Source organism: Carcharhinus amblyrhynchos, chromosome 9 (assembly GCF_965287045.1).
Source record: "Carcharhinus amblyrhynchos chromosome 9, sCarAmb.v2.hapA, whole genome shotgun sequence".
NCBI lineage: Eukaryota > Metazoa > Chordata > Chondrichthyes > Carcharhiniformes > Carcharhinidae > Carcharhinus > Carcharhinus amblyrhynchos.
The window spans coordinates 20878327-21022505 of NC_137332.1; the positions used below are offsets into that span (position 1 = coordinate 20878327).

Below are 144179 nucleotides of genomic sequence, written 5' to 3' on the forward strand. Positions count from 1 at the left end.
TAGCACAACAGGCCAGAAGAATATTGTGGTGGGCAATTTGTGGGTTTTGAGCATGTACTCCCGCTGCGATACCGCCTTCCAGTGCCAGATTTCCAGATGCGTCAGCTCTGTGTCGGAAATCGGCAGGGAGGCATGGAAATAATTTGCATGCCAATTTTAATATAATTTAAATACTATTAGCAGGCCAAGGATTGAAATCCCCAGGCCTGCTAGCATCACCCTGCCCCCCTCCCGCCATCCTCTCCCACCCTGTACCCCCACCAGAGTGTTTCACTCCAGCAGGGATTACAGTAGCTTCCCACTAACAGGGAACTAGCAACCCCACCTTGCAGGAGTGAAGGGGAGCAATGGGGGCCCCCAAAGGATTGGGCATTGGGGGGGTGCCTCCTGGGCATTGGCACCCTGGCAATGCCCAAGGGACAAAAGTGCCAATGTCTAGGGGGCACCTTGGCATTGGCCATCAGGTATGGGCAGTGCCAAGGGAATGGAGCCTAAGAGGGCAAGGTCTAGGGATGAGACCTGATGGGGCAGAGCTTTAGGGGCAATTGGTGAGGGGGGGGATGTCCCCTGACCATTCTGCAGTCAGGATCGGTGGGGGAGCGGGGGAGGGAGATCAGGGATCGAGGTGGGCTGGTTAGGGTGTCAGCCAGGGAGCAGATCAGCCTGCTGGGGGGGGTCAGCATTGTGGGTGGAGTTGGAGCTGACTCGGGAATGGTTGGGAGGACCAGTGATCGAGTTGTGGGGTGTCGAAGGGCCGACAGTGCAACAATGGGAGCTGGCCAGCAATCAGGAGACTGGCAGTTGGGGGGGCACTGGGCATGCACCAGTCTCAACACAGATAGATCGGTGCATGTGTAGTGGCCCGCTCAGTTCATTGATTTTAGCCTCTCCAGCAGGAATAGGCCCTGCCCACTAGTTTTCAATAACATTTATGCTGGTGGTCTCTGCAGAGTGTGGGAGATTCTTCTCTGAACTCCCACTGAAAAAAAATCAGTGTGAATTACTTCAGTTTCTACAAGAGTTCACATTTAGAATCTTTTTGGGAGAATTCTGTCCACCCACTCCAGATCAGGCACACAATAGGTAGCTGAGAAAAATAAGGGTGGAAGTTGTTAAGACCAAACCACGGTTTTCTGACAATGCTTAGATATAGGAATGATGCCAAAGGAGTGCAGCATTACAAAGGTTCAAGCCCTGTTCAAAAATAGGGAGAGGAATAAATCCCAAACTGTAGGCACCACGTCATAAACTACAAGTAAGTCAGTCCAACATAGCTGGCAGTGAGGCTCTTTGGGATATTAGTCAGGGGAAAACATCAAAAGGCATTTGGAACAGGACATGTTAATGAATGACAGATGACATGGATTTGTTCAAGACATTTCATGTTTGATTAAGTTGATTGAGCTCTTTGTCAAAGTAACAGAAAGGGTGACGAAGGTTAGAGTGGTTGATGTCATGTACGCTTGACAAAGTATTACATAATTGACTTGTTAGAAAAATTGAGATGCAAAGGATGAGAGGGATAGTGGCTGTGTGGATACAACATTAACACAGAGATAGAAAGGAGAATGCATTGCTGAGCAGTTGTTTTTCAGTCTGATATATGTTGGTGTCCCTCGGGGTTAGTGTTGGGATCTTTTTGAGATGTATTAATGACTGAATTTGAGAATACTGGGCATAGATTTGCAGATGACACAAAACCCAGAGGGCTGATGGTGTAATTGATGAGCTGGCCTCAGTGCAGCTCATTGAGAAGTCAGGGTTAGAAATAGGTTGCCTTTCAGTCTGGATTTTTCTCATTGCCTGCTATCCCAGTGTGTGAACCAAAAGTGCAGAAGGGGGCCATTTGGCCCATCAAGCCTGCACCAACCACAATCTAACCCAGGCCCTACCCCCATATCTTTATATATTTACCCACTATTCCCTCCAAACTATGCATCTCAGGATGCTAAGTGACAATTTTAGCACAGCCAATCAACCTAACCCACACGTCTTTGGACTGTGGGAGGAAACCGGAGCACCCAGACGAAACCCATGCAAACACGAGGAGAATGTGTAAACTCCACAGAGACAGCAACCCAATCCAGGAATCGAACCCAAGTCCTGGAGCTATGAAGCAACAGTGCTAACCACTCTGCTACTGTGCTGCCCATGTACGTGGATACGTCTTTGGGTCTGGAAGAGGAGGAGGAACGAACTGTTTGAGTCCCCGCATTGAGCAGCTGTATGTGTGTGTATATGTGTGTCTATATTTGTCTGTATGTGTGTGTGCCTTCCTCACTCCCAATTTCAGGGCTGTCTCTCTCACACACTAGGGGAGGTGATGGCCTAGTGGTATTACTGCTAAACTATTAATCCAGAAGCTCAATGAATGTTCTGGGGACCCAGGTTCAAATCCCACTATGGCAGATGGTGGAATTTGAACTCAATAAAAAAAAGTCTGGAATTAAGAATCTACTGATCACTATGAAATCATTGTTGATTGTCAGAAAGAACCATCTGGTTCACTAATGTCCTTTGGGGAAGGGAATCTGCCATCCTTACCTGGTCCGACCTATATGTGACTCCAGATCCACAGCAACATGGTTGATTCTCAACTGGCCTCCAAGGGCAACTAGGGTAGGGCAATAAATGCTGGTGAGCCAGTGATGCCCATGTCCCACGAATGAATAAAAAAGAACAGGATGAGTCATGCAACCGACACCAAGCTACATACTGACAGACAAGTTGCCCGAAAGTGGCATTTCAGTGATTTTTCTGACCTCTTCTCCTGAACATGAGAACAGGCCAGTCCCGTGTCTCAGGAGGAGGGAAGGCTCGTAAAATCGTGCTAGAGGCCAACAGAGAATGCTGTTCTGTGAGCCTTGCCTGCCCCGATTCTGGGGCGAGCTTGCTGGTAAAATTCAGGTCTTTATCACGGAGGAGAGGTTTCAGACAGCTATGAAGATAACAGGACATGTTTTCTCCCTGCTCTGTCTAACACTTCAGTTTCCCCAGGTGTCACTGTTGCTGCAACCATCGCTTCTCCTAGTCTCCCCCACCCATTTCACCATCTTGACCCTTATATTTCTTCAGTGGGCTAGTGCCTGCACAGGAGGATGAGAACATGGCCAAGAGTGCCTATATCACCGAGACATCCAGTTGTCTAATCAAAGTTGAGTTGGGCTCTCGTTCCAATGACTCCTTATGCTGTAAACTTTTTACCAAACATCCACCATACATTTGTTTGCGAGCACATTTTGTGCCACTCACAAGAGAGGCGCTGCTACCAGAACCCAGTCCCTCCTCCTAAGACATGAGCCCCAGCGATTATCATCATATGCATGACCATCTCCCAGGCCCTGACTATGACCCTGAAAAGTGGCTATAGGTTGGGAACCTGGCCTGATCTGCCCACTTCCAGGTTTGATGTGAGGGGTTTGCAGATGAGTGTGGATCCTCAATGCAGTTGTGATGAAACTCATTGAAATGTGCCACCTTGGAATTGGACCCCAAATCGTGGATTTAACAGCCAGCATGTGGATTTCCAAAGCTCTCTGCATCTTGCCAGGTCAACGAAGACATGCAAGTTGGTTCATCAGTCAGCTTGACAAGATGGGAAGCCATCAAACAATATAAGCAAGTAATTGCAGTCATGCCTAGGTGAGTGGGTGTTGCTCACAGCACTTACGTTGAAAGTGTTCTCCTACTCTTTAAGACATGATTTCCTGCTTCTTGGAAGTTAGCGTGCCCATCTTGAACATTACTCACTATGACTTGCACTTTCCCGCTGCCAGCCTCTGCTTAGTTTAAGTTGCTCTACCTTGCATCTCTGATTAGGAACTAGAAGAGCAGTAATGGCAATAACAATCAGAGCCAGTACAAGATGCCTTAGGTGAACCTTCAGTCTTGCGCATCCTCCCCCCCAACAATTAACTTCTAAAAAGGTATATAATAAAATTGCACAAACACTTGTTCCCCATCAGTCCCACTCTCACACAACCAGTAAACATGATCGGGGTCATGGGTCCCTGGTGCATGTTCAGTTCCAGCCTCGGGTCAATGTCTGTGTGGAGTTTGCACATTCTCCCCACGTCTGTGTGGGATTCCTCCGGGTGCTCTGGTTTCCTCCCACACTCCAAAGGTGTGCAGGTTAGGTGGATTGCTCCTTAGTGTCCTGGGGGTTAGCAGGGTAAATACATGGGGTTACAGGGATAGGGCCTAGGCGGGATCATTGTCGGTGCAGGCTTGAAGGGCCAAATGGCCTCCTTCTGCACTGTACGGAATCCATGATTCTATGAAACCAGAGCACCCAGAGGAAACCCACGCAAATACAGGGAAAATGTGCATTCTCCCCACAGAGTGCCACGCAAGGCAGGAATTGAGCCCTGGCCCCTGATGTTGTGAGGCAGCAGTACAAATCACTGCTTCAATCCACAAGAGAAGTCAGGTGATCCTTGGGCAGGAGCCTTTTGTAGACTTTTGTTTTCAGTTTTTAAAATATAACAATTAGTCTGAAGTTCAGAATATATTGGGGCATGACACTTGGTGCCATTCTATTAAATCTTCTCTGAACTCTTTCCAAGGCCTTGACGTCTTGTGTAAAATGTGATGTTCAGAATTGGAGACAATGGGCAAACTGACCTGTGTACAGTGGAGAGAATGGTTGCAGGCCATGAACACACTTGCAATTGAAGTCGGCATAGTTTTGGATGTTTAAATTAACGAGGGCATCAGCATCCAGCTCCTGAGTTTCCAGATCAATCAGAGATGGCAGGGAAGACGGTACACCAAATCTGCCACAAGAAGGATTTCTAGTTAAAGTGGTACTGGCTGGAGTCTGTATGGCTGAACTGTACATTGATTCCTCTGGCTTCAATACCACAGGAATGGAAAGGAGATCTAGGAACACCATCTCTCTGGGTCTCAGACTTTTGGCCTAGGACCCTAACTGCAAGATCTGAGTGACTGAAGTGAGGTGTTTGCCAAAGAGGTGAGGAAAAGGCCAACCTGAGGAAGTGGCCAGAGAAGTGAAGAACAGAGAAGATGATCCCTCGAACATGGATACAGTGCCCCGAGAGGTTCAATGACCTTGGAAGGCCAGAAGAAGGTGAGTGGCATAGCACTTTCAAAATGCAAATGCCCAAATTCTGATTTTGATAGCATACTCCTGCATATCACTCACCAAGGTAACGCAGGAATCTCCTTGCATCCTTATCTGCACAGCCAGTATGTTCATCCAGCATCACCCTGCTACCATCTCACACCCATGGTTTACAATTAGCTTCCAGAGCTTTTCTCTTTCCCATCCCTCCACACACTCCAATTTACACTCATACCTCTCTTAACAAGGGCATATCTCCCAAAATCTGAAAGATGGGCAGGTTAAGTTGATTGGCCATGATAAATTGTCCCTTAGTGTCAAGGGAAATTCAAGTCTTCCAAACTCCAATGAATATAATCCTAACTGACTTAGTCTTGCCATCAGGCTAGTAAACTTTTGCTGTACTCTCTCAATAGCAAGGACATCAAAACTACACCCAATACTCCAGATGTAGCCTCACTAATGCCCTATACAATTCCCAATACAAGAAATCAAGAAAGATTTTGGTCTTCCAGTTAGTGCTAAGTGTATCAGCTGGAATCTTTGACATTGTGATCAAATTCTTCACAACAAGCTGCACATTTGATTCATTGTATTTTGAACAGGAGCTATTAGGGAAAAGATACTCAATAACCCTCCTTCAGAAGATAGTTCCAAATGTTGTCAAGGTGGCAACTGCAGCCTTTTGGAATATGAACTGATAATTAAAGGAAAGCAAAGTGTCAATTCCCTGAACAGCTAATGCAGTGATACCATAAAGCAAAATAAATTTGAAAAAGACCAACCACAGCAAATTTATAATCTATCCATTTGAATTCAACCACGTGGTTCATATGTGAAAAGACCATAAGATATAGAATTAGGACATTCTGCCCATCAAGTTTGCTCCACCATTCAATCATGGTTAATAAATTTCTCAATCCCATTCTCCTGCCTTTTCCCTATAACCTTCAGTCACCTTACCAATTAAGAACATATCTATCTCTATCTTAAATACACTCAATGACTTTGCCCCCACAGCTTTCTGTGGCAATGAATTCCGTAGATCCACCAACCTCTGGCTGAAGAAAGTCATCCTCATCTCAGTTCTAAAGGGTTGTCCCTTTATTCTGAGGCTGTGCCCTCAGTTCCTAGTCTCGCCTACTGATGGAAACATCTTTCCCACGTCCACTCTATAACTCCTGATAATCAGGAACGCGTTGCTTTATTAAACTTTCTGATGCAAACTCCTTTGGGGATTGAAGGCAGTTGTGGGACAGCTGACAGATCAAATATGCAGCCAACCTAGAATGAAAGGTTATGTAAGGTAATCAAAAAAGAGCAATAAAAAACTTCACCAAATTTTAATAATTTGCCTTACTGTAATTTAACCACAAGTCTCCTTGGAATATCAATGGCTTGTCTTACTTATCACGATCTTACACTTTAAGGCAAATGCATCATGTAATATGAAAACCACATGCTGTGCACCACAGTTACATCTGTAACACATTGATTACGAATAGGCTTGGATTTTTAATGTGTCATGCTGTGGCTTTTGGATACTGTGGGATGTTTGTGTAAGCTACATAATCTCAGTGAGAAAGCTTGACATATTAGATAATGGTTGCCAGTCTGAATAGAGTTTTGTAAAGGTACTCAGTACTTATAGTAAGCTTAAGTTTAAAAATGAAACAGGGTGAAAGAGAAGATGCAAGTGTCTCTGAAGTAATTGGTCTTCTGTAATTTTAATTTATTTAGTGATGCCCATGTCCCACGTCCCACGATTGAATAGAGATAAAGCTACTGAGATCATCATTTGCTTGGTCCTTGGTGAAGATGCCTTAATACCCTGTATTAGTGTCTGGAGTAGTTTTACATTACATTGCAATGAGAAAGCCATGAAAATCCCCTAGTCGCCACACTCCGGCACCTGTTCGGATACACTGAGAGAGAATTTAGCATGGCCAATGCACCTAGCCAGCATATCTTTTGGATGGTGGGAGAAAACCCACACAGATACTAGGAGAACATGCAGATTCTGCACAGACAAGCTGGGAATTGAACGCGGGTCCCTGGTGCTGTGAGACAGCAGTGCTAACTGTGCCACTGTGCCACACCTACACAGAGATGCGTCTGATAAATCATGTTTAAATATTGTATGCAACACAATTACAATATAGCAAAGCTTTTCTTTAAGATGATAAGCATGTTTGCTCCTCTCTGAAATAATTTAAATTATTTAACACAAGTGGAACTGCAATTGCATATAATCCAGGGGAGAACTGTGCAGACATTTAATTGCTTCGTTGCTGAAACGATTAGTAAAGCACAGCAGGACATCAGAATCATAAAAATCACTCAATCTGTTTCCTTTAGTGCAGTGGAGCATAACATCTTTGACCGCAGGGTGTTAAGGCATCTTCACCAAGGACCAAGCAAATGATGATCTCGGTAGCTTTATCTCTATTCAATCATGGGACGTGGGGCATGGGCATCACTGGCTGGCCAGCATTTATTGCCCATTCTCAAGTTGTCCTTGGTGGGCAGTTGAGAGTCAACCACATTGCTCTGGCTTGGCAGTCACATGAAGGCCAGACCAGGTAAGGACAGCAGATTTCCTTCCCTAAATGACATTAGCGATCCAGATGTGTTTTTACGGCAATTGACAATGGTTTCACGATCATCAGTAGATTGAATTCAAATTCCACCATCTATCGTGGCAGGATTCGAGTCCGAGTCCCCAGAACATGAGCAGGTTTTCAGGATTAATAGTCTAGTGATAATACCACTAGGCCATCCCCGCGGCAGTTTAAAATGGCGGAACAGCTTGACGGTGATTGAAAAGAGCTGGATCCAAATTCTCAGGGAACAAATTTGTTTTTGTCTGAATTAGCATCTTTTAAAAGTCACTGAATCAATACCTGTTGACAAGAGTGAATAAAAGATTATTTTTTAGAAACAGTTGCTTGTGCAGGTGAAGCTTATTTTCTGACATACTTGATTTCACATTTTGGACGTTAAATGCATGGTGCATTATTTTCGACATTGTGTGCGTCGTTTTGGGTGTAAAGTGGCAACGTGCTCCCTCTGGACATTGTGGCCCGAATTTGGTTAAAGTAGCAAGGTGGCATGGTGGCACAGTGGTTAGCACTGCTGCCTCACAGCGCCACAGACCTGGGTTCAATTCCTGGTTTGGGTCACTGTCCCAACTCTGTGCGGAGTCTACACGCTCTTCCCGTGTCTGCGTGGGTTTCCCAGATTCTGTGCGGAGTCTGCACGTTCTTCCCTTGTCCGCACAGGTTTCCTCCGGATGTTCCAGTTTCCTCCCACAGTCCAAAGGATGTGCTGGTTAGATGCATTGACCATGCTATATCTGTGCTCAGTATACCCAAACAGGTGCCAGAGTGTGGTGACTAGAGGATTTTCACAGTAACTTCATTGCAGTGTTAATGTAAACCTATTTGTGACACTAATAAATAAATAAACACACTCTTAGGCTGATTGGTGTAACAAATTGTCCCTAAATTAGTCTTCGCTCAATCTTCCCCAATAGGTGTAGACAAAGGTCATGGGTAGAGGAGGGCACTCATAATGTTAAAATGGCGGCGTGGGCTCGTTGGGCCGAAGGGCCTGTTTCCCGTGCTGTGTTGTTCTTTGTTCTTTGTTCTTTGTTCTTTGATTGTCCAGAAAGACAGGGCAACACAACCGTGAGTCTCGAGGACTCCCTCCACAAAAGCATTTTGGGCCAAACTTGCAACGAATTTGTTGCCATTTGAGTTCCGATGCCTTTAAAAGAGGGGTTCCAACCTCAGGTGGCTGGCAGCCAACTGAGGCGATGGCCGAGTGGTACTATTGCTAGATTATTAATCCCGAAACTCCACTAATATTCTGGGGACCTGGGGTTCGAATCCTACTATGACAGGTGGTGGAATTTGAATTCAATAAAAATAAATCTGGAATTCAGAATCTACTGATGCCAATTGTCAGGAAAACCCATCTGGTTCACTAACGTCCTTAAGGAAGGAAATCTGCTGTCCTTACCTGGTCTGGCCTACATGTGACTCCAGAACCACGGCAATGTGGCTGACTCGCAACCAAGGATGGGCAATACACGCTGGCCAGTCAGTGATGCTCATGTCCCATAAACAAATTTTGAAAAGTTACCTCTTCACTTCAAATTAAGTGCCCTACTAGTGAATAATTAGAATGGTCATATACTGATGGCATACACTTGACCGCTTCATTTCATTAATGACCCTGAGATATGTAGACACTGCTCTCATCTTTCTTTAACAGCATCACTGCAAGGTTTCAGGGTTGTGTCTGGGAAAGGTAAAGGACTGATTGGGGAAATGGATAAGACTGCCTTAAAAGCCAGTCCAATAGTGTCGATAATGGTGTCCTGGGAGGAAGGGTTGGGGTGAGGTCTCAAGGTGGTTAGAGGGAGCAGTTACAGAGAGAGAAGTGGGACGTATTAGGATGGAGGTTGATGGTGAACGTCTGGTAGATGAATGTCATAACGGGTGAGGGACGAGACTGGTGGCTTGGATAAAGGGAGGGGGTCGGATGAGGGAGGGCATAGGGAAAGTGACAGATGTAGAGGAGGAATGGTATGCAGGTGAATCATGATTGGGCTCATGGTAACGGTGGGGGGAGGGGTGGGGGGAAGATTCAAGGAGAGAGGATGGTGATATTGGGTGGGTCAATGGTAATGGGTGATTTGGGGAGGGTAGGAGATGTTTATATTTGTCTAAAGTTATGTGCACCATTTTCTTACAGTTGCTTTTGGCACTCAGTTGCTCTGTATGGTGAATTCACAAATAAGAGAAGGGTCTTTTTGGATGAGTGGAGTTCAAAGGCAACACAAATGGTCGGTTCAAGGGTGACCCTGATAATTATGAGGTAACTGGATGTAAAAGATCCTCACTTGTTTATTTAATTATTAGTCACAAGTAGACTTACATTAACACTGCAATGAAGTTACTGTGAAAATCCCCTAGTCGCCACACTCTAGCACCTGCTTGGGTACAGTGTGGGAAAATTTAGCACGGCAAATGCGCCTAACTAGCACATCTTTCGGACTGTGGGAGGAGACCTAGCAGACACTGAGAGAACGTGCAGACTGCGCACAGACAGTGACCCAAGCTGGGAATCAAACCTGGGTCCCTGGTGCTATGAAACAGCAGTGCTAACCACTGTGCCACCATGCTGCCCCACCTGTGTGCTCCTCTCTATGTGAAAGATGTACTTCATCAAGACTGTTCCTGACTCATGGGTCTCATAACTTTGAGATCCCAGCAAAGTGTGGAGCCGCCGTTCATTCTGTGGCATTTGCTAGTGGCCGCAGTCAGAGGCAGGGATGAATGGGAGGGGAGGGTGGTGGATGGCTCCAAGGGGCACAGCTAACTCACGGCTCCAAACTGCTCCCCTCCCAGGTGGATGGCTGTGCATCTGGTCTTCCATTCTGCAAGGCAATGGTCTCTCCATAGAGTTTCAGGAGTGGTGGAGACAAGTGGAAAATGTGGGTTCTTGCACATGGTTCTCATCATCCAGGTCAAAGAGTAATGTCTCCCTGTGCTTTCATGAAGGAATAAGAGGAACCCCCAACCCTGGCCCTCCAGGATGTTCTTTACTTGTAAAAGATGGGGATGGGAGTGCCATACATGTGAATAAGTGAATTAATAAGCCACTCTGTCCCTCGAGGCTACTCTATCAACAAGATCATGGCTGAACTAATTATAGTGGTTGAAATAATTATAATGTCAACTCAACATTCCCTTTAATTGCATCTCCAATAACCTTTCACTCTCTTGCTGATCAAGAACCTACCTAACTCTGCCTTTAAAGTATTAAAAGACTCAACTGCCTTGTGAGAAAGAGAGTTCCAAAGACTCGCAGCCCTCAAGAGAAAAAAATTCACCCCATTTCTGTCTTTAATGGGCAACTCCTTATTTTTTGACAGCCAGAGGCCAGGTGATGGGTTTGGATTAGTCTGTTGGCTGTTGCCTGAGGTGGAGGGAAACCTGTAAAGGAAATGCTCTCTAAATGTATCACATCAATTTGTACACCCATCCACTGAGGAGTCGATGATGCAGGCTGCAGGCAACCCCGCCTTCGTCATGTCTCTCCTCCACACGAGGAGATGTGGGTCCCATCGCTGGTTGACACAGGGCCATAAAGAGCAAGGGTCTGAGAAGTGAGAGTCAATGGGGACTTTATAAGCTCAATGGACTGGTGAACATGGAAAAATGCAATGGTGGACACTGACTTGACCATTGGTGTATTGCCAGCGGTGCTCTGGTCAAAAGTTGAGCAAAAGACAATGCTGGATACATCCCCTTTTGTCCCAGGATTGTGGTCACTCACATCCATGAGCTCTTCAAGTATGAGTTGCAGCTACAAGACTCTGGAGGAGTAATGCAGAGCTCCTGGCCAGCAATAAGTGAAAGTGAATTTGAGTATCATTTAAATATAGCACCAGCACCTCTGACTCCCAAGAGGTAACAGTGGGTGGGCAACTTCCTGTTTGGCCTGCCATGAAATTTGCTGGGTTTCTTGCTGTTGCATAACTAATGAGTTGAAAAGCGGATATTGTGTGTGTTCATCTGCTCTGCGGCTGAGTGGGAATTATCCTGCATTTCCTGCCCGCCACTGCACTTGGGTTGGAATTTTCCCATCCCACCTGCTATGGGAATTGTAATGGGTGGGACAGGACCATGCAAAGGTCTATTGACCTCGGACAGGATTTCCCAGTCTTGGGGTGGACGCAGCCAGGAAATGCTGCTCTCATTCTTCAAAATGGAAAATTCTGCCCATGGTGTCACAAGCAGGACTATGTGATAATTTCCTCCCCCTAAATTTGCAAGGAGCGGCAGAGTGTTCACCCCTACAGATTTTTAAGGCCAACATATTTGAGTCATAGCTCATTATGAAACCAGCTATTCATTTGTTATGTTTGCAAAAGTCAGTCCCCTTCAATACATGATAATTTTGTAAATTGCTCATTGGAATGTTGCATCTTCTATCAAAGATCTCACATTGTATGGAAAATTACAGCAACTGCATGCCTTTAAAGGCATTGCAGGGTGAAAGCAGTTATAATATAACCAATATGACAAAATCCTATACATTTTATACACACTATACTGCCTGATAAAATCATATTTGCACACCAGGTTTTGGAAGTGTCAATTCAATTTCAGGTTTATTTTGCAAAGAAATTATAATTTCTAAAATATTTATTATTGTTAATTGAAATGTATTATTTGAATAAGATGAGCAACAATGCTAACTTTACATTCTGGCTAGGGTCACTATCTGTGCGGAGTTGCACGTTCTCCCCATGTCTGTGTGCGTTTTCTCTGGGTGCGCCGGTTTCCTCCCACGGTCTGAAAGACATACTATTTAGGTGCATTGCCCATGCTAAATTCTCCTTTAATGTACCCGAACAGGCACCGCAGTGTGGCAACTGGTTGATTTTTACAGTAACTTCATTTGCAGTGTTAATGTAAGCTACTGGTGACACTAATAAATAAACTTGAACACCTTGGAGAGATTAGTGTTCCCTACTAATGGAAGATTTCAGAAATCCAGTAGATCACCCGAACGTGAAGCAAAGGCGATCCTCGTAAATGTGTATTTGATGAGTGTGGGAATAAGTTCTGCAATAAATAAATTATACCTTCCATTCTCCATCTGTCAACCAATATTGCAAAAGCACTCCTTTTAGATTACGCATCGAGAATTCTCAGCGCTGGAGTGCTCAGTTTATTAATAAACTGAACTGGATAGCAGGGGATTATTGTACAATTTTAACATCACTCCTGGCAATTTATAGAGAAAAGTTTAATTGTTTTGCAGTCAAAAGGCAATTAAAAGAGTGGCATAAATTCCTAATAGTAACCCCAGGAATATCCCAGAAAAACAGTGAAAAATCCAGTGTCAGGTCAGTGAGTAATCACATGAACAGCAGATTATTTAAAGTTACTAGGGCTTGGGTCACTGTCTGTGTGGAGTTTGCATGTTCCCACTGTGTCTGCGTGGGTTTCCTCCGGGTGCTCCAGTTTCCTCCCATACTTCAAAGATGTATGGGTTAGGTTGATAGGCCATGCTAAATTGCCCCTTAGTTTTAGGGGGTTAGTAGGGTAAATAAGTAGGGTTATGGGGATAGAGCCTGGGATGGGATTGAACATAAGAACATAAGAAATAGGAGCAGGAGTAGGCCATCTAGCCCTTCGAGCCTGCCCCGCCATTCAATAAGATCATGGCTGATCTGTTGTGGCTCAGTTCCACTTTCCCGCCCTCTCCCCATAACCCTTAATCCCCTCTCTTATCAAGAACCCATCAACCCGCTTCTTAAAAATATTTAGCGAGGCAGCCTCCACCACTTCAACGGGCAGAGAATTCCAGAGATTCACCACCCTTTGAGTGAAGAAGTTCCTCCTCAACTCCGTTCTAAACCGCCTCCCCTTTATCTTGAGGCTGTGCCCCCTAGTCCTACTGTCTTTTTTGAGCAGGAAGAGTCTCTCCACCTCTATCCTATCCATCCCATTCATCATCTTATACGTCTCAATGAGATCTCCCCTCATTCTTCTAAACTCTAACGAGTACAAGCCTAGTTTATTCAGCCTCTCCTCATAGCTCAATCCCCTCAACTCCGGTATCAGCCTAGTAAACCTCCTCTGCACTCCCTCCAGGGCCAAAATATCCTTGCGCAGGTGCGGCGCCCAAAACTGCACACAGTACTCCAGCTGCGGTTGATGCAGACTCGATGGGCCGAATGGCCTCCTTCTGCACTGTAGGGATTCTACGGTTCTATTGTATGATTCAGACCTCAAGGAGAGTGCAAAGCTTGGTCACCTGGTCTGCAGCATTCCTGGTTTTCAGAGCATTAAAAGCTGTTTGTGAGCACATGCAGAAATCATCTTGTGGACAAGCTGGGGTTGTTTTCCTTCGAGCAGAGGAGGTTAAGGGGTGCCCTAATTGAAGTGTACAAAATTATGAGGAGCTTAGATAGGGTAAGCAGGAAAGATTTGTTTCCAGCTAGCTGAGTGGTCAGTTACCGGGGCGGGGGGGTGGGAGGGTGTGCAGAGACTTGAAGAGATTGGTCGAGTGAACGTGAGGAAAATTCTTTTCACCCAGAGGTTGGTTGGCTTCTGGAATTCACTGCCTAAGTTGGTTGTGAAGGCTGAAACATTCAATCAATTTAAAAATATACTTGAATCTGAATCTGAAGTGCTGTAACCTGCAAATCTACAGACCAGGTGCTGGAAAATGGGGTTAAAATCAGCGGTCAATTTTTTTTTGACCAGTGCAGACAGGTGGGCTGAATGGCCTCTCTCTGGGCACCGTAAATTTTATATGGTTCTCTCCCTTACTGACTGCTCAAAGCACCATATCATGACTCACATTTTATCAACTGCAGCATAAGGGAAGAATTAATCTAGAGAGTTAGATCTAGTTGGAATTCACAGAGCAATTATGCCCAGTGACGCCATGAAGGACGGATGTTACAAGTACCAAGAGGCTGTACTCAGGACAAATGACAAACTCTACCTAAAACGTCCATTTCTATGATTAAAAACAGAAATTACTGGATAAAGTCAGCTGGCCTGGCAGCATCTGTCGAGAGAGGAACATGAGTTCACATTTCAAGTCCATATGACTTCTCCAGAGCTGAAGAGGGGGTTAGGAATGTAATGGATTGTGTAGTTACAAAGAGGGATGACAAAGGTAGGGCAGGATAGAAGGTCAGTGATAGGTTGGGGGATAGGGGTTAGGAGAGACTGACATGCTCACAAGGCAAAGGAAGTGTTAATGGTAGCATTAAAGTCTCAAGAGCGTGCTGATAGTGAGATAAAGGTAAGATAGCGGAATTTGTTAACAGAAGAACCAATGTCAGTGCTCGGTGAAAGCAAAACTAAAGAACAAGAAACAGATGGTCCTGTGGGGGAGGGGGGTTGGTATTTGTGACAGGACAAAAAAAAGGATAAACAACAAAGCCATAAAGGGTGAAGATCAAGGTGTAAGTTCACAATCTAAAGTTGATGAACTCAGCATTGAGTTCAGAAGGCTGTACAATACCTAATGGGAAGATGAGGTGCAGTTTCTTCATCCTAACCCCACCTTTTGGCATTTTTCCCCCACTGTTCAATCTCTCTTCATGAGACAAGTCCTTCATCCCTGGAATCAATCTAGAAAACAAAAATATTTTCCAAACGTGTTAGTAGAAAGAGCTAAAATGACTTGTGAATCAAATGCAATGCTTCCAACTAATTTTGTTGGTAGCACTAAGTGGGTAGCAGAGATGGGCAATGGAAGATAATGATGGGCAGTTGTCATGAATTATAAATTATAGACAAAATGTACAGCTATATTGGTGGCAACATTTCCAATGGACCAATGGATGAGACAATCACAGATCCGATCACGTCCCAATCGACCTGGAATATAAAACTTGTTTTTATAAAAATAATGAACGGAGATTGCATGCAAAGGTCGAGAGATAAGGTGACACCCCATAGCTTCCATTAGCTTCTTTTGACTATGCGTAGTTAGAAGAATAACTAGAAATATTGAAGCAAAAGAGAACCAGAATTTGAGGGGCATTAAAAGGAGCTGGTAGTAGGTGGTAGAGATGTGGAAATGTAAAAGGTGACAAGGCTGTTATCACCACTTCAGAATGAAGTACAAAGCCCAGATTCAATGCAGTGCTTAAAGTAGTAACACTGTATTACCCTTACCTACCTCCCGCCTGCAGGCATTCTGTTGTTGAGGATTTACCACCCCAATCATTTAATGGCGAGGAGATTATCTTTCTTACTGGTTATTATTAAAATGTCATGAATTTAAAAAAAAACACTGCTGTATTTCCTAATAGAAAATATATTACCTCCTCATTGATGGAGAACTGGGCTGGAAGATGAAACTGACCAGGGAGCCACATTCTTAAAGTCTTAAAATGGAATAATAGCTCACCTCCCAGGAAGCAGCAAAAAGCATAAAAGCCATCGATAAGGGAAGAGATTTACTTCATGATCTATATTACTGTGTAGACATCATGTCCAGCAACACGCCACAAGTAACTCACAGTTGTGAATAATTTAATGATGAAATAGAATGAAGGTTAACTCACAGAATGCAATGGTTTGTTTTGATGTGGTGAAGGAATGAACTAACCTGTTGTTAAAAAAACCACCTAGCTCTGACTGACCATGACCTATGGTGAAACTTTCTGATTGAAATACTTCGGAAATAGCACGTGGTCTCCTGCAGACTTCGAAAATGGGAACCATGTCATAGAGTCATAGGCTGGGATTTTCTGGCCACACTTGCCCCAGGGTTGGAAAATAGCACCCAAGGTCAACAGAACTTTGCATGGCCTGTGTCCTGCCCGCTACAGTTCCCATGGTGATTCCCATAGTGTCATAGAGGCATGCACAGAAATGGCCCTTTGGCCCATCGAGTCTGCACTGACAATAACTACTACAAAAGGTGCACTAATCCCATTTTCCTGCACTTATCCCATATCCTGGAATGTTATAATATTTCAAGTGCTCATCCAAATATGTTTTTAAAGTTTGTAAAGTTTCTGGCCTCCACCACCTTCTCAGGCAGTGCATTCTAGATTCCCACCACCCTCTGATTTATTTTTTTTCCTCAAACCCCCTCTGAATGTCCTGCCCTTTATCTGAAAATTATGCCCCCACTTGATTGACCCCTCAACAAAGGGGAACAGCTGCTCCCTATTCACTCCATCCATACTTCTCACAATCTTATACACCTCAAGCATATGGTTTGAAAAGCATATGTATTCAACAAGCAGACTATTACCTAATGTTAATACGTCTCAAATCACAATTGGGAGTCTAATTTATGACTTTCTGATTTCAGACACTGCATTATTCGACCATAAGTTGTGATGCAGGTTCTTTTATTGATGCATTCCTATAATTTTGATACACTTTTTTTAAAACAAATTTTGAAGCTTTTTCGGTTGTTAATTTGATAATGAGATACAGCAAAGTGTGGGTTTAATTTCAGTAAAGCCATTGAGAGAGTATTAGGAGAGTAGGAAATCCAGAGGTAAGGATTCATCTTCTGGTTGTGACATTTATTATTTGTTTCTGGGACATCCCAAATTCCTTGAAGACCACCACTTAGTATTTAGGGTGCAGACATCAGAGAAAAGGAATTGTCAAGGACAGTTAAGACATAATGGCTGATCAACTGTGAAACGTTTTGTACGACTTAATGTCCTTTTAAGAGCAAAATATGATAAACAAGCATTTAAATCATGCAGATAACAAGGGTAGCCCACACTTAGGGTATGCTGATGCCAGCAATGGTGGTCGGAGTAGCCAATGAGGCTAAATTGAGGCTCTACCTGCTGCAATTTTTCGAAGCCATCTTGGCCTTTTGGCTAAGATGAAGCATCAGTTCAAGCCCAGGAGGGGTGCAATGTCTCACCCTGTCAGCTTGGATCTTGTTTGATCGAGCTACAGTGTTAGCGCTGCTGCCTTACAATGCCAGGGACCCAGATTCGATTCCCAGCTTGGGTCGCTATCTGCGGAGTCTGCATTTTCTTCCTGTGTCTGCATGGTTCCCTCCAGGTGCTCTGGTTTCCTCCCACAGTTCGAAAGACATGATGGGTAGATGCATTGGCGACGCTAAATTTTTCCTCAGTGTACCCAAACAGGCACTAGAGTGAATAGGGGATTTTTACTGTAACTTCAGTGCAGAGTTAATGTAAGCCTGACATGTGACATTGATAAATAAACTCTCAAGAAAACCAAAATGGGATGCATCTTGTCAACTTGGATCTCCTTCGTTCCTCACGCGGGGACTGTGAATTGGATTTATTTTGAATTGGGTTTTTGGTTGGAATAAAGTACCAAAAAATATGCAAATAAAGGTACGTAACCTTGAAGTGAAGGATGTTTGTCCCAAGAATAAGACAGATCACTGCCCAATTTTAAGTCTTGTGGGAGTGGGTGAACTTTGAGAAAAATCTCAATCATGTATCACTTTTGTGAAGTTTGCTCAAACCTTGAAGGCAAGTGTTGCCAAACTTGGAAAGGTGATAATATTGCAATATAAGCCAACTTGCTAAGCACTGAACCCAGAGTCAGTGTATCTGATTAATGATTGCTGCATGCTGACTAGAAAGGATTCCTGTACAGGAATATAGGTGCCCAATTTTCTACATAATCACCCATACAGTGGGATTGCTTCTTCTTGTATCGCTTTCACTGCTCTCCCATGTGTGTCACCAAAGTGTCAAAATGACAGTGCAGGGGTCACGTAGAGAAACTCCCACTGAGCTGAAGACCTGGGTTTGAGTTGTGTTATTTGGCTGCAATAAAAGACATTCTCAGAAACACTGCCTTTGGAAAGCAGCAATTACTCAACCAGCCTTCAACACATGTGAAAAAGAATGATCCTAATGGCGGGGAACAGAACCATTTCCAGGCATCACTGTTAAACTTCATTGATTTGTGTTATGGTAAAAAAAAATCTACCCCACTCTTCAGGAATGAGAGACCTACCTCCCAAGCTCAGGAAGATTGATCCATTTTGTAATTGTGCCTACTAACATTCCACATAAACTGTATTCCACTTCCCTCTTATATCAAATGTGCCATTTAATGCAAAACAACAATAGGAAATGCTGGAAAATCTCAGTAGGTCTGACAGCATCTGAGGAGAGAGAATAGAGCCAATGGGTGGGATTTTCCAGCCGCAATCACCCCGAAACTGAAACTGTGGGGTGGCACGGTGGCATAGTAGTTAGCACGGCTGTCTCACAGCGCCAGGGACCTGTGTTTGATTCCCGGCTTGGGTCACTGTCTGTGTGCAATTTGTACATTCTCCCCATGTCTGTGTGGGTTTCTTCCGAGTATTCCAATTTCCTCCCACAATCCCACCTCTATGTGCTGGTTAGGTGCATCGACCCAAAAAGGTGTCGGAGTGTGGCAACTGGGGGAATTTCACAGTAACTTCATTGCAGTGTTAATGTAAGCCTTACTTCTGACTAATAAATAAACTCTAATATTGCCGAATGTCAATAAACTTTTTTACTGGTCTGCAGGTGGAACAGGAATTTTTTTTATTAATTCATGGGACACAGGCATCGCTGGCTGGCCAGCATTTACAGCCATCCCTTGGAGGGCAGTTGAGAGTCAACCACATTGCTGTGGCTCTGGAGTCACATGTAGGCCAGACCGGGTAAAGACGGCAGATTTCCTTCCCTAAAGGACATGAGTGAACCAAATGGGTTTTTCCGACAATCGACAATGGTTTCACAGTCATCAGCAGATTCTTAATTCCAGATTTTTTAAAAATTGAATTCAAATTGCAGCAGGTGGTCAGGAAGGCGAATGGGATGCTGGCCTTCATAGCGAGGGGGATTGAATATAAAAGTAGGGAGGTCTTGCTGCAGCTGTATAGGGCATTGGTGAGGCCGCAGCTGGAGTACTGTGTGCAGTTTTGGGCGCCGCACCTGCGCAAGGATATTTTGGCCCTGGAGGGAGTGCAGAGGAGGTTTACTAGGCTGATACCGGAGTTGAGGGGGTTGAGCTATGAGGAGAGGCTGAATAAACTAGGCTTGTACTCGTTAGAGTTTAGAAGAATGAGGGGAGATCTCATTGAGACGTATAAGATGATGAATGGGATGGATAGGATAGAGGTGGAAAGACTCTTCCCGCTCAAAAAAGACAGTAGGACTAGGGGGCACAGCCTCAAGATAAAGGGGGGGCGGTTCAGAACGGAGTTGAGGAGGAACTTCTTCACTCAAAGGGTGGTGAATCTCTGGAATTCTCTGCCCGTTGAAGTGGTGGAGGCTGCCTCGCTAAATATTTTTAAGAAGCGGGTTGATGGGTTTTTGATAAGAGAGGGGATTAAGGGTTATGGGGAGAGGGCGGGAAAGTGGAACTGAGCCACGACAGATCAGCCATGATCTTATTGAATGGCGGGGCAGGCTCGAAGGGCCAGATGGCCTACTCCTGCTCCTATTTCTTATGTTCTTATGTTCTTATGTAAATTCCACCATCTGCCCCAATGGATAAAATTCTCCAGCCTCCCAACTGCGTGTTTCCCGCCAGTGGGAGGTGATGTGTTATTTGCTAGTAGCAGGATTCTGGCCAATGTTTTGAGTCTGGATGAGTCCCTTCATCACAGCTCTATTCTCTCTCTACAGCTGCTGTCAGACCTGTTGAGACTTTCCATCAATTTTATCTCGAGTCCCTACAGTGCAGGAGACCATTTGGCCCATCAAGTCTGCACCGGCAACAATCCCACCTCAGCCCTATCCCCAAAACACCACAAATTTACCCCACTGATCCCTCTAACCTACACATCGCAGCACACTATGGGCAAGCTGACATGTCCAATCAACTTAACCTGCACATCTTTGGACGGTGGGAGGAAACTGGAGCACCCAGAGGAAACCCACGCAGACATGGGAGAGCGTACATACTCCACACAGACAGTGACCCAAGCTGAGAATCGAACCCATGCCCCTGGAGCTGTGAGGCAGCAGTGCTAACCATTGCGCCACTGTGCCACCCTGTTTCCATTTTTGTTTCAGATTCCAGTGTCCACAGTATTTTGATTTGATTTATTATTGTCACATTAGTTATGCAGTGAAAAGTAGTGTTTCTTGCCCACTGTACCAACAAAACATACCGTACATAGAGAAGGAAAGGAGAGAGTGCAGAGTGCGGTGTTACAGTCATATCTGGAGAAAGATCAACTTAATGCGAGGTAGGTCCATTCAAAAGTCAGATGGCAACAGGGAAGAAGGTATTCTTGAGTCTTGAGCTTTTATATAAAAGCAAAGTACTGTTGGCGCAGCCTAAGACTTCTCTGGCAAGCGATACAGTGGACTCAATGAATTTCTATATGTGTGTGTATATGCCTTTAACCACAGTGCTGATATGGAGCCGGTTAGTGACGCTCTGTCCCTGTGTGCCAAGCTCCGCGATTTAATATGCATGGTGAAATAATTGGAGCATGTTCTCGCCGCGGGGAGGGGAGGAGAGGAGATGGGGGGGACCCAACAGTCACCAATCGGCAGAAGTGGGGCAAGTAATTGAAATGTGGCAACGTGCGGACAAGCCTGTGTGACTTCCACTGCGTTAGCTCTGCCCGCACAGCCTTGGTTATTTACAGGGGCGCTTGGAAAAAAAAAAGCGGAGAGATTTATTGAGAGCCCCCCACCCCACCCCCAGCAAAATCAGGGCTGGGGAAATATGAGCTACAGGAGTGTGTAAGAGCAGCATCTTGGAGCAGTCGGCGGCGTATCTGTGTGTGTGTGTGTGTGTGTATATTTTTTGGGGAGGGGGAAAAGAGGAGCTTGAAGATCCGACATGTCTTCGAAGGAGAGACAGAAAGGGAGGCTCACGAAAGACAGCGTTACCCTGCTGCCCTGCTTCTATTTCGTGGAGGTAAGTGGATGCGGCAATCGCCGGCAGGTAAGACATTCCACCCCCCCCCCCCCACCCCGCACTTCCCTTCTATCCCCACCTTTAGCCACAAATAACTCCTGCAACTTTCAAACGGTGGCATTCCCCAAGCCCATGTCAATTCAGGGGCAGTCCTGCTTCCTCGCTGTCCGTGGTCGTGTCTCCCGCCCCAGTGATAAAAGCCAAGATGCGAGCCATTTATTTATTCAGCCTTCAGACCATCGTGCATGGGAATCACGTCGGCAGCTAGCTGAAGTGTGCACTCAGCGAGCAAGCATCGATCCAAAGTGGTGATGCCTCCAAGAGAGGGAGAGAGGGAGATAAAAAATACGCTACATCTGGGGCAGTATTTCCAGCATTCCCTTCCCAGTTGTTCAAGGCGAACGGTGCCTTCGATTAGTGCATTTCAAACACATAAAACGAAAAAAAATGTGCATGCACAGGCAAGATTCGCATTTACACCCTGGGAGTGATTGAGTAGTGAAAGCGGCAGCAACAACACAGTGCTATTTCCCTCTGTGTTAACATTCACAGGCACTGGAACAGCACTTTATTTAAGGAAAAGGCACATTGTTCACCACTGAATGTCATGTTGCAGACTAGAATACTATAATGCACCCTTCAAAATCACTCTGGAGAGAAGACACAGTAAATCACCAGAACCATTGTGTTAAGGGAAGCTTTAAACCAACTGCTTATATTTCCTTGCATTTTCCGGGGTCTTGTTGCTTATATTTCATATTCATTGCATACAATGGACAGCACCAGCAGCTTGCCAGTGTACCTGATGAACATAGAACGGCCTAGAAATAGCTGGCAGTGTGGTGAATGCCCACCATTGTGGGTGCATTTACAAAGTACAATTTGCATGTGAGATTGGATTCATCACAGCTTGCTGGATGATTTGTCTTGCTCCATCATTAGTCTTGTCAAAACCATTTTACTCTAAGCCCACCACCCCCCCAATTGCATGCCAAAAAAATTGCGAATGAATCTCATCAAAGCTACTTAGGGTTGATAGTCCATGCCAGAAGGGACATGCTAATGATGTGACTTCTGGTCCTCAAACTTCAAGGCCCCAGAACAAGAACAAAGTATCATGTCCACAGGTAGTAAATTGTTCTTGTGTTCATTTAAATTGACATTTAAAAACACCCACCTTTGGGGAAAATGTCAATTTTCCTTTCTGTCTCTTTTTTTGTTCTGCATTAATCCACTTACTTTCTTTCTCTCACTTTATTTCATTTACCGTATCAGATTTGACCTAACTTATCCCATTTCATTCTCTGCTGTTTGGTCAGTTTCATTGGCCGGCACGGCAGAGTGGCACAATGGTTAGCACTGCTGCCTCATGGTGCCAGAGACACGGGTTCGATTCCAGCTTCGGGTGACTGTCTGTGTGGAGTTTGTACATTCTCCCCGTGTCTGTGTGGGTTTCTTCCAGGTGCTCCGGTTTCCTTCCCCAGTCCAAAGATGTGTGGGTTAGGTTGATTGACAAGATAAATTGCCCCTTAGGGTTTATGGAGATAGGGCCTGGGTGGGATTGTTGTCAGTGCAGGCTCTCAATGGGTCGAATGGTCTCCTGTGGGGATTCTAATGCTCTTTATTCATAGAAGCCCTACTGTACAGAAGGAGGCCATTCAGCCTATTGAATCTGTACTGACTATGATCCCACCCAGATCCTATTCCCGTAACCCTGTACATTTACCCTGCTAATCCCCCAACACTAAAGTCAATTTAGCATGGCCAATTAACCTAACCTGCACATCTTTGGACTGAGGGAGAAAACCAGAGCACCCAAAGGAAATGCATGCAGACACGGGGAGAAAGTGTAAATTCCACATAAACAGTGACCCGAGGCTGGAATTGAACCTGGGACCCTGGCACTGTGAGGCAAGCAGTGCTAACCACCATACCACCCATTTATTCTTAAATCTGATTGGTTAAGGAAATGGATCTGAAGGTCAGGAGGTCCCAGACACTCCATTGACCTCACCCCACTATCTGCTATCAATTTGAATTTCCGGCAATATCCGGTGTGAAAATAATACAATCTGAGGGGAAAAAAATCCAATTTGCAACACCGTCCATGAGATATGCTATTCCACCAGTTTGTGGGGCATTCTTGCAAAATGCAGTAAATGTGCCTTTGTATTCCCTGTGTGGAGAGATTGAAGGATCATACATCCTGAACAATAATTATTCTCTTCCAGTTAGGAGAATATACTCATCTTTTATCATCTATTAAAACAACAGGTAGCAACAGAAGCTTACGCCGCTTTTGTGCAGTTTAGCTTATGATACCTCCTGAGCACAGAGAGACTGTAGATAATACCTGACAGAGATAGGACAATGAAATTCCTTGCTCTTTCCAGGACATTTTTTGTAAAAGAACTGAACTAGTCTTTCATTTTTCAATTCTATTCCTCGACGTGTCTCCAATGGTACTATTTCCTAATCGAACAAATTGCTGAATTTTGGAGATTAGTAGTCAGCTCCAAGTAATATCCTGCTTTTAATGTTTGCTGAGCTATCAGGTACAGTGGCACGGTGGTTAGCACTGCTGCCTCACAGCGCTAGGGACCCGGGTTCAATTCCAGCCTTGGGTATATGTGGAGTCTGCACATTCTCCCTGTGTCTGCATGGGTTTCTTCCAGATGCTCTAACTTCCTCCCACAATCCAAAGATGTGCAGGTTAAGTTGATTGGCCATTGCTAAATTGTCCCTTTGTATCAGGGGGATTAGCAGGGTAAATGCCATGGGGTTGGGGGAATTGGGCCTGGGTGGGATTGTTGTGGGTACAGGCTCAATGGGCCAAATGGCCTCCTTCTAACGGTAGGGATTTTATTCTATTATTTCACTTCCTGTTGAACAATGTAGTGTGAACCAATCCATTTCTTTGTTATTATATGTGGAGTACCCCAGACTCTTCCAATCATTTTATTCTCAGATATTTTCAGTTCACCCTGAGTTGTTACTTACACATAGCACTTTTAGTGATTGTACACATCACAATTTTAGCTTTGTATCAATGCTAAATTTGAGCATCACTGAAGGGCCCCGATACACTCTTCATAGATTTGACAAGCTGAGGAAATCAAGTCGGATGTTCCATGAACAAACCAAAATCTAGCTTGAATTTTTGGGAGGATTTTCATGGAATCATAGAAACCCTATGGTGCAGAAGGAGGCCATGTGGCCCATCCAGCCTGCACCGGCAATAATCCCACCCAGGCCCTATCCCCATATATTTACCCAGCTAATCCCCCTGACACTATGGGGCAATTTATCATGGTGAACCATGATCACTCTGCTGGTTCAGTTTGAATGTATTTGAGGCAGGGAGGTTGCAAAGCCTGGCTGCCAATTGCTTGGCATGCTTGGAAATCCATTGGATTTCCAATGCAATATGTGCGATGAGGAAGTGGCTACTCTCCCATCAGCACAGTAACTAACACTCATTAATTTGACTGGAGATGCCATCCCTTATGGCGACAGTCTCAAGTTACTTCTGTCTAATCATAGAATTATAGAATCCCTACAATACAGTAGGAGGCCATTTGGCCCATCTGAGAACAATCCCACCGTATCCCCGTAGCCTCGCATATTTACCCTGCTAACCCCCTGACACTAAGGTCAATTTAGCATGGCCAATTAACCTAGTCTACACATCTTTGGAATGTGGGAGGAAACCGGAGCACCTGGAGGAAACCCACGCAGACACGGGGAGAATGTGCAAACTCCACACAGACAGTGACCCAAGCCGGGATTTGAACACGGGTCTCTGGCACTGTGAGGCAGCAGTGCCACTGTGCAGCGCAATGCCACAAGGAATGTAAATCCATGGAACTGTTCCATCCTGTCCCCATCTCTCACTCACTCACTCACTCACACACACATTCCCCTATACTATTATGTTTAAGGTTGAAGGAGTTCAAGCACACCCTTCCTGTTCTGTAAATATTTACACTTGCTGCTGTTGGGAGTGAGCTCTGTCCATAATTTACGTATGTAAGCAAATACACAACTCTCTCCTGGAGAAGGTGACTACCATTCCTGCCAAACAGCAAGCAGCAACAATATTATATATCACCATGAACATAATGCATCATCTCAAGGCACTTCTAAATGCACATTATAAAACAACGTATATCACCGTGCCACATAGGCTACAGTGGTTAGTGCTGCTGGCTCACAGTGTCAGGGACGGGGGTTCAATTCCAAGCCTTGGTTGGCTGTCTTTGTGGAGCCTACACATTCTCTCCATGTCTGCGTGAATTTCCTCCTGGGCGCTCCAGTTTCCTCCCACTGTCAAAAGCTGTACAGGTTTGGTGGATTGGCCATATTAAATTGTTCATTAGTGTCCCAAGATGTGTAGGTGAGAGGGAATTAACGGGGTAAATGTGTGAGGTTGCAGTGATAGGGCTTGGGTGGGTTGCTGTGTCGGAGAGTTGGTACAGACTTGATAGGCCAAATGACCTCCTTCTAGGGAAAAAAAGAAGATATTAATTCAGGTGACCAAAATCTTGGTCAAGGAGGATGATTTTAACGAGTGTCTTCATGGTGATGCGAGGTGGAATGATGTAGGGAGAGTATTCCAGAGCATTGAGTCAAGCAGCTGAAGGCATGACCACAAGTGACAGAGGAATTATAATTGAGAATGTACAAGAGGCCAGATTTAGAGGAGTCCAGATATTTCAAGCGGGTTGTGGAGCTGGTGATTTTCGAGATCGCACTGGACAAGGCCATGAAAGGGTTTAAGAAATGAGGAGGAAAATGTTTGAGTCAAGCCCTTGCTTGATTGGGAGCCAATGGAAGTTAGCAAGCACGGGGATGATAGTGGAACAGGACTTGCTGTAAGTTAAGATGCGGACAGCAGAGTTTTGGGTGATCTCAAGTTTAAGGAAGGTAGAATGTGGAAGATCAGTCAGGAATGTGTTGGAATAATTGAGTCCAGAGGTAACAAGTAGGAAAATTTAATGCATACCATTGTTTGTCTATGATTAGAAGTAGTTAGTATGAATGCAATTCTGCCAAGCTGGAACTGTCCAAGACCAATAGCTACAATACACTGTAAGTATACTATTCAACTCCTCCTTGGAGACAGATTGTACCATGCCCACCCACTGCCATCCCCTCCCTTAGAGACAGAGTTGCCACTACCCCAATCTCAATGAAAATAACGAAACAAGCCTATCAGATTCATGGTTACATAGGACACAAAAATTCATGACTATACTATACCAATTGTTTTCTACCCAACCACTAATTTAAATACAGAATTTGTATTGATGCAAACACAGTTGATTCTCATCATCATAAAGTTTGCTGTGTGATTTGAGTGTCAAATCAACTATAGTGTACTTTGAGTCATATAACGCATTTGGAAGCTAAAGTCAGCATGTCACAGCTTCTTAGAATCCTTCGAATTATGTTGCCACTTATCTGTGTATCTTGAAACCACTTCTAGTGAGGTGTGAGGCCACTTCCAGGAGGTAATCTCGTTTCACTGCATACTTCACAGCAGCATCATACCTGCTACAGTATAACTGCAGATATGCTAATCCAAGCTCAAAATACCCATTGTTCATCTGAAAATGTTTAAATGCTCAGTTTAAATGTATTTTTAAGTTAGCAAGGAACCAACAGGGTAGAATATTATCTTTCAATCAGCATTCAATTTGAATGGAAATCTGAGCATGGAAGCAAGCATAGAGTGGCACGTGGCACAGTGGTTAGCACTGCTGCCTCACAGCACTAGGGACCTGGGTTTGATTCCTGGCGTGAGTCACCATCTGTGTGGAGTCCACACATTCTCCTCATGTCTGCATGGGCTTCTTCCAGGTGCTCTGGTTTCCTCCCGCAGTCCGAAAGGCATGCTGGTTAGGTGCATTGGCCATGCTAAATTCTCCCTCTGTGTGCCCAAACAGGCACTGGAGTGTGGCGGCTGGAGGATTTTCACAGTAACTTCATTGCAGTGTTAATGTAAGCCTACTTGTGACACTAATAAATAAACTTAAAATAAAAACGCACAATTTTCCTTTTCCTCTAATCAGAGATTTCCATAGTTGCTTGAAATATAAGTGACATCTATCAGGCTTCTGTGGAAAATATTGTGGTGTAACAATCCTGAGCTCATTCCAAAGGATCATCCAGTATGAATGTTTTATTGTGCACAGATTCTGATATTTCACTTCAAGATTAAAGGGAAAAATTGTTTAACATTTAGATTACTGAGTTAAATTTTTGTCTTTTCTTCTTAATTCTTGTCATAAATTACAGCGTAGAAACATAGAAATTAGAAGCAAGGGTAGGCCATTCGGACCTTCAAGCTTGTTCCATCATTCATTTTGATCACGGCTGGACATCAAATTCAATATCTTGACCCCCCTCTTTCTCCCAGATCTCTTGATCCCTTTAATCCTTAGAACAATATCTAGTTTCTTCTTTTGGCCTCAACTACATTCTGTGGTAGTGAATTTCTCACATTCACCACCTTCTGAGTGAAGAAATTTCTTCTTGCCTCAGTTTCCAAAGTTTTCCCACTTATCCTTAGACTATGACCCCTAGTTCTGGATTTCTCCACCATTGGGAACATATTTCTGAATCTAGCTTGGCTAATCTTGCTAGAATTTTATAAGTTTCTATGAGATCCCTGCTCATTCTTCTAAACTCCAGTGAATATAATCCTAACTGACTTAATCTCTTCTCATGACAGACCTGTCATCCCAAGAATCAGCTTAGAAAACTTTCACTATACTTCCTCTATAGCAAGGACATCCTTCCACAGATAAGGATACCAAAACTGCACACAATGCTCCAGGTGTGGCCTTATCAATGACCTGTACAATTACAGCAAAACATCCCTATCTTCAAATCCTCTCTCTATCAAGGCCTTCTTTACTGCCTGCTGTATCTGCACACTTTCTTTCAGCGACTGATGCACAAGGACATCAAGGTCTCAACTGAGTATCCGCCTCTCTCAATTTACACCCATTCAAATAATAATCTGTCTTCCCATTATTGCTATCAAAGTGGATAACCTCACATTTATCCGCTTTATACTGCATCTGCCATACAAATGCCCACACACTCAGCCTTTCCAAATTACACCGAAGCATCTCTGCATCCTCCTCTCAGCTTACCTTCCCACCCAACTTTGCATCATCTGCAAATTTAGAGATAATACATTCAGTTACCTCTCCCAAATCATTAATATATAATGTAAACAGTCGGGGTTCTAGCACCGAATGTCTCATAGCTGTGACCTGGACAAACTCCTCAAACATGTTCTGCCTTTCATCTCAGAGCTTCATTTGTGCATCATTGATCCAAGAAGGGTGGGTGAAGTGAGAGATCTTGGCGTACAAGTACACAGGTCCCTAAAGGCAGCATTTCAAATTGACAAGGTTGTAAAGAAGGCATGTGGAATGCTTCCTTCATTGGCATAGGTATAGAATATAAAAATAAGAATATAATGTTGGAATTGTACAAAACACTGGTGGGGCCACAACTGGAGTATTGTGTGCAGTTCTGGTTGCCGTGGGCAGGATTTTACGGCCTTGCTCATTCCAAAACCGTAAAATCCCGTCCGAGATCAATGTGCCTTTTCATTGTCCACCCCTCACCCGCTCCGATTCCAGTGGCGGGCAGGATAGAGATTAAGTCAGTTAGAATTCTGATCCATATTACAGGAAGAATGTAATTGCCTTGAGATAGTGCAGAGCAGGTTTGTAAGAACGTTGCCAGGGCTAGAAAAATACAGCTATGAGGAGCGATTGGACAGGTTCGGGTTATTTTCCTTAGAACAAAGAAGGCTGAGGGGTGACCTGATAGAGGTGTACAAAATTATGAGGGGAAAGATAGAGAGGACAGGATAAAATTGCTTCCCCTGGTGGAGAATTCTAGAGGACGTAGATTCAAGTGGTAGTAGGTGTAGTGAGGACATGAGGAAGAGCTTTTTTCACACAAAAGGAGTGAGTATCAGGAATTCACTGCTTGAGTTAGTGGTAGAGGCAGAGAGACCCTAAACTCTTTTAAAACATACCTGGATCTGCACCTTAAGTGTTGTAAGCTACAGGGCTTATAGCTGGGTTCAGGAAGGTGGTATTTGCAAGGGCACCTGGGTGTCCTCGGGCTGGTATGGACAAGATGGGCCAAATGGCTTCCTTCTGTGCTGTAACATTTCTATGGTTCTATGTCCTGAAACACCCTTACCCAAAAAGGTCAATTTATCTCAGTCTTTAAAATTCTAATGAAACAAGCATCCACAGTTACTTGGTGGAGTAAGTTCCAAATTTTCCATCGGCTTTGTGTGGAAAAAATACTATTTGATTTCACACCTAAATGGTGCACCTCTGATTTTATGATTATTTACCCTTGCTCAGAACTCCCCCTCAGGATGAAATTGTTTCTCTGTATCTACCTATCAAATCACTTAATCATAAGCACATCAACGAGATCACCTCAAAGCTTTCTGAAATGGAATTGAAATCCTGTACACCTGGAGTTATGTATATCTTATGAAAAATGCAATTATATCTGGGGAAGAACAGCTTCACTAAGTGCAACCCCTCCAAATATTGCCCACATATACCTTAGGGCTTCATGACATATCTTGCACTGGTCGCTGAACGCAGCTAAAGAAATAAAGTTAAACAAGATCTTTGCCAAATCCACTACGGCTAGGAATTTTTGGCCACCTGCCTTGCGGAGCATTAACTCATTGGAGGACAGATTGCCACCCCTTCTTCAGGAAGAGGCCCCGCCTCAGAGCACTACCATCAAATTTGCCCCAGCAGCGCCACCTTGAGCAGTGTCCACTGCTGGGACTACAAGCAGTCCCAACGATCTTAAGTGCTGGAGCCCCTAGGACTAGGCAGATGTGTAGTCCCACAGGGTCAGGAGGGAGGTGGGTGGTGTGGTCGGGAGAACTGGGTGGTGGTGATTGCCATGATGGCAAGGCCACCAGTTGGTAGGGGTTGGGTGGAGTGGGATGCCTATTCTGGAAAGTGGCAGGGGATAGGGGTGACCCCTCTTCATTTTCCCAACTGAGGCTCGAGCAGAGTGACCTGCTGGGCTTTCCCTCCACCCACCCCCCATCCCATCCTGGTGTGAAGCAGCTCCCAAATGGCAAATCAAGTTGAAGTTTACTTATTAGTGTCAGAAGTAGGTTTACATTAACGCTGCAATTAAGTTACTGTGAGAATTTCCTAGTTGCCACACTCTGTTGCCTGTTCAGGTGCATTGAGGGAGAATTTAGCATGGCCAATGCACCTAACCAGCATGTCTTTTGGACTGTGGGAGGAAACTGGAGCACCCAGAGGAAATCCATGCAGACACTGGAAGAATGTGCAGACTCGACACAGAAAGTGACCCAAGCTGAGTCGCTGGCGCTGTGAGGCAGTAGTGCTAACCACTGTACCACCGCATAGGCCACATAAGGGCCTCAATTGGATTGAGGGAAGTTTAGCTGCCGTACACCTTGGCCGCTGCATGTACAATTCTACACAGCTCGGGGGAAGGCAGGAAGACCACCCAGGGAATTTTACAGGCCGCCTCCACTGAAACCTGCCAGCAAGAACCCATACAAGTCTGCCCAATGAATCCATTTTAAATATGTTCTTCTCCCTGCTCCTGTGAACTAAAATATTGTCTTGTATTAATACAAATACAAGAATTCATGAACAAACTTTGATACTTAAAAAAAACTTGAAAAATAAAGTTCAAGAGGGTATTTGGCATGTGCCAGATGTCCTTATTTCCATTGTTAAACATATAGGGGGTGATTCTCCCATCCCCTTGTGCTGACTTTTTAGCACAGTGGGCTGAGAGGTTTCAGCGCTGCATTAGCGTAATGTGCGCTGGGTGGCCAGCCCCGTCTCCCAGCGCTGGATTCCCAGCGCCATTAGCTCTGTACCAGTAATAGGTGCAGAGCTGCCTAATGCAAGTGGCTTCTAATTTTAATCCTATTTACATGTAATTAGTGGGCCCAGGACTGAAGTCTCCAGGCCCACTATCCTCTCCCACCCACCTGGAGTATTTCACTCCAGCGGGGATTACAATAGCTCCCCACTTGCAGGAATCTTGGGGGGTGGGGGGGAGGGGGTGCATCCAGGCTGGGCCCAAGCATGCTTGGGAGTCAGCGATCAGGCGATGGAGGACTCTGAGGGCCAGCGTTGCGGGAATCGCAGAACTGGCCAGACAGGGGCTACTGCGCATGAGCCAATCTCAGCATGGCCACATCAGCACACATGCAGTGGCCTGCTCAGTGCAGTGCTGGTGAGGATAGGCACTGCCCTGTGAACTTTAACTGGAATTACACTAGTGCACTCAGCAATGCTTCTCTGAACTCCCACTGGGGAAAAAACAGTGTGATTTACTCCAGTTTTCACGTGAATTTGACACTTAGAATTTTTTTGGGAGAATCGCCCCCCATAGTTCCTTTCTTGTCAATTTTCATAAACAATTTTAAAACATATTACACAATGTTTAATATTCATAGAATAGCTGGCTTTAAATAATGTTACAAAGAACTAACACAGAAGTTCAATTGACATCAACGACTATGCAAAATGTTATTGTCTAAACTCACTCTGGATTTTGTTACCCTTGTAAAAGCTCAAGTACCAAGGAAGATCATTGCGTATGGCTAGAACTATAAAGGAAAATAACAATACTCTTTCAAAGGTATTCATATTCCTAAGTTCGATGGTTGCTGAATTTGCAAATGAACTCAGAGTCATTTAAGTCAGAAATATTGAGCTGTATCATTAAACTAAAATATAAGCAAAATATCGCCAACGCTAGAACCTGAAACAAGAACAGAAAATGCTGGTAAAACTCAGCAGGCCTGACAGCATCTGTGGGGAGATAAATAGAGTTAAATTTCAAGTCCGTGTGACTTGATTAGAGATCTGGAGAACAGCCATAAGGACGCGAAATGATAATTCTGTTTCTCTCTCCATACTTGCTGCCAGATCTGCCGAGTTTTTCCAGCACTTTCTGTTTTTGTGTCATAAAACTAGAAGTTGTTTTGCAACATGAATTAGTGATGGAGTGGAATTTCATCCAGTTGATAGGTGAAGGTGGGTAGAAAGTATCAGAGTGAAACTGTTGGGGGCAGGGGAGTGGGTACGCAAGATGTTTGGAAGAAAGGGCAGGGGAGTGACTAGTGGGCTCCCTGATTTCTTAATGTTGGGTTCCTTGATTTGACACTGAGGGTGTGATTTTACGGCCTTGCCCAACCCAAAACCATAAAATCCTGCCTGAGGTCAAAGGACCTTTTCATGGTCCACCCCTCGCCCGCTCCCATTCCTGTGGCAGGCAGGACGGTAAAATTCAGGCCTGAGTGCCTGCCGATGAAGGACTCCCTTAGGCTTCTTTGCCCCAATCACCGTTTGATGAATGCCAGTGGTGATGGCAAGAGGTCCTTAAGTGGGCATTAATTGGTTTTAAATTCCAACCAATGAAACAGTTGGACACTTAATACAAGAAAATCTTATGACTTCTGGATATTGAAGGCAAATTTCAAGACTATTAAAAATATTAATGTAAGAGTCTACATGCCAGGCAATATCCTTTTGTAAGTCAACACTATGCACCAGTAGATTATTACCTTAAATTCACAAAGTTATATTTTATATCAATTAATATCAACCATCTCTAGGAGCTACTCTCTATGGTTGCCATTTTCCACCTCATTTTCTTTTTAGTCACACCTGTTTTCCTTACACGCTGGTCTGTAGAAGTCACTTCTTTCCTCTCTTTAAAGAAAATATCAAACCCTGTCTCTACAATGCAGAAAGATGGCCATTCGGCCCATCAAACCTGCACCGACAACAATTGCACCCAGGCCCTATCCCCATAACCCTACATGTTTACCTTGCTAATCTCTCTGACACCAATGGGAAATTTAGCATGGTCAATCCGCCTAACCCGCAATATGTTTGGACTGTGGGAGGAAACCGGGGCATCTGGAGGAAATCCCCGCAGATATGGGGAAAATGTGCAAGCTCTACACGGACAGTCAACTGAGGTCAGAATTGTACCTGAGTCGCTGGTGCTGTGAGGCAGCAGTGCCAACCACTGTGCTAATCTGCTGTCCCTAGTCCTCAATGCTCTCTTTTACCATTTTGTCCTCCTACTCTGTAGACAAATCTATGTGTCATTTGTCCATTGGTCAGGTCTTTGTTCTGAGTTCTAAGTTGCAGCACATAATGAGGAATCTGCATTGCTCTGATTTACACTGTGGGCGGATAATTTAACTTGAAAAATTACATTGAATTTACAGCTCAGAAATGGGTTGTTTGACCCAGCTGGTCCATAGATTCCTTCTCCTGCCCTATTTGGATGTCAGCTGTGGTTGGTTTCACTTGGCTCTGAGTTTGAATTTGGTGGGATCAAATCTTGGATTTGAGTGTAAGAAACAAAGATGAATTTACTGCAATGCTGAGGGAGTATTGCACTGCTGAGAGACAGTTTTTCAAATGAGATGTTAAACTGAGATCGCCTCAGGTGGATGTTTAAAAGTTTATTTTATTCGTGTCACAAGTAGGCTTACATTAACACTGGGATGAAGTTACTGTGAAAATCCCCTAGTTGCCAACTGTTCGGGTACGCCGAGGGAGAATTTAACATGGCCAATGCACCTAACCAGCATGTCTTTCAGACTGTGGGAGGAAACCGGAGCACCAGGCGAAATCCCGTGCAGACGCGGGGAGAACTTGTAGACTCCGCACAGACAGTGACCCAAGCCGGGAATCAAACCGGGATCCATGGCGCTGTGAGGCAGCAGTGCTAAGCACTGTGCCAACGTACTGGCCCAGGTGTAAATGGTCCCATGGCACGATTTCGAAAAAAGAACAGGGGAGTTAGACCCAGCGATCTGGCCAATGCCTAACCCTCAATCAACATCACAGAATTAAACAGGATAGCTGGTCATTGTCAGGTTGCTGTTTTTCAGAGATTGTCCTGTGTGGATCACCTGCTGAATTTCCTACATTTCACTGGCTATAAAGTGCTTTGGAATATCCTCTTGTCATGAAAGGCATCATATAAATGCAAGTTCATTTTCACTTCACCTAACCATATTAACACACAATTAGTTCACTTCTGTCTTTGTAGCTCTGTACTATAACGTGGATAACACAACGAGCTGAAATAAAAGCAAATTACTGGAATCTGAAGCAAAAACAGAAAATGCTGGAAAGTCTCAGCAGATCTGGCAACATCAATGGAGAGAGAGTAGAGCCAACATTTCGAGTCAGGATGGCAGCTCTGGTGAAGGGTCACCTTGATTCAAAAGTTTGGCTCTATTCTCTCTCCACAGGTGCCGTCAGACCTGCTGAGATTTTCCAGCTTTTTTTTGCAACAATGTAAGAGTTACGTTGCACAGCTTCCTGGTATTCTCTGAGGGGAAATTTAACTTGGTGGCAAGAAAAGATTAACTTGTAACACCAGTTAATATTTGCTACTTAATGAATATATTACAAGAATTGATCCTTCATATATTTTGCAAATTAAGTTGGAGCGCTGATGGACACATTAAAATGTTTGGAAGATATGAAATTTACACCCTCAAATTTAAAATAATCCAGTTGAACATTGGCAATGCATATCTTTAATTTTCAGGTTTAAAGGGAGCTGATATTGATTTCACAAATTTTCCATTGTTGGGATTTCATTCTGCACTTATACAGGAACATTTTCAGGTCAGGAGGAATCATATTGCAGAAGAGGCGCTTTGGCCCATGGAATCCACACTGGCACATTAGAAATACCTGAACTCCCACCTAATTTCATTTGCTAGCACTTGGCCCATAGCGTTGAATGTTATAATGTGCTAAGTGCTCATCCAGATACTTTTTACAGGATGTGAGGTATCCAATTTTAATCTTGACTCAAGAAGTAACAGTGGGAATGAGATACATATATGGTGACAAATGGCCATGCGTGCAACATATCGGGATGATGTATGACGTGAATTGAAATCATAGTATAATGAAGATTTCTTAAAATAGTATCATTGCTTTTGGATATGCGTATGTGTGGGGCAGCATGGTGCCACGTACTTACCTGGGAGTTCAACATAGACTAAACTCAACATTAGACTTCATAGCATGTGGCTGCGGTCCCCTCCTTTCCAGTAGCCTGCTCATTAATGTTTCAACCTATTAATTACATTTCAAAATAATGAAACATTCAATAACATTTTCAAAGAAGTGCCATGGATGAAATTCATGTGTCTTCTTACTGCCCAATATCAATGCATTTTGTATGTGACATGTGTGCCTTTTCTTACTTTCAGAGTAGTTGTCCCAGCTTAAATAATTCCAGCAGCAAGCTTTTTGTGAGCTTAAAAATAAAGAAGGTTATTTATTACATAAGAACATAAGAACATAAGAAATAGGAGCAGGAGTAGGCCATCTAGCCCTTCGAGCCTGCCCCGCCATTCAATAAGATCATGGCTGATCTGTCGTGGCTCAGTTCCACATTCCCGCCCTCTCCCCATAACCCTTAATCCCCTCTCTTATCAAAAACCCATCAACCCGCATCTTAAAAATATTTAGCGAGGTAGCCTCCAGCACTTCAACGGGCAGAGAATTCCAGAGATTCACCACCCTTTGCGTGAAGAAGTTCCTCCTCAACTCCGTTCTAAACCGCCCCCCCTTTATCTTGAGGCTGTGCCCCCTAGTCCTACTATCCTTTCTGAGCGGGAAGAGTCTCTCCACCTCTATCCTATCCATCCCATTCATCATCTTATACGTCTCAATGAGATCTCCCCTCATTCTTCTACCCTACATTAACCCTGGAAATTCTAAGAAAAAAAAGTCATATCTAACTCACTCATCTCACACACTCCACCACTCACACAAAATGATAGAACAGAGGAAGAGAATAATATACAACTATAAAGTATAATTGTCTAAGTCTTCCTTTCATGGCAGGCCTGTAGATGCCCAGATGAGTTGATGCTTTTAGTTGAAGTGGAGATGGCGTCAGGAGAGGAACTCATTAAGTTACAAGGCTTCTTGTAGTTGAATTTCCAGAGCTCATGTTCTCCTGTGAACTTGGAGTTGAAACAGTTTGGAGAGAGTTCTTCTCCCAGTTTTAAGGTATTGTGGTTTGTTACCTTGGCTGCATACAGCTGGTTTGATAGTTTTTTTCTGATGGACATCAGTGCAACTCTGTCTCTCTGCAAGCTGCATTTGCCATTTAAAAAGCAGACAGAAAACATGGCTGTGCTCATCATCTGACCAGTACAGGTTCAAAACTTATTTTTCCAAAGCAAGGTGAGCAGTTGATTGCACACCCTGTGTTGTTGGTTAGCATTTTGAAATTTATCCTGTAGTGTTTGGCTGGGAAACCTTCATGATGAAACAGAGGGTTGATGGAGCCCCTTGCACATTGAATTTCACTGTTTCTTTTGTCCATGGTGAAATGGAGAGATGAGTCACCTGGAATGCCACTATTCTGATTTTGATGGTGTATGTTTAAACAAAAAGATGTGCGAGTTTCCTGGCTAGCCATGAATGCCCATACTTAAGTAGCTGTTTTACTCGAGATTGAGCACTGCCTGAAGCCCAAAATGGACAGGATCACATGATTTTCAGTGGCCATTTTAATACATTGGGTGGAATTTTCCAGTCATGTTTGCCCCAAGACCAGAAAATCCTGCCCAAGGTCAATGGACCTTTCCACGGTCCGTGTCCCGCCTGTTACGATTCCTGTGGCGGGCAGGACAGGAAAATTCCGATCATTGTTTTCGTATTCAAAAAATTTAAAGTACTGCCTGAAAGTTCATAGCATATGCATGACTTAAGTGCAAATTGAATCATGAGTTATGGAAATTTATCCAAAATATATTGCACAACAAAAGCTATCAGACATCAGATGCAAGATCACCATTTTACAAAAGCAATCAGGTTGTTAATCTGCAGATTTGCATGATCCAGAGAAAACTCCAGTAATCCTAATCAAGGGACTTTGGAAAACAAACATTATTCCTTTTATAAAGGGAAGTACAAAAAAATTAAATAAAGTGAGTTAGGATAAGTGGATATCAAGCAAGTGCACTCCATGTAGGCATTGAATCACTGGGGACAATTATGGAAAATTGCAATTTTTGGATGTCCTTGACAATAGATCATGACCCAATTCAAAGCAGACATTAGGGACATCTGTGAAACAGTCTTTCAGTTGTATATAGAACATTCATTAACTTGTAATGGCAGGAGACAGTTTTATATTTCAACTGCATAAAAATGGCTCCTGGTAATCTAAAAGTAAAATATTCTATTTCTGTCACAAATATTTAAAAATAATTGGAAAGAATTGACATGATCTTTTACATACATAATATATTTTGATGGTCACATTAATTTATATCCTACTTTTAGACATGATATTATCAAATTGTGTAAACTGTCATATCTATTTATTTGGCAGTTTTACATCTGCCATGAGCTTTCTAATTTATTCATTGTGGGCTCAAGTTCAAATTCAGTGCTTTTATTGCCCTTGATTGGTGACTGTATTCTCCTTTATAAATGGATATTTCGGTGATAGAATTAATCAATTGGGGTAATTTCCATGATGCACTTTGCATGTGTGGGTGGTGGATAGAATAGTTATGGTGATTGCCCCCACAGTAGAACTATAGAATCCCTCCAGTGTAGAAGGAGCCCATTCAGCCCATCGACTATCCAACAGTGCATCTTACCCAGCTGCTTTCCCCCCGCACCATTACCGTGACCAATCAACCTAACCGACACATCTTTGGACACTAAGGGGCAATTTAGCCAATCCACGTAACCTGCACATCTTTGGACTGTGGGAGGAAACTGGAGCACCCAGAGGAAACCCTCGCAGGCACGGGGAGAACGTGCAAATTCCACACTGTCACACAAGACTGGAATTGAATTGAACCCGAGTCCCTGGCGCTGTGAGGCAGCTGTGCTAACCACCATGCCCCCATGTTGTTGAATAGTCAGCAGTGTTCTCGATTTTGGTCCTCGGTCCTTATTGTAACGTGGCCGTGAGTTGCTTATGGAAATACTTCTCGATTGGCAGGTCACCGATCCAGAGACAGGAAATTTTCTATTTGTGTAGGGCTAACGGCAATTCCTTAAAGGGAAGGTCTATTAATATCAAGGAAAGGAAGAAGCAGTAACTTGGAGCAGCAAGCAACATGTCTAAATAACCTACAGAAGCAAATGCATCGCGCTTGAAAACCCCTGAGGTTTAAAATGCGCAACTGACTGCCATATCCATGGGGGCGATCTTATGAAAAACATTCCTGGATGAGTGTGAAAAGGAGAGTGTTCCTGATCCGTTTTTTGTGCCAGTCCAAATCTGCGATCTTATGCACTCAGCGCATAAAACGAGACCTCAAAAAACCGTTTCTTGCCTGTAAGGGGAGGGGGCGGGGCTTAAATTGCCTGAGAGCAGCAGAGAGCGCAATTGCACTTGTGCAGATCCCCTCTGCTCTGAGAGCAGAGCGATCTGTCACTCAGCCTCTGCTGCTCTCAGCCAGCCTCCAGGGCCTAACCTAGGCTTCATCCCCGCCACCCCCAGCTACTGCGGTTACATTGATCCCCATGTCTCCTGTAGCTTCTTCCAACTTTCCAAAAGGCTTTCCCTGACAACAGTTGAAGATCTCTTGAATTATGACTAGAAGCAATCTTAACTTTAGCCGAAACTGATGGTAATCTGGTGAGCTGAGAAAAAAAATTTGCAATTGGGTCCTCAATGGTATGATTTGTCCCTAATCCGTGTGCACATTTATACATTTACGACTTCTGCTTATTTTTGATAGCTAATCTGACTGCCAAGATGTTGTTCCCTCAAGAAATCTGCTCACTGCGATCAATTGGCACAAGTAGTTGATGCTTAAAGATTCTGGCACAGCCCCAATTCTAACATAAAAATAACACATTTTACCAAAGCCTTTCTGCCATGTCGCTCTCGGCTAGTCACTTTTATCAGTGAACCAATTACAACTTAGCTGCTAAGAGAGTTTTGCATTTATCCATTATTAAAATTGGACAGATGGAACTGTTTAGTATCTAAATAACAATTTTTAAATCAAAAGTTGCGCACTGAAATCAATAAATTCATCGTTAAGGTTGGCACGCCGATGTAATTTTTGCTGTGGCCTATCCACTGTCCCAATGAGTAGTCTCACAGCACCAGGTTAAAGTCCTACAGGTTTATTTGATAGCAGGATCATCAGGTAATGAAGGAGCAGTGCTCCAAAGGCTTGTGCTAACAAATAAACCTGTTGGACTTTAATCTGGTGTTGTGAGACTGCTTACTATGCCTACCCCAGTCCAACACTGGCAACTCCACATCATATCCACTGTCCATCAGATGCCTTCAGCCCCTCCTCAGTGTCTAGCCCTTAATACAAACCATCTGTACTAATACATCTTTTGTACTTCCACCAACTTTAAATCCAGCCTGACAGCCCTCTCTCCCTGTTGTAAAGTAAAGTAAAAGTAAAGTTTATTTATTAGTGTCACAAGTAAGGCTTATATCAACACTGCAATGAAGTTACTGTGAAATTCCCCTAGTCGCCACACTCCAGCACCTGTTCAGGTCAATGCACTTAACCAGCACGTCTTTCAGACTGTGGGAGGAAACTGGAGCACCCGGAGGAAACCCCTGCAGGCACAGGGAGAAAGTGCAAACTCCACACAGACAGTGACCCAAGTCAGGAATCGAACCCAGGCCCCCGGCGCTGTGAAGCAACAGTGCTAACCATTGTGCCACCATGTCTCCACCCAGCAGAATCCCTAAACAATGGAAGATTCATTAGTTTGCTTCAAATTGATGAGCAAATTTATGAATTGATTTATATGCTTCATTCTCTGAAGTAAAGGGAGGACAATACTCCATCCAGTCTCATGTTTTAACTGATGCGCTTACTATGTTTCTCAGCATTCCTTTACTTCCTTGGCTTTTGCTTTGAAAATGATTGTATTGGAGCAGATTGCTAATAAAGTGTGCGCAATCTCCAGTCCAGAGACGTTGTGCATTTTGCGTGTTTCTCTAAACTCTACCCTGTTTCCTTGACTCAGTGCTAACACCGAATCGGCAGATTATGATTTTCAATCACGCTGCGGAGATTTGCACTCACACACTGGCACCTGAGCGTACCACTGAGGAAGTAATGCGCTGCCGGAGTTGCCGACTTTCAGCTGAGATGTTGAACTGAGTCCCCATCTGCCTTCTCAGGTGGATGTAGAAGTAGAACCATGGAATTCTCTGCAGAGTCCTGCTCAATATTTAGCCCTCAGCCAACGTCACTAATACAACAGATTATCTGATTTTTACCTCATGCTGTTTGTGGAATCTTGCTGTGTGCAAATTAGCTGCCACATTATAGCATCAACTGGCTTTCAAAAGTACCTGATTGCCTCTAAAATGTTTTGAGATCTCACGAGTTCATGAAAGCTGCCATGCAAATGTAAGATATTTCCTTTCCTTACGACTGGAGAAGACAGTCATTATGTCATTGGAAAGGAGCTTTGACACAGATAGTTCCCATTGCTGGTTTTCACTAACAGAATGGAAGCCTAGAACATGGGGGCAAAAGAAGACATAGATTGGTTTCCTTGATATCCATATCTAAGTATATATATAATTTTATGATAAGAGTATATCTGTCATACTACAACCGGAATTTTACCGTCCTGCCTGCCACAGAAATCGGAGCAGGCGAGGGGTGAACCATAGAAAGGTCTGTTGACCTCAGGCGGGGTTTTACAGTTTTGGGATGAGTGAGGCTGCAAAACCCCACCCTATGTGTCACATAGAGTTTGCTTCAACCATTCCATCATGACTTCAATATATTTTTTCAGTATTGGTGACGAGTGAAGTTTAAAATATAAAATTCTATTACGGAGACAAGTGTATTTGAACATCTTTCTTATCTAATCAGCTTCTTTAAAAAATTGGCACGTTTCAGTACTCAGTGTGTTTTACCTTGGTAATCTTAAAAGTTGATGGCATGCTTAAATACATTAAACAGGGTATATATTCCCAGTCATGTCCCAGTCCCAGCAGTAGCATTATCTGGTCGCCAAAATTTAATAACAACATCTTTCAACACAATGGCCTGAATTTCATGCAGCCCCTGCTGAGAGGGAGTATAAAATTGATGAAAGAAAGGATTCCCTGACAATGAACAGAGAGCAAAGAAAAGAATAGAGATAAAAGCAAAATACTGTGGATTCTGGAATCTGAAACAGAGCCAGAAAATGCTGAAAAATCTCAGCAGGTTCTGACAGCATCTTTGGGGAGAGAATAGACCTTAAGACTGGAAGACATAGGAGCAGAATTAGGCCACTCTGCCCATCGAGTCTGCTCCACCGTTCAATCATGGGTGATTATTTTCTCATTCCCATTCTCCTGCCTTTTCCCATAACCCCTGATTCCCTCATTAATCAAGAATGTATCTATCTCTGTCTTAAAGACACTCAGCAACCTGGTCTCCTCAGCCCTCTGCAGCAAAGTGTTCCACAGATTCATCACTTTCTGGCTGAAGAAATTCCTCCGCATCTCTGTTTTATAGGATCGTCCCTTTAGCCTGAGGATGTGACCTTTGGTTCTAGTTTTTCCTAGTTGTGGAAACGTTGTCTCCACATCCACTCTAACCAGGCCTTGCAGCATCCTGTAAGTTTCAATAAGATCTCTCCTCATCCTTCTAAACTCCAATGAGTACAGACCCAGAATCCTCAACTGTTCCTCATTCAACAAGCTCATCATTCCAGGGATCATTCTTGTGAACCTCCTTTGGACCCTTTCCAAGGCCAGCACATTCTTCCTTAGATAGTCCATTTGGGGCCTGACCAGAGCCTTAGATAGCCTCAGATGTACATCCCTTCTCTTGTATTCTAGCCCTCTTGACATGAATGCTAACATTGCATTTGCCTTCCTAACTGCCGACTGAACCTGCACGTTAACCTTAAGAGAATTTTGAACAATAACTCCCAAGTCCCTTTGTGATTTCCTAAGCATTTTCCCATTGAGAAAATAGTCTATGCCTCCATTCCTCCTTGCAAAATGTATGACCTCACACTTTTCCACATTGTATTCCATCTGCCACTTCTTTGCCCACTCTCCTAACCTGTCCAAGTCTTTCTGCAGCACCCCCCCCCTGCTCCCTCAATACTACCTGTCCCTCTACATATCTTTGTATCATCTGCATCAATAGAGCCAACGTCTTGAGTCTAGATGTCCATTTTCAGGGCTGCAGAGCAAAGAAAAGTACAGCACAGAAATAGGCCCCTTGTCCCTCCAAGCCCTTGCTGATCATGATATCCTAACGAAAAACATCCTTCTGCTCTTACTTGGTCCGTATCCCTCCAGCCCTTCTCTATTCATGTAACCATTCAGATGCTGACCTTGCAGTGATTAAGGAGCATGTCAAACCCAGCCCCAATATTTTGGCTGCTGGGTGAATTTCTTAGGTGTTTGTGTCCAGAAGTCACTGAAGTTGGCTGGACAGGTTGAAAAAGCGATGAAAAAGATGGAGGCAACCCTGAGTTTTATAAATTAATGGACAGAGTACAAAAGCAAAGACCTTAGGATGGACCTTTTTGGTTTGGCCTCGGTTGGAGTATGGTGTTCAGTCTAGGCACTGCATTTTAGTAAGGACGTAAAGGCTTCATTTGGGTGAAGAAAAGATTGATGAGAATGATTCCAGGGATTATGTATTTCAGTTATGTGGATAGAGAGGAGAAGCAAAGATAGTTCTCCTGAAAGAGAAGGTCGAGAGAAGATTTGATGGAGAGGTTCAACTTCATAGTGGTCTAGACAAAGTAGATGGAGAAAGCATTCTCTTTGTTGGAGGGGTTGAAAAGGTGAATTTAAGGTGATTGGCAAAAAAAAACCAAAGGCGACATGAGAAAACATTTTGTGAATGTAGAGAGTGGTTTGTATCTGGAATGCACTGCCTCAGAATGTGGTGGAAGCAGGTTCATTTGTGGAAAAGTTGAATTTGATAAGCATCTGAGCATAAAAAAAATTGTTGGATAAAGAATGGCCCAGATTAGAGTCAAATTGAATTTCTTTTGCAATATTTCATTTGAAATTTGTCAATACCGAATTTTGGCAGCCAGGTAAGATACCGCTGGGAACGGAACATGACGAGGAGAATTAAGAAAGATCACACATGGTAGGAATTGGAAATGGGAGGAGGAGGAGGATGAAAGCCACTCAGCAGGAGGCCAAATTCTCTGAAGGTCTTCAGGGATTAATTCAATTATCTCAACTTCGCTGACAGAGAGGGGATTTCATAGAAAGTTAAAGCATTTTTAGACAGAGTATCCTGTCTAAGACAGGCTTAGACAGGGTAGATTCAGAAAGAATGTTCCCAAAGGTGGGGGAGTCCAGAACTAGGGATCATGGTTTGAGGATAAGGAGTTAACCTTTTAGGACTGAGATGAGGAGAATTTTTTTCACCCAGAAGGTGATGAATGTGTGGAATTCACTACCACTGAATATAGTTGAGAACCAACATGGACCCGACAGGCTGAATGGCCTCCTTCTGTGCTGTAACGATCCTGTGGTACTATGAATATAAGCTGTGCATGAGACAAATACCCTTGATGGCTCATAAATGCATTACATCCTTACCAGAAGTACCCTCATTTTTCAACCTAAACCAATCACTTGTTTGGATCTGCACAGTCGAATCTGATTACCCAATATTGGAATGGCAGTTCTGTAACTAAAAATGGCTTTCACCCTCAGAGTAAGCATGGGTGGCCAACACCACAGTCAATCACTCAAGACAGGTTTATTGATTTGATTTCTTCAATGCTGGAGTGATTAGACCATTTAACCAGCTGCTGACCCCAATTCTGTTTTCAAATCTGCAGACAATAGATGGATCATCAAACTGAGCAGCATAGTTTTGATGATGGCTACGACGTTATTGATGACATGAGAACCAAATTTGGCACAATTCCTTGATGGAGTCAGGCATACTCTTGTGAGAAGGTGGAAAATATTGTCTTTATTTTCCTATTCCATCACGGTGGCACAGTGGTTAGCACTGCTGCCTCACAGCGCCAGGGACCCGGGTTTGATTCCCGGCTTGGGTTACTGTGTGGACTCTGCACATTGTCCCCGTGTCTGCGTGGGTTTCCTCCGGATGCTCCGGTTTCCTCCCACAGTTTGAAAGGCATACTGGCCATGCTAAATTTTCCCTCAGTATTCCTGAACAGGTGCCGGAGTGTGGCAGCTAGGGGATTTTCACAGTAGCTTTATTGTAGTGTTAATGTAAGCTACTTGTGACACTAATAAATAAATTTTAAAGATACAAAGCCAAAGCTGAGAATAGACTGGGCAAACCCAAATCCATTCCTTGCTTGCTCCAAAAGTCAAGTTCAAATTCCAATTGAATCCATTTCATGGTCCCCATAAGAGAGACAAATAACATCCAAGCTGACAAGATAAAGCACCACACCCCGTCTTGGGCTTGACCTGAAGCTCGATCTTAGCCAAAAGGCCGAGAAGCGATGCGTTAATCACGTGGTGCTTGCCATCTTTTCGATCAGTGAATTCAACAGCTCGCCATGTCTATCATGTAAGACCACCTTTTCAGCCAGGTGAAAGTGAATATAGCTGCTTAAATTATCCAGGAGCTTCTGAGGAGTCACCCTTCGAACGTCATACCAGATGGCGGGAGGATCACTTCATTATTGAACAGCAGACATTACAAGTTGAGTAACTGGTATTGAGGTTAACAGTGGTCAGGTAACAGCTTGTTACATTCAAAACTTTGCAACAACTTTTGATGCTGATGAAGTTTGGAATGATCAGCAGTAGGACTGGTGCAGTATTGTTACTGAAAGAAAGTATTTTCTTTATCAAGACTGTATTACCCTATACCCAAAATGAAAAGGGTATGAAAAAACACTTGGCTTTTCCTTTGAAGGATCTGCTTATTATGGCATTGTTGATATGAATTCAGAGAAATTGGTGTCTGTTTCCCCCCACCTCTTCCCAAGAGCAGTTAAAATAACCAGGTTGGAACAAGCTTATATGGTCAAATGGGGTTAGTCCAATAGTCAAGCAATTATAATATTTGGCAAAGACCTTTTCAGCAAGGGATTGGCTGCAATACAGGTCGAGTAACCTCCATCCAAAACACTCAGGCATTTTGGATTTCAGATAATTTTCGGATGCCATCCGTAGGTTTATGTTGCAATAGCTTAAGCCTAGGCTAGCTGTCATCTAAGTAAAATGGTTAGAAAAATGAAATGCATCACTAAATAATAAATGCAGAGCTTCTGCGATAAGTTTCTTTTTGATATGTTCACCACAGGTAAACAGTGCAGGCAGACAGCTAGACCTCCTGTGCTGAAGGTCCATGAGTTTCTAAAAAGTGTGGTTTTTCAATGTGTTTGGTTTATGGATAAAGGATATTCGACCGAAGTAACTTCACCCAGTTCAGTATTGTAATTAGTGAGAGGTGACAGCCTCAGAGCGTAGGCTCCAGTAGAGGCAGAGCATCCACCTGAGCTAACACCAAATCACAGTACTGTCACAGCGCAGAAGGAGGCTGTTTGGCCCATCATGTCTGCACCAGCTTTTCAGATGAGCATTCTGACTTAGTGCCATTCTTGCCTTTTCCCTGTACCTTTGCATATATTTTAATTCATATATTCACCTAAGGCCCTTTTGGATGCCTCAACTGAACCTGTCTCCACCACAGTTCCAGACTGTGAAATCCAAACCCGAACCACTCACTGCGTGAAAACATTTTCTCACATCACATTTGCTTCTTTTGCAAATCACTTTAACTCTGTGCTCTCTCGTTCTTGATCCAAGTTTGTCTCTATATCTCCCCTATAATGACTTCAGTTAGGCAATTGAGATTGGCCTATTGGAGTATGAACTCCCTGATTCAGTAATGGGCCAATCAGGGGTCTTTGTCTTGTACTTAACCAGGTGTGTTAGTTCCTCTGACACCCCCCCATGATAGACTGCTGACTGATAGCACTCTGTGTCCTGCTGTTGGAGTTTGTAAATGAAGGGATTTTGGTGATGGGACTTCTGCCTCTGAAGACTTATGACAAGCCCCCTTGTGATTTTGAGTATGTTTTGTCCAACTTGTCTATAGTCTGTTTGAAATACTACACCAACCCATCCACAGTTGACAATACAAGTTCTGTGCCATTCGCAAACTTTGAAATTGTCCCCTGCACACCAAGATCTGGATCATCAGAAACAGCAAGGGTATTAATACTGACCCCTGAGGAACATCACTATAAACCTTCCTCCAGCCCGGAAAATATCCACTGACTGTTGATTTCTCTGCTTCCCGTTAACTACCATCAGCCTTTTAACCAGTTCACTTCTATGTCCGTTGGCAGAGGGGGATTTAGGAATATTTCAGTTCATGTGTTTGGTAATGTGTTGAAAAGATTTGCTATATTGCAGAACAGTGCATTTCCGGCTTTTTCATTGGAAAGTAAAACCCTCAAGTTCAAACATAAATGAAAAAATTTTTCTTTTAGTGTTCCGAAGATTTTTCTCCAGTAGTGTCCTGGAGATTGATCTTTAATTCCTGGAAACTCCAGGTCATTACTAGGGACGCTAGGCCATTCCTGGAGGATTGCCAGCCCATCGTGTGTTATGTAATCAACACAGTACGCCCATTACTCCTGCTGTAGTCTTGGTAATACAGCACATGGAACCTCCTGACAGAATTCAGCAGGAGGGCTCAGAGACCTCTGTTTAGTCACTCCTAAAGCTACTGCCTGGCTTGGTGACTAAAGCACATGTTAAAAAAAGCGCATTTAACATGAGTAATCTTATCTTGGTGTATTGTTCCTATTATAAAAATGCAAATGTTTGCACTCTATGGTGCATTATCTTAATCCTTCATTCTTACAACTATTGGAATCAAATAAATATTTAAACATTTAAATCAGGTCTGGTGCAGGGTCATCCAGACTGAAAACATTGGCTCTATTCTCTCCCCACAAATGCTGCCAGACCTGCTGAGACTTTCCAGCATTTTCTGTTCTTGTTCCAGATTCCCGCATCTGCAATATTTTGCCTTTAAACATTTAAATGTTGCGAGTAATGGGAGGAATGATGTGTGAATAATTTAGCTTGTAATATTTAATGGGCATCAGATTATTTCCTGGCATGGTTGTTGTTTTTAGTGGCCAGTCGTAGTATGTTGGGCTCATGTCCTTCTCTTGTTTTTTTTTTCCCTTTCTCAGCTGCCAATACTGGCCTCCTCCATTGTCAGCCTTTACTTCCTGGAGCTCACGGACGTCTTTAAGCCAGTTCGCTCGGGCTTCAACTGCCATGACAGGACGCTCAGCATGCCGTACATCGAACCCACTCAGGAAGTCATCCCCTTCCTCATGTTGCTTAGCTTAGCATTTGCTGGACCTGCAGCCATGGTGCGTACTTCACACAATATTGAGAAATCTGTCTGGATGTTTGAAGCATGATATTTAACATATGATTGATTTTAGGGCCCTTTCCAGTTGCGCCTCCCCTCCCACCCTCATACTTAAGTGCAAATCAAATCAAAGAAAGTCATTGAGACCATGCATAATTCCTTATTATTCTGCAAGCCTGACTGATAATTTCACTGCCCACGAGACCGAGATTTCACGCATGAGCATTTTAAAGGATAATTCTTATTTAAAATAATATTGAATAGCTGGCAGCAGAATGTGATTTTCTTTGCTTCCTTCAGATTCTGTTTTCAATGTTCTGCCAAAGCCTCGTGCCCATCGAGAGAAGTGGATAAACCAGGTGGGCCCCCATCCACATGGGGCCCACCTGGGGCTCTTTCGCAACAGCAGTTGTGCAGTTGTCTCCACCCTTTCCAAGAATACCAAAGACCTTGCTTTGCCCATCCCCCCTTACTTTTCACTCTGCAGCGAGTTGTGCTGGGTGCGCTCTGCTGCATCTGGAGCAGAATTTAAATACTCATGGCTTGTCCACCAATTGGAAACCCTATCATGGCCCATTTCAGGGGTCCTGATGAGATTTTAGTCTCAATCGGGTATTTATGTGCCCGCCATCTTGAGTTCCACCTCCTGGAGCTGCCAGTCTCAGCTGCTGGCCAATCCCAGGTCAATAGTTCTCCTGTACAGGCACTGCCACTGGGAGCAGTGGCCACTGCCGGTACTGCAGTGCCACCTACAACTGGATCATTGGTGCAGCCCCAGGAAACAGGAGAGTGGGGTGAGTTCACCATGATCAGATGTAGACACTGCGTGAGGGATGGATTGGGGAGGTGGAGGCCAGGGGCTAATGATAGGTGGGTCAATTTGAGGGGCAGAGAGAGGACTTAAACCCCAGACCTCTCTGGACACTTGAAGCATCAAGTGTCCAGGAGATTAAATATCAGCATAATTCCATATGCACTGGAGAAAGATTTGGGGGTATGTAAAGTTTAAGAGGCTGGCACATACAGGGTTAATATGGGACTGAGTACAGTACCACCCACACAATGATGTAAGAAGATCAGGCTCAAGTGTGGTGTTGATCAGAGACTGGTTAAGACGTAACCATGGAGTTAGCTCCTAGCCTGTACCTTTTACATCTGTAAATAGTTCTACTTGTTAATAAAGAATTACAATTAATCTACTGAAGATGATGAAGACTCCTTTAAGAGACGCTGTCCTCTAACCAATACCCTGCTCAACATCTGGAACATTGGCTGTTTGAGAATTGAGAGAACAGGATCTAGCACGATGGAAACTTTTGGCCATCTGGACAAGGCTTCCAGTCCATCATAGCAGATTTTACAGTTATTATACCGAAATGCTTGTGGAGCTGACCTCAACAAGGATACTAGCATTTATCTGATGATGCTGCCATTGAATGTGGAGGATTTGGCAGAGGCATTGTTGATGGAATACATCTGATGTGTCGCTGATACGCAGTCCAGATCTCATTGCAGTGCAGCTGTGTGGTGATAGCAGCAGCTCTGCACACGAGGATTTTAGTTGCCGTGGGAAGGTCCTTGTTTTCAAACCTCACTGCGGTGGTGAGCTGCTATAGCTGATCTGGTGTTAGATCTGCTTGTCAGTGATAGCTTTTTGAGAGATACCAGGATATGGGAAATGCTTAATGTATTTCCAACATATATAGGAGGTGGAATATTTGACTGACAAGCTTTGGGTTGATTTTAATTTTGTTTTGGTAACAATCAAGGATAGGTCAAGTTTCTTGTGTGCAGAGTTGAGGAGATTGAGAGTAGCTTGCAGATCCAGTATAGAGTGGGCAACGATACTGCAGTTATCCACAAACTTCAGATCTTGTATAACAATGGTGATTCGTTTAGTTTGGTCGGGAGGCAACTGAGATTAATGTTTTCCGTCTAGACAGTACTTAATATTGTCACCAGGGGGCAGTTGATCTTTGAGGAGGTGATTATCAGGTAGTTTGGAAATAGTTTGTGCGTTATAAGAAAGCATTGCTTGATCCCGGTCTGGATTTTGAAAGGAACTATTTCAGATTTCCCACCCAAGATAGTCGCAGTCACATCATCATGAAGTAGTTAGTGAGGTGTTTGATGTCCATATCTTTGGAACACAATCCATATATTCTTATGATTTACTGAGTTAAATGCTTTGTTCAGGTTGATAAGTGCAGTGACGAGTTCCTGGTATTGTTGTTGGCATTTTTCTTGTCTGTCTGGCAAAAATACATGTTGGAAGTTCATCTGGAAGGTCTAAAGCCACATTGTGAGCCTGGCAGGATGTCCTCAACCACAAGAAGTAAGCAGTTCACTAGAATATGTGTCAGGATTTTTGCTGCTATGGACAAGAGTGAAATGCCTCGATAGTTTCCACAGCATGATTTACCTCTGTCCTTGAAGGTAATGACTGTATCCTGCATTAGGTGTAGCACAACTGGACACAGATTGAGTTCACTTTACTCTGCTCCACATTCTGCCCCTTGACCCTAATCTCAAAAGAATACCTTGTACTGGGTTAGTGCAAAATATTTCATTTGCAGAATTAGCCATTCCACAATATTTCCGAATCAATTAGCATCAAAGTAAGATAGTTTTGCAATTTTGCGAAGGACTATTTGCAAGGAGGCAACTCACCACCACCTTCTCAAGGGCAACTAGGGCAATTAAGGTCAGTCTGGTCAGTGAAGTCCATGTCCAGTGAATTAATTTTAAAAAACTGGATTGAGAACGAGTGAAACCAATTTCAGATAAACCACTTCTAACCATCAGAGAGTAATTGAATGCTGGCCTTAAGAGGTCAAAGGCCGGCATCTCCAAATTACATGTGAAAATGTCTTTGGACTTCTGCAGAAATGGTGGTGTAGTGGTTATGTCACTGGGTTAGAAAGCTAGAGAGCCAGGTTATGCTCTGAGATATGGATTCAAATCTCACCAAAGCAGCTGGTGGAACTAATTAAGAAATCTGGAATTGAAAGCTATTCTCAGTAATGGTGAACATGGAACTATCATTGTTAGTCATTAAAACCCATCTGATTCACGAATACTCTTTAGGGAATCAAGGGTTGTGGGATAAGAGTGGAAAGTGGAGTTGAGGATTATCAGATCAGTTGCAATCTCATTGAAAGGTGAAGCAGGCTTGCTGGGCTGAATACACAACTTACTTCTGCCGTGTTTTTATTGTCTTGCAGAGCTGTCTGTGCAGCCCAGGTCGTCCCCCAAAATGATATGTTGAGAAAGATAGTCGTAGCCCTGAATTGCCTCAAGAATTCTGCCAGGTCTCCCATATAAAGGGGTTCAGCTGAACCTACCAGTGTGCAGCTTGATCCTGCCAACTCCAACGGCTCCCATTCACTTTGTAAGGGAAGGGACTTCTGCTTTGCACTTACATGTTTAGTGATGCCAAGAGTTTGAACAGGGCTCGGGGACTCACCAAACTGGGAATTCTCATTTCCCAGGCAGGCCATTTTAAATGTGATAACCAGTGTCACACATGCTCATGGGGTGCACAGTGTGTGTGGTCAGGTTACGCAAATTTCACTTTTTAACCTCCTCCCCATTATACCCTCAACACACAACTCTGTGCCCTCCCCCCACCCCCTGCCCCCTCACCCGTCTCTGAGCCTGTCACACCCAAGTGGGGCTGGCTGTGAGTGTTCAATATTTAGGCCTGCAAAGGTCACACCACTACCTGAAATATCAGATTCGGAAAACTGCAACAAACTGAACAATTAGGGAACCTAGCAATCACAAGGAACATCTTTAAAATGGCATCATAAAAAGAGAAAGAAAATAGGTCTGTCGCAAATTCGGGAAGACCCAATTGTAATGTTCTATGTTCTATGTTCTAATTACACAAAAACAAAGAAAATAAGAGCAGGAGTAGGCCAATTGGCCCATCGAGCCTGTCCCACCATTCATTATGACCATGGCCTATCATCCAACTCAGTTAGCCTGAAATTGCCTCTCTGCCCATATCATCTGATTCCCAACACCCCAAGAGCTATTTCTAATTCCTTGAAAACTTACAATGTTTTGCTCTAAACTGGTAGTGAATTTCACAGGTTCGCCACTCCATGAGTGAAGATGTTTCTCCTCATCTCAGTCCTAAAAAGTTTGCCCTGTATCCTTAGACTCTGACCCCTGGTTCTGGACACCCCCATCATTGCAAAAATTCTTCCTGCATCCACCCTGTCTGGTCATGTTAGAATTTTATTAGTTTTTATGTGATCACCCCTCATTCTCCTGAACTCCAGCAAATATAGTATCTGATTCAATCTCTCCTTTTATGTCAGTCCCACCATCCCAGGAATCAGTCTGGTAAATCTTTGCTGCAATCCCACTAACAGCAAGGATATCCCTCTGCAGATAAGGACAACAAAACTGCACACAATATTCCAGGTGTGGCCTTGTCAAGGGCCTGTATAATTGCAGCAAGACATCCCTACTCTTGTACTCGAACCCTTACCCTATACCGTTTGCCTTCTTTACTGCCTGCTGCACCTGCATGCTTACCTGCAGCAACTTGTATATAAGGGCACCCAGTTTCAAATTCCCCTCTCTTATTTTATAGCCGTTCAGTTATAATTTGCCTGTTGTTGCTACCAAAATGGATAACCTCATGTTTATCATATGCCATGTATTTGCCCACTTACTCAGCTTGTCCAATTCACACAAGCATCTCTGAATCCTCCTCACGGCTCAGCCTCCCACCCAGCTTTGTGCCATTTGCAAATCTGGAGGTATTTAGTTCCATCATCTAAATCATTAACGTATATTGTGAATTGATGGGGTTCGAGCTCCAAGCCCTGCGGTACCCCACTAGTCTCTTCCTGTCATTTGGAAAAAGACTTATTATTTCTATTCTTTGTTTCCCATCTGCCAAGCGGTTTTCTATCCATCTCACTACCTGCCATCCCATTGCTGGGATTTATATATTTAAACACTGTGACGTAACATGAAGAGAGGCACAATGGTTCTGTTAGTTATGGCAGGTTGTGAAAAGATTCTCCCCAGATTTACAACTGGGAACTTCAAACTATCCATCAAATGTAATTCAGTAGGTGCTGGAGTTGTTTGTACAGTCATTGACTGACTCACACTGGATTGTGTAGAAAATTAAATCTGCAGCCTGAAGGTGCAATATTTAACTCTACAACATCATCACAGCTGATGATTTTACTACATTTAGGCTATTACGACTGATGTAATATAGCTGCTTATTTACTGCAAATGAAAATGAACAACAGCTATTTAAATATAGCACGATCATGTCTTTAGGAGCCATGCTAAAGAGTTTGTAATGGAAGGGTACTTCAATGTGGCCCATTATTAATGAAAGAATTATAAAAATAAATCTTACACTGGCCAGTCACGGTATGTCAGAATTTTAATTTTTATTCAGTCGCAGGACCGTGGGTAAGACCATCATTTATTGCCTGTCCCTAACTACCTTTGAGAAAGTGGTGGTGGAATGCCTTCTTGAAAACAGCAGAGTGGTTTTTTTAGGCCATTTCAGAGGGCTATTAAGAACCCTGTATGCCTGGCTTATAATTGACTTGATACTGAGTAAAAATGGAAGATTCCCTTCCCTAAAAGACATTAGTTGAATCCTATGGGTTTTTACATTATTAATACTAGCTTTTTATTCCTAATATTTAATTAGCTAATTGAACAGGGACTCCTCTGATGCCATTGTGGAATTTGAGTTTGTGTCTCCAGATAACTAGTCCAATAAAATAGCCCCTATGTTACCATTGATCTAATGTACAAGCTGCTGTTTTTAAAATGTAAATATCCTGGACCCTGTTAATGAATGATATTGATGATAACACAATGCGAATTGATATTAACTATTGAATTTCCAGTTAGTTTGTTCTGATCAATCAGATTATACATAGTCTCTTGTCAAAAGTTTAATATACAATGCAATTTGTATTATTATTTAAATTGAATTACTGAGAAGGTTAGAAGTAATAGAAATTGCTTTGCACTAGCAAGATATAGAAAAACTCTTCAAATACTTGTCTGTATTGAGGGGGTTGGGGGACTGGGGTCAGGCCAGAGATTGCACAGGCCACACTACAGGAGGGTATAGAAGTAGTGAGTGAAATGAAGCACCCATTGAGTTAGCAATCAAAGCAACTGGGGGAAATGATGGCCCAGTGACATTATCACTAGACTATCAATCCAGAAACTCAACAAAAAGTTATGGGGAATCAGGGTTTGAATCCTGTCACAGCAGCTGGTGAAATTTGAATTGAATAAAAAATATTTGGAATTAAGAATCTACTGATGATCATAAAACTATTGTCAATTATGAGGAAAAACCCTTCTGGTTCATTAATGTCCTTTAGGGAAGGAAATCTGCCGTCCTTACCTGGTCTGGCCTATGTGTGACTCCAGAGTCACAGCAATGTGGTTGACTTTCAACTGTCCTCTGAAATGGTCTGGCAAACCGCTCAGTTCAAGGATGATGAAGAATGGGCAATGAATGTTGGCCAGCTAACGACACCCACCTCCCACAAATGAATTAAAAAAACTTAAATGAGCAGCGAAAATTTGTTCACCAAAAGTGGCAAAATTGCCAATCAATCAAAGCAAGTTTCTGAACAGTTGTTGGGATTGAGTTTGACATTGAACTTGATCCCAACACTGTAGCATCTACTCTTCAGCCCGCTCTGTTTGTGATTATAGCCTTTGAGCGGTCAGGATTGCAGAGGTTCTCCTTGAAGGTGCGCTGGGCAATATCTGCAAAGTATTTTCATACAGATTATCGATTCCCAGCTCGGGTCACTGTCTGTGTGGCGTTTTCACATTCTCCTCGTGTCTGTGTGGGTTTCCTCCAAGTGCTCTGGTTTCCTCCCACAGTCCAAAGATGTGTGGGTTAGGTTGATTGGCCATGCTAAAATTGCCCCTTAGTGTCCTGAGATACATAGGTTAGAGGGATTAGTGGGTAAATGTCTAGAGATATGGGGGTAGGGCCTGGGTGGGATTGTGGTTGGTGCAGACTCGATGGGCTGAAGGGCCTCTTTTTGCATTGTAGGGTTCTATGGATGATTCTATGATGATTCTAGATAGAGGCATTCGCATATTGTGCCTCCTTATTATTCAAAATCTGTTTTTCTTTTAAATGTTTTTGGTTAGAATCTCTGAAATATTCAGTATTCCTTGGCACTTTGCCTTTCTCAACCCATGTTCACAAACCTGGTGCAGCAACAGCACTGTTTTAATTAGCAGTCAGTAATAATTTTGAATGTGTTTTTGACTTATTCCTTCTTACAGTATTATCAGCAGTACAGTTATTGCAGCGCTAAAGCCTGTTTGTGTACTGTCAACAGTTGTTTCATAGAATCCCTACAGTGCAGAAGGTGACCATTCAGCCCATCAAGTCTGCACCCAACTCTGACAGATATCTTACAGGTTTCTTACCCAGGCTCTCTCCCTGTAACCCCACATACTGATCATGACTAATCTCCTCTAACCTACACATCCTGGGACACTAAGGGGCAATTTAACATGGTCCAATCCACCTAACCTGTACGTGTTTGGACTGTGGGAGGAAATCGGAGCACCCGGAGAAAACCCACACAGACACGGAGAGAATGTGCAAGCTCCACACACAGTCACCCAGAGCCGGAATTAAACCTGGGTCCCTGGTGCTGTGGGGCAGCAATGCTAACCACTGTGCCATCGTGCCACCCAATGTAGGTTTTCTCTCTTGTGACCTCTAGATCTGTTTAACTCAACGACTGATGTTGTGAGTAATTACGTGAATTATTTTATGCCACGGAATGAGGTGCTCCGAGGGCTCAAGTATCAGGCAGAATTTAACGCCCTGCTGTATCCAGATTTGGTGGCATGATATATTTTATATATATATAAATATAATCAGGCAGAAGTTGGCAGGCCAGGATTCTTGTCTTCCTCCTTATACCCCAACCAATCTTCCCTTCGAAACAACCGGAAAATCCCATTCTTAATGCTGAGGTGGTTTCAAACACATATCCACAAGTAAAAGCTTAGTTCGAAATAATAGTGCAAACCTACTTCATACCCAGTTTCCCAAATGAGATAGAAGAAAGAAAATGTGCTCTGAGTAATAATAAGTGGCTGAGGTAGATTATAACTGTTTTCCTAGTTAAGTCATGATGTGGAGATGCTGGCGTTGGACTGGGGTAAACACAGTAAGATGCCTCACAACACCAGGTTAAAGTCCAACAGGATTATTTGGTAACAAAAGCCACTAGCTTTTGGAGCACTTGCTGCCCCTTCGTCAAGTGGGTGGGAGTGCTCTTTAATCTGGTGTTGTGAGACTTCTTAACTGTGTTCCTGGTTAAGTGACAGCTTAGACAACTTGCATTTAACCGGATCCCTATTTTGCATACAAAATTATCACTGATGACAGCACTTGAAGCACATTATGCAGTAATGTTATTTTTATCATGGGGCAGACATTGACTTTAGCAAGACTCCCTATCACAAAAAACAGCTCAGAGTGATATTAAATTAAATTGGGACTGAGAGAACCTTGAGGTAAAAATCCAAGAGTAAAATGCAACCATTACCGCAATATCCCCAAACATAGAATACAAATAATAGCTTTTAGACTGTCTCCATTTGAAGCTTAAAAGATGTTATTTTACACGAGTGAAGTTACATAAATGGCCTTTGTCCTTGCTCATATTAAAATTACATGGTGGGTAGAGCCTCTCTTTGTAAATCATAATGCATTATGGAAAGGCAGTCAGTCAATTCTTTACATTGAGGACATTCAAGCACTTTGATTGTTCCACAGCTATTTGAGTCTCTGTTCCATGTGTTTCGAATCCCACATTTCGCCGTTGACATGCTTCCTTTTCTTACAGTGAATGAATTGATAAGGAGCAGCTCATCATAACATCATTAAAGATTTGAGTCCTGCTGCTTAGATGTGAATAAACAGCATTGTAATATATTTATGATCAATGCACTATAATTTATTCAGAGTATGAGGGGAAAATTTGATAATTACCATACACAATACCAAACTTACACATTAAATTGATAAAAAAAGAGTCATGTTAGAAGCACGATCAGTGTGCCTGAATTCGTAAGGATTCTTGAATCAATTTCATGATTTCAAATTGAAATGAAAGAATTGGAAATCTTAAAGATTTGAAATTTTTTTGTTTTGCAGATGGCTCTTTTAAATGTATTTCTTCCTAAGTCAATCAGTGATGGAACAATTTTCAACTTTGGCTGAGAGTGCGTGATGTTATTCCTGTCCAATGTACGACATGGATTCTGACTGATCCTTTCACAACAGTGTGTCTAATCCCCATTTTGTAAATGTTCAATTGTGCCAACGTAAACTTTTCCATTTGAACAGATTAGGCGACATTGGCCCAATTCTCCCATCCCGCCCGCCTCTGGAATTTTAGCAGGCGGGTTGCAGAGAATGTGAAAAGCTGTTGACAGTTGGGTGGGAATTTCCAGCTTTTAGACCAGCGCGACTGGAGAATTCTGCTCTGCTGAGTGAGATTGCCAAACTGTGCTGGATGCTGAGCCATTCTTAATGGTTTGGACCTGCCAGAGGGAGCAGGTTTTCATTACATTTGTCTGGACTGGATTGAAATCCAGGGCCCAAATGTGAGAGAAAATTTATTTTAACCCGAGCTCACATTTAGGACTGAATCTTGTGCCCTCAATCATTATGAACTTGGGGAGAATGAGACGGGGGTGGCGGGGGGGGGGGGGGGGGGTGGCGCTGTGGGGGAGGGGGTCTGAAGGTGTGGGAGGGGTCATTTCCCATCCCCAATGAGAGAGTCCAGCTCCATAAATTCCCTGGAGAGGATGCTGTGCTAGAATGGATATAAATTAGACAAAATCATCACAGGCAAACTGTGAAAGGTTTGTGGCCAGCTGCCCACAAAGTGAATGGCAAGCTTTCCTTTGCCACTGAGTACAAACTCTGAGGAAGTTTCTGTGTTGCACCAATGTTGCTATCCTCCCCTAGGCCTACATTTTGGGGGCAATGTCACCCCCATCGGGTGGGGTGCTCCAGAGGAATTTTAATGCTCAGCAGTGTTAACTGACTTGGCAAGACTTGGCCCCACCTGGGGAGGAAGCACTGTCATCGAGAGCTGCCGGCTATACAAATTGCTGGCAGCTCTCTGCTGTATGTTGGTTAGTCTAGCTTCAGAATGATTACCGAGACTTAATACTACACTCTGGTCCCAACAGTGCCATTGGGAGAGGTGGCAACTGCTGGGACTGCACACAGTCATAGAATCCCTTCAGTGCAGAGGGAGGCCATTTGGTCCATCGAGACGGCGCCAACTCTCTGACAGATCATCTTACCCAGGCCCTATCCCTGTAACCACACACATTTACCCCACCAATATCCCTAGCCTACATATTTTCAGACACAAAGGGGTAATTTACCATGTCCAATCCCCCTAACCTATACATCTTGGGACACCAAGGGACAATTTACCATGACTGTTCCTCCTAACCTACACATCCTGGGACTCTAAGGGGCAATTTAGTGTGGCCAATCCATCTAACCTGCACATCTTTGAAGTGTGAGAGGAAACCGGAGCACCCGGAGGAAACCCACATAGACACAAGGAGAATGTGCAGACTCCACACATGGTGACCTAAGCCTGGAATAGAACCCAAGTCCCTGGCACTGTGAGGCAACAGCACTAACCACTGTGCCACTGTGCAGCCCAACTCCAAACAGAGATCTTCATCAAAAAAGATGGGCAGTTAAGTTTGGGGAAGGAGGTGGTAAAAGTTTTAACAGGATAGATGGCCAGACACTAGTATAGCAAGGGTGGCTGGGCGGTGCCTGAACTGATGGGTCAGAGAAGGGGAAACCACAGGAGGAGAAGAGCATGGATTGGGGACAGTGGGGTGGGAGGGGTGGGATAGTGCAGGAGAGAGGTCTGATGGGCAGAAAGGCCATTAAAGGAGTTACCCTCCGCTGCTTCCTGGCATTGTGAGCAGTGAGCGCTCCAAAACGTCCCACTCAGTGCTGGCCTTCACTTGACACTAGGGAAGTTGCAATGGGGGCAGAAAGAGATCTTTCCGCAGCCACTTAATGGCCTCAGTTGGCCAACTCCTCTCCACATTTGTAAAATTTGGACTAGCTGAGTAGGCACCGGGAATGGTGCCCTTGACATTTTTCACAATTTTATGCCCCTGCCCAATTTCCAAACCCCAGGAGGGAGCATAAAGTTCAGTCTCTGATTCTTTTAATAAAGGAAAACTTGCATTTAATTTATTTACTATTTTACTAATTCATGGAAACATTGGCATTGCTAGACGGCCAGCATTTATTGCTGATCCCCAGTTGCCATTGAAACTGAATGGCTGACTAGGTCATTTCAGAGGGCATAAGAACATAAGAAATAGGAGCAGGAGTAGACCATCTAGCCCTTCGAGCCTGCCCCGCCATTCAATAAGATCATGGCTGATCTGTCGTGGCTCAGTTCCACCTTCCCGCCCTCTCCCCATAACCCTTAATCCCCTTGCCTATCAAAAACCTATCAACCCGCGTCTTAAAAATATTTAGCGAGGCAGCCTCCACCACTTCAACGGGCAGAGAATTCCAGAGATTCACCACCCTTTGAGTGAAGAAGTTCCTCCTCAACTCCATTCTAAACCGCCCCCCCTTTATCTTGAGGCTGTGCCCTCTAGTCCTACTGTCCTTTCTGAGCAGGAAGAGCCTCTCCACCTCTATCCTATCCATCCCATTCATCATCAGTTGAGAGTCAACCACATTGCTGGGGCTCTGGAGTCACATGTCGGCCAGGCCAGGTAAGGACAACAGATTTCTTTCTCTAATGGACATTAGTGAACCAGATAGGTTTTCCCAACAATCGACAATGGTTGCACGGACATCAGTAAATTCCTAATTCCAGATTTTTTTTATTGAATTCAAATTCTACCATCTGCGGGATTCGGAACATGGTGCCCGGAACATTAGCTGAGTTTCTGGACTAATAGTCTACGATAAATACCATGAGGCCATCACCTCCCCAGCTGTTATATAGTGTATGAAATGATATTTCTCATCATGCACAGAGCATGTTTGAATGGTTAAAAGCAGAAGAAATTAATTAATGGTTAACATTTTAAGTATGGAAGGGGAGCATTTCCAGATTGGTAAAGAAAATCACAGGCAGGACATATTTTGGAAATGTTATTCAACAAATTCCTTTTAATCTGTGATAAGGAGATGACAAAACATTGTTGTGAGAAATTATGAAGAATGTTTCTGATGATGCCTCAAAGCATTTTCAGTTCTAATATGCTACCCAGTGACATGACTAATAGGCATAACCATCCTTCTTGTCATTGCAGATTATGATAGGCGAGGGCATTCTTTACTGTTGTCTGACTAAAAGAAGAAATGGAATCATTTCTGAGGCCAACATCAACGCTGGTGGCTGTAACTTCAACTCCTTCCTCAGGCGAGCTGTCAGATTTGTTGGTGGGTTCAAATACTGGTCACTCAGGTTCACATATCATTGAATAGAAAGAGTTTGCTTTTCAGAAGATCTGATGTGTGATTACTCATGCATTTCTATTTACTCCCCTGCTGAAATGAAAATGCCATTCAGCTTTAATATTGTTACCAACTCATGTAATTCAGGAATGGAGCGTGTAATCTTAACTGAAGCGGTACATCTTTGGTTCTAACATCTGCACTGCGTTTTAAAAAAACCCAACACACTGGTATACAATTTGGTGGAATTGGGAAATGACCACAATGAATATAAGTTTGAATGGAAGGATATTTAGATATATGGATGGCACGGTGGCACAGTGGTTAGCACTGCTGCCTCGCAGTGCCAGGGACCTGAGTTCGATTCCCGGCTTGGGTCACTGTCTGTGTAGAGTCTGCACATTCTCCCCATGTCTGTATGTGTTTCCTCCAGGTGCTCCTCTTTCCTCCCACAGTCCAAAGACGTGTGGGTTAGGTTGATTGGCCATGCTAAATGGACTCTAGTTTTGGGGGGTTTAGCAGAATAAATATGTGGGGTTACAGGGATAGGACAGTATTGTTGTCGGTGCAGACTCTATGGGCCGAATGGCCTCCTACTCTGCTGTAGGGATTCTATGATTCAATTTGCATTTACTTTTCAAAGGCTATAGCAATAATGAGGTGCATTTCCATTCCCCCTACCTACCCCCAGAATGGTTTCTAGTGGCTAGCTGGAGGAATGTGCCTGCTCAGGAGATTTAGTCCATTTTTAAGGACCTGTGATAACTCCCACGATCTGCACGGGGAATCATTAATTAACCTCCCAGTTGGGCTCGTTGAATACAAGCTCTCTGAGGATTGGTAATGAGTCATATAGCAGGCCCTGTATAAAGCAAGACCCGGAGAGGCTCCATTAACCTTTTAGTGCTGCTCGGGACCTATTGTGTTTCACCACAAACTGGTGGTTATTGTTTGTTTTTATTTGTGCAATGAAAGCCCAGTTCCTTCACAGCCAACTCCTGGAGTTACTATGGGATTGGATATCACTTAACTCAGGTCAGCTGGGGCTTGAGGCCAGAAATCAAGTGGCTTGTGTGTAACCCATGAGCTGGAACGATGTGGTCCGGGGGAAGGTGGTCTAATGGACTGAAGGCTGGTGGGAGAGATACCAGAGCATCATTTAGGTTCATGGAAGTGGTAGGTTCACCCCTACTACTCCCCAATCCACTAAACTACAAAGGAACTCAACTTGTGCATTAGTTTCAGCCCAGCTAATACTGCCTGGGTCACTTAAGGCCCACACTGCGGAAACAGTGCCCAACAATGGCACTGGGGTCTATCAACATCTTTTCCTGATCCATCCGTTTTTAACTTGTTCTCATTCTCTGGCTGCGTACCGAAAGGCACCTTGTCTTGTCTCAGAAGTGAACAGCATAAGCTCACATTCTGGCCATTGAATTACAATCCTGTTTGGGACGTCCATTTTACATTTAAACCTGATAGATTACCTCAGAAATCCCAGCTCTTTTCAGTGCTAATAACAGGAAATCTATTACCAGCCAGCAAGTGAAAATAACTCTACGATATAAATTATGAATCAATTTTAAAAGAGCTATTTATTACATTCAATATACAAGTTTCTGTGTCTCACCCATCGGCTCCTTTTCACAGTGTTTGGTGATCATTTTGGGAGGTTGTACCATCCCAGCACCAAGCGCAACAAGCTTTGATAGCTATCGAGTTACAAAAAATACTCGATTGTTAATTGTGTCCTTTTAAAATCAGCTCGAGATTGTGGAGCACAGTGTGGATAGCACAAAAGCTCCTATTGAAAATTAAGATTTACTCACAGTGAGATATTCTACTGGATGTAACAGCAATATTTAATTTAAAAAATCTCTAGGTTTGATGTTTAAATTTGCATTCCTATTATAAAAGCAAAATAATCATAGAATCGCTGGAGTACAGAAGAAAGCCATCTGGCCCCTTGAGCCTCTGATAGAGTATCTTATCCAGGCCCTTACCCCCACTCTGTAACCTCACATATTTACCCTGCTGAGCCCCTAACCTACATATCTTGGGACACTAAGGGACAATTGAACATGGCCAATCCACCTAACCTGTACATCTTTGGACTGGGGGAGGAAACCCAAGAAAGCATGGGGAGAAAGTGCAAACTCCACCCAGACCATCGTCCTAGGCCGGAATTGAATCTTTGTCCCTGGTAAGGCAGCAAAGCTAACCACTCTGCTACCGTCGTCTTGGTACATGATTTGCTTGTGACATTGCAATGATTTATTGACAGCACAGTGTTTTTAAGTTGCTTACTCAAATACCACATTCCTGTTTGGGGGGATTACTTCCAGTTCAGGATATGTGATCATAAATAAAGATCTGAGTCTCAGAGGCACATTTCAAATTGAATATTGCATAGATATCATTATGTATACAATCATCGTAACTCTAATGATTAATTAATGCACTGAAGCTGACAAAATTAATTTTATTCAATCAGGCTTTACATTGAGCACTGCTGAAAAAAGTGACATGTTATCAAAGCTTTTCACCTTGCACTCATCAGGATCGCTTGCAAGAAATCATCATCAATTGATAGGGAAATGACATTTTATACTACCCAAGAAGAGAGTGCCAAGTGATAGGCAACTGGACACTGATTGCTGGACGTGTTGCCATGGCGAATACAGCATGGAAGAGAATTTGACCCAAGCTGGGCAGCTGCTGGGTTGCATTCTCCGTGACAGCTCCTCCACTTGCCAATCAATCAGCACTGTCTCTTCAGGCAGTACAAATTGGTGTTTCTCTATTAGTTTGGTAATTTCTTGTCAAAGCTATCCTGATGAGTGAAAGACAAAAAACTTTGGCAGCACATCTCTTTTTTCAGCCATAGTCAAATGCTATAGTATCAAATCATAGCAAACATAGAAACATAGAAGATATGGGCAGGAGGAGGCTATTTGACCCTTCAAGCCTGCTCCACCATTCATTACGATCATGGCTGATCATCCAACTCAAGAGCCTAATCCTGCTTTTCTCTATTCCCACCTTTGATCCCAATCACCCCAAGTGCTACATCTAGCTGTCTCTTGAGTACATTCAATATTTTGGCATCAACTACTTCCTGTGATAATGAATTCCACAGCTCATCACTATTTGGCTGAAGAAACATTTGATTGTATCGAACTGCTTAGCTTGCAGGTTCATGCTCCTGACGCTTTAGGGTAGAAATTTGCTTCAGGTGGTAGTGAAACATAGACAATATTGGATCAGCTGACCATTATACATAGCTCCTGATACTGAGCTCCGCTGCACTTGAAATTAGGTGTGAGGTGTTGCTTGGAACAGGCACCGCTGCCCGAGATTAATTTCTATCTCTTCAACTTTATTTGAGCCAACATTAAGAGGGAGAATTATCTGCATGCCATTTAACATACAGATTAAGATATAAATATATACAAGCAAAATCTTTTGTTTCTTTGTGTAGAATATGATTTCGACTTTTTAGCTGAGTTTATACTTCAATTATTACTGTTAATAAGAATCATAGAGACAGCATTTTATTAACCCATTTGCTGGAAGTGTTATTATTCTGTGAAAATATATTGATAGAAACTGTATATTCAACTTAACACAGTTCATCAACAGATCCAAAACTCTCAAATTCTCTCTGGTATACTGATTGGGCTAATTACGTTCCTTAATGGTACGCATATTTTCTAGCAGCTTTGATATTTTTGGCATTAATTTGTCACTATTTGGGATTAACAGTCTTGTACCATATGATTCTGAACTAGCAGCTGGAGATAAAAATTATCATGCTAATTATTTTTGATTTCTCTTGAGTGTTTCAGGAGTTCATGTGTTTGGCCTTTGTGCTACCGCACTCATCACTGACATCATTCAGCTGTCAACCGGGTACCATGCCCCATATTTTCTTACCGTGTGCAAGCCCAATTATACAGCACTAAACACTTCCTGCGAAGAAAATCCATATGTTGTGGAGGATATCTGCACAGGATCCGACCCTGCTCTCATTAACGCTGGCAGGTTAGCCTTTACACTTCACTTGCTGTATGACGAAAGAGTGGCTTGTTTATTCTGCGCTCAGTTTGGGAATGTGTTTAATCAGTGCATAACTTCAGCAATAGCATGTTTGATCACGGCGCAGAAGCCCAAGGCAGTGTTCACCAACCAACTTGCAAGTGAAGGAATAAAGGTTTAAAGCACCCTCAGATGAATTAATCGCAGGGCTCTTTATTATCTTAAAAACTGACCTCAGTCGTCATCTCAGAGTAGCATTTTCATGTAATGCAAAGTATATTTATTAGTCACAAGTAGGCTTACATTAACAGTGCAATGAAGTGACTATGAAAACCCCCTAGTCACCACACTCTGGTACCTGTTTGGGTACACTGAGGGAAAATTCAGCATGGCCAGTGCACTGAACCAGCTTGTCTTTTGGACTGTGGGAGGAAACCAGAGCATCCGGAGGAAACTCACGCCGACATGGGGAGAACATGCAAAGTCCACACAGACAGTGACACAAACCAGGAATTGAACCTAGGTCCCTGGCACTGTGAGGCAGCGGTACTAACCACTGTGCCACCGTGTAGCCAGCTGCCATAAGAGGCTCACCTCTCATCATTTCCAACAGTTATAACTGGATTACTCATGCAAATCAGGACTTATTCTATAATGTGGGCACACATGCCCACCAGAAATTCCTTAGGAACCTCACCTCATTCCAAACTGCATTGAAACAAGTGGATAGCATGGTGGTACAGTCGTTAGCACCACCATCTCACAGTGCAAGGGACCTGGGTTTGATTCCTGGTTTGTGTGGAGTTTGTACATTCTCCCTGTGTCTGCATGGGTTTTCTCCAGGTGCTCCGGTTTCCTCCTACAGTCTGAAAGACGTGCTTGTTAGGTGCATTGGCTATGCTAAATTCTCTTTTGGTGTACCCAAATAGGTGCTGGAGTGTGGCAAAGAGGAGATTTTCACAGTAACGTCATTGCAGTGTTAACGAAAGCATACTTGTGACTAACAAATAAACCAACTAATTAAGTGGACACGTCTCCTTGACTTATTCCCCAAAAACTTTTGTATTCAACAATAAAACCAGAAAATTGCTGGAAAATCTCAATGGGTCTAACAGCATTTGTGCAGAGAGAATAGAGCCCTCAAAATGTTAGCTCTATTCTCGCTCCACAAATGCTGTCAGACCTGCTGGGATTTTCTAGCATTTTCTGTTTTTGTTTCAGATTCCAGTGTCTGCAGTATTTTGCTTTTACTTTTGTAATCAGGTCTATTCTGCAAATTACAATTAGATGTTTTACACACTTTGCTGAAAATCATTGCACTGACCTTTGTATTAGACAGCAGTATTGGAAAGGACAATCGGTGGGATTTTCCAACCCTTCCCATCTTAGCTGAACCCCCACAGCAGGTTCCTTGGTCTTGTGGCCAGTGAGCAATGCAAATGACCAGTGACTTTGGCAGGACTGGAAGATGCCGACCACCTCTGGAAAACACACTGCGAGATGGGGTGGAAAGTCCCGGCCAATATCTGGATTTATTAAGACGCATTCAAAGTTGCTCAGGTGACATAACATGTTTGATAGTGTGAGGGCACGTCTTGTCACTGCAGCTGAAATTGGAAATGTTTGAATACACTACACTCCACACATACAGTGACCGAGGTCGGAATTGAACCTCGGTCCTTAGTGCTGTGAGGCAGCTGTGCTAACCACTGCACTACTGTGCCACCCCATTATGCGGGAATTTATCAAAAGTTCCTGAAAACCAAATACACCACATCCACTGGTTCACCTTTATTTACTCTACGAGTAACATCCTCAAAAACTCCAGTAGGCTTGTGAAACATGATTTCCCTTTCATGAATCCACGTTGACTTTGTCTAATCCCATTGATAAGTAGCCTAATGTTGCTCTGCTTATAAACAACTCTAGTATTTTCCCTACAACTGATGTTAGGCTAACTGGTCTGCGATTCCCAGCTTTCTTCATCCCTCCATTTTTTAAATAGCAGGTTACATTTGCCACCCTCCAATCTGCCAGGACTGTTCCAGAATCTACAGAATTTTGGAAAATGACAGCCAACACATCCACTATTTCCATGACCTTGGTACCTTTAGTACCCTGTGTTGTAGGTTGTGAGACTCTGGGAACTTATTGGTTTCCAGTCCAATTAATTCCTCCATTTTGTCAGTGATACTAATTTCCTTCAGTTCCTTCTTCTCACTGGACCGTTGATTCCTTAACATTTCCATGAAGTTCTGGAAAGAAAGAATAAAAGTAACTATTTAATTGCTCCACCATTTCCTTGTACTCTATTATAAATTCTCCTGTTTTGGATTGTAAGAAACCCACATTTATCGTCACTATTCTTGTTATACACTTATAGAAACTTTTATGTTACTTGCAAGTTTACTCTCATATTCCATTTGCTTTTAGACTTAGCAATAAAATTATATCCAATTTTTCTAAAAGTTCCTAGCAAACTTTGTTTCGACACTTGCGACAGTAATCAGAAGCAACAATAGACTGACAGTTTTGTTGTCTCTGCTGTTGCTGGAAACCTTGCTGCAAACATTTTACTTTGCCATTCAAATACTAATTGTCAAAATTGAAAATAAACACTGACATACTGCCTGTCTGTTGTGATTAAATCCGAAGTCTGGGTGTTGAGTAATGTGCACAATTACACACAACTACTTGAAGTAATTTATGGCAGCAACATTCTTTCATTTATAAATCTTAAATGTGAAACTCCATAATTGTTAGAATGCAGTCAATCTTCCTCATCAGTAATCAAATATAAATAGTATTACTTCTGCAAATTATGACGGGGATTAAATTATAACTATATTACCAAAGAGATTTACTGTCTGTGCTGATCAAGTTTAGTTTCTGTGCATCTCTGCTCACTGGGAAAAGCTCCCTTAAGGTTTTCCTTCGACAGGGCATGGTTTCTGCTTTACGACAAATCATGATGGCAGTTTACGCTGAGCTGGTTAATGATGGCACTTGGTTTGCCTGTTAATAAAGGCCAATCGTATTGCTCAATGTTTATATCCCTCATCCAAGCTGTAGCATAAGGTGTGTACATGTTGACATGTATTCAGTGGGTCCAGAAATGCAATCCAATTTCCCTAGGAATACATTACTTGAATAACAGCTCTGGCTCTCTGATCCCTTCCATCAATTTTATAATACGTATTTATATAAGATTAAGAGGTTTCAAGTGCTTGCAGCTTTGGCTGTTGATACTTTAAAAGGGCTGGCACTTTCATTGAGATGAGCTGTTTCCTGTCTGCTAGTCAATTCTCAATCCATGTCAATATATTTTCCCCAATTCTATGAATTCTTTGCACATTAATCTCTTGTAGAGTAGAATCATAGAATCCCTACAAAGCAGAAGGAGGCCATTCGGCCCATCGAGCCTGCACCAATAAAGTCCCCACCCAAGCCCTATCGCTGCATTTTTGTACCAAAGTAGAAATCCTCACCTTTATCCACATTATACTGCATCTGCCATGCAGATGCCCACACACTCAGCATGTCCAAATCATACTGAAGCTTCTCTGCATCCTCCCCACAGCTCACCCTACCCATTCACCGTTGCATCATCTGCAAATTTGAAGATAATACATTCAATTCCCTCTTCCAAATCATTAATATATAATGTGAATGGTTGAGTCCTAGCACAGATCCCTGTGGAATCCCACTAGTCAATGACTGCCAATCAGGAAAAAAACTTTAATTTACTTTGTCAAAATTCTTCATGATATAAAACACCTCTTTCAGCTCTCCTCTGCCATAAGGAGAACAGGTCCAGCTTTGCTAATATGTCCATGTTGCTGAAGTCCCTTATCATGGTACCATTCAGTATGCCTATTCTACACCAACTGTGTTTTATTGTGTGCATGTGACACGTGTGTATTATCCCTTCAAAGTTGTGCTGTTTAGCCTAGCTTGCCTACTCTCATTCTTTGCGTGAATTTCCTAAATATCCTATTTGTCTGTTCACTTAACCAGCTGGTTTACCTGAACTTTATTAGGGTCCTCCACATTGTTCACTGCATTTCTGAGTTTTGTATCATTTACATATTTTGACATTATGACCTAAATACCCAAGTCCAAGTTAGGAACAATTAGCATAAAGAGCAGTGATCCATATACCAATCCTTGAGGAACACTACCTTCCCTCCAGGTCACTACTTACTCTCTACTTTATGTCCTTTAATTAATTTATTTAATATCCAGACTATTATTATCTTTGTAATCCTATGGGCATCAACTTTGCTGAAGCCTATTCTGTGGTGCCATATCAAAAGCCTTTTGAAAGTCCAAATATGCAACATCAATTACACTCGCCTCTTCATATTTTGTCCTATCCATTATTTGTACCAGCTTCTCCTATGCTGTGATTATTAGTGACAATAATTATCCTGGGACCAATCCCTGCAAAGCTTTATAGTTGATAGTTTCTAATATTGATTAGTATGTTTTGTTTGAAAATCATTGTATTTTAGCAGTTATGGCACAAGTAATTTTGTGATTGTAAAGTACTTGGAATAATTTGAAGATATTAAAGACACTACAGGAAAAAAAGTTTTTTATTAATCACTAGTGACACTGTTATAGAATTCCAATTAAGCTACTTGAAATAAGCTATTCTTTGGAAACCTACAGTCATCTTTAATGTGTTAAGTATACTTGAATATAATAAACTCTCAACATTATCCTTATTGTAGGTTACCTGTGCTGTAGGTTTTTTAAAGAGACATACTTTTTTGGCATGCAGAATGATTCTGCACTTTTATAATTATGCATATGAAGTAAAATGTGAAAAATACACAGAATGATACATAATTTTTTACAACCCCAGGGCAATATTGAGGATATAGCAAAACACAACAACATGGAAATAATTTTAGAAAATATTCTTTCATGGGATATAGGTGTTGTTGGCAAGACCAGTATTTGCTGCACATTCCTAATTGCATTTGAGAAGCTTGTTCTCTGCTACCTTCATGCCTTCTGATATAAGTATGCCCATAGTGCTGTTAGGGAAGGAGTTTCAAGATTTTGGTCCAGCGACAGTGAAGGAAAGGCCGTGCAGTTCCAAGTCAGGGTGATGTGTGACTTGAAGGGGAATTTGTTCCCATGTTTCTGCTGCCCTTGTCCTTCTAGGTGGTAGAGGTTGAGGGTTTGGAAGATTCTGCCGAAGGAGCCTTGGTGAGTTGCTGTGATGCATCTTATAGATGGTGTGCACAGCTGTCACTGTTTGTTGGTAGGGGACGGAGTGAATGTTTAGGGTGATGAACAGGATATCTACCCAGCGGGTTGCTTTGTCCTTCTTGAGTGTCAGTGGGGCCACTCTCATCCAGGCAAGGAGAGAGTATTCCATCACAATCCTGACATTATGCCTTGTAGATGATGAACAGGCTTTGTGGAGTTAGAAGATGCATTACTCACTATTGGTTTCCTAGTCTGTGACCTGCTTTTGTAGCCGCAGTATGTATATGGCCAGTTCAGTTCAGTTTGTGGTCAATGATAATACCCTGGATGTTGATGGTGGAGGACTCAGTGATGGTAATAACATTGAATGTAAAGAATGTCTATCACTTGTTGGAGCTAGTTATTACCTGGCACTTGTGTGAAATGTTACTTGTCACTTACTAGCCCAAGCCTGAATATCGTTCAGATCTTGCTACATTTACACACACGCTGCTTCAGAATCTGAGGAGTTGCTTATGGTACTCAACATTGCACAATCAGAAGTAAACTTCCCTACTTACAACTTTATGATGGAGGGAAGGACGTTGATGAAGCAGTTTTTTAAAGTTTATTTATTATTGTCACAAGTAGGCTTACATCAACACTGCAATGAAGTTACTGTGAAAATCCCCATACTCTGGCATCTGTTCGGGGATATTGAGGGAGAATTTAGCATCGCCAATCCACCTAACCTGGAACACCCGGTGGAAACCCACGCAGACATGGGGAGAACGTGCAATCCACCTAACCTGCACATATTTCGGAAACTGGAGCACCCAGCGGAAACCCAAGCAGACTCGGGGAGAACATGCAGACTCTACACAGACAGTGACCCAAGCCAGGGATTGATCTTGGGTCCCTGGCACTGTGGCACAGTGGTCAGCACTGCTAACTGCAGATGGTTGGGCTCAAGGCAATAGTCTGAGGAACTCCTGCAACCATGTCCTAAAGCTGAAATGTTTGGTCTACAATAACTACAACCATCCCCTTTTGTGCTTGGTTTGATTGCAACCAATGGAGAGTTTTCCCATGGATTATCAGTGATAGCAACTTAGAGATCTGTGATTCCATACTCTGTAAAATGCTACCTTCACGTCAAGGGCACTTGCTCTCCCCTCACTGGTGTGCATTTTGCATGTTTCCCAGGCTTGTAACAGCTGCCAAGAGGTGGAGATTATAGTGGGGTGTCCTTCATTAGAGTAGCTCTGCAAGTGTGCCCTATGCTATATTGGATTGGGTGCTTGATAGATGTCAGTGGCAGTTGCTTAATACAAATGCAGACCTCACTTAAATTTGTTATTACAGACCCAGTGCCTGAATCAGGCCCCTATTGTGAAATTGGTATCCATGTATGCCTGCAGTGACTCTTTTTTAATCCGTCGGCAAATCATTGTAGGAACAGCTGGCAAGCAGTTTTCTGATTTGAGATGTATAGGGATCCTTAGGGTAAGTCTGGTTAGTTATCTTAGGCTTCTAGAATGCTTTAGGGCCAAGTTATACTGACAGGTATTTGTTTGCAAGACAGTTCTGCACAGTTAGTTTATGGAGGGACCAATCACTTTCAGTAATTCTACCCAGTCTCACTTGCTGAATTTGGAACTCTGCTGGGTTAATCCTTGAGGTTCCTAAATCAGGGGCAAGAACTGCAACAAGGAAGACAACCAAAGATGCCATTAAAGCAGCCACTAGCTTGCCATGTGATGGGCTGAGTGGGACAGGACTGGTGCAGCACAAACCCATCATGACCATTGCTGAGAAACTGGGTACAGACCTGTGTTAGATGTAGTCACATACAAGCTGAATATCAAACAAATGGAAACTCCTTCTCTTGTAAAACCATGCTGGCCCCTGATGAGTTGTATGCAAGGGCCACGCATGTGTAGGGTTGAATAATGTGTTCCACGATCGGGGGTATTTCCCATTTCATAGAGCGTGTTTTGGAGTGTGACGGCATTGAGTCACAATGTCATCACACCAGTTTACAATAATACCAAACGCAGGTGGGTCAGAAAGCCAGGAAACAGCCAGCATTAGTTAAATGGCAATTTAACACCCAATTGAGCCAATCAACTTCCTAACTAACTGGAATAATTGGTCAAAAGGCAGCAATGGGCCAGATTTTACCAATTGGAAGCTAAGGGCCGGATCCAGATGTAAAAGGGATCCAAGCCCAGAATCCCCATTCCAGCGCGCCCATACGCTTTTTGCCAGTTCCGATCCAGTCCGCGCTGTGGGACGGGGCTTAGCGCTGCCAGAACGATCGGAGCTCTGAACTGAGCACGCACAGTTCGAAAAAAAGATCTGAAACAGTGCGCCCGGGCGCGAAAACAAAAACAGAGAGCTGGGAGTGTAGGGGTGGGAGGTCTGGGGGTGGTGGTGTGGGGGGCGTTGGGGGGGGTGGGGGGGGCGCGGCGATGGTGGGGGTCTGTCTTCCAGCAGGTTCGGATTGCAGGGTAGCGGGTCTGCCGGGGGTGAGGGGGGGGGCCCCTACCTCCCAGGGGGTTCGGATTGCAGGGGGCGGGGGTTTGCAGGTCTGTTAGGGCGATTAGCGGGGGGTATTCGAGCAGGATGGGCTTCAGAGATAGCAGCGCGGATGCAGAATGGATCTGAAGATGGTAAAGTGGCGTTTGGCAGTAGCGTTGGGCACGTGGTTTATTAAGTCGATTTAAATGCATGCTAATGCATTTAAATGATCGGACCGCCTGATCGGGGCGCAGACTGGATCCGTGCCCAAATCGGGTGTTGTTAAAGGTGCGATCTGCTTGGTTTCGGGTGCAGATGGTGTTGCAGGCCTGACGCCTGAATTTTTGGTAAAATCGGGCCCAATATGTCTTCAGGGTGAGACTTAGACCATAAGATTGTAAAATATAGGAGAAGAATTTGGCCATTTGGCCCATCGAGTCTTCTCCACCATTCAATCGTGACTAATATGTTTGTCAACTCCATTCTCCCACCTTTTTCCCTAACCTTTGATCCCCTTATTGATCAAGAAACTATCTATCTCTGTCTTAAATACCCTCAATGACCTGGCCTCCACAGCCTTCTGTCAATGAATTCCACAGATACACCACCCTCCGGCTGAAGAACCTGCTCTCATCTTGATTTTGAAGGGCCGCCCCTTTATTCTGAGGCTGTGCCCTTGGATCCTAGTCTCTTCTACTAATGGAAACATCTTCCCCACGTCCACAATATCCAAGCATTTCAATATTCTGTAAGTTTCAATGAGATCTCCGACACGTTTCCTCCTCTTCCCAGTTCTATAATTGGCTGATCTTCAACTGCATGCAGGAGGGCATAGAGGCAACCTGTCTGAATCTAAGGACAGTTTTAACCCTTTTGGCATGCCACACCCCACACTCCAATGGTGCAGATCCTTGCGCATAGAAATACGTCATTAATGTCCAACTCCTCAGTGTCTAAAAGTTGAACACTTATGACATTTTGGTACCTCTGAAGATTGAAATGGTTGTCAGACAAAAGATCAAACTAATAGACTACAAAACTCATCAGTTTTCACAATCCACAGTTTGTCCTGTCCAATAAGCATATGATGGATCACCTGATACTGACCTATGCCAATTGCAGTTAATTGGTGACAATTAGCTTTATTATTAAGCGTGAGACTATAGCAGATCCGGATATCGGAACACAGTCAACTTCTAGGTATGGAACCAGTGTGTTTTACTCAGCCCGTAGCCTGTGATGGAGCTGCACCTATGGAAGTTAAGCAATGTGAGGAAAATCCTAGTGACCGTTCCTCCTGCTCAGATGATGAATTATTGATGGCTCACAAACAATGCATCTGTCACCTTGTCTGATCACCATAAGTGTGGAAACTGACAGCAAAAAGGAGAGATGTTGCCAAAATTCAACTGTTGGCTGGCTGAGAAGATAGTGAGCGGGGCAAAAAAACAGGTTTGTGCCCAGGAAGGGGACAGCATCTGTGGGTGGTGCCAAACAGGTCTGAAACTCTTAGAATTTTTTGGTAAGTATTTGGTAATACTTTTCACTGTGTTAGTACATGTGACAATAATAAATCAAATCAAATCAAGGAAAGGAGAAGGCGCACAATGTGGTGTTACGGTCCACAGCTAGGATGTAGAGAAAGATCAGCTTAGTATATGATAGGTGCTTCCAAAAGTCTGATGACAGCAGGGAAGAAGTTGTTCTTGAGTTAGTTGTCCTTCAGTGGCCTTTAGGGAAGGAAATCTGCCTCCTTATCTGGCCTGGCCTACATGTGACTCCAGATCCACAGCAATGGTTGACTATCAAATGCCCTCTCAAATGGGGGGCAGTTAGGGATGGGCAGTAAATTCTGACCCAGCCAATGATGCCCAAATCCTGTGAATGAATCAATAAAATAGGTGCTGTTGGGCTACCACAACTGGCATAGTGCTTTCAGTTGTGTGATAAGAAGTGAATGGGAAAACGTTGAATTGCTGCCTTTACCCTGTCCACATCATAGGTCACTTTCAATAGATGAGATTTAAAAATTGATATTTAATGACGGAATTACCACTAAGTGCTATCTAATGCTTTCTATGCTTTTAATATTGAAATAAACTAAGAGGATCCTTGTTCTGGTTCATTTAGACTGCTTAGACAAATGCCTCATCTTTTTGATAGCTGTCAGATGGAGTTAAGCATCTTTAACTCAGTTCCTGATGAACTTATTTCTAATAATTTGCACATTCCTACTGTGAAGAGCAGGAGAGGGGAAGAAATACTAATCTAGGAATTGTCGTGCTGGTAGATTAAAGATGCCCTTCTGTAATTAGCACTAAGATATATTACACTGTTGCCTGAAGGGAGCTTTTGATTCAACTTAACCAACAATTTCCTTTTCTGAGGCGTGATGAGTCCAAAATAGGCTGATCACCATCATTCTCTTTTGTTAACAATTTACAGTTACATAGAATGATAGAAACCCTACAGTGCAGAAAGAGGCCATTTGGCCCATCGAGTCTGCACTGACCACAATCCCACCCAGGCTCCATCCCCATATCCCCACATATTTACCCGCTAATTCCTCTAAGCTACACATCTTGGGACACTAAGGGTCAATTTAGCATAGCTAATCAACCTAACCCACACATCTTTGGACTCTGGGAGGAAACTGGAGCACCCGGAGGAAACCCAAGCAGACACTAGGAGAATGTGCAAACTCCACACTGAACCCTTTAACTCGGAAAATCACCTCAAGGCAGATCATGGAGGTTTGACGGGAATGGGCATTGAGTCAAAGGAGGGAGATGAGATGGGGTGAATGAAAGGGTGGGAAAAGAAATGGATTTTAAGCAATATCTTAGAAGAAAGGAAGGAGCGAGAGGCAAGGAGGTTTGGGGAGAGGATTCCAGAAACCAAATGGACAGTGCAAACATAGCTAGCATTTGTGAAGGTTGAAAAAGGGAGATGCACGTGAACAACAAGTGTGAGGAGGGAGGAGGGGGAAGGGATGGTAACGGAGATAGTGGGTGGGATTTACGGCCTCAGGCAAAGTGGGAAGTCAACAGGGGTTTCTGTTGTCAGCCCTCGCCCATGCTGATTCCATGGCAGGTGAGATGATAGAGTTCCGGTCAGTGTGACCAACAGCCAGTGTAGGTTCGCAATAGTGATGATGAAATAACGATGAAATAAGCAGAACTTGATGCAGGAGAGAATATGAAAAGCTGCTGGAAGAATTGGAAATGATGGCGAGTGGACAATGGGAGGCAGGCAAGCAGAATGTTTCCCACTTTAATGGCCCCTTTCATCATTTTGCTGATGATTGAGAGTAGACTGATGGGGCTGTAAGTGGCCAGGTTGGAGTTGGCCTGTTTCTAGTGGACAAGGCATCCCTGGGCAACGTTCACATTGCCAGGTAAATACCAGTGTTGCAGTTGAACTAGAACAGATTGGCTTGGGATACAGCTAGTTTTGGAGTACCTGTCTTCTGTACTATTGCGAGAATATTGTCAAGGCCCACAATCTTTGCAGTATCTGATGCCTGCGGCCATTTTGTCTTGTCATGTGGAGTGAATTGCATTGATTGAAGAATGACATTTTGATGCTGGAGACCTCAGAAGGAAGCCGAGATGGATCATCCACTCAGCACTTCTAGCTGAAGATGGTTGCAAATGCTTTATTGATATACTGAGTTCCTGCATTATTGAGAATAAGAACATCAGAACTAGGAGCAGGAATAGGCCATTTGCCTCCTCGAGCCTGCTCTGCCATTCAATAAGATCATGGCTGATCTTTTTGTGGACTCAGCTCCACTTACCCACCCACTCACCCTAATTCCTTTACTGTTCAAAAATCTACCTATCTTTGCCTTAAAAACGTTCAATGAGGTATCCTCAACTGCTTCACTGGGCAGGGAATTCCACAGATTCACAACCCTTTGTGTGAAGAAGTTCCTCCTCAACGGTGCTGGGGCCTCAGCTATTTACCATTTATATAGATGATCTGGAGGAGGGAACCGAGTGTAGGGTGTCGAAATTTGCTGATGACACCAAAATTGGTGGAAAGGCAAATTGTGCGGAGGGTGGGGAGAGCCTACAGAAGGATCTAGATAGGCTGGGCGAATGGGCCAGGAAATGGCAAATGGAATTTAATGTTGGCAAGTGCGAAGTGGTCCATTTTGGTAGGAATAATGGTAGGAAGGATTATTACTTACGTGGAGAAAAACTGCATCAGACGACGGTGCAGAGGGACCTTGGGGTCCTTGTGCATGAGTCGCAAAAACCCAGCTTGCAGGTGCAGCAGGTGGTCAGGAAGGCGAATGGGATGCTGGCCTTTATAGTGAGGGGGATTGAATATAAAAGTAGGGAGGTCTTGCTGCGGCTGTATAGGGCATTGGTGAGGCCGCAGCTGGAGTACTGTGTGCAGTTTTGGGCGCCGTACTTACGCAAGGATATTTTGGCCTTGGAGGGAGTGCAGAGGAGGTTTACTAGGCTGATGCCGGAGTTAATATTTTTAAGACGCGGGTTGATGGGTTTTTGATAAGAGAGGGGATTAAGGGTTATGGGGAGAGGGCGGGAAAGTGGAACTGAGCCACGACAGATCAGCCATGATCTTATTGAATGGCGGGGCAGGCTCGAAGGGCTAGATGGCCTACTCCTGCTCCTATTTCTTATGTTCTTATGTTGAGGGGGTTGAGCTATGAGGAGAGGCTGAATAAATTAGGCTTGTACTCGTTAGAGTTTAGAAGAATGAGGGGAGATCTCATTGAGACGTATAAGATGATGAATGGGATGGATAGGATAGAGGTGGAGAGACTCTTCCCGCTCAGAAAGGATAGTAGGACTAGGGGGCACAGCCTCAAGATAAAGGGGGGGGCGGTTTAGAATGGAGTTGAGGAGGAACTTCTTCACTCAAAGGGTGGTGAATCTCTGGAATTCTCTGCCCGTTGAAGTGGTGGAGGCTGCCTCGCTAAATATTTTTAAGACGCGGGTTGATGGGTTTTTGATAAGCGAGGGGATTAAGGGTTATGGGGAGAGGGCGGGAATGTGGAGCTGAGCCAAGACAGATCAGCCATGATCTTATTGAATGGCGGGGCAGGCTCGAAGGGCTAGTTGGCCTACTCCTGCTCCTATTTCTTATGTTCTTATGTTCTTATGTTAATCCTGGTTTCAGCTGCCAGTGGAGAAAAATCTCCCTGCTTCTACCTTATCTATTCCCTTCATAATCTTGTGTGTTTCTGCAAGATCCCCACTTATTAACTCCAATGCGTTTAGTCCCAGTCTATTCAGTGGGGATGGGAACATTCGTGGAGCCTCCTCCTTCTGTTAGTTGTTTAATTATCCACCATCATTCATGGCTGGATGTGGTTTGACTGTGGAGCTTAGATCTGATCTGTTGGTTAACCCTGTCTATTACTTGCTGTTTCTACTGTTTGGCACACAAGTAATCCTGTATTGTGCCTTCACCAGATTGGCACCTCATTTTTGGTTTGCATAGTGCTGCCCCTGGTATGCCCTCCTGCTTTCTTCATTTAACCAGGAATGATCCCCTGACATGATATTAATGTTAGATTGGTGGTGGGGAGGCGGTGGTATGCCAGACCATGTGATTACATATGTTCTTTAATTTCCTGGAACAGTTACAGTTGTTAGAGCCCATGTCATTTTAATTTACATTATTAAAAATAAATATAATGAAACATCAACACAATCGAAGTAGATGTGATGATCATCATTGTACAGCATGAAAGAATGCCCCTGATATCAGCAGTGGATAAATGACCCATATCTCAATATTGGCAAATCCTACCTTGGTTAATGCAAAATGAATTAATCTTAACGTGAATATTGAGGAACTTCGAGCTTTTAAAACAGGAGTGAATTTTTCATTGCTTCAGCACCTGCGGTCTTGGACTTTCTGGATCTGTAGAGGAATACGCAGTGGCTTATAGACAACCTATTCTAAATCATGTCAATTAGTTTATTCGTTAGTGTTGCAAATAGGCTTACATTAACACTGCAATGAAGTTCCTGTGAAAATCCTCGAATCGCCACACTCTCGTGCCAGTCCTGCATGGTGGCACAACAGCTAGCATTGCTGCTTCACAGTATCAGGGACCTGGGTTCAATTCCTGGGTTGGGTTACTGTCGGTGCAGAGTCTGCACATTCTCCCCATGTCTGTGTGGGTTTCCTCTGGGTGCTCCGGTCTCCTCCCACAGTCTGAAAGATGTGCTGGTTAGGTGCATTGACCTGAACAGGTGCTGGAGTGTGGCGACTAGCGGAATTTCACAGTAACTTCCTTGCAGTGTTAATGTAACCTTTAGCTGTGACTAATAAATAAAGTTGAAACTGCCCAGGTACACTGAGGGAGAATTCAGCATGGCCAATACAACTAACCATCACATCTTTTGGACTGCGGGAGGAAACCGGAGGAAACACACATTGACACGAGGGAGCATGTAAACTCTGCACAGACATGACCTGAGCCGGGAATCTAACCGGGGTCCCTGGTGCTGTGAGGCAGTAGTGCTAACCACTGTGCGACCGTGCCGCCCCACTGTCAACTCACTTTTTCTACTGAATGAGACAGAAAGTAGAAACTTCAGTATTCAGCAGCATCCCAGGATTGACATGTTTAACTGGTGGAAGCTTTAGAGAGAGTGCAAAGAAGATTCACCAGGATGTTGCCTGGTCTCAAGGGTGTTGAGGAGAGGTTGAATAAACTAGGATTGCTTTCAATGGAAAGACAAGAGGCTGAGGGAAGACCTGATAGGGGCCTTCAACATTATGAGAGGTGTATAGATAGGTAGATAGTCAGAGGCTTTTTCCTAGGGTGGAAGTGTCAGTTACAAGGGGGCACAGTTTTAAGATGAGGGGAGAATGTTTAAGGGAGATGTGCAAGGGAAGATTTTTGTTCAGGGTTGTGAGTGCCTGAAACGAGCTGCCAGAGGAGATGGTGGAAGCAGGCAGATTAGCAATGTTTAAGAGGCATCTGGATGGGTACATAAATAGGGATGGAATAGAGGGATACAGACCAAGTAAGGGCGGAAAGTTTCTTTTTGTTTAGTTAGGGCATCATGATCGGCACAGGCTTGGAGGATTGAAGGGCCTGTTCCTATGCATTATTTTGTTCTTTGTTCTCTTTGTTGTTTGCCAAAAAAAATGTTCAGATGCCACAATCTACTTGATGTCATAGCAAAGTGTTCTTTCTTGATGCATTCACGACAGCTCACCTTAAGAAGCTCATTTGAGAGACACTAAAGCTGTTTTCAAACACAGCTACTGAGAACAAACCCACAGATGCTTTCTGAATCATGTGTTTGCTTGCAGTTAGACCCACCACATGACAGTTCGCTGCCAGATAGCGTGGTGATATTTTCCAGCATTGACCTTTTTGGAATGTTACAATTGAAAAGTACTGGTGCTTGTTCAAAATCCGATATTTAATACAAGCAGACAGAAGGTTCAGTAATGCTAACATGGCAATGTGACATGTGATGTAAATAACTACACAGCCATGCAGAAAGCCAATAGGTCATGGATAACATCTCAGCTGGAAAGAGTTAGTGTTTGCTTATTTATGTGGCTGTAAGATGGAGGAGGCTGACAAAGCCAACAGAAATGCAGTGATTGAAAATGTCTTCATAATTAAACCACTATATTTTATTTCCTGGCAGAGAGACTTATTGAATGTCATGTAATAAAGATTTCACACGAAGAACAATTGCGTGTCAACTCAAAACTGATGACTTAAAAGTCTGCCTACTGTAATGGAAAAAATATTAACACCGCTTTTTATAGATTAAATCTATTCAATTCTCATTTCCCCCAAAAAAGTCAATTTAATGTCAGGCAACAAATGCAGAAGATCACTGCCATCAGTAAAATGTGCTTTAAATAATATATTTCTCTAGGTAGAAGAAATTCTTTGATGATTTGGTTTGATTTATTACTGTCATATACATTTGTAAACAGTGCAAAGTATTGTTTCTTGTGCTATACAGATAAATTTTCTGAGTTGTTTGTTTTTTTGTTAAAGTACACTGTTCATAGAGAAGCAGGGTGCAGAATGTAGTGTTACAGCCATAGCTAGGGCGTAGAGAAAGGTCAACTTAATACAAGGTAAATCCGTTCAAAAGTCTGATTGTAGCAGGGAAGAAGCCGTTCTTGAGTCAGTTGGTACTTGACCTCAAATTTTTTTAAATCTTTTTTCCCAATGGAAGAAGGTGGAAAAGACTATGTCCGGGGTGCGTGAGGTCCTTGATTATGCTGGCTGCTCTTCCAAGGCAGCGGGAAGTGTAAACAGAGTCAATGGATGGGAGACTGGTTTGCTTGATGGACTGGGCTTCATTCACAACACTGTAGTTTTTTGTGGTCTAGGACAGAGCAGGAGCCATTTCAAGCTGAAATAATGCTTTCTATAGTGCATCTGTAAAGGTTGGTGAGAGCCGTAGTGGGCATGCCAAATTTCCTCAGCCTCTTGAGGAAGTAGAGGTGTTGGTGGGCTTTCTTAACTATAGTATCGGCGTGGAGGAACCAAGACAGATTGTTGCGTATATATTGAAGAATGGAAGGCTGCCTTTGAGAAGGTAACTTGTGAGCTGAATTAGCACATTCTATGCTGTACTTCAGATAAAATGGAGCAAATGACACCAGTTGTAAAATATCAAGAAAACAAAATCTGTAAAGGATAAACTTAATTAGCTTTAGGACTGTTATTCTGCGCAGATTAATAGTTAATTGTCCAGTCTTATTATATGGCACAGGGAAATGCTTGGGCAAATTAGCAAAATTAACAACAGCTACAAAAAACTACTTAGGTGGTATATAATTCTGTTCAATGACACTCATCTGTTGAAGTGAAATTATTCTGCACGACGATAATGCCCTAATAAGTGACTAGAACATCAACAGCATAATTAAATTGTTGTTTTTCCTCTTTGCAGAAAATCCTTCCCATCCCAGCACGCTACCCTCGCAGCCTTTGCAGCTGTGTATGTTTCTGTAAGTATTCAGAGCCGTCTTGTGTGATCCACTGTGTTATAATCAGCACAGAGTTGAATCTGTCAATTAGTAATGAACTGTGAGTAAGATCTTGCTCCGCTATGTAGATTAACTGCATTCTCATTAGGAGGTGAAATGATCAGCGTGAAAATTAGAAAGAATTCAGACCAGAACATATGAAATTGATGGGTAGGAAAAGACCAGCTGGTTTATTGTGCTGAACCATCATAATTAAACACTCCTCCCTCCCCCGTCATCACAGCCATGTATTCTCGCAGGGGGAGACCAAAAAAAAAGTGCAGTCAATAAAAGAGAAAAACATATTCAGGAAAACTCCTCTCTGATGCCCCCCTTCCCCCCTGCAAATCAGAGTGGCAATGGTGGCAGAGTGTTTAGCACTGCTGCCTCACAGTGCCAGGGGCCCGGGTTCAATTCCGGCCTTGGGTCACTCTCTATGCGGAGCCTGCACATTCTCCTTGTGTGTGCAGGTTTCCTCTGGGTGCTCCAGCTTCCTCCCTCAGTCCAAAGATGTGCAGGTTAGGTGGACTGGCCGTGCTAAATTGCCCCTTGGTGTCAGGGGGATTGGCAGGGTAAATACGTGGGGTTACGGGGATAGAGCCTGTGTGGGATTGTTCTCAGTGCAGGCTGAATGGGCCAAATGGCCTCCTTCTGCACTGTGGGGCTTTTTTGATATTCTATGATTAAAACCATTCCAGCAGTTCACATGAACCAGGTATTATCCAGTAAGACTTTTGCCTTCTATTTGAAATGCACATTTCTGGACTGTGGGAGAAAACCGGAGCACCTGGAGGAAACCCGCACAGACATGGGGAGAAGGTGCAAACTCCACACAGACACGGTGACCCAAGCCAAGGTATCCAACCCAGGTCCCTGATGCTGTGAGGCACCAGTGCAAACTACTGTGCCATCAAGTTGCCCATAACAATGGTGTCCAACATGTTGCTCAAAGCCGTGACCCTGAGGTAAAGAGCCTCATTTTCGACTGACTGAGCTGGCCACCAGCTGGAGACTAACCAGTGATTTTTAAAGATTTAGAGTAAATCTCCTTCCTTTTGTAACCTACTTCCATTCATAAAGCCAAAGATCTGTTATAATTCTTTAACAGATTTCACAACTTGCCCTACAACTAAAAATGAGTGTATGTCTAACCCTGGGTCTCTTTGTTCCTGCACACCTTTTAAAATTGAATTAATTGCGCAAGTGATCTTTAAACTATGTTTTATATTGAAAGATAATTGGCAAGACGCAACAAAACTACATAATGTAAGCATAGGAACAATCTTATTATCCCAGTATATTTTGGCAAATGTATTTATGTAATTAATTATTCAATTCCAATTTACAACGATAGTTTCTTTAACATTATAAGGACAAGTCACGATGCTGTGCAATTTGACCTGTAGCCCTGATGTGATGCCTTGAGCCCAAAAGCATACAGCCACTTAATATGCTTATCTGAAATTCCTCCCTGTCCTATTTTAGCAAGGATATTAACTAGCCCTAAATAAATGGGCTACGATCTCCCTCGTGGAAAATGTTGGACAGAGGGACATTTATGCAAGAGATCATTGTACGTACTAGTCAAAAACATCATTAGAGACGAAGAGGGCCAAATAGTACTTCACAGTGACAAGGCGTTTAATAAATATTTAACATCAATATTTTCAGAAGAAAGCTTGGATGATATGAGCACTACTGGAGGATATGACAGAGGGCTAGTCAAAAAAGTAGCAAAAAAGTACAGTCCTAAAAAATTAATACGAATTAGCTGCAAATAGAATCTTCATGGGCTGAGATAGATTTCTTCAGCATTGTGGGATGCGTACTATGATAGTGATAATGGAGACACTAACCAGAATTTTCCAAAAAAGATTGTGGAAATTGGAATTGTGCTAAAGTACTGGACAGTGAAACAATTGTATCTTTGTTAAAAAAAATGCTCCTTAGCAGTTTCCAAATGTACAACCATGACCATCAAAAAGGATAAAGTAATAGATACATGGGAACACAACTACCTGAAAGATCCACTCACCATCCTCACTTGGAAACATATTGTCATTCCTTCACTGTCACTGGGTCAAAATCCTGCAGCTCCCTCCCTAACTAGAGTATGGATGCACCTACTAAATGGACTGCAGCAGTTCAAGGCAATAAAGGATGGGTAATAAACACTGACCTTGCCATCCCACGTGCATGAATAAAATATAAAGGGAAAGTCACAATATGGCTAGAAGGAGCAATGGAATTCTCCAACTGACAGGACACATATCCAAAGGAAGTGTGCTGAGTGTTCTTTTCAACTTACTTAGATAATTTGGATGTAGGTACTAGGTGAATAACATCAAAGTTTGACAATGACAGCAAACTAGAAGGAATGCCAAAAATAATATAGCAGGAAAACATTGATAAGGTAGCAGAGTATACACATGCATATTAAGACAAAGAAATGTAAAATGGACAAAATAACTAGACTTGAAATGGTAACAGTGGATGAACATTGAAATCAAGAGGTGCAAATATGCCTTTGAATGTTGGTACACAGGTCAGAAGTGCCATAAATAAGGCAAAAATAAGGATTCTAGCTTTGTTGGTAGAGACATTGAATAGAAAAATCATCAAGTGATATCAGTTACTGAACAGCCCCAGAGTGGGAATGCATGAATTCTAGGGCTGTACAAAATAAAATGTGTATGGAACCACAGGAAGGATACAGAGAAGATTCACTAGTATGATACTAGTTTATTTTTGTTGATAAGATGTTTAATATTTAAATTGGAATGCAGAAATTTAATCAATGATCTAATGGAACTTTCCAAGGTAATGAAAAGACTTTGAGAGAGTAAGTAATGGAATACTGGTTTGTAATGGTTGGTGAATTGATAATAAATAGACATTGGACCAGATTCTCCGACCTCGCTGCAACAGGGATTCTCCAGTCCTGCTGCAGCGAACAGAGATTTGGCTGAGCGGTCAAATTCTCTGTTCTCACTGGCAACAGCAACGGGTCATGAACAGCCGGAGAATTCTGGTCACTGACTGAGGATAATCACTATAGGAGTACAACAGCTCTTAGAAGAAACTTTAATACACAAGAGAAACACTTATCACAATATTTACCTTCCCACATTGACACTACATCATTTAAAATGGAACTGGATACACATTTGAAAAAGATGGATATAATATGAGAAAGGGCAGGGCAGTAGATAACTTCAATTGGAAAACTCACACTGGTTTAAAGTGGACTCTTTCTACGCTGCTAATTCTGTGGCATTCAGCTATATAACTCTGGCAGTTTAGATGTTGGATTAAGTTCAGTGATTTTCATAAATGTTGTGTAGGGATCAGCAACACGATAATACGTTTAGTTTATTTCAAAACTGATTCCGTTTTTTATCATTTGCTACTTATCATTTAGATGTACTTCAATGCAACTCTGACAGACTCCAGCAAACTCCTCAAGCCACTGCTAGTCTTCACATTTATCATCTGTGCAGTGATCGCTGGATTAACACGTATTATCCAGTATAAGAATCATCCGATTGACGTGTACTGTGGATTTATGATAGGAGGAGGAATTGCTGTCTATTTGGTAAGTTTCGCGTCTTTGATTTTGTTACAGATGTATATTTCTTAATGATGCAAACTCATTATTTTTACAAATGTTTATCCACTTGTGCTGTTAGTCTGGTGGCCTCAAATTTTCCGATAAGTTATGGTACTAGATGGGAAAACAGCTGTCAGATAATCTGGACAGATATGTGGGCCCATTCAGCTTAAATCAAGAGGATTTATCCTTAGTGATAGATACGTTGACTTCTAATAAGTGATCTTGGATCCCCCACAATGCAGAAGGAGGCCATTCAGCCCATCGCATCTGTACCAATTCTCCGACGGAACATTTTACCCCGGCTCACCCCTCTCTGCCCTATCCCTGAGGCCCCGTGCATTTACTGTAGTTAATCCCCACTAACCCACACATCTTTGGACACTAAGGGGCAATATGGTACGGCCAATCCCCCGAACCTGCACATTTTTGGACTGTGGAAGGAAACGGAAGCACCTGGAGGAAACTCGCGTAGACACTGGGAGAACCTCCATTCAGAGAGTCACCCAAAGCCAGAATCAAACCTGGGTCTCTAGCGCTGTGAGGCAGCAGTGCTAACCACTGTGCCACGGTGCCATCCTCTTAAGAGCCAAATTCTCCAATCTCGCTTGTAGCTCGGACAGCTATGAGGAGAGGCTGAATAAATTAGGCTTGTACTCGTTAGAGTTTAGAAGAATGAGGGGAGATCTCATTGAGACGTATAAGATGATGAATGGGATGGATAGGATAGAGGTGGAGAGACTCTTCCCACTCAGAAAGGACAGTAGGACTAGGGGGCACAGCCTCAAGATAAAGGGGGGGGGGGCAGTTTAGAACGGAGTTGAGGAGGAACTTCTTCGCTCAAAGGGTGGTGAATCTCTGGAATTCTCTGCCCGTTGAAGTGGTGGAGGCTGCCTCGCTAAATATTTTTAAGACGCGGGTTGATGGGTTTTTGATAAGAGAGGGGATTAAGGGTTATGGGGAGAGGGCGGGAAAGTGGAACTGAGCAGCGACAGATCAGCCATGATCTTATTGAATGGCGGGGCAGGCTCGAAGGGCTAGATGGCCTACTCCTGCTCCTATTTCTTATGTTCTTATGTTCTTATTCTCCCGTCCCGCTGCAGTGAACAGAGATTTGGCTGAGCGCCAAATTCTCCATCCTCGGCAGTGGGGGGTGCAAATGGCCAGAGAATTCTGGCCCTTAATTCAAATGGATACGGTTACCATCTTATTTTTTAAATGCAGCTTTTGTTTTAACATTCAGGCTGACAAACATCATATTAGGGCAAGTATAATTTATTTGAATGACTCATTAATTGTTTAGCAAGTATTTGACTCTACAGTCTGATAATCTGCCATGTGCTGTAGTATCCTACCCTAGAATAAACTGATATTTGTTATACTTGTTAGTCCATATCCAGCACTCTTACCTTGAAGTGATAGGTCTGCCCTTTTTGTGTCACTTGGAGCGGCACGGTGGCACAGTGGTTAGCATTACTGCCTTACAGCTCCAGGGACTTGGGTTCAATTCCCAGCTTGGGTCACTGTCTGTGCGGATTTTGCACATTCTCCCCATATCAGCGTGGGTCCCCTCTGGGTGCTTCCATTTCCTCCCACAGTCCAAAGATATGCGGGTTAGGTTGATTGGCCATGCTAAATTGCCCCTTAGTGTCCCGGCATGCATAACTTAGAGGGATTAGTGGAATAAATACATGGGATTACGGGAATAGGGACTGGGTGGGATTATTGCCAGTGCAGAATCGATGGGCCAAATGGCCACCTTCTCCACTGTAGAGATTCTATGAGAAGTGGAGAAAATTTACTGAGAGCTTCACCCCACTCCCAAAACGAACTTCAGATACAAATCCAGATAAAGGCTTAAGCACGTACTCCAATTGAACATGATGCGATGAGCAGACTATAGCTCAGCAATTCCAGTTAACACAGGACCTGACCTAATTCCCAGGCACCACGTGGTACAGTGAGATAAAGCACAATGTCTGTTACATCTGCTGCTCAACTGAACCAGATGTAGCAAGGGCGAAGCACTTGGAACATACCACAAATAACACACAGAGGTTTAAACATCAATTTCGTAAAGATATCCTGGTGAGTTTCTCCAAAAAAGGGACAAAGTGAGAAAATAAATGCAATTAAGAGTTAATCTGTAAGTAAGGTTCAAAATTGAAAAAGTTTATTAGGTTAAGGGAAATGAGTTGTTATCATGGAATCACAGAATCCCTACAGTGTGTGAAGAGGCCATTTGGCCCATCAAGCCTGCACCAGCAACAATTCCTATCCCTGTAACCCCAAGTATTTACGCTGCTAATCCCTAATGCCAACAAGATGGTGGAAGCAGATTCAGTGGTAATTTTCAAAAGGCAATCGGTTCTGTACTTGTGAAGGAAAAATTTGCAGCCTTATGGAAAAAGAACAAATGAGCAGAACTAATTGAAGAGAAGGAATATTTTTAAAACTTGCTTTTGTGTAGCACCCTTCACAGCATCAGGAAGTCCCAAAACACTTTACAGACTACTAAGTTATTTTAAACATCGTCACTTGTGTCTTGCACAGACATAGAAATATAAAAATATAGAAAATAGGAGCAGAAGTAGGCCATTCAAGCCTGCTCCACCATTCATTATGATCATGGTTGATCATCCAAATCAGTAGCCTCTTCCCAAATTCTCCCTATATCCATTGCTCCCTTTAGCCCCTAGAGCTATATCTAACTCCTTCTTGAAAGCATAACAATGTATTGGCCTCAACTGCTTTTTGTCATGGAGAATTCCACAGGTTCACCACTCTCTGAGCGAAGAGATTTCTTCTCATCTCAATCCTAAATTGTTTTCCTCTGGACTCCCCGCCATCAGGAACATCTCTCCTACATCCATCCTATCTCGTCTTGTTAAAATTTTATAGGTTTCTATGAAATCCCCCCTCTCATTCTTCTGAACTCCAGTGAATACAATCCTGCCCAACTCAGTCTCTCCTCATCAATCAGTCTGGCCATCTCAGGAATCAGTCTGTTAAACCTTTGCTGTAGCCCCTCTGTAGCAAGAACATCCTTCCTCCGGTAAGGAGACCAAAAATGTGCATGGAATGCGCTGCCTGGGGAAGTGGTGGGAGCAGGTACGATAGTGGCATTTAAGGGGCAACTAGATGAATATATGAATAGAAAGGGAATGGAAGGATAGGGACTCTTGTTAAGTGCATTCGGTTTTAGTTTAGGGAGGCACCATGATTGACACAGGCTCGGAGGGCCGAAGGGCCTGTTCCTGTGCTGTACTTTTCTTTGTTTTTATGGTATCATCCCATTCCATGATACATTTCATCCCTCTGCCATTTTAGTTCAAACCCTCCCTAACTGTTCTAGCAAATACTTCCCCTAGGACGTTAGTCTCAATCCTGCCTAGACTTAACCTGTCCAGTTTTTACAGTCCCATCTCCACAGAACCAATGCCAATGTCCCAGGAATCTGAAAGCTTCCCCCTTACACCATCTCCTCTGCCATGTATTTATCTGATATATCCTGCTATTTCTATGCTAACTAGCAGGTGGCACTGGTAGTAATCCTGAGATCACTACCTTTGAGGTCCTACTTTTCAACTTGCTTCTTAACTTCCTATATACTGTTTTTAGCACCTCAAGCCTTTTTTTAACCTATGTTGTTTATACCAATTTGTACCATGACCACTGGCTATTCACCCTTCCTAATCAGAATGTACTTGTAGCTGCTCTGAGACATCCTTGACCCTAGCACCAGGGAGACAACATACAATCCTGGAGTCTGTTTGCGGCCACAGAAATGCCAATCTATTTCCATTACGATTGACTCCCCTATAACCATTATACTCTAATGCTGTTACTCCTCCACCGTGTTGCAGAGTCGACCATGGAACAACAAATTTGGCTGTGCTGCTTTCTCCTGAGAAGCCATTCCCCAACGATAGCCAAAGTAGTATATCTGTTTCCAGGAGACTGGCCACAGGAGATTCCTGCATTGCCTATCAAGTCCTCTTGCGCTATCTGCTGGTCATCCATTCCCTTCCTACCTGTGGAGTCATAGCCTGCAATGTGACCATCCCTCTGTGTGTTATCCACATTACTCTCCACCTTGTGGATGCTCCACAGTGTCCCCAGCTGCCTTTCCAGCTCTGAAATCCAAGCTTTCAGGAGCTGCAGCTGGAGACACTTCCTGCACACAAACTGGCACTGGAAATTTTCCTGGCTTCCCACAGAGTGCAGGAGGGACACACATGGCTTTGAGTCATACTGGCCTGCCCTACGGATTGTTGATTTGCTTTATTTGGTTAACAAAAATAAACACGTTGACCTGAGTAGCCTCTGAGCTGTCTGATTCTGTGAAATAGATAGTTCTTAACATGTATTTTGATTCCATGTTATTTTGTGTTCTGCATACAGGGTCTTTATGCTGTGAGCAACTTCCAGCCTAGTGATGATGGCATAACCCACCAGACCCATCACAGAGAACCTTTGAGATCACTGACGGATCTCAGCCAGGAAAGCAGCAGACAACTCCAAGGAAAGACTGGCAGTAGCATTGACGGGATTTCATCGCACCATTCAGAAAGTATTCTGAACCGAAACCACAGAGAATCTGGCTCCCTTACAAACTTAAAGAGAACGAGTGCCGATGTTGAGATCATTACTCCTCGTAGTCCAATGGCGAAGGAGAACATGGTGACCTTTAGCAACACATTGCCTCGTGTCAACACATCATCGTTGGATGAGGCAGCCAGAAGGAACGCGACAATTCATGCTTCGATGGACTCTGCCCGTTCTAAGCAGCTCTTATCCCAGTGGAAGTCCAAGAATGAAAGTCGGAAACTCTCCCTGCAAGTCATGGAGACGGAGACTGGGCAATCACCGCCCAAGTCCATGGAGATGAGATCCAGTTCAGAACCAGCAGGAGTAGGCCTCAATGGAGACCAACAGGCACAGCTCAACCAGTATCTGAAAATTCAGGCTGGTACTATCCCTGGGACTAACAGCACCAGTAACATTGGTGGAGGAGCAAGAGTCTCCATGCAGTCGCGCCCAGGCTCATCACAGCTGGTTCATATACCTGAGGAAACGCATGAGAACATAAGTACTTCTCCAAAAGCCAGTTCAGCTCGATCAAAGTGGCTTAAAGTAGCTGAGAAGAGTGGAGTTGGTCGGGCAAACACCCAACCGAGAATTATGCAGGTTATTGCTATGTCCAAGCAGCAAGGCATGTTACAGAGCAGCCCAAAAAGTACCGATGGCAGTACAGTATCCTGCACGGGATCTATAAGGTACAAAGCTCTAACAGAGCATGAACCCAGTAGTATCGTCAGAGTGGAAGCCCATCCGGAAAACAACAGGCCTCTGGTGCAAGTACCCTCGGGCAGTGAAGGGAGTGGATCATGGAAATGGAAGTCCCACGAAAAGGCCAGCATTCGCCAAGCATTTGAGCTGAACGATCTTAACAGGGACTCTGAAAGCAGCGAATCAGTAAAGGATAGCTACGCTACAGCGGAAAGGAAGAAAGCCAATCCAGACAGCAGCGAGCACCATCACCACGGAATCACCACCATCAGAGTGACACCAGTGGAAGGCAGCGAAGCGGCCTCCGAAACGCACTCGGTGTCCTCCAGTCGGGATTCAACCCTCAGGCGGAAAGCTAACATCATTTTAATACCGGAAAGAGGAAACAGCCCGGAAAGTACAAGAAATATCTTCTACAAGGGAACATCACCCACGCGAGCTTACAAAGAGTAAATCTTGATCACGGAAGCCTGCCGAAAGACAATCCCAGTGTAAACAGATGCTGAATGCCAGTGCTTATCGATAATAGATTGAACAGCATAAATGTGCCATTCAGTGGTTTATTATTTGAGAAGTTACTGATATTTAAACATGGTTGCATGAATATGATATTTTTACATACTAATCAAAAGCACACGGGCAAAGCCTGAGCCTTGTGAAAGAAGTATTTGCTACATTGCTATATCAATGAACTGTGAATGCATTTTCTCCCATTTTGAACATGTCACTCATGTATTGAGCAGTTGATATATTTTCAGAAAGCTTTGGCTGCACTGCTTTTTTCTGTAATGACCAATTTAGAATTTATTTCCTGATTAAAGCTTTAGGTAGTACATATATACCCAACTGTTACGAAGGGTTTGGTGAAACTTTATTTGTGGAAACATTATTGGGGTTGCAATGATTACTTGGTCAACAATCAGTCAAAGTTTTAGTTAGTTACAAAGCTTCCTTCCAAGGGGACCATGTAGATGAGAAAATCATGTAGCTTTTATAGAAATTACATGCAAACTATATTGAAAAACATACACATGTGCACCACGTACGTTACAAATACTAGAATTTTTTTCTCACAGAATGTAAAATGAGCAGTAATTGATTACTGGTCACTATTTATATCATAGATTTTTATACCTACTGTAGCCTTAGCATACTGATATCATGCCTTTAAAAAAAAGTGTTTTTTAAGTAATATAGACACCATCTTTTTTTGTAAGCTTACAAGGCAGTATTTCAAAACTATTAAAAATATAAAATTTGCCTTTAATCATGTTACAAGCTTCGTACCAAGCTGTTTCTACTTTGTTCAGTAGTGAAGGACGGTGTCCAATAGAACAGCGCTGCTATTTCCATCCCAGCACTTCCCCAAACCCTCCCCTCCCCAGATTCTCCCCACACCCATACTAACCCCAATGGTGTACCAAATATAATGCTGTATTATCTTCTTGAGTTGCTAAGAGAAATGGTTTGGGCTTTTATTACTAGATCCGTATTGATAGAAAAAAAATGTGTAGTTTTTACTTGTTTATACTCGTGGTTTTGAATACAGCTTATACGAAAAGGTACATAACAGTCAGGCACCTTCAGACAACAGTTAAAACAGTGTGTTACAACACTTTCCCTTAATGGCTTTGCTCAAACCCTGGTGAGCATAATCATTTTGTCCTTAAGGAATCATTCCATTTGGAGAGCTATCAGCTTGAACGATTCCAGTGGCTGAAGTTAAAACCTTCTTTACATTGCACCATGACCTAGTTATGTTTTATTATGATGGATAGGTGAAGCTGTAGTGTTCCTGCTACTATAAGAGTGGATGTAACGCACTGGACTGTGAAGAAAATCCAGACATCTGCATGTATCTTTTATACAGTACCTCCTGTAAAATTAAACTTTATTTTCATTGCAACAATACCTTCATTCAATATTTATCCAGGAATTATTTAACAGGTGACATCATTTTTGTAATTGTAAATAATTACTAGTTGGTACAAACTGTGATATCCTTTTGAAGGTTTGTTTCTTTGCCCAGTAAAATTATATTTAAGTGATTTATATGTTAAAGGGAAGACCATTTAACTAAGGTATGCACAGGTATGTATAGTGGCATATGTGTTTAAAATGTCATGTTAACTATTTTTTCAAGAAGTGTTTTGAAAAAAGAGCACTGGTTCAGTCAGTAAAACTTTATTGTGTGCGAGTTCTTAAATTGTGGTATACAAAAGTTTCGTGAAAAAGTAACCAAGGAAGAAATACTGAAACTTATTTCTATTGAAAAAGAAAATCAATGCCTCTATTATCATATTTGAAAGATATCAGCTACACTGTACCTTTCCCAAGTGTGTTGGTTATTTACAAAATAAATGTTTCTTAATTGCAATGGATGCTTGTAAATCATGTTTTCTTTTGTTATAACACCCAAGTAGAAACAGAAATGTATTTTTTTTCTTACTGGATCACAACAGTTTCTTTCCTTTGATCTATTATTGTCACATGTATTGGGATATAGTGAAAAGTATTGTTTCTTATGTGCTACATAGACAAAACATATTGTTCATAGAGTACATAGGGAAGAAGGAAACAAGAGAGTGCAGAATGTAGTGTCACCGTTGTAGCTGGGGTGTAGAGAAAGATCAGATTAATATATAGAAGGTACATTCAAAAGTCTGATGGCAGAAGCTGCTCTTGAGTCAGTTGGTGTGGGTTCTCTGACTTTTGTATCTTTTACCAGACGGAAGAAGGTGGAAGAGAGTATATCTGGAGCTGCACTGCTTTGCTTGCTTTCATGACTGGTGTACAAGGGCACCAGATCCCTCCTTACATCAATATTTCCCAATCTATCACCATTCAAATAATGCTCTGCCGTTCTGCTTATCCTACCAAAGTAGATAACTTCACATTTATCCATGTTATACTGCATCTGTCATGTAGTTGTCCACTCACTCAACTTGGTATAATTGCCTTGAAACTCTTAACATTCTCCTCACCTCTCACATTCCCATCATGTTTTGTGTCCTCAGCGAACTTGGAAATATTACATTTTATCCCTCATCCAAATTATTCAATGATATTGTAAATAGCTGGGGCCTGGGTTCTGATACCTGTTGTCACTGCCTGCCATCCAAAAAGAACGCTTTTACTCCCACTCTTTGCTCCCTGTCCGTTAACCAGTTTTCAATCTATGCCAATATACTACTGTCAAACCCACACGACCTAATTTTGCACAGTAACCTCTTATATGGAACTTTTATCAACAACTTTCTGAAAATCCAAGTACGCAACATTCATTTGTTCTTCCTTGTCTGTTCTGCTCATTACATCCTCAAACAACTTCAGTGGGGTTAACAAACATGATTCTGCTTTCATAAACCCAAGTCAAATCCTATTGATATTTTCCAAATGTCCTGTTAACATATCCTTTATAATAGACACTCGTCTTTCCACTGCCGATGATGTTAATCTAACCGGTCTGTAATTCCACATTTTCTCCCTCCTTTTTTAAATAGTGGAGTTGCATTTGCAATCCTCCAATCTACTGGGACTGTTCCAGAATCCACAGAACTTTGGAAGATAATGACCAATGGATCCATTATTTCCATGGTTATCTCCTGGGATAAATTATTAGACCCTGGGATTTATCAGCTTTCAATCCCATTAATTTCTATTCCTTTAGTAATTCCCTTCAATTCCATGTCTCACTCGACCCTTGGTTCCTTAGAATTTCTGGGAAGTTATTTGTGTCTTCCTCTAACAAAAGTATTCCTCTGCCATTTCCTTGTCCTTTATTATAAATTCTCCTCTTTCAGATTGTACAGGATCTTCATTTGTCTTCACTAATTGTAAAATCATAAGAAAGGAGCAGAATTAGACCACTCAGCCCATCGAGTCTGCTCTGCTATTCAATCATGGCTGATAATTTTCTCATCCCCATTCTTCTGCCTTTTCTCCATAACCCCTGATCCTCTTATTAATAAAGAACCTATCTGTCTCTGTCTTAAAGACACTCAATGACCTGGCCTCCACAGCCTTCTGTGGCAACGAGTTTCACAGATCCACTGGTGAAGAAATTCCTTTTTATCTCTGTTTTAAAGGATCGTCCCTTCAGCCTGAGGCTATACCCTCTGGTTCTAGTTTTTCCTACTAGTAGAAACATCCTCTCCATGTCCACTGTATCCTGCCCTCGCAGTATCCCGTAAGTTTTAATAAGATCCCCCCTCATTCTTCTAACCTCCTCTGAGTACATGAGAACATAAGAACCAGGAGCAGGAGTAGGCCATCTGGCCCTTCAAGCCTGCTCCGCCATTCAATAAGATCATGGCTGATCTTTTTGTGGACTCAGCTCCACTCACCTGCCCATTCACCATAGCCCTTAATTTATTTACTGTTCAAAAATTTATCTATCCTTGCCTTAAAAACATTCAATGAGGTAACCTCAACTGCTTCACTTGGCAGGGAATTCCACAGATTCACAACTCTTTGTGTGAAGAAGTTCCTCCTCAAATCAGTCCTAAATCTGCTTCCCCTTATTTTGAGGCTATGCCCCCTAATTCTAGTTTCACCCGCCAGTGGAAACAACTTCCCTGCTTCTATCTTATCTATTCCCTTCATAACCTTATATGTTTCTATAAGATCTCCCCTCAGTCTACTCAGTCTCTCCTCATAAGCCAGCCCTCTCAACACCGGAATCAGCCCAGTGAATCTCCTCTGCACCCCCTCCAGTGCAAGTATATTCTTTCTTAAGTAAGGAGTATTCCAGGTATGGCCTCACCAGCACTTTATATAGCTGCAACATAATCTTGCTGTTTTTAAACTCCATCCCTCTAGCAATGAAGGACAACATCCCATTTGCTTTCTTAATTACCTGCTGCACCTGCAAACCAACTCCTTGAGATTCCTGCACAAGACACCCAGGTCCCTCTACGCAGCAGCATGCTGCAATTTTTTACCATTTAAATAATAGTACATTTTGCTATTTTTCCTACCAGAATGGATGACCTCACATTTACCAGCATTGCACTCCATTTGTCAGACTCTCACTCACTCACTTAGATTATCTATATCCGTTTGCAGACTTTCAGCGTCCTCTGCACACTTGCTCTTCCACCCATCTTAGTGTCATCTGCAAATTTTGACACACTACACTTGATCCCCAATTCCAAATCGTCTATGTAAACCATAAACAATTGCGGTCCCAACTCTGATCCCTGAGGCGCACCACTAGGCACTGATTGCCAAACAGAAAAACACCCACTTACCTCTACTCTTTGCTTTCTGTTAGTTAATAAATCCTCTATCCATGTTAATACATTATCCATAACACTGTACACCTCTATCTTATGTAGCAGTCTTTGGTGCTGCACCTTGTCAAAAGCCTTCTGGAAATCCAGATACATCACATCCACAGGTTCCCCATTGTCCACTGCACATGTAATGTTCTGAAAGAATTCCACCAAAATAGTCAAACATGACCTGCCCCTCATGAACCCAGAATCCTCAACCGTTCCTCATACACCAAGCCCATCATTCTAGGGATCATTCTTGTGAACCTTCTCTGGACCCTATCCAAGGCCAGCACATCTTTACTTAAATATGGGGCCCAAAAATGCTTGCAATAGTCCAAATGGGGTCTGACCAGAGCCTTATACAGCCTCAGAAGTGCTCTTGTATTTTAGCCATCTTGACATGAATGCTAACATTACATTTGTCTTCCTAACTACCCACTGAACCTGCACGTTACTCTTAAGAGAATCTTGAACAATGGCTGCCAAGTCCTTTTGTGTTTCTGATTTCTTAAGCATTTCCCCATTTGGAAAATAATCTATGCCTCTATTCCTCCTTCCAAAGTTCATAGCTCACACTTTTCCACATCTGCCACTTCTTTGCCCATTCTCCGAACCTGTCCGAGTCCTTCTGCAGTCCCCCTCCCTTCCTCAATGTTACCTGCCCCTCTACATATCTTTGTATCATCTGCAAACTTAGCAACAGTGCCTTCAGTTCCTTCCCCCAAATCGTTAATGTATATTGTGAAAAGTTGTGGTCCCAGCACCGACCTCTGAGGCGTACCACTAGTCACCGGCTGCCATCCTGAAAAAGATCCTTTATCCATACACTCTGCCTTCTGCCAGTCAGCCAATCCTCTATCCATGCCAGGATTTTACCCTTAACACCATGAACTTATTTAACAGTTTCCTATGTGGCATCTAGTCAACGACCTTTTGGAAATCTAAATAATTCACGTCCACTGGTTCTCCTTTATCTAACTTCCTTGTTGCCTCTTCAAAGAACTCTAATAGATTTGTCAGACATGACCTCCCCTTGATGAAGCTGTACTGACTCAGTCCTATTTTATCATACACTTCCAAGTATTCCATGATCTAAAATCTCCCCAGTGACCAAAGTCAGGCTAACCTGCTTATAATTTCCTGTTTGCTGCCTTCCTTCATTCTTAAGCAGCAGTGTTACATTAGCTACTTTCCAAACCTCTGGGACCCTCCATCTCCAGTGATTCCTAAAAGATCGCCACCAATGCCGCCACTATTTCCTCAGCTCTCTCTTTTAGAACACTGGGGTGTAATCATTTTCCTTTTACTTATGTATTGAAGTTTTTAAATATTTTTTAATTCATTCATGGAATGTGGGCACTGCTGCCTGAGGCAGCATTTGTTGTCCATCCCTATATAGCCCTTGAGGGAGCATTTAAAATCAACCACATTGCTATAGGCCTGACTTGGGAAAGATGGCAGATTTCTTTCCCCTAAAGAACATTAGTGAACCAGATGGCTTTTTATGATAATCAACACTGGTTTCACAGTCATCATGAGACTTTAAATTCCAGATTTTTATGAAATTCAAATTTCACCATCTGCCACGATATAATTTGAACTCGGGTCCCCAGAGCATTACCCCAGATCTCTGTCTTACTAATCCAGTGACAATACCACTGCACCACTGCCTCCCCAAGTCTGTTTTATATTCCTTGCAAGTTTACTTTCATATTCTATTTTCCCCTCTTAATCAGTCTCTTGACACTCCTTTGCTGAATTCTAAACTGGTACCAAACCTCAAGCTTGCTATATTTTCTAGCAACTTTATATGGCCAATCTTTGAACCTAATAATATCCTAAATTTCTTTTGTAAGCCATTGTTTGACTGTCTTTCTTGTTGAGCATTTTATGGCAGAAAGGAATGTGTAACTGTTGCAATCGATACGTTAGTTTCTTAAATATTAGCCATTACTTATCTACCATCATGCCTGTTAGTGAAATTCCCTGATTTATTTTCGCCAACTCACATCTCATACCTTTATTTAAATGTAAGATCCCAGTTTCAGATTGGACTATTTCACTTTCCATCCTAATTAAGAATTATATCATGTTATGGTCACTGTTTCCTAAAGAACTCCACATAACAAGATTATTAATTGACCCCTTCTCATTACACAATGCCAAATCTAGGATAACCTGCTTCTAAGTTGTTTCCTCAATGTATGGCCTAAAACAAAACACCTTGTGTATACTCCAGGAATCCATCTGCTCCTATTTTATTGCTAATTTTGTTGCACAGTCTATATGCGGATTAAAGTCACTCATGTTTATTATAGCGCCCTTGGTACATCCATCTCTACTTTCCTGTTTAATGCCATCCTCTACCTTTCACTGCTGTTTGGAGGCCTATGGCCAACTCCCACGAATGTTTCCTATTCCTTGTTCCTTCTTAGCTCCACCCAGATTGATTCCACATCTAAATTTTCTAAGACAATATCCTCTGTTGCTATTGAACTGATTTCGTCCTTAACTAACTATGCCATCCCACCTCCTTTTCTTTTTTGCCTGAAGTTCCTAAATATTGAATCTCCTTGGATTTTCAGTTTCCAATCTTGGTCAACTTGTAGACATTTCTCCTAACCATCATCATATTGTGCCCATTTACATGGATCTATGCCATTAATTCATCCAAATTATTGTGAATGCTACAGAATCAGTGCCTTTAGACTTGTCTTTTTAGTTTTCTACTTTCTTTATTTCTTTTGTACTATGGCCCTATTTAATGCTGGCCCTTGTTTCTTCTGCTTTTAACTTTTGGTTTCTACTTTTCTGTCTTCCGTTTTTATCATTGTTTCTTCCTCTTTTCCCCACTCCCACCACGCAACCACTCAGTTTCCCATCCCCCACCTCTCTAGATTAGACTCTCCCCAACAGCACTTCGGGAGGCAGTAGCACAGTGATATTGTTGCTGGCCCGGATGACCCAGGGTAAAGGTCTGCAGGCCTGGGTTTAAATCCCTCTAAGTCAGATGATGAAATTTGAAGTCGGTAAAAAGCATCTGAATTTTTTTTTAAAGTCCAATAAGACCATTGTTGATTGCCATAAAAACCCATTTGGTTTACTAATGCCCTTTAGGGAAGGAAATCTGTTGTTGTTACCTGGTCTGGCCTACATGTGACTCTAGCCCCACAGCAATCTGGTTGATTCTCAATTGCTCTCGGGTGGGTAACAAATGATGGCCCAGCCAGTGACGTCTACTTCCCATGAACAAATAAAAAAATTATTCCTTTGGGGATATTGATCCCAGTGCTGCTGGGTTGCAACCCTTCCAGCTTGCACATGTCCCATTTTTCCCAGAATCAGTTCCAGTGCCTAAGGAAGCTAAATCCCTTCCTAGTCCACTGTCTCTCCAGCCACATCTATAATCAGTCTCTTCCCCTATTCCTGATCTCACTAGCTCACTGTCAACACTGGCTTCACCCATCAATCAAACTTACATGCTGGGGTTTTCTGGCACTGTCATGGCAGGACCCAAGACGGGAGATCCACCGCTCAGCCAAATGTCCATTGATTTTTGGTGGGACCGCACTATCCGGCTGGAAAATCCCACCCATAGTTGCATTGATTTTTGAAAAAGGCAATCAACTCAAAATGGACTTGAGTTTATCAGTAACTTTTTTGGCAATGGGGATCTTGAAAAGAGTAATGCCCCATTACAACAAATGGATACTGGCCCTGATATTTATGTAACACTAAAGTCAAAAATCTGCAGCTGCTGGAAATCTCAAATGTAAACAGGAAATGTTGGGAATACTCAGCAGGCCAGACATCACCTAGGGTGAGAGAAAAATGGAACTAACATTTTGGGTCTATGACCCTTTCATCAGATACTTGTACAACTGCCTCAGGAGTTACAAAACCATGCTGATTGGAACAGGACACCAAATAGTAATGCACTATTGTTGTGGCGGAGTGGTTAGCACTGCTACCTCACAGCGCTAGGGACCCTGATTCGATTCCCGGCTTGGGTCACTGTCTGTGTGGAGTTTGCATGTTCTTCCCTTGTCTGCGTGGGTTTCCTCTGGGTGCTCTGGTTTCCTCCCACAGTCTAAGGATGTGCAGGTTAGGTTGCTTGGCCATGCTAAATTGCCCCTTAACATCAGGGGGACAAGCTATGGTAAATACATGGAATTATGGGACTAGGGCCTGGGTGGGATTATTGTCAGTGCAGGCTTGATGGGCCAAGTGGTCTCCTCCTGCACTGTAGGGACTTTATGACTCTATACTCAGCAGAGGAATAGTGTAATATAATGCCTAGTCTCGACACAAGGTGTAAAGTTAAAGGGTTTGGCAAGAGTATTTGCATCGGAATAGAATTAGTCCATTCTTTCCTTCATTTACTGGGTGTGAGTATCACTGGCTAGGCCCATCTTTCATCGTGCTTGAGGAGGTAGTGGTGAGCTGCCCTCTTGAACCGCTGCAGTTCATGTGGTGTAGGCACATCCACAGTACTGTTTGGGAGGAAGTTCCAGGATTTTGACCCAGTGACAATGAAAGCTGGCTAAATATTTCTAAGTCAGGATGCTGATTGGCTTGGAGGGGAATCTCCAGGTGTTTGTAAGTGTCTTCTACTATTTATTTTCCTTCTGGATCATAGTGGCTATGAGTTTGGAGGATGCTTTCTAAGGAGATTTGGTGAGTTATTGCTATGCATCTTACAGATGGTACACACTGCTGCCACTAGTTGTTGGTTGTGGAGTGAGTAAACGTTTGTAGAATGGGTGTCAATCATATGGGCTGCTTTATCCTGAATGGTGTCAAGTTTCTTCAGTGTTGTTGGAGGTGCACTCATCCAGGCAAATGGTGGGTGTTCCATCACACTCCGGACTTGTGCCTTATAGATGGTGGACAGGCTTTGGGGAGTCAGAAGGTGAGTTACTTGCCACAGAATTCCTAGCCTTTGACCTACTCTTGTAGCCACTGTATTTATAAGGCTAGTCTATTTCAGGTTCCGGTCAATGCTAACCCCCAAAATGATTCTCATTAATATTGATTGCTTAATTAAAAACATTAGAAAATGTTTTGGAGTCTTGTACAATAATGAATGCATTGGCCTAGGATTTCCTTGGGGTTTGGGGAAGGTGTAGACTAATTGGGCACAAAATGGAGCAGGTTCCAGTAATTCTAGGTCCCTGCCTTGCAAAAACAAAATTTTGTGTGAGATTGAGGAGAGCTAATTGTTGTACTCACCCCTTGCACTGCTAGTTCGATCTTCTGAGCCTCTAACATATACAATTCCTGGCAAGATGCAAGACTGTGGTACCTTTGCGCAACAAGCAGACCTGGTTTGTAACATACGTGTTTGCATCCTGATTAAATCAGTAAATGACTTTGCTCTTCAAGGTCAGCGTTCTTGCTGAAGAGAGCACAATGTACTTAATTTTTTGGCCAAACTTAACAGCCTCACTCACAAGTCGCTTCCAGAGATGCATTTTACTGCCTCTAACATTATGCAATCCCCTCCCCAATTAGTGGGTGCCTCAGAGATATCCATATTGTTACAGGTGCCCACCACTGTTATGAAAGCACTGGGAGATCAAAAGGGGACAGACACTTGGGTCATCAGCGAGTTGAAGCTCCCACTCCACCATAGGAGTTGAACAAGATCTTGGGATTTTGGGCTTTCATAGTTATGGGATAAGACATTTGTATTGACTTGAGTCATTTCCAGCCATACAGCCAGTATTGTTAAGACTAAATGGAAGCTTTTTACTTGGAGCTGCGAAGATATCTTTGGCATACATTCCATCATGTATAGCCTTATATGATTATTGTACTCTGATGTTTGCACTCACTCTTCGTTCTCAAGCTTGATACGTGGTGATTTAATCAATCAGATGTTTATACTTTGGAACATATTGCATACAAATGGCAATCACAAAGTGCAAATAGAAAGTGTTCTGATGGTTCCACATTTCACTTTTCTTCTATTACAAACCATCATAGCACTCACAAGGCTGTTATCCAAAAATAGAAGCCAACACAAAATAAGCATTCCAAATTAAATGCCCCCATGCCAAGCTTGGTGCTGCCATCGTAATTGACCCACTGTACATTTTGGAGAAGCAAGGTACCCTATAGTGGAATGTGTTAAAAGCTTGAAAAGTAAGTTATTCATTGAGAGGTTTCTCCTATTGACAAAAATGTCTGAAGTAGAAGCTAATAAAAGTTTCAATCGTCCAGAGATTTTGAAGCATCTGCAACCATAAACCACAAACCCTTGAAACCACTTAACTTGTACAAACTATACTGCAAAATTTACCGCAAAGATCCCTGAGCCTGAACTGTCAATGAAACAATGTTTCTCTGGGGAGCAGGTGGTATCATAATTTAAAAGCTGCTTGGACTTTCAGCCAAGCATATATAATGAGATAGAAGCAGAAAATGCAGGAAAAGTTCAGCTGTGGAGAGCAAATGTTAACATTTTGAGTCTAATCTGACTTCTCCAGAACTGTAGTAGTGTGATCATACTGTGCCATTTTGATATATTTTATGTGTGAGACATGGTTTCTTGAAGAAGTGTTTTGTTACATGAGTCAATTTAGCTGGTAAGTGATGCTGGTAATGCAGGCTAGTAACTGATTTTAGCTAGGAATGTGTTCCTTTGTACAGTAAATGGGACGACAGCCAGTCCCTGAACAAGAGAAGGTCATGCAGCAGACTTCAAGAAAACTTTGGTTATTGGCAGGGCCTTGCTGACAGATCTAGGTGAGGAAGTGTTATATATGTAGTGTACACATGTATAGGGGCAAGTACCACCCCTTTATAAGAACGGGTCAGATGAGCTGGGAAACAAGCTCCACCCAGGGTGAAGGTTGGGGAGCCAGTCTTGGACTGACCATACCACTAGTGGCCACCATTTGAACCTGCCAGTGATGGGATTACAGATTACACCATCCAATCAGATTGGCCAGCAGTCAGAGGTAGGTTCTTTACTCAGAGGGTAGTAAGGGCGTGGAATGCCCTGCCTGCAGCAGTTGTGGACTCGCCAACATTAAGGACATTCAAATGGTCACTGGATAGACATATGGATAATATTGGAAAAGTTTAGGTTAGAGGGTCATTAGATTGGTTCCACTGGTCGGCACAACATTGAGGACCGAAGGGCCTGTACTGCGCTGTAATGTTCTATGTTCTAATCATGAGAACCTAACTGTAACAACCAGAAATTTTAAACTGACCTATATAAGGCAAACTAAATGCAAACTAACCAGGATGTATTTGAACTATATGCATCCTGTCATGAAATATAAAGAAATATAAATGCAGGAAAACATGGAAATAATGCAATTATTGGCTATATCATTATATAGATCATATAGATTAATTCATAATAGAGTCAGCAAGCTATTTGTTCATATTTCAGACTTATCATTGCTAAATAGTTTTACTGGTGTTAACTACCATTAACCACTGATGTGACCAAGCTCAGAATACTGTGTCCAGTTCTGGTAAACACAGTAAAAAGTCTCACAACACCAGGTTAAAGTCCAACAGGTTTATTTGGTAGCATAAGCCACTAGCTTTCGGAGCGCTGCTCCTTCATCAGGTGAGTGGGATTTCAGTTCACAAATAGGGCATACAAAGACACAAACTCAATTTACAAAACAATGTTTGGAATGCAAGTCTTTACATCTAATCAGGTCTTAAAGATATGGATAATGTGAGTGAGAGAGGGTTAAGCACAGTTTAAAGAGATGTATGTTGTCTCCAGTCAGGACAACTAGTGAGGTTTTACAAGCCCAGGCAAGTCGTGGGGGTTACAGATAGTGCGACATGAATCTAAGATCCCAATTGAGGCCGTTTTCACGTGTGCGGAACTTGGCCATCAGTCTCTGCTCAGCAACTCTGCACTGTCATGTGTCATGAAGGCTGCCTTGGCTGGAGAATGCTTACCCAAAGATCAGAGGCTGAATGTCCATGACTGCTGAAGTGTTCCCCAACAGGAAGAGAACACTCTTGCCTGGTGATTGTTGAGCAGTGTTCATTCATCCTTTATCGACAGTTCTGGTAGTCACAATACAAAAAACAAATATAATAGCTATTGAAAGGATATAGAAGAGGTCAACTAGAATTATTGAAAGGATGTATGGATTGGTTTGTAATGGATGTTGTGTAAATTGAGCACACAATCACTGAAAAAGGGAAGGTTGAAAGGTTACGTGACCTCTGTTCTTAGGATTCTCAAGAGACTGTTCAATGTGTTTTACTTTGCTATGGGGAAGAGGGCAGAGGAGGTCAATTTTGAGATCAGATTACAGGCTTTCTTAAAATCATGGAAATTATGGGCAGACAGCAGAAATTCTATGTGGTCATCGGAGAGAAGAAACTACTTTGCTCTGTGAGCTGTCGCAGGCAGATGCAGGAGGGAGAAGTTCTCTAGTGGATGGCACAGTAGCACTGTTAGCGCTGCTGCTTCATAGCGTCAGGGAGTCAGGTTTGTTTCTCGGCGTGGGTCACTGTCTATGTGGAGTTTTCATGTTCTCCCCATGTTGCATGGGTTTCCTCCCACATTCTGAAAGATATGCTTGCTAGATACATTGACCTGAACAGGCGACAGATTGTGGTGACTGGGGAAATTCACAGTAATTACATTGAAGTGTTAATGTAAGCCTTACTTGTGACTAATAAATAAACTTTAGTTGAAGAAATGCATTCTGCAGGTATCTAAGAGAGATTTGGCCAGGTATGGCCATGGGAAGAAGATTCTTTGAAACAGGCATTATTGTGGTATTTGGCTTTTCAAAGCTCTCCAAAAGTCATTCAAAGTTACTATTCCATGAAAGGGGGATAAGGAGTCCATTTGAAACTGGAAGCAAGGATAAACTATAATTCTATGGAGAGTGCATTATGTGATCAGTATAAAAGATAATGGCCACCTCTGTTGTTTGAAGTATAAGTTGCCTGCAAAAAGAAAATCGTGTTTATTAAATGGTGCCTTTATTCCTTTGTTACAGTAAGGATTTTAAAATGTAAAATCTAGAAGTGCTAATCTTTTACTGGAGTTCAAATTTCTTTCTAAAAGTTACAGATCTCTACAGCAATCATAACAATTTAGACAATGACATAATGTTTCATCTTATCTGGAATGGTCGAAATAGAAGACATGCTCCATATTTTAAAAGAGTTGTAAATTCAAAACTAATCTATAGAAACATTATTTCAGTAAGCATGTAGTCAATCAGTGGGTGAGGCTTCCCAGTGTGAGGATGGAAGAAGATATTCTTGATTCATTCAAGTGCAAATTAGATATGTTTCTTCCAAATTTTTTTTTTGGTCCTGGGATATGAGCATTTTTGTGAAGTTCAGCGTTTATTGGCCATCCCTAAGATGAGGAGGTGGTCATGAGTCACTTCAGCCAAGAGCTATGGGTGGCATGGTATTGCAGTGGTTAGTATTGCTGTCTCACAGTGCCAGGGACCCGGGTTCGATTCCTGGCTTGGGTCACGGTCTGTGCGCAGTCTGCACGTTCTCCCTGTGTCTGCATGGGTGGGTTCCCTTTGGGTGCTCTGGTTTCCTCCCACAGTCTGAAAGACGAGCTGGTTTGGTGCATTGGCATGCTAAATTCTCCCTCAGTGTCCTTGAACAGGCGCCAGTGAGTGATGACTAGGGGATTTTCACTGTACTGACATTGCAGTATTAATTTGAGCCTACTTCTGACACTAATAAATAAAATCTTCTAGATGGTCTAAATTATAGATTTGGAAGGTGCTGCTGAACTTGCTGCAGCATCTTTTATAGTTGATATGTGCGGCTACCACTGTGCTCTGATTACTGGGGAGTGAATGTTTAAGGTGATGGATGGGATATCAATCAAGAGAGTTATTTTGTCATGGATGGTGTTGAGATTCTTGAGTGTAGTTGGAATTTCATTCCCCAGGCGAGTGGAGAGTATTCAATCACTCTCTTAACTTGTGCCTTATAAATGGTGAACAGATTTTGGGGATTTAGGAGGTGAGTTACTTACCATAGACTTCCCAGTCTTTGACCTGCCCTTGGGGTGGCATTGTGGTTAGCATTGCTGCCTCACAGCATCAAGGACCCGGGTTCGATTCCTGCCTTGGGTCATTGTCTGTACAGAGTCTGCACGTTCTCCCCGTGTCCTCCGGGTGCTCTGGTTTCCTCCCACAATCCAAAGGATGTGCTGGTTAGGTGCATTGGCCATGCTAAATTCTCCCGCAGTGTACCTGAACAGGCACCAGAGTGTGGCGATGAGGGGATTTTCACAGTTACTCCATTGCAGTGTTACTGTAAGCCTACTTGTGAAGCTAATAAATAAACCTAAACTATACCTACTGTGTTTATATGACTGGTCCAGTTCAGTTTCTAATCAATGGCAACTCCCTAGGATGTTGATAATGAGATAATCAGTGATGGTAGTACCATTGAATGTCAAGAGAAGGTGGTTATATACTGTCTTGTTGGGGATGGTCATTGCCTCATTCTTTTGTGCCTTTTTAAAATTTTCTAAGATGTGGACGTTGCTAGCTAGTCCACCATTTGTTTTGTTTTATTACCCATCTCTAATTGCCCTCGAGAAGCTAGTGATGATCTTCTTTCTTGAACCACACAATCCATTTAGTTTAGGGATGCCCACAGTGGGGGGAGTTCCAGGATTTTGACCAGCCTACAGTGAAGGTGATATAGTTCCAAATCAAGGAGGTGTGTGGCTTTGAGGAGAATTTGCAAATGGTGATGTTCCCATGCTTTCGCTGCCCTTGGCCTTATGCAGCAAATCAGAGACATGATGGCTTTGGAAGGTGCTGTCGAAGGCCTGTTGGTGAGTTGCATCTTGTAGATGGCACAAACTGCTGCTACTGTGCAATGGTGGTGGAGAGAGTAGAGGTTGGAGGTGGTACAAGCGTGCCAATCATGTGGGCTGCTTTGTTCTGGATCTTTTCAAGATCCTTGATTGTTGATGGAACTGCCGCCATCCAGGCAAGTGGTGAGAATTTCAGCACACTCCTGGCTTGTGCCTTGTAGATGATGGTCAGGAAGTGAGTTACTTGCTGCAGAATTCCCAGCCTCTGACTTGCTCTTGTAGCCACAGTATTCTGGTCATAGATTCATTGATTCATACACCCCTACAGTACAGAAAGAGGCATTTCGGTCATCGAGTCTGTACCGACCATAATCCCATCCAAGGTCCTAGCCCCATAGCCCCATACATTTACCCTGTAGTAGGGGATTCAATTATGGTAATGCCATTGAACGTCAAGGGAAGATGATTAGATTCTCTCCTGTTGGAGATGATCATTGCTTTGTGAGTCGCAAATGTTACTTGCCACTTAACAGTTCAGCTCTGAATGCTGTCCATGTCTTGCTGTATTAGGATGTGGGCTGTATCAGTATCTTAGGAGTCATGAATGGTACTGAATGTTGAACAATCATCAGGGGATATCTCTCCTTCTGACCTTATAAGGAAGGTTATTGATGATGTAGCTGAAGGTATTTGGGCCTAGGGCACTACCCTAAGGAACTCCTGCAGTGAAGTCCTGGGACTGAGATGGTTAACTTCCAATAACATAAGAACATAAGAACTAGGAGCAGGAGTAGGCCATCTAGCCCTTCGAGCCTGCCCCGCCATTCAATAAGATCATGGCTGATCTGTCGTGGCTCAGTTCCACATTCCCGCCCTCTCCCCATAACCCTTAATCCCCTCCCTTATCAAAAACCCATCAACCCGCGTCTTAAAAATATTTAGCGAGGCAGCCTCCACCACTTCAACGGGCAGAGAATTCCAGAGATTCACCACCCTTTGAGTGAAGAAGTTCCTCCTCAACTCCGTTCTAAACCGCCCCCCCTTTATCTTGAGGCTGTGCCCCCTAGTCTTATTATCCTTTCTGAGCGGGAAGAGTCTCTCCACCTCTATCCTATCCATCCCATTCATCATCTTATACGTCTCAATGAGATCTCCCCTCATTCTTCTAAACTCTAACGAGTACAAGCCTAGTTTATTCAGCCTCTCCTCATAGCTCAACCCCCTCAATTCCGGTATCAGCCTAGTAAACCTCCTCTGCACTCCCTCCAAGGCCAAAATATCCTTGCGTAAGTACGGCGCCCAAAACTGCCAGTACTCCAGCTGCAGCCTCACCAATGCCCTATACAGCCGCAGCAAGACCTCCCTACTTTTATATTCAATCCCCCTCGCTATGAAGGCCAGCATCCCATTCGCCTTCCTGATCACCTGCTGCACCTGCAAGCTGGGTTTTTGCGACTCATGCACAAGGACCCCGAGGTCCCTCTGCACCGTCGCCTGCTGCAGTTTTTCGCCACGTAAGTGATAATCCTTCCTACCATTCTTCCTACCAAAGTGGACCACCTCGCACTTGCGAACATTAAATTCCATTTGCCATTTCCTGGCCCATTCGCCCAGCCTATCTAGATCCTTCTGTAGACTCTCCACACCCTCCGCACAATTTGCCGTTCCTCCAATCTTGGTGTCATCAGCAAATTTCAACACCCTACACTCGGTTCCCTCCTCCAGATCATCTATATAAATGGTAAATAGCTGAGGCCCCAGCACCGACCCCTGAGGCACTCCACTAGTCACCGTAAACCAAAAATATCTTCCTTTGTTTGAGATATGTCTCTAAGTGGTGAGTTTTCTCCATGACTCCTATTGACTCCAGTTTGATTAGGGCATCTTGATACTGCACACAGTCAAATACGGCCATGATACATGCTACTCTTCCATTTGCAATTGGTAATCCCACTTTGGTAGGAATAATGGTAGGAAGGATTATTACTTACGTGGAGAAAAACTGCAGCAGGCGACGGTGCAGAGGGACCTCAGGGTCCTTGTGCATGAGTCGCAAAAACCCAGCTTGCAGGTGCAGCAGGTGATCAGGAAGGCGAATGGGATGCTGGCCTTCATCGCGAGGGGGATTGAATATAAAAGTAGGGAGGTCTTGCTGCGGCTGTATAGGGCATTGGTGAGGCCGCAGCTGGAGTACTGTGTGCAGTTTTGGGCGCCGTACTTACGCAAGGATATTTTGGCCTTGGAGGGAGTGCAGAGGAGGTTTACTAGGCTGTTGCCAGAGTTGAGGGGGTTGAGCTATGAGGAGAGGCTGAATAGATTAGGCTTGTACTCATTAGAGTTTAGAAGAATGAGGGGAGATCTCATTGAGACGTATAAGATGATGAATGGGATGGATAGGATAGAGGTGGAGAGACTCTTCCCGCTCAGAAAAGATAGTAGGACTAGGGGGCATAGCCTCAAGATAAAGGGGGGGCGGTTTAGAACAGAGTTGAGGAGGAACTTCTTCACTCAAAGGGTGGTGAATGTCTGGAATTCTCTGCCCGTTGAAGTGGTGGAGGCTGCCTCGCTAAATATTTTTAAGATGTGGGTTGATGGGTTTTTGATAAGCGAGGGGATTAAGGGTTATGGGGAGAGGGCGGGAATGTGGAACTGAGCCACGACAGATCAGCCATGATCTTATTGAATGGCGGGGCAGGCTCAAAGGGCTGGATGGCCTACTCCTGCTCCTATTTCTTATGTTCTTATGTACTCTCACCTCAGGAGCTTTGTCCATGTTTGAATTAAGCCTATAATAAGGTCAGGAACTGAATGGCCCTAGAGGAATCCAAATTGAGTGTCAGTGAGCAGGCTGTTGCTGAGTAAGTGCTGCTTGATAGTATTGTCAATGGTCCTGTCCATCACTTTGCTGATGATTGAGTGTAGACTGATCAGGCTGTAATTGGTAATTAGAAAGGACTTCAGTTATATTATTCTTAAAGCTGGAGGGTTTCATCATCTCATGTCTGGGATTGTTGTAAGTTAATTGATTGCCATGGTTAGTTAACAAATCCATTAGTGTTGTATCATTCAACCAATGAAGAAAATCTCAGATGGGCCTGAGTCCTTTTTCACCTTGGAATTCCTAACCAGTTATATTTATTACTGAAAAGAAAGACAAGGCTTTCTGTTCTGCATTCACCAGGACAAATATAAGAATACAAAATTTTAAAGAATCACAACAAGTTATAGTTCAGGAAAAAATGGTGCTGATTGATTGGCAAGGGGCTCTAATTGGCCAACACAGTGACCCAAACTGGGAATTGAACCTGGATCCTTGGTGCTGTGAGGCAGCAGTGCTAACCACTGTGCTACGATGCCATCTATCTACCTTATGTACGCCCCCCCATTATCTTATAGACTTCTATAACATTACTCCTAAGCCTCCTACACTCCAAGGAAAAAGGTCCCAGTCTTTCCAGCCTCACCTTATAACTCAAACAATCAAGTCCTGATAGCACCCTAGTAAAATATTTTCTGCACTCTTTCGAGTTTAATAATACCCTTTTTATAATAGGGTGACCAGAATTGTACACAGTATTCCAAGTGTGGCTTTACCAATGTCTTTCCAGAGATGCTGATCATCCACTTGGCTGGCAACTCCTGGGGGTGAGATCTCAACAGTTAAGAGAATGGAGTCCTGACTGCAGTCAGTCACATCAAACCGAGGTGATTCTTCCACAGCCAGGCAAGGTACAGTTTGCCAATATATTCTAGCAGGTGGATGAAAGCTATCAATGCTCTGTAAAATCCCAACCCTGACTTATGATCCTGGCATGAAACTCAGCCTTGGACACCCAGAGAAGAGACAACTGAAACTGTAGAAAAACACTCCCACAGGCAGTGTTGGAAAGCTCCTAAGGGTCTTTGTATTAAAAAATATCCTAATTTTCCTTTCTCTTCTCTTCTGACCTATTTTCTGACTTTTAATCCTCTTTCTGCGCCTAATTGATGCTAACTCACCCTCAAGTCTTTTACACAAAGGGTGGTGAGTGCCTGGAACTCAGTGCTGAGGGAGCTAGTGGGAGCAGATACGATAGTAGTGACTCTTAAGGGCCATCTTGACAAATACATGAATAGGATGGGAATAGGTGGATGTGGTCCCCAGAAAGGTAGGGGGTTTTAGTTCAGTTTGGCAGCATGGTCAGTACAGGCTTGGGGGGAAGGGGGGCGTGAAGGGCCTGTTCCTGAGCTGTAATGTCTTTTGTTCTTTGTTCTTTCTCTGTTTATTTCTCTATTCTTAAATTTAATTGGTAAAAGAGATAAACTAGTGCATCTGCGGAGATCCCAATTGAGCTGTTGGCCATTATCAATTCATATTTTCAGTGGTTAATGGCACAGAGTTTGTGTGATCCGAAGGGCGAGGTAAATAATCTAATTTAGGGAATGCACCATGAGATGCAGCATTCCAGTTTCAGAAGCAACATTACATGAGTTTGAATAGCTGGGGAAAGTTTCCTTGATGAATAATAAACTTATAAATGTCTCCAAGACACTATCTTCTGTTTATTATTTGTAATGAAAATGCAGACAAAAATATTTCAAAAAAACACATCTTAGACTTCAGTGTAAGTAGGGAACAATAAAATTCTGCTTATGGGAAACAAGAGATGCAAGAGATTTTATAGCAGCAGATATTGCAAGGCTGTAGCATCTGTTCCTGCATGATAATAAATGGCTGCTATGCGGAATTCTTTGGAATATTAATGTTAATTGGAATTAAATTTAAGTTAGAAGATAGATTGCCACATCTTTACTTGTTTGGTAACTTTTAACCAATTTCCCATAGAATTGATGCCCTTAGAAGCCAATATTTTTTGAAGTGTTGCTATAGCATTCGAGTCATTTGGCAATAACTCTGCATCTTAATTAAAAAACTGTAGGTTAAGGAACTATTTCAGGTCTTGGCTTGTATGGAGGCTGTACTAGATGTACCAAGGTTCACTATTACTGAAGGTAATGTTTGAGTGAGAGGTTAAACTGATTCCTTTGAAGTGAGCAAAATATAAGAACATAAGAAATAGGAGCAGGAGTAGGCCATCTAGCCCTTTGAGCCTGCCCTGCCATTCAATAAGATTATGGCTGATCTGTCGTGGCTCAGTTCCACATTCCTGCCCTCTCCCCATAACCCTTAATCCCCTCTCTTATCAAAAACCCATCAACCCGCTTCTTAAAAATATTTAGCAAGGTAGCCTCCACCACTTCAACGGGCAGAGAATTCCAGAGATTCACCACCCTTTGAGTGAAGAAATTCTTCCTCAACTAGTTTAACTATGTCTAACTAGTGAGAAAATGCAATGCTCTGCTATTTGTCATCTGTAAAGAATGAAGTTTATTTATTAGTGCCACAATGAAGTTACTGGGAAAATCCCCTAGTCGCCACACTCTGGCACCTGTTCGGGTACACTGAGGGAGAATTTAGTATGGCCAATGCGCCTAACCAGCACATCTCTTGGACTGTGGGAGGAAATTGGAGCACCTGGAAGAAACCCACATGGAGAAAATGCAGACCCTGCATAGACAGTGACCGAAGCCGAGAATAACAAGGTTCTTAGTTACGTACTTAGCTATTTGTGAGCACAATGGCTGAGTTTGGAGAATTTTTCCATCAGCAAGGTTAACAATATGAGACAAGCACTAAGTTTGAACATTACTGATAATTGGGAGATTAGTGCAGTAACATTTATGTCATTAATCTGCCATCAACCTTGATATCAAGTGCCCTTCTAAATTTAAGATGCAGGCATGATAACACTAAAAATGCCAATTAAATGCCATCTGAAAAGATGGCACAGTGCTTGGCCAACTCAGTAGAAACACCAACTATTGAAAATCAGGCCTCGGGTGTTTTACATAAGTTTAATTAGATTTTGCAGGGGTAAAAATTACATTTAAATACATTGTACATTAATACTGACAGTGAGCCTTGAAATAAATCTCCTCGTGACTGGCAAATTTATTACTGGCATTGAATGTTATGCTTTCTATGGGAATTCTCCTCAGGTGTTGTGAGACACAGATCAATGGCCTATGCTAATGGGAATTGTGTAATTGAATTTCAAATAAGGGGATATTTTGTTTTATATGACAGGCCCAGATTGAAAGGAAATTTGACAATTGAGCACACGTTGTGAAGAACAAATCCCGGGAGCAGAATAGTATGGAATTTGTGATCATCCCAACACACATTGCACTCATAAACGACTAATCCTGACATAGATTCATGAGGTGTTTTTTTTTAGAATAAATAACTTAGTAGAGCCTTTAGCTCACCTTAGGGAGAATTACAAATAAGTGCATGTTTCAAGTTACAAATAAGTGCATGTTTTTCTGCATTGCATAGTTTGTTTTAGTGATACTTCATTTTAAGATAAGTTTTGAATAGAAATTTTTGGATATGTATAATTTAAGAATAAAATTGAATGTATCAATATCTGTTACATATATCAAGAGCTTGAAAGAATCGTATAAGGTTAAGTGGGAGAGAAACAAGCATGATTTACATGATATTTTCTGGTGGTCTTGCAACTCGGCCAACATTGTCTACCTGATACGTTGCAAGAAAGGATGTCCCGAAGCATGGTACATTGGAGAGACCATGCAGACGCTACGACAACGGATGAATGAACATCGCTCGACAGTCACCAGGCAAGACTGTTCCCTTCCTGTTGGCGAACACTTCAGTGGTCACGGGCATTCAGCCTCTGACCTTCGGGTAAGCATTTTCCAAGGCGGCCTTCATGACACACGACAGCGCAGAGTCGCTGAACAGAGACTGATAGCCAAGTTCCGCACACATGAGGACGGTCTTAACAGGGATCTTGGGTTCATGTCGCACTATCTGTAACCCCCATGACTTGCCTGGGTTTGCAAAACCTCACTTACTGTACTGTCTGGAGACAATACACATCTCTTTAAACTGTGATCAGTGCTCCTTCCACTCACATTATCAGCCACTTCAGGTATTGAACAGCAGGTTAGGTGTAAAGATTCGCATTCTAATCAGTAATCTCTAAACTGTCTGTGCTTTATATGCTCTGTCTGAGGCCAGAACTCTCCATTCACCTGAAGAAGAGGGTGTCCCTCGAAAGCTTGTGAGTATATTATCAAATAAATAGGTTGGACTAAAACCTGGTGTTGTCAGACTTTTTACGGTCTCAGGATGACGCAGTGACTGGAATCCTCTGCCCTACCTTGTTCTGAGATTGGCAAAGGGACATGGTATTTATTCAAGCAAGAGTGTCTTATGTGTCTTATGGGTGGCACGGTAGCACAGTGGTTAGCACTGCTGCTTCACAGCTCCAGGGACCTGGGTTCGATTCCTGGCTAGGGTCACAGTCTGTGTGGAGTTTGCACGTTCCCCTCGTGTCTGCATGGGTTTCCTCCGGGTACTCTGGTTTCCTCCCACAGTCCAAAGATGTGTGGGTTAGGTTGATTGGCCATGCTAAGAAATTGCCCCTTAGTGTCCAGGGATGCGTAGGTTAGAGGGATTAGTGGGTATAACATGGGGGTAGGGCCTGGGTGAGATTGTATTCAGTGCAGACTCGATGGGCCAAAGGACATCTTTCTGTACTGTAGGGTACTATGAAAAAAGAGGGTTGCAGGTGGGGAGGCCACCATCTTCCCACATCTACCCCTATTTAATCCAGGCAGGGAGACCTCTGGATGGCCTTCCCACCCCACCACCAATTTAAGCCCTTAAGTAGCCAATTCATGTTCATTTAAATGTCTCATCCTGCTACATTGCCATTAACTCAACAATAGGCAGGGGGCTCTCCATGCAAGCAAGCATGTGCAGGCTTGCCCGTCAGGTCCCGACCAAGTGGAGGGGACAGAGGTGGCATTCAAAGGCACTTAGTGTCTCATCGATTGACCTGAGATCAGGAAGCAGGAAGCTGCTGAGAGCCATCCACAGCCATTGTCCTCATTCTTCTGCAAACTGCACCCCACAAACCTTCCTCTTTTCCATTACTCAACTGTTGTCTGGGATCCAGTGACAATCCTTGATCTTAGATGGGTGTCATACCAACAACAGCCACTAGCCCCCCCAGTGGCACTGCTGTTCAATTGAGCCATGGGGGGGGGGGCAGGTTTCTGACTGGCTTGACACTGTTGGTGGATAGGATTTGCTTCCTCCTGGTCCTTGATCCCAGGGAAGACCTGGTTCTGTCTAGTTAACTGACTGACTGGCACTTAATTCAACAAAAAAGTAACACAAGGCCCTCGCTGACTATTGAACTGTTGGCAGAGACCCCTGTCAGCCCCATTAAACACAGTAAGAAGTCTCACAACACCAAGTTAAAGTCCAACAGTTTTATTTGGTAGCAAACGTCACTAGCTTTCAGAGTACTGCCTGTTCGTCAGGTGAGTGGGAGTTCTGTTCACAAACAGGGCATATAAAGACACAAACTCAATGTATAGAATAATGATTGGAATGTGAGTCTTTACAGCTAATCAAATCTTAAAGGTACAGACAATGTGAGTGGAGAAAGCGTTAAGCACAGGTTAAAGAGATGTGTATTGTCTCCATACAGGACAGTTAGTGAGATTTTTCAAGCCCAGGCAAGTCATGGGGGTTACAAATAGTGTGACATGAACCCAAGATCCCGGTTGAGACCATCCTCATGTGTGCGGAACTTGGCTATCAGTCTTTGCTCAGTGACTCTACGCTGTCATGTGTCATGAAGGCCACCTTGGAGAATGCTTACCCGAAAATCAGAGGCCGAATGCCCGTGACTGCTGAATTGTTCTCCAACAGGAAGAGAACAGTCTTGCCTGGTGATTGAATACTGCTAGACATTCATCCATTGTCATAGCATCTGCATGGTCTCCCCAATGTACCATGCCTTGGGACATCCTTTCCTGCAGAGTATCAGGTAGTCAATATTGGCCAAGTTGCAAGAGTATCTACCGTGTACCTGGTGGATGGTGTTCTCACGTGAGATGATCCAGCACGTCTTGCTGAGGTTGCTGTGGCAGGGTTGTGTGGTGTTGTGGTCACTGTTCTCCTGAAGGATGGGTATTTTGCTGCAGACGATGGTCTGTTTGAGGTTGTGCGGTTGTTTGAAGGCAAGAAGTGGCGGTGTGGGGATGGCCTTGGCGGAATATTCGTCTTCATCAATGACATGTTGAAGGCTTCAGAGAAGATGTCATAGCTTCTCCGCTCCAGGGAAGTATTGGACAACGAAAGGCACTCTGTCCACCATATCCCGTGTTTGTCTTCTGAGGAGGCCGGTGCAGCTTATTGCAGTGGCGTGTCAGAACTGTCGATCGATGAGTCGAGCGCCGTATCCTGTACTTATGAGGGCATCTTTCAGTGTCTGGATGTGTCTGTTGCGATCCTCTCATCTAAGTAGATCCTGTGTATACAGAGGGCTTGTCTGTAGGGGATGGCTTCGTTAACGTGTTTAGGGTGGAAGCTGAAGAAGTGGAGCATCGTGAGGTTATCCATGGGCTTGCGGTACAGTGACCGTCCTTAATGGAAATGCATGTGTCCAAGAATGCAACCGATTCTGGAGAGTAGTCCATGCTAAGTCTGATGGTGGGATGGAACTTGTTGATGTCATCATATAGTTGCTTCAATGCTTGTTCACCATGAGTCCAAAGGAAGAAAATGTCACTGATGTATTTAGTGTATAGCATCGGTTGAAGGTCTTGTGCGGTGAAGCAGTTTTGTTCGAACCTGTGCATGAAGATTTTGGCATATTGAGGTGCAAATTTGGTCCCCATGGCTGATCCATGTGTTTGGATGAAGAACTGGTTGTTGAAGGTGAAGACATTGTGGTCCAGGATGAAATGGATGAGTTGTAAAATTGCATTTGGAAACTGACAGTTGTCAGTGTTGAGGACTGAGGTAGTCGCAGCAATGCCATCATTATGGGGGATACTGGTGTAGGGCGCCGAGATATCCATTGTGATGAGGAGTGCCCCTGGTTCATTTGCTCCAAGTGTGTGAGTTTCTGTAGGAAGTCCGTAGTGTTGCGACAAAAGCTGGGGGTTCTTTGTACAATGGGTTTCAGGATGCCCTTGATGTAGCCGGAAAGGTTCTCACACAGGGTCCCATTGCCCGATACAATGGGACGGCCAGATGTGTTTGCCTTGTGTATCTTCAGGAGACAATAGAGATCTCCAACGCGGGGAGTACATCTTTAAATTTAAGTTAAGTTTAAGTTTGAGTTTAAGACGTGATTAGCTGTAAAGACTCGCATTCCAATCATTATTCTGTAAATTGAGCTTATGTCTTTATATGCCCTGTTTGTGAACAGAATTCCCACTCACCTGATGAAGGAGCAGCACTCTGAAAGCTAGTGGTGTTTGCTACCAAATAAACCTGTTGGACTTTAGATAGTGCTGTGAGACTTCTTACTGTGTTTACCCCAGTCCAATGCCAGCATCTCCACATCATGAGCCTCATTAAATCCAGCCCATGTTTGACCTTGCATGCACAGTATTGGCTAATGCAGTGAGCTAAGAAATCAAAGATACAAGGCAAACCTTTTGATATCTTTTGATCTTCCCCTGTCCAGAGATAGATTCAAATCTGTTCAGTACTTTTTGACTTAGACCAAGGGTGCCTTGAGCTATTTCATTGACTTTTGATCAAGACAGCGAAGTGATCCCAAACCTGAACAGGTTCAGTTCATTCCTGGTGTGCTGCTGTAATCCTCTGCTGAGGTAAATAAACCACGAAAATTACTTTCTCAAGTCTTGGGTTAGTTATTGAAATGAACTGACATTGCTTTAAATGCAACAACGCTGGGTTACTGTATTCCCAACTGGATGTTAAAAGGCTTTATATGTTGAAAAATCTGCACCTCTGAATTATCCATGTTTCCCGAGTGCTTTTGCATGAATGCATGGGTGTTATCTCCCAGCAAGGGGAGGAAAGGCACCATGTGCAGTATGAATTCCAATTGCTGCATCTCGTTGTTAGTTGCAATGACTTCAACCAGAAAGATAAATCTGGATATAAAACACTAGTTAGGCTCTCAGGTTGATTGCAAAGATGTTGCTAAAATGAATTATGATTGTTAATAGTGATATATCTCCCCTATTATTGTTCTATAGGATAGTTAGTATTGGCATATTGAATTTAACATAGGTTCATTCCCCTAAAAATAGTTATAGCAACATGAGCAGTACAAACAAGCACTTGGCAGTATTGAACTTGAATATTGCTGAGAGACATGTTGCCAAAGATCTTTGCGTTGCACTCAGCAGTAATATAAATTGTCGTGAGTGATTGAAATTTGATGTTCTTCTCCTTGTCCTGATGAGTGAGAGATGAGAAACTTTGGCAACATGTCTCTCTTTTCGATAACATTAGGAGTATCTTAATAAGGTTTAACTGCCTAGTCTTCTCCCCTTTGTTCATCATTGCAAAATGATTTGATTTGATTTATTATTGTCACATGTACAGTGAAAAGTATTGTTTCTTGCACGTTATACAGACAAAGCATACCACACGTAGAAAAGGAAAGGAGAGGGTACAGAATGTAATGTTACAGTCATGGCTAGGGTGCAGAAAAAGATCAGCTTAATACGATGTAGGTCCATTCGAAAGTGGTATTATTGTCATAAGATGCAACATTAATATTATTTGGCCCAGACTAACTTTTATGAAGGTGAAAAGTTGTCTCACGCATCAACTCTTGCAGTCATAATCATAGAATGTTTGATGGAATAGTCAAGTTCTGTTGACTTTGGGTGCGAATTTCCAGCCCTGCAGCTGACAGGACTGGAAAATCCTAGTATTGATGTTTGGTAGGCTGCTGAGCACCAGGAAGTGCTGCTGGATGAGGGGTGGGGTTTGGTACATTGAAGAGGGTAAGAGACAGATGATTTGGAGCGGGTGGGAGGTGTAAGTTGAAGATGCAACCTTGACCTTAACTACCCCTGTGAAATCGTTAGTCTTCTTGCAACATGGCTGTCAGATCTTTGGGTCTAGACAATGGGAATTGAAATCCTTAGCCACCATCTTTCTCAACTTTCTGTGGATAGCCAGCCACCTTATGACATCATTCTGCACAATGATATCTCACCTCCTGCCCATCTCCACCATCCATACATCTATCATAGACACAGAACATTACAACGCAGTACGGGCCCTTTGGCCCTCGATGTTGCGTCGACCAGTGGAACGAATCTAATGACCCTCTAACCTAAACTATTCCAATGTTATACGTATGCCTATCCACTGACCACTTGAACTCTTTCAATCTGGAATGTTCTGTCTGCCCTGGTGTTCATTTTCCAATAGTTTGCATTCCAGTAAAATTTGTATTCAATTTCTACTCAAGATCCAATCTGCCTTTTAGAGGAATGGACTGGCTGGACCAAGTGACTGGCAAACAGTGCTGTCACTTCCCCTGCTGTGCACAGAAATCATAGGTAGCATGGAGGAGCAAACAACAGTGCTTGGGCCAATGTATAATCATGCGGGTGAGATGGCTATATGAAAATTGTATGGTTGCATCTGCCCTGCCTGAAAATTTTGACTGACTTCTGCGCACAACAGCATTAGTCCTTAGCTATTAATCCCGGGTGATAAAACCCTAATCATATATCTGTGATTCTTCTGAGTTCCTCCGCCACTTTAATGGCTTCAGACTCTTCAGCCCCAAGCAACCTTTAGCCCCCATGATTCACACCCCTATTATGTATCTATCCATCATGAAGATGGCCTCTGTGCACTCTCCTATTTCCAATGAGCCTCTCATTTGCCATCTACCATTATCTACCTCCACTGCAGCTGAGTTTGTTGTCACTTTGAACAACCTTACTTTGAATTCTACTCACATGCTCCAGCTAAAAATGGTCACCATGGAAACCCACTTGGATCCAGCTCTGCTTTTCTTTTTGTAGTAACTGTGAATCGTTCTTTGTCCAACCTCTCCCTGACCTCTTCCTCTGCTATTTTTGCATTTGTGCTTCTTTCTGTCCTTGCTGTGATCGGAGAAATTTCATTCACTATGTTTTCCATTTCCACCTACCCTTTACTTCCATACAATCCATTACCTGCATTCTCCAATCCTTCATGGCTTTCCCTCGCCCCATCTCCTGCCTTTCCATAGCTGCCAACTGAACCCCCGCAACTGCCACTAATTGGATTCTAACATAACCTGTGCATTCGCTTCTCATAACTTGTGCACCTATTGCAATTTCCACCAGTTTTTGTTTTGATTCCAGATTTGCTGCATATGCGATTTGCTTACCTTTATTTTTCTCCTTTATTTTTCTCCTTTATTTTTCTCCTTTATTTTGGCCTTTCAGTCTTCTGATGGAGGGTTACTCGATCCAAATGCCAAAATCTTCCTTTTGTGGGATTCATGGGCATTTTAGTTTAGATAGATTTATTCACGTCACAAGTAGGCTTACATTAACACTGTAATGAAGTTACTGTGTAAATCCGCTAGCCGCCACACTCTGGCGCCTTTTCGGGTTCGCTGAGGGAGAATTTAGCACGGCCAATGCACCTAACCAGCTCCACTTTCAGACTGTGGAAGGAAATCGGAGCACCTGGAGGAAACACACCCAGACACGGGGAGAACGTGCAGACTCCACAGAGACAGTGAACCAAGCCGGGAATTGAATCCGGGTCCCTAGTGCTACACCATGCCGCCCATTTTAGCCAAGGCTTTGACCCATTTGAAAGGATGCAAATATAAACATATTAATCATTTGTTTAATATTATTACCACAGACATCACAATGTTATTGGCTGCAACATATTGGGGAATGCATTTATTTCCTGTGGAAGTAAATAGGAAGAAGTTAGTTTCAAATGATGCTGAAAGGATTATCATCCCATTCCGATTTGTTGGAATTTTCCAAGGAGGTTTTGTGATTCCTTCTACTTGTCTCAGTTCCCCATCTGTAATATTTGAGCCTTCCATTACCTTAATACACATGCAATATGACTGATAATTTTTAAGCAGAGCTAACTGACCAAAGTCACTGTTGGAAGCTGTATCCGTGATTTATATTAAAAGAGAAGGTACTTGAAAAATGTTTTATTTTCAAGAATGTGGAGTAGGAGCAAGGGAATAGGACTAAGTAGATTGCTAATTCAGAGAAGAACAGGGACAATGGGTTTAATAGTTTTCCTCCATGTGGCTAACTCCTATGAATCTTTAATGAAATGAGGATTTTTTAAAAAATATATATGGCATGATTTTCAATTTCCTTGCTTATGAGATGCCTGGCTGTTGAAAATACCAGACACCCCTCAAGCTCAAAGACATCTTGATAAGATTTTCAGGCAGGCCGAATGGTCACATCATGAAAAGTTGTTTACATATGGAAAATGGGGTCCATGTCAGTTTAGGAAGCAATTCTGAAGAACTAATTGGTGCAGCACAGACCCTATCCATGGCCTACCCTGATGCCCTTGAAGGACAATATGGAGGCCATTTCAAAATTGGCCAGGGAGAAATTTGAGGGGCAATTTTTTTTGAGGGCTCCTTCTGCTCCCACAAAGATATTGCACCACCACCAGTGTATGGTCATTCCTCCACTGACGTGGCGAGTTAGCGATGCTGGTACACAAGACCATTCGCGATGATTGATTCATTCTGTCTACAATTCATTCGCTAAGCAGTGCAGCTTTTGGAGACAGGTTTAAAATTTATTGCACAATACTGTCAGTTATCTGATAATTAATTTCAAATAGATATTGTCTCACCTTACTTAGAACATTTTTAAAAGGATTGATGGTAGAAACTGAGTCACACTGTAATTTAATCTTGAGATTCATTCAATGTCCATAAATCATTTGCGATTAGTTTTCATGGCGTATGTCATTTGAAGTGCTCAATTAAATTACAACCTTATTGCTCAATAACAATCGTTCATAATTCTATTTATTGTCAAGTTTCAGGGGAATAAAAATACTACTCCCATTTCGACATTTAATAAATACAATACAGCATTTGCTTACATATTCCCAATCTGCCCAGACATTGTCCCAAGTTCAGAGTTAATTCTGAGCACATTGTGATCCCAGAAATACGTTCCACAAATATTCTACATTTCAAAACTTACAGCTGATTTGGTGCAGGATGTTAAAAACAGATGGTGTGGAGGAAGTAACTTGAAAGAGCAGGACTGAATCTAACCCCTAATGTGTTGGGAATTAGTAATTGCATTAAGGTTACCAACCATAGTGTTTGTTGAATGATCCCATAGAAATGACAGTATCATGCAAGGTATAAAGAAAGAATGTATGCATTGCCCACATTCCTGTCTAGTGCAAAATCACAACAAGATACGCAGCCCATTTTATGGCTAACAAAATAGAATCAAAGAATCATGGAGGTTTACAGCATGGCCCAACCTGTTCATGCCACCCAGTTTTTGCCATTAAGCTAGTCCCCATTGCCTGCATTTGGTCCACATCCCTATATACCAATGTTACCCAATGTAACTGACTAAGTGCTTTTTAAAAGACAACTACCTCTGGCAGCCCATTCCATACACTCACTACCCTCTGTGTGGAAAAAATTGCCTCTGCCTTTTGTATTTCTTCTCTCTTACTTTAAACCTACACCCTCTAGTTTTAGACTCCCCTGCTTTTGGGAAAAGATGTTGACTATCCGCTTTTTCTCTGCCTTCATCGGGCTCTCGAAGTAGGCTCCTGCACCAGCTGCTCAGCTCTTCCAACTTGGCTGGGATCAGACCAACCTTCCATGGTCCCAATTCATCTTCACAGTGCCAGGGGAACTCTCCAAAATGCTTGTAGTTGTGATTGTAGAGGCAATACACTCAATGAAGTGTAGACGAGCCCAGATCCATCAGTGTGTTGTACACCCTCCAAAAGATCACTTCTAAGCGTCCTACACTCCAGGGAAAAAAAGTCCCAGTCTATCCAGCCTCTCTTTATAATTCAAACCATCAAGTCTTGGTACCAACCTAGTAAATCTTTTCTGTACTCTTTCTAGTTTAATAATATGATTTCTATAATAGGGTGACCAGAACTGTACACAGTATTCCAAGTGTGGTCTTACCAACGTCTTGTACAACTTCAACAAGATGTCTCAACTCCTGTATTCAATGTTCTGATCATCTGACCATCTCTTGGGTCTATAACTCTCCTCAACATCCTACCATTAACTGAGTAAGTCCTGTCCTGGCTCCACCTACCAAAGTGCATCACCTTGCATTTATCTAAATGAAATTCCTCCACCTGCCATTTGTCAGCCCACTGGCCCAATTGACCAAGATCCAGTTGGACTTCCCACTGCCTCAGCAAAGCAGCTAGCATAATTAAGGACCCCATGCATCCTGGACATTCTCTTTTCCATCTTCTTCCATCAGGAAAAAGATACAAAAGTCTGAGATCACATACCAACCAACTCAAGAACAACTTCTTCCTGCTGTCATGAGACTTTTGAGTGGACCTACCTTGCATTAAGTTGATCTTTCTCTTCATCCTAGCTATGACTATAAGACTACATTGTGCACTCTCTCCTTTCCTTCTCTATGAACGGTATGCTTTATCTGTATAGCGCAAGAAATAATACTTTTCACTGTATGTTAATACATGTGATAATAATAAATCAAATCAAAGGGATGGTCAATCAACCTAACCAGCACTTCTTTGAAGTGTGGGAGGGAACTGGAGCACCCAAGGGAATCTCAGGCAGAAATGGGGTGAATGTGTTAACTCCACAGAGACAATCACCCAAGCCAGGAATTGAACCCAGATCACTGGCGCTGTGAGAGAGTAGTGCTAATCACTGTGCCATCATCCCGCCACTTATACTGTAGATTGTTGCTCAATATTTATCATCTGCCAGTTATCCTCATATTCCCAATGTTTCACTCAGTTCCTTGTTTGCCCCTCAGATTCCTTATAGTTTGCACCACTTCTCACTTCTCTCATATTATTACTGACCAAGGAGAGAATTTGTTTTAATCAATTCAATTTGCCTTCATTATCCACATGGATATTCATATGAAAATTCATAACATTACATATTCATTTTAAAAAATTACATATGAAATAATTACAATAACAGAAAGAAAACAAAAAGAAAATTAGATCTCAGAGATCTAACTTTAATTAAAATATTTATTAAAAACTATTCCAATGCATTAAAATAATCAGACAGCGAGTCTCACCCTGAGCTCATATCCTTATCCATTCTTCAAGCTCCTGTTATAATTTCTTATAGAGAAGGGCACAACTTGTTCAGGAATTGCTTTAACCTACACCTGAGGCTCTCTATCCTTATCCCTGAATGCATGCATTAGTAATACTGAAACTGGGGTCATTCCCATTGTTTGTTTGTCAAAATAGTCTTTTTTTAACTGGACCATCCAATTTTGTGTCAATTCCTTTTTGAAAATCCAATGTGAATTCAGTTTTCCAGTCAGTAATCACCTTGGGAAATGGATTAAATAGAATACAGTAAAAAGTCTGACAACACCAGGTTTTAGTCCAACCTATTTATTTGATAATATACTCACAAGCTTTCGAGGGACACCCTCTTCGTCAGGTGAATGGAGAGTTCTGGCCTCAGACAGAGCATATAAAGCACAGACAGTTTAGAGATTACTGATTAGAATGCGAATCTTTACACCTAACCTGCTGTTCAAGACCTGAAGTGGCTGATAATGTGAGTGGAAGGAGCACTGATCACAGTTTAAAGAGATGTGTATTGTCTCCAGACAGTACAGTAAGTGAGGTTTTGCAAACCCAGGCAAGTCACGGGGGTTACAGATAGTGCGACATGAACCCAAGATCCCTGTTGAGACCGTCCTCATGTGTGCGGAACTTGGCTATCAGTCTCTGTTCAGCGACTCTGCGCTGTACAGGGATCTTGGGTTCATGTCGCACTATCTGTAACCCCCGTGACTTGCCTGGGTTTGCAAAACCTCACTTACTGTACTGTCTGGAGACAATACACATCTCTTTAAACTGTGATCAGTGCTCCTTCCACTCACATTATCAGCCACTTCAGGTCTTGAACAGCAGGTTAGGTGTAAAGATTCGCATTCTAATCAGTAATCTCTAAACTGTCTGTGCTTTATATGCTCTGTCTGAGGCCAGAACTCTCCATTCACCTGACGAAGAGGGTGTCCCTTGAAAGCTTGTGAGTATATTATCAAATAAATAGGTTGGACTAAAACCTGGTGTTGTCAGACTTTTTACTGTGTTTACGCCAGTCCAACGCCGGCATACCCACATCATGACTTAAATAGAATAAACAGGTTCAATCACATTTGCCTCAAGTAGGGTTCAAATCTACATGACGAAACCCCATTGGATTTCCAGTCCAAAGCCTTAACCACTTGACCATCACGCTGGGGAGGTGAGGGTCTAGTGGTATCAAAGATAGAGTTTTTCTAGTTACTTTAGAAAAGAAAAGAGTTAATAAAGTGAGCTTCGCTCCTATAGAAAGAGAACCTGGTGAATTAACAATAATGAACAAAGATCAAAGAAAATTACAGCACACGAACAGGCCCTTTGGCCCTCCAATCCTGCACCAACCATGCTGCCTGACTTAACTAAAACCCTTTACCCCTCCAGGGACCATATCCCTCTATTCCCATCCCATTCATGTATTTGTTAAGATACCCCTTAAAAGTCACTATCATATCTGTTTCCACTTCTCCCCCAGCAGCGAGCTCCAGGCACCCACCACCCTCCGTGTAAAAGACTTGTCTTGTACATCTCCTTTAAGCCTTGCCCTTCACACCTTAAACCTATGCCCCCTAGTAATTGACTCACCCTGGGAAAAAGTTTCTGACTATCCACTCTATCCATGCCTCTCATAATCTTGTAGACTTCTATCAGGTCACCCTCAACCTCCAACATTCCAGTGAGAACAAACCAAGTTTATCCAACCTCTCCTCATAGCTAATGCCCTCCACATCAGGCAATGTCGTGGTGAATTTTTCTGTACCCTCTCCAAAGGCTCCACATCTTTCTAATAGTGTGGCAACCAGAATTAAACATGAAGTTTAGTGTAGTTTAGGCCTAACTAAGGTTCTATAAAGCTGCAGCATGACTTGCCAATTTGTAAACTCAATGCCCCAGTTGATGAAGGCAAGCATGCCATTTTCCTTCTTGACTATCTTCTCCAACTGCATTGCCACTTTCAGTAACCTGTGTACCTTACACCTAGATCCCTTTGCCTATCAATACTCTTAAGGCTTCTGCCATTTTCATATATTTCCTATCTGTATTAGACCTCCCATAATGCATTACCTCACATTTGTCCAGATTAAACTCTATCTGCCATCTCTCCACCCAAGTCTCCAACTGATCTAGATTCTGCTGTATCTTCTGATGGTCCTCATCTGTATCTGCAAATCCACCAACCTTTGTGTCATCTGCAAACTTACTAATCAAACCAGTTACATTTTCCTCGAAATCATTTACATATACATTACAAACAGCAAAGATTCCAGCACTGATCCCTGAGGAACACCACTTGGCACAGCCCTCCATTCAGAAATGCACCCTCCCACTGCTACCCTCTGTCTTCTTTGACTGAGCCAGTTTTGTATCCACCTTGCCAGCTCACTCTGATCCCATGCGACTTCACCTTCTGCACTAATCTGCCATGAGGGACCTTGTCGAAAGGTCTTCCTGAAGTCCATGTAGACAACATCCACTGTCCTACCTTCATCAATCAATGGGAAATAAGGAGACGGTGAATATATTGAATAGACATTTTGCATCAATCTTCACCAGGGAGGATACACATAACATTCCAGATATAGCTGTCAATCAGGAAATGGGAGGAAGGGACAGAGGAGCTTAAGAAAATTACAATAGGGAAATGGTACTGAGCAAATTGTTGGCGCTACGGGCTGACAAGTCTCTAAGTCCTGATGGGCTTCAAACCTGGGTCTTAAAATAAGTGGCTAGTGAGGCAGTTAATGCATCGGTTTTAATTTCCCAACATTCCCTTGATTCAGAAAAAGCTCCTTAGATTGAAATACAATGAATGTAACCCCTTGGTTCTAAAAGGAGGGTAACAGAAAGCAGGAAACTCCAGGCCAACACCAGGCCAATGGTGAAATGATTAAAATGGTAAGAGGTCTGTATTTGAGACACAGCAATATCTCCATGAGACTGGAGGAGATTACAGAGGAGGAAAGGGATTTTACTCAGAGACATGTTTAAACAGGAAACAATGTAACTAATTCAGCAAGCATGATAGGTGAATGAGCTTGGAACAAACTGAGACACACTTAGTAAAGCTTTGGAGGTCATAGAATCCCTACAGTACAGAAGGAGGTAATTCAGTCCATCAAGTCTATACCGACTACAATCCCACCCAGGCCCTAGTCCCACAATCCCACACATTTACGCTGTCAATCCTCCTGACACTAGGGTCAATTTAGCATGGCCTATCAACCTAACCTGCACATCTTTGGACTGCGGGTGGAAACCAGAGAAAACCCACACAGACACAGGAAGAATGTGCAAACTCCACACAGTGACTGAAGCCAGAATTGAACCTGAGTCGCTGATGCTGTGAGGCAGCAGTGCTAACCACTGTGCCACCGTGCTGCCCTAAAGCTTACAGAAGTTAGACAATGGGAGGCCAGCTAGTTAAGTCCATCTTGTTCCGAAACAACTGTCTGAAGCTGAACTTGACTCATTGCAACATGGTGCCACAAACAAATTATATTGTTGTTGGTAGTGACTGTGGGTCTTGCAGTTTGTAAATCTGGGGGCGGGATTTTATGGCCATGCTTGCCCCAAAGCTGAAAAATCCCTCCCGAGGTCAGTGGCCCTTTGTATTTCCTGCCTGCTACGATTCCCGGGAACCTGAGTGTCAGAAACAGAACTTTCCTCTAACGTGTGACTGTAAAGTTTTCATCATACGCATTTATATAATCCGTGAAAACAAAAGCTGGGTCAATCTGTTTTGGAAAATATTGTAAAAAGCAAAGGACTAAATACCAATCAACCAGAATTATACAATCTACTAAGTATGTAGGTGGCATGGTGGCACAGTGGTTAGCACTGCTGCCTCACAGTGCCAGAGACCCGGGTTCGATTCCGTTCTCAGGTGACTGTCTGTGTGGAGTTTACACATTCTTCCCTGCATGAATTTCCTCCAGGCGCTTCAGTATCCTCCCACAGTCCAAAGACGTGCAGGTTAGGTTGATTGGTCATGGTAAATTGATCCCAGTGTCAGGGGGATTAGCAGGGGAATAGGACTCTACTAGGGATTTGTGCTGTCTGGTGTCTGTGTCTCGGATTAGGTTTATCACCAGCGCACCCTGAACAAATGAGACATACCAGTGTGAGACTCCATCAATTACTTAGTCCATTGTTCAACCAATATTATTTGTATCCTTCATATAATGTGAAAAGATTTATTGCTTAGTTATGTAGATTTTATCTTATTATTTCTACTGTTATTAATGCTAATCCTCTAATAAGCTACTAAATCAGAAACGATCGCAGAATGAAATTTTGTAATGAGTTTTATCTCTTGTAGATTGAACACAGAGAACAGAAAGGATGCACTCCCGCCTTCCGTCACTGATATAATTCCAGAATGATAGATAATGAAAATTCAGATTGAAGAGGGATTTAAGGCAGCCACACGTCCATTGATATTGATGAATGAGCTTAATATTTTGTAATATATTATTTAAAAGGGTACTCTCTGACATCCCATGGTTATACATTTCATTTTTATTTCTTTTTGTAATCATGAATGGTGAGAAAGCTGCAAGGGAAAACAGTATATTGTATTGCACTGATTATTTCAAATGTTACTGGTGTTATTTAATCATGGTCTAAACAGCTGTTGCGATGATTTAAGGCAAACTTTAAAGTCCCTTCAAATGGTAAGATAAATCCAATCATTATATCACTTAAATAAGTTGAAATGGCTTCACAATTGAATGAGAAAAATGATTGTCAACGTTCATAACTAGAAATAATTGCCACATCATTGAATCCCTATAGTGCAGAAGGAGGCCATTCTGCCCATCGGGTCTGCACTGACTACAATCCCACCCAGGTTCCTATTATTGTGGCCCCATGTATTTACTCTGCTAGTCCCCCTGACACTAAGGGGCAATACTTTAGTACAGCCAATTACCTAATTGTACATCTTTGGACTGTGGGAAGAAACTGGAGCATTTCATAGAATCATAGAACCCTACAGTGCAGGAAGAAGCCCTTCAGCCCATCGAGTCTGCACCGACCACAATCCCACCCAGGCCCTACCAATCCCTACATATTTTACCCACTAATCCCTCTAACCTAAGCATCCTAGTACACTAAGGGCAATTTTTTAGCATGGCCAATCAACCTAACTTGCACATCTTTGGACATCAAGATAAATCCAATCTGGAGGAAACACATGCAGAGAACGTGCAAACTCCAGACAGACAATCGCCCAAGGCCAGAATTGAATCGGGGCCCCTGGCACTGTAAGGCAGCACTGCCAACCACTGTGCTACCGTGCCTTCCATGCCAAGTACTTCCAGCCAGAAGACACAGTTTTAATGAATGCATTGGTTATAATCTTGCAAAATTCCCTTAATCCTGAAAGGATCCCAGCAAATATAATGCCTCTATCACAGAAAGGAGGGGTGCAGAAGGAAAGAAACTTTGGATCAGTTATCCTAAAACCTGGCATTGTGAAACTGCTACTATCCATTACTAAGGAAGTAGTAGTAGGACATTTTTAGAAAATCACTCAACACTCAACATAGTTTTGTGAAAGAGAATGGTATTTGACAAATGTATGAGTTCTTGAGGGTGCAACAAACAGGGTGAATAAAGGGGGACCAATATCTTGGAATCGTAGAATCACTACTGTGCAGAAAGGGACCATTCGGCCCATCAAACTTGCACAGATAATAATCCCACCCAGGCCCTATCCTTGTAACACCACGTATTTACTCTGCTAATCTACCTGTCACTCAGGAGCAATTAAGCATGGCCAATCAACCTAACCTGCACATCTTTGGACTGTGGGAGGAAGCCCATGCAGACACGGGGAGAATGTGCAAACTCTACACAGTCATCCAAGGCCGGAATTGTACCTGGGCCTCTGATACTATCTGGCAGAAGTGCTAACCACTGTGCCACCATGCCACCCTACAGTAGTTGTAGGCCAGAATTCTCTGACGTTGTACAACCCACCCCACTGCCAGTAAGCACAGAGAATTTGGCGCTCAGCCAAATCTCCATTCACAGCAGCAGACTCAGAGAATCCCAGCCAGAAATGAAGTTGGAGAATCCCGGCTGTAATGTATTCAGATTTCTAAAAGGCATTTGATAATGTGACACATAAAAGATGATCAGATGAATGTATGAGCTGTTAGTGTTAGAACATAGAACATAGAACATAGAACATTACAGCGCAGAACAGGCCCTTCGGCCCACGATGTTGCGCCGACCAGTTACAAAAACAATGACCCACTAGCCTATACCAATCCCTTTTCGTCCATAAACCTATCCAGAGATCTCTTAAACGCCCCCAAACTAGACGCATTTACAACTGCAGCAGGCAGGGCATTCCAATCCCTCACCACCCGCTGGGTAAAGAACCTACCCCTGACATCCGTCCTGTAGCTACCCCCCCTTAATTTAAAGCCATGCCCCCTCGTGCTAGCTTTCTCCATCCGAGGAAAAAGGCTATCACTATCCACCCTATCTAAACCTCTAATCATCTTATATGTTTCTATAAGATCCCCTCTTAGCCGCCTTCTTTCCAACGAAAACAACCCTAGATCCCTCAGTCTCTCCTCATAGGACCTCCCCACCATACCAGGCAACATCCTAGTAAACCTCCTCTGCACCCTCTCCAACGCCTCCACATCCTTCTTGTAATGCGGGGACCAGAACTGCACACAGTACTCCAAGTGCGGCCGCACTAGAGTAGTGTACAGTTGCAACATTACACTGCGACTCCTAAATTCAATCCCCCTACCAATAAACGCCAAGACACCGTACGCCTTCTTGACAACCTTATCTACTTGATTCCCAACTTTCAGGGATCTATGTACACACACACCTAGATCCCTCTGTTCATCCACACTATTCAAAGTCCTCCCGTTAGCCCTATACTCGACACATCTGTTGCTCCTACCAAAGTGAATTACCTCACACTTCTCCGCATTAAATTCCATCTGCCACCTCTCGGCCCAGCTCTGCAACCTATCTAAGTCTCCCTGCAGACTATGACACCCTTCCTCACAATCTAAGTGTTGGAGTGATATATTAGCGTAGATTGACTCATGAAAAGGAAATGGAGGCTGTGATATTGAGGCTGTTTCATGCCTGATGCAGAAACCTATGTGGCTCATCAAGCATGGGTATGATTGGAGAATGAGCTTGGCACAAATTAAGACACAGTTAGCAAAGCTTTGGATGTCCTCAAGTTCACAGAAGTGGGAGGCTAGCTAGGAAAGTCCATCTTGTTCCAAAACAGCTCTCTGAGAGGCAGAACCTGACTCATTCCACATTTCATCCTGAGATGATATCTGCCCTATCACTAAGGTCACCTACCTTCACTTCCATATCACTGAGGTGGCAGCTTCCACCCCTCCTCCCTCCTCCTAATGTATTGAATTCCCTGGTTGTAGCCTCTTGATGTCCAGCTTGTGGGGGCCAGGGACACATCCTGCGAAGCTGCCCAACATGGGTTTGCTAGAAAGCAGGGCCAAAGTAGGGGGTCACAAGCCATCCTATAGAGGAGTTGCCCCTCCACAATAGTGGTCTTGCCACTCTGACCGCAGCATATTTTGAAACATTTAGAAGGCTCAGAGGGTGCCTCAACCTATGTGGCAATGTCTGCTTCTTCCATCTGGATTACCAGCTGCCCAGAGCCTTATAGTCTGCCATTAACCCTCCTGCCTTCAGATTCCACCCACCAATCATGTAAAAGCGGTCTTTCAGACCTAGTCTATTAATTGGCCGCTTCCTCACACCTCGTCCAGTGCTCCACCACAAACACTCAGGCAGTAAGTTGAGTAAATCCATGCAGTTACCCAAAACTGGAATTGAACCCAGGTTCCTGGCGCTGTGAGGCAGCAATGCTAATCACTATGACACTGTGTGCAATAATTGGCATGTATGCATTAATATCTTTATGCTGATCATGTAGTCAAAAACAAAGATTTGCGATAAGTTGCAGTTAATATATAACGACAAAACAACAAATGTTGGATGTTTGTTATCTGAGCTTTTCTCATTCAATCTCACCTCCCAGAATTACATTGGTTTGTGTGAAAACTCACTTTATTTTTGTTTCATGCTCAAGATCCCCTAAAGTATAGCAATGTGCTGTGATATTGAAGTGAACTGTAGACTGATGTACTAGATTACATTGAAATCCACAGATAGGCTTAAGATTTGTCAGTTATTATTCAGGCTATACGATGATATCTCACACTTACAGAGCTTTGCCTTCTGTATCTAGATATTTCTTTCTCCACACTGGAAAATTGCAATTCTTCTCAAAGTATAACTTTAAAAAGGGATTCCAGTGCTGCAGGGTGTCATGAGATTTCCACTTCATGAGAATATAATTGAGATTTTTGTGACTGAACAAAGAATTTATATCCTTCTCCTGTGGAGGGGAAGGATATAAATTCTCTTTCAAATTAATGTCATTTGCAAGTATTTACATGCAAAATGATTCAGTCATTATCACCCTTATATCTGACAATTCAATCTTTAACCATTTGTTTAATTGATGGTTTTTATTTATCTGAGCAGTAATGTTTAACATCTGCCACTAAATCAGTGTGAAAATTGGATTTACAAACCATGATATAAACATAGAAATATAAAAACACAGAAGATAGGAGCAGGAAGAGACCATTTGGCCCTTCGAGCCTGCTCTGCCATTCATTACAATCATGGCTGATCATCCAACTCAATAGCCTAATCCTGCTTTATCCCCATAACCTTTGATCCTATTCACCCCAAGAGCCATGTCCAGCTGCCTCTTGAATACACTCAATGTTTTGCCATTAAATACTTCTTGTGGTAATGAATTCCAGAGCCTTACCAATCTTTGGGTGAACAAATGTCTCCTCGCCTCCGTCCTAAATGGTCTATCCTAAATCCTCAGACTGTGGCGATTCAGAAGTATCAGGGCAAAAATATCACTGTAGACAGAACACAACAGACAGATAGATCCCTCTTCAGTTCGCAGATCATCCTTGCGATGTTACAAATGAATTGAATGGATTCTGTTTTAAGCCAGGTTGAAAATGAAGAATTTGAGGAACATGCAAAGCTGGCTTCACTTCGCCAGTTAGAAAGAAGTTGGGAGGAATTTTCTGACCATTCACATCCCACTACAGGAGAAGGCAGAGAATTTGACACTCAGCCAAATCACCGTTCCCTGCAGCGGGACCGGAAAATCCTGCTGGTGCGATCGGTTAGAAAATTCCATCCAATGTGTGACAATTAACAAATGGGAGGTAGACAAGTGATTTGAACGAGTGAATCCATGGGAAGCACACGGCCCAGATCAGATCAGCGGAAAGGTTCTGAAGGAATGTGTTCATCACTAGGCAGTTCCTTCCTCTCTGGTCTTTCAGTAATCGTTCGATATGCGCACTGTTTCTTGCTACTAGAAATCAAACATTATAGTTCCAATTGCTCAGAAGTCATGACCTGCTAAGCTGAATGATTACTAACCAGTTACCCTAACATCAATAGTCACAAAGGATTTTATGCGCATTGTATCAAAGCTTTTAGATTCTCTTTTTCCACATAATGATCAGCTACAGTTTGTCTATTCACAAGTTAGTGGATGCCTCACAACACCAAGGACTCGGGTTCTCAGCTTGGGTCATTCTCTGTGCAGAGCCTGCACGTTCTTCCTATGACTACGTGGGTTTCCTCCAGATGCTCTGATTTCCTCCCACAGTCTGAAAAACAAGCTGGTTAGGTGCATTGGTCATGCTAAATTCTCCCTCAGTGCACCCGAACAGGCGCCAGAATGTGGCGACTAGGGAATTTTCACTGTAACTTCATTGCAGTGTTAATGTAAACCTAGTTGTGACAATAATAATTTTTTAAAAATAATGCTATTCTGATCTTGGTCCATCTGTTCCAATAACACACAGATAAATCAGGCCCATGTTAACTTTGTTTAATTTTCTTGAGCTTTAAATATCATTCAAGCTTATTGAAAAATCGATAAACCTTGATTTCCATCTTACTCCCTTAGTCTGAATGATTTCCTCCTGAATGGCTGTCGGTTTCTGGGATTTACTCATAGCCCATGTTAACGAACACCTGATCTCCTTGGCATTGTGTATACTTTCACCTTTACATCCTCGATACAAATGATTATCAATCAGAATGTAACAACATAATCATCTTGAAGTATGCTGATAACACAGTACTTGTGGGTCTCATCAAACATATTGAAATAAAGTACAGAAACTCAATGGAAAGATTTATAAAATGATGTGATTCTTTTAAACGGAGCCAGTTACAGACTTTCGGAAATAAGGCAATTAATGATAATTGTTCCCATGAAGATTCATGATGTGGGCTAACTACATTCCAGGTGTTAAAGTGGATTGTTCATTGAATTGGATGGAACAATGTACAGATGTGGCGGCCAAGGGACATACACAATTATACTACCTGAGGAAATTAAAGTCCTTTTGTGTAGATGTGTCAGGAAACTCTTCCATACAGCTGGAGCTTGAGAGCGCTATCCACTTTGAATGTCTCACCTGGTACTGTCGTTTTTGGAAAATAGACTCTTTAAGGATATGGAGATTGTTGAACTAAGCAGCGTGGATATTTGATGAGCATATCTTTCTGGATGAAATTTCCTCTCGAAGAATTTTTTTTAAAATTCTTTTGTGGGACATGGGCATCACTGGCTGGCCAGCATTTATTGCCCATCCCTAGTTGACCTTGAACTGAATGGCTTATTTGGCCACTTCAGAGAGCATTTGAGAGTCAACCACATGACCAAGTAAGGACGGCAGATTTCCTTCTCTAAAGGACGTTATGAACCAGATGGGCTTTTCTGACAATCAACAATGGTGTCATGGTCATATGTAAAGTCTTAATTCCAGTTTTTTTTTTACTGAAATCAAATCCCACCATCGACTCTGGCGGAATTCGAGCCCGGTTCCCCAGCACATCAGCTGAGCTCCTGGATTAATAGTCTAGCCTGATGTATGTGGTGGGGAAATTGTTGGAATCATTATTAAAGGATAGGGTAACTGATCACCTAGAGAAATTGCAGTTAATCGGGGAGAGTTTTGATTCAATAGAACTTTTCAAAATCACGGGGTGACTGGACAAGAGTATATAGGGAGGAACTGTTCCCACTGGATCAAGAACAAGAGGGCACAGATTTAGGATAATTGGCATAGGAAGCAATGACAACATGAGAAAAAACTTTTTTTACCAAGCGAGTGGTTAGTGCTGGAGAATGAAGAAATTTCACCTCAGGCTTTTAAAAGGAAAAAACCTAAAAGCAAAATATTGCGGATGCTGGAATCTGAAGCAAAAACAGAAAATGCTGGAAAATCTCAGTGGGTCACAGATGCTGTTAGACTTGCTGAGATTTTCCAGCATTTTCTGTTTTTTGTTTCTTTTAAAAGGGAATTGGATTGTTATTGAGGAAGAATGTGCCAAGTGAAGGTATGGGAGTGGGAGTAAATTGCTCTTATGGAGATGTGGCGCAGATGTAATGGGCTGAAGATCTCCAGTGCTGTAACAATTCTGTGAACTTTCTAATTATATTACTTCTATCATTTCATCCTGTAATCTGAACACCAGTTCTTCCATGTTCATTTTTTATTTGGATTGATTTATATGAGGCAGCATCTGCTACATTGCTCCCTCTATAAAACCTCAGTGTATATAATGTGGAGAAAATACTACACAGTGAAGTGATGGATCCAATTAAGATTTAATATAGGTCCATCATTAGCTCTTGGTTTTATATTCTATACCTTTTAGTCAATCAGATCAACTCATTAATTATTTGGTAGCATTCAATTAGTTAATTAATTACTAGGGAACCAGAAACACCTTCTCTCTAAATAATTTATGGATGACTTATAAATATTTGACTGCTCAGTGAATGGTTACAACACCAAGTGACAAATCTGCCACACTTAAGACAAGAAGAAAAGAATGTTTGAATGTTTTATTACAAAAGTTCCCATTGTCAGAGTTAAATGAACAGATATAAATATTTGTGAAAGTGTTATAATGGCCAACAACTTACTTTAAGGTGAAAAAGCACTTCACTGAATCATAGATACTTACAGCTTAGGAGATGCATTGTTTCTGTGCCAACCAGAAAATAGCTATTCAATCTAATCCAACTTTCCAAATCTTGGTCTGTAGAACTTCAAGTACATAGACAAGTTGATGTAAAATAAGATGCAAGTTTCTTCCTCTACCACCCTCTTTGAGGCAGTGAGTTCCAGAGCCATACCATCCTTTGGATGAAAGTATATACCCTCAGTTCCCCCTATAATTATTTTACCATTGATCAGGAGCTGAACTGGATCAGCCATTTCAATACTGTGATCAACACAGCAGGTCAGAGGCTGAGAATATTGCGAGAGTAACTTACCTCTTCATTCCCCAAAGCCTGTCCCCAAAGCATCTACAAAGCACAAGTCATGATGTAATGGAATACTTTTCACTTACCTGGATGACTGCAGCTGTTACGACACTCAAGAAGTTTAACATCATCCAGGACAAAGCATCCCCCTCGACTGACTCCTAAGCAACCACCTTCAACATCCACTCCCTCCATCACCGATGCACAGTGGCAGCAATGAGTACCATCTATAAGATGCATTGCAGGCACTGACAGAGGTTCCTTCGACCAAACTCGCAATCTCTATCACTTGGAAGGATAGGAGAAGCAAGTTCCCCTGCTGGTCACACACCATCCCGACTTGAAACTCTTGCTGTTCCTTCGCTGTTGCTCGCTCAAAATCTTGGAACATCTGCCCTAACATCACTGTGGGTGTACCTGCACCACAAGAATTACAGTGGTCCAAGAAGGAGCTCACCATCATTTTTTAAGGGTAATTAGGGATGGGAAATAAATGCTGGCCTAGCCAGCAGCATCCATATTCTGTGAATGAATAATCTTAAAAAAGTACTTTAAATCCAAGTCACTTGGTTTTTGACCTTTCCGCTAAGGGAAATAAATCCCTTCTAGCTTTTCTATCTGGGCCCTTGACTTCATATTCCTTGACTAAATCTCCTCACAACCTCCCCTGTTCAAAACTAAGCAACCTTAACCTACTAAAGCCTATCCAATCTATCCTCATAGCTAAACATCTCTATTCATTACAGCATCCTTATAAATCTCATCTGTACCCTCTCTAATGCAATCACTTGCCATATATTTTCACCTTTTTCTTTCTTTCAGGCCATGAACAAGCTGTACAGTAAGGAATAAAAGTAAATTATTGCAGATGTTAGAAAGAGAAAAATGCTGGAAAATCTCAGCAGGTCTGGCACCATCTGTAAGGAGAGAAAAGAGCTAATGTTTCGAAACCAGATGGCCCTTTGTCAAAGCTAGAAGGCAAAGAAAGTGGGAGATATTCATACTATAGGGTGAGGGAATGCAGATGAATCATAGCCACAAAAACAAGGGGAAAGGCTGCTAATGGCAGCCCATAGAGAGAATAGAAGGTGTGAATGGCCAAAAGGCAGAGAAGCTGAAATCAGAGGATAAGCTGGGACAGATGAAGATTTCGTGGTGGGGAAAGATGGGTGGGAGAGAGGTAAATTTGAGAAAAAGGGGGAAAGGGAAGCAAAAGCAGAGAAAAATTCAGAAAACAGGAGACTAAATAGGAGGAAAGAATGAGAGGGAAAAGAAAAATAAAGAGAGACAAAAAGGAAATAAAAGATAGAGAACACTTAAAAATTGAATAAAATGAAAACAAAGGGGTTAAGATGGGGTAGAGCTAATCACTTGAAGTTGTTGAATTCGATGTTGAGACTGGAAGGCTGTATAGTGTCTAGCTAGAAGATGAGATGCTGCTCCTCCAGTTTACATTGAGCTTCACTGGAACATTGCAACAAGCCAAGGATAGACATGTGGCCATAACAGCAGAATTGTGTGTTAAAATGGAAAGCAACCACAAAGTCAGGGCCCTGACTGCGCACAGACCAAAGGTGCTCAGCAAACTGATCACCCAGTCTACGCTTGCTCTCTCCGATATAGAGGAGACTACATTGGGAGCAACAGACCAAATTGAAAAGAGGTGCAAGTGAAACGCTGCTTAACCTGCAATGAGTGTAATGGACCTTGGATGGTGAGCATAGGAGAGGTAAAGGGGCAGGTGTTGCACCGGTGTATAGTAAAGAATGTGCCTATTCTGGCTCTGGTCATTAAGAAGCAAACAAAAGCTTCAAAAGGGAAAATCAGTAAAATTAGAAAATGACCAGTACCAGTGAAGCTGGTCTGAACTGGTCTTGTATACTGAACATCGAACCCCAGTAGTATTGGTCTCAGTACTAATGACTCTTCACTATTTTGAACTGCAAAGTAAGTTCACGCAAGGAGTAGACTATATGTCCAGTCAGACCTGCTCTGCCATTCAATATGATCACACTGATCTTGGGTTTCAGCTGCACTTGCCCACCCACTCCTCATATTCCTTAATTCCCCAAGAGACCAAAACTCTGTCTATCCCAGCCTTAAATATATTCAACAATGCAGCATGCACAACTCTTTGGGAGATTCACAATCCTTTGAGTGAAGTCACTTCTCTTCACCTCAGTCCTAAAGGATTAGCCCCTTATTCCGAAACCGTGTTTTAGATTCCCTGAACAGCGGAGATAACCCTATCAAACTGATAAAACAGATAAAAGGACTAGACAGGGTGGATACAGGAAGGATGCTGTCAATAGTGGGGGTGTCCAGAACCAGAGGCCATAGTCTAAGGTTCAGGGGTAATCTATTTAGGACTGAGATGAAGAGAAATGTTTTCACCCAGAGGGTGGTGAGTCTGTGGAATCTTCTATCTCAGAAAGCAGTTGAGGCCAAAACATTGTATGTTTTCAAGAAGCAATTAGATATAGCTCTTGTGTCCAAAGGGATTAAAGGATTAAGGTTGATTGGCCATGCTAAATTGACCCTAGTCTCAGGGGATTAGCAGGGTAAATATGTGCCTGGATGGGATTGTGGTCAGTGCAGACTTGATGAGCTGAATGGCCTCCTTATGCACAGTAGGGATTCTATGATTCTATGATATGGGGGAGGTGGGAACAGGTTACTAAATTGGATGATCGTCCTTGACCATAATGAATGGTGGAGCTTTTCTCGGCTCCAAAAGGTGAACTGCACAGGAAGGGCACTGGAGTCAGGTGTAGGCCAATTTGGGCAAGGAGAGCAGGTTCTGTGAAAGGGGCATCTGGACTCGAAATGTTGTGCGGGATTTAATGGCCTTGTTCATCCCAAAACAGTAAAATCCCGTCCGAGATCAATGGATCTTTTCACATTCCATCCCTTGCCCATTCCCATTCCCTTGGGAGACAGGACAGTAAAATAACTCTGTTTTTCTCTCTCCACAGATGCTGCCAGACCTGCTGAGTTTATCCAGCATTTTCTGTTTTTATAGCAACTTCCCTACTCTAAAGAATATCAGTGAGTTTTTACAATAGTCCAAACAGCAGTTAAGTCATGAGCACAGATCTTAAACATTGATTGTGATCCATTTGTTACAATAGATGTGTCCATTCATTCATGTGAAACATACTGGTGCATGCGGGAGAGAGTTAACAGTCATTATGCAGCAAGGTAACTACATGCATTTACTAGGAAACATGCCAGTTTTTTTTAAACAATAAGGAGGATTTAATTTGATTCTTATGAAGTTTTCACTCCATTGTGTAAATTGAAAGGTTGGACGTGGCCAGCTTTCAACCAAACTCTATTATCCTTGATTCCGAGCTTCAGTTCTGACAGACAGAATGCAGAAAAAGGATTTATCTTGTCTGAATGGGAGCTAGTGGTGGGAGATGGAGAGTCCATTTGCAGGCAGAGAGCTGATCTAATTAAGTTAATGCATTCGGCAATACTGTATAAAGTAAAGACAGATAGAGGATAGGAAGCTCATTATAGTAACTGGTTAAAATCATTAACACGTGCTTAACCCCTGTAGAATTTTTGATTTGATTTGTTTTATTATTGTTGCATCATTAACATACAGTGGAAAGTATTGTTGCTTGCACACTACACAGATAAAGCATACTTTTCATAGAGAAGGAAAAGGCAGCGTGCAGAATGTAGTGTTACAGTCATAGCTAGGGTGTAGAGAAAGATCAACTTAATGTGAGGTAGGTCCATTCAAAAGTCTGATGGCAGCTGGGAAGAAGCTGTTCTTGAGTCAGTTGTTACGTGACCTCAGACTTCAGTAACTTTTTCCCAACTGAAGAAGATGGGAGAGAGAATGTCCGGGGTGTGGGGTTAATTATAGTGGCTGCTTTGCCGAGAAAACGAGAATTGCAGGGTCACTGGATGGAAGGCTGGTTTGCGTGATGGATTGGGCTACATTCATGACCTTTTGTGGGTTTTTGTGGTCTTGAGCAGAGCAGGATCCATACCAAGCTGTGATACAGCCAGAAAGAATGCTTTCTATGGTACATCTGTAAAAATTGGTGAAAATCATAGCTGAGATGCCAAATTTCCTTATTTTTCTGAAAAAGTAGAATCGTTGGGCTTTCTTAACTCTTGTGTCAGCATGGGGGGACCAGGGCAGGTTGTTGGTGATTTGGACACCTAAAAACTTGAAGAGTGAGTGGGCAAATATATGGCAAGATGCAGTATTATGTGGATCAGTGTGAAGCTATCCATTTTGGAAAGATAAGCGGAATGGCAAATTGTTATTAATGTTATCCGAGTCAGCAGGAAGTGTCGACAGAGACAATGGATGGGAGGCTGGTTTGCTTGATGGGCTGGGCTTCGTTCACAACCCTTCGTAGATTCAAATGCTGCATTCCCAAAGACTGGCGACCAAGGACTTGTAACCATCAATACTTTTATTGACTGGTTGAGCAGCCATTCTGTGCTCCTGGCCGCGCTCCGGGGAGAATTCCTGCACTTTTTGTCACGAACCTCCGAAGTAACTGCCTCATCACGTGACCACTCAGTCTACAGTTCCTCCACCATTAAGTTTATAATATTGCTTTAACCCTCCCTACTTGCTTCTTTCCAGTATGGGTTTGGAGTAAGCTATTATTTTGAACTGATTATAGATCACTGTGTTGTGACAGTGGTGGGGGTAAGATCTGATTAGCTTTTCCGCTCCACTAGATTTTCGTTCCATTGAAGTCAACAGTCGGCTAAAACCAACTGTTAGCCCCTGCCAAACTAGAACGTTTCTACCCTGAATGCATTTGAGAAGAGGAAAAATTGGGAAACTTCTACTATTTATATCTCCTTAACTTAAATTCCAGGAAACAGTAAAAGCTGCATCAAGTCATACAAAGCTAACCCAAATGTAAGAGCTAAATATTTGTTGACCTCCTACTGGGCATAAGGTTTCCTTCCACAAGCGACAAGACATGAAAAGACATATCCATCTTTCAATTAGGTCTATCCTCAGGTCCTGCAAGAACTGCCTCACTTCCACCTCAGATGGATCAGGATTCACTCCATTCTCTTGTTCCGGGGAAGAACAGAGTCAACAAGCCTGCTCTCAGTGACAGTCTATGTCGTAACTTGTAAGATTACACAATGAAGTGTCGGTGCTGTATGAAATATATTACTATATTTGACAATTTGATCCAGAAATTCCAGCAGAGGGACACTGAGGGCTAAATATTTGTTGACCTCCTTCCACTGGGCATCAGGGTCATGGTTTGCAACCAGCCTGTGTTAGTCCCATTGAGATTGGTATCATGCAAAGTGAAGCTCACATCTCCTTCTCATCATTGTCGCATTAGGTGGAGTGGGTTCCTTACTGCTGGATCTCCTGTGTGCCATTGCTGTCCACCTCTGTGCTCAGCAGGGGGCTCAGCATTGTGCTGTGACCCAGCCAGCCAGCCTCTTTTAAAGCTGGCCAGCTCCTTGTACAGGGAAGCTGCACTGAATCATATAGCTAGAATTTAAATCATCGGAACTGGAACATCAGAGCAAGGAGGGGGGGGTTCTAGGGTGATGGGTGAGGCAGGCATCAGAGTTATTAAAGGTGGAAGCGGACAGAAGGAGATATCGTAACTCTACGGGTGACCAGGATGCCCTCAATAATCACCATCAGAAGGGATCGGGAACAGTGGCCAAAGGGGTGAATCTGGACCTGAGAATACAGCAACATATAACTCATGGGGTTAAAGGGATATGGGAGGAAGGGGGGATCAGGATAATGATTTCAATCATCAGCCATGATCAAAATGAATGGTGGAACAGGCTCAAAAGGGCCAAATGGCCTACTCCTGCTTCTAGTTTCTGTTTCTATAGCAACAGTGCCATCATGTGGGTGGTCAAGGTCAGTGAATGCATCTTCACATGACATCTCCACCCAATACACCACCAATCGCGTGTACTGCACCCCCAGCAACACTTTCTGGCACTCAATGCTCGCGTCTAACACCCAGATACTCTGTGCCACTCTCACACAACTTTCTAACGCTGCAAGCCTCACACTCACCGTCACTGCCTCCTCATAGCTCCAGCATATCACCCGAAACAGTGCTACGCAATCACTGACCCTCTTGTGGACCAAAGTTGCAAAGAATAGAAAGGAGCAGAGCAGAAGCAGTGAGTAACAAGGATGACTGCATCTCCAAAGCCCTATGGGGGAGATGGCTCTCAGTATCATAGGCTGGCTTTGCTGGAGTATCCAGTGTCTCTAAGAATATTGAGGATGTTCCTGTGTTATGTCCTATTTTGTGTCCCAGATTATCCTCATCTTCCTATTTGGCAGTGGGCAGTGGGCATGGAGGGTGGTTTACTTGCTAGCTCAAAGGAGGATGGAATCACAGATGAGCTCTGCTGCAGAGGAGTCAGATGAGGACCTCAGTTCCAGCTTCATCTTCCTGTAACAGTACAGCTCTCACACCAATGTCACCGGCATCCAAGTCCAGTTTAAACTATTTGTCATAATTTGGTGTGGCTAACACTGATGCTGTTGTTAACACAGTTGTTAAACATTGGTATACAAGTTGTCCGGTTTAATTTCTTGTTCTTCTTCAAGAGTTCTCTTAGTGGTGCTACCAGACTGCTAAAGTTCAGCATAAACTTAGGACAAAATTCACTCATTCTCTGAAATCTTAAGATCTCTTCTGTCGCTTTAAATTGTGGAAAATCCCAAATGGTCTATTTATAGCATCTTGTGGAGCTATCTCACCATGTCCCACAATATGTCCCAAATGTGAAATTTGTGTTTAGTAAATTCACTTTTTGACAAATTCATGACAAAATTAGCCTCTTCAAACATTCAGACAGTTCTTTTAAATGTGGCAGATGTTCCTCCCAACTTTGACTAAACACCGCCAAACCGTCAGTGCACTCCACAGATTCAATCCCTGAATAACTTTACTCATTCGTCTCTGAACTGTTGTGGGTGTGTATTTCATCCTGAATAAGCAAACTTTAAATTGATAAAGTCGATTTGGTGTCATAGATGCTGAAACTTCCTTTGCCTTTTCAGACTTGCTGGTACTTGCTGATTGCCCTTTAGCATGTTTATTTTTATAATGAATTTAGACTGATCCAGTCTTTCAATTGAATCCTCCAACCGTGTTATAGGAGACAAATCTCTCTTGGTGATGACATTTGTTTTTCCGTAGCCCACTCAAAGGGCGGGATTCTCCCAAAAAAATTCTAAGTGCCAAATTTGCGTAAAAATTCAAGTAAATCACGCTGTTTTTTTCAAGGGGATTTTCAAAATGAATCTCCCTCATTCTGTGCATCACAGGGCGCACTAGCGAGATTCACAATGAAAATCAGTGTGTGGGGCCTATTCTCACAGGAGGCCAGTAGCATAGCGCTGAGCAGGTTACTGCACTTGCACCGATCTGTTAGTGCCGAGATCGGTACATGCACAGTAGCCCTGCACCGCCGGCATCCCGATTGCTGGTCAGCACCTCGACCCCTGCATCACTGGTGGTACAATCAGATTTTGCAAGCCCTTGTGTTCATGTCACACTACATGTAACCCCAATGATTTGGCTGGAGCTTACAAATTCCTACTAACTGTCCTGGCTTGCGACCTCTTTAAATCTGTGATTATCACTCTCTCCACTCATATTGTGTGTAGTAAAGATTTGATTACTTGTAAAGATTCATATTCCAACCTTTGTCTTGCAATTGAGTCTTTGTCTATATATGCCCTGTTTGTGAACCAACTCTCCGTTCACCTGATGAAGGAGCAGTGCTACGAAAGCTCGTGATTCCAAATAAACCTGTTGAACTTTAACCTGGTGTTGTGAGACTCCTTATAATACTCAGGAGGTAATATAATTTGATGTATTTCTGCCCTTTTATCATCTGCACTAAGATGCCATTTTCTCATGGATATCAGAATCCTAGAGTGCAGAAGAAGGCCATTTGATCCATTGGGTTTGTACCAAATCCCCAACAGAGCATCTCACCAAGACCCTTTTCCCATATCCGCACATATTTACTCCCCCAGTCCCCCGGATCTACACATCTTGGGATACTAAGGGACAATTTAGCATGGTTGATTCTCCTAACCTGCACATCTTTGGACTGTGGGGAAAAACCGGGGCACCTGGAGGAACTCATGCAGACACAGGAGAATGTGCAAACTCCACACAGTCACCCAAGACTGGAATTGAACCTGGGACCCTGGTGCTGTGAAGCAGCAGTGCTAGCCACTGTGCCACCACACCGCCTCAAAGTAAGTATGCCAAAGCTATTCGGCACTAGCCATAGTTGTTACTGATTGGATCAGCAATAAATCTCAGTCAAAGT

At 42.9% G+C, this 144179-nt stretch overlaps 1 protein-coding gene across 1 annotated transcript; it reads left to right on the plus strand.

Annotated features, from left to right (window-relative positions):
- Positions 1-21114: 21114 nt before the first annotated feature.
- On the plus strand, positions 21115-92494 carry plppr4a (phospholipid phosphatase related 4a). Its single transcript, XM_080196513.1, has 7 exons — positions 21115-21510; positions 47778-47963; positions 60350-60479; positions 64343-64538; positions 81185-81242; positions 84682-84855; positions 89275-92494. Exons 1-7 carry the CDS (start codon positions 21433-21435, stop codon positions 90613-90615), a joined length of 2163 nt encoding a protein of 720 aa, XP_080052639.1. The 5' UTR covers positions 21115-21432; the 3' UTR covers positions 90616-92494.
- The last annotated feature ends 51685 nt before the right edge of the window (positions 92495-144179 follow it).

Coding starts and splice junctions, on each gene's coding strand:
- plppr4a (XM_080196513.1), top strand. CDS start 21,433: ATGTCTTCGAAGGAGAGACAGAAAGGGAGGCTCACGAAAGACAGCGTT. Junction 21,511..47,777: donor CCTGCTTCTATTTCGTGGAG/GTAAGTGGATGC, acceptor TCCCTTTCTCAG/CTGCCAATACTGGCCTCCTC. Junction 81,243..84,681: donor TTGCAGCTGTGTATGTTTCT/GTAAGTATTCAG, acceptor CTTATCATTTAG/ATGTACTTCAATGCAACTCT.